We start from the raw sequence: 144179 nt of genomic DNA, 5'->3' as shown, positions 1-144179 counted from the left end.
GAGAAATGTGATTGGACTGGTCTTTTGAGAAACCAAAAATATTTTGATTGCCATCAAATACATTGGAGTGGGGGTAGGGGAAGGTCAGAGAGGATAAGGGGAAGGATAGATAATGAGTAGTCTGCAGTGGAAGTCCAGGGGAAAGAGGGAAGTTCCTTGGAGTGAGGTGGAGAGATGGGGAGAGAGAGTGACTAGGTTTTAGAGGCAGGTAGGACGTGAAGTTGACAGGGCTTGGGGAGAGTGTGGCTGTAAAAGGCAAGAGGGAGGGAGTTGTCAGAGACAACTCCTAGTTTTCTGACTTCATTTCTGCATGGCAGATGGTGCTGCCATGCACTAGGATTTGGGGGAAGATCATAAATTCAGTCTTCAGCATAATAATTTTGAAGTGCCTTTGAGTCCTCTAAATGGAGTTGTTGAGTTGACACTCATATATAGATCTGGAGACCAAATTGTTCATTTTTATTATTATATAACTTGTTCTTCCCAAGTTTTAAAAAATTAAATGAAATATGCAGAGTTTATGTTTGCAAGGACATGTGTGTGTTTCTCATCCATTTATATTTATCCACTTTAGCTAATAAAAATCAATTGAAGATACATAAAATGGAGTTTTCTCCCTACCATAGGAGATTTTAAAAATGCTCTTCCTATGTTTTATTTCTCTATAGATAATTGCATGAAGGTAAGTACTGAAATTGTGCTGTGTAATTTTAACTGGCGGTTCTTTTGTAATTTCTTCCTTTCTTTTTTTAAAGATTTTATTTATTCATGAGAGAGGCAGAGACATAGGCAGAGGGAGAAGCAGGCTCCCTGCAGGGAGCCAGATCCTGGACTTGATCCCAGGACCCCGGGATCATGCCCTGAGCTCAAGGCTGACACTCAACCTCTGAGCCAACCAAGCACCCCTCTTTTGTAATTTCTACTAAACTTGTAATGTAGAGTCAGTGTTCATGTTGGCAGTGAGAGTTGTGGACATGCCCAACGAGTATCTCTTTCGATGTACCTCTGACCACTTCCTTTGCTACATTTCTCCCTAGATAATTCTCTCACTCCCAAGAACCTCCTGATGTTCACCCTGTAGTTACTTATGGTGTACATTGGTCCAGGGGCTGCATATACAGCAGTGAATAAAACACATGCAAACAAACAGAACTCTACCTGCTCAAATATCCCACATCCACATTCAGCTCAGACTTCTCTTCAGAGATTGAGACACATCTACATGCAACTGTTATTCTAGCCTCTCAAATTTCAGATACCAAAAATCAAACTCCTTGTCTTTTTGTTCTGTATCTGCTCTCTCAAATCCTGTCTGTCCAGCAGTGTGGGCACCCATCCTTAATTTCTCGCTGTCCCTCCCTCTTAAATCCTATTGGGAATCCAGTCCTCCTATTGCTTTTAAAATAGTTCTCACATTTGTCCCCTCATGTGGCTCCCAAGTACTCCTGCCTAATGAAGTTGGTTCTCATCATCTCTTGCCGGGAGCATAAAAACCACCTTGTGTGGCTCTCTGATTCTGTATTGTTTCCTTTGAATTCCTCCTCTGTGTTGCTGCAGAATGACTGGTCTGAAAGTAGATCTGCCTGTGGTCCTCTTTAATAACTAAGCAGCTTGGGTCATTCAAAGCCCTTGGGAATTTCTTCTGCTCACCTCTCCAGTTCACCTCCTCCCACCCTGTCCTTTCTTTCACATACAATGGCCTGTGGTTACCATTCCCCCAAACCTGGAAGGTCCTTCCCCGGACTCCTTATGTAGACACTGCTGCTCATCCTCTGAGACTACACTCAGGTGCCACTTTTTCTGTGATCCCTTACGTTGCCCTGTAACTGCCTGGCCAGGACCAGGTGGGAGCTTCCAAGGCTTCACACCAGCCTTCCTTTACATGCTGCCTTGGAATTTCCTGCCTTGCGCTGGGATTGCCTATCTTCCTCCTGCTTTGAAACTAAGAATTGTGTACTCATCAGTGAGTTGCAGCCTCAGTGCCTGCCACAGTATCTGGCACACAGAAGGCCAGTAAACAATGTGTTGAATTGTGTTGCTGAACCTGTGTTAGAATACTTTTCTATTGGGGAAGTTTTGAGAACATATGTGATTTTTCTTCTTGTGGAAGTACTAGTATAATGGAGGAGCCCCTTCTTCTAAATGACACTCAAAAGAGAAGGGGAAATAGGACTTGCCGCAGTAGAAAGCTCTTGTCTGCAGATAAAAAATAAAAGGGTGAGACTATGACAATGCTTTGATATCTCAAAGTCCCAATATGCTGTTGTTTTTCTTTAAGAGAAAATTGTCTTTTGCAAATGTCTCCAGTGTAATAGCAAATGATCTATCGAGCAAGGGAGTCACTGATGATTTTACATTCGGAAAGCTTCCACTTACAGACACTGAACACTGTTGAATTTGGCATCCTCTCTTGACAAAGATACGTACACAATTGATTCTATCACCTTGTTCTTTTCTGTCTTCAACTTATTTTCCTACAACAAAGGATGGAAAATATTCACAACTCAGAACATATGTATATTTGGAATAGTTAGTCCTTTCTGTTGTTTTTTTTCTCCCCTGAAAAAATGTTCTTTGATCTTCAGCATACCACATGAAGGTCCTTTGAGTGCCCTACCTAACGGGGAAAATAAATAAGCCAAGAGCTGCTGTAACTTAAGATGTTTGCCTTGAGAACTATAGGTCTTTCTGTCATTCTGTCAGCTGGCTTGTCTTTGTGTGTGAGACTCTCCATTTTGTCTGCCAGTGTTTTGTGTAAGTACCTTATAGTTTTTCTTTTAACATCTAAACATAAGCTTCTCCATGTTCTTGCCAGTTGCTGTAGATTTCTTTCATCACTAAGCAAGGATGAATTTTCTTTATTTCTTATTCAGCTTTGCTTGCTAAAGCTCTTAAACAGCTATGGAAGACCTCTCCATAGACTACAAAGGATGATTTTTATCTCTTAATTGATTTAGTAAAAAACAAAAAATCCCCCAATTTCACATTGATTTGGTGAAAATAGAAACATTCAGGGTGTAGTGGATGCTGTAGTGTGCTTTCCAGATTCCCCCTTCAAAGGCATTCATTCTCTAAGCTGCCGGGGATGGTGGCTGATAATGACTCACAGTGAAGTCCCTCTTTGGGAATTGACATCAGCCCAAGAAAGCTCTCTGCGCAAGCTTTCTGGCCTTCTTCACATACATCAGAGTCCCAGAAATCTTCCCCAGGAAATCCAACCTAAGACATAGGAATTCAACAATGAATCAGTTCAGGGGAAATATTGGCGGATTAGCCACAGTCCTTCAGAGAAATATTATCAATTGGAGATCTATAAATAAATATATATATAATATTTCTCAATATATTTGATATATATCCTTATATATACTATATAATACATATCCTTATATATGCAAATATAATTATCCATATATATCTCCTATTGGCTTTGTTTCTCTGGAGAATATACAGTTGACATTTGAAGAACACAGGCTTGAACTTAGTAGGCCACTCATAAGTGGATTTTTTTTTGACAAATACAGTAATGTAAATGTATTTTCTCTTCCTTATGATTTTCCTAATAACATTTTCTTTTCTATATATATTACTTTATTGTAAGCATACAGTATATAGTGCACATAATATGTAAAATATGGGTTAATCAACTGCTTATGTATAAGTAATGCTTTTGCTCCACAGTAGGCTATCAGTAGTTAAGTTTTGAGAGAGTCAAAAGTTATACACAGATTTTTGACTGAGCGGGTAGTGAGTACCCTTAATCCCATGTTGTTCAAGGTCAATTGTGTGTGTGTATATATATATATTATATTATATAAAATATATAATTATATATAATAATATACTATATAATGTGTAATATACATGTAATGTATATATAAGAAAATATACACGTCATACACTATATACATAATACATATATGTAGTAGATCAATCTCTGCCTATCTAGCTTGCTAGCTACTTATTATCTGTACAAATTCCTTGCCTGGAGTAGAGGATGGCTAAGCAGGGACCAGGAAGACTGCTAATGTGTATAGGATTTCTTTGAGGGACATTGGACATGTTCTAAAATTAGACTGTGGTGATCTAATTCAGTGTATCTTTGAATCATTTAAGTGTGATGTCAAACACAATTGCCTTTTTCAGCTTAGATTTTTGGAATGTTTGAACACAAACATTGCCTTGGAGATGATCTGGTAGTTTTCAGGCTGGAGACAGACCACAGATTGAGAAAGCAGCAACTCCGTTGATTGGCTGAGACTGAAGAGTCCATAGTATTAAGGTTGTTCACTCACAAAAGCACTTCTAACTCTGCATTTTCTCTGGCTCCTTCACTTCTCTATGTAGGTACACAGAGTGGAGGTAGATGAAGCCTTGCAGGGACAGCCCCATAGAGTGGCAATTAGTACACAGCCTGTCCCATGTTTGGAATATGCTATTTCTGCTTTATTCAGTTTCCCAGTATCCTTTTGGACCAAACATTTGAGCTTGTTGGTTCTCTTTGCTGTAACAGCATGTTGGATCACTATGCTCAGGGAGTAGTCTATGATAACAAATATTTATTGAGCACCTACTGCATGCTAAGTACTATTCTAGGTGCTGTGAATTTGTGGTGAACCAGTCTGATAATGAATTATAGAGTTAACATTTGCTCATCCAAAAAGCATGTATGGAGCACCCACTGTTCTTCATGGATTGTGCTAGGCTCCAGCTAATGATAAAAACTCAAAAACAAGATTGTAAGCATAGAGAATCATGTTTTAATGAATTGTGGAGTCAAATAAATCCAGGTAGGCAATCCCAACTTCCACCTCCCACAGGTTGTGTGACTTTGGGAAAAATCATTTAAACCAAGAAACCTCAGTTTTCTCAGCTGTAGAAGGGATAGAGAGAGTGGAGGAATCACCTGTGTCATTATATCTTGTAAAATTTTATTGAGATAACATTTCTCACTAAATACCTCAGTGCTGGTCCTCACTAAAAACAAATAATAGTTCCTTTCTACTTTTTAGCTCACTCCCATGGATTTGGATTATGGTGTATGTAGAAAGCCATTTTATCTATCTATCTATCTATCTATCTATCTATCTATCTATCTATCATCTATCTATCTATCTTCTATCTTTGTAAGGGTCTAATATAATTCTTTTATTTATTTTTATTGAAGTATAATTAACATACAATGTTATATTAGTTTCAGGTATACAACATAATGATTCAACAATTCTATACATGACTTGGTGCTCACCATACGTATAGTCACCTTTTGGGGCACCTGGGTAGCTGCAACAGTTTGGCATTTAACTCTTGATCTCAGCTTGGGTCTTGATCTCAGGGTCGTAAATTTTAAATGTCTTAAGATTCCACAGTGAAATATCCAGGTTTGAAGATAATGCTAAGCCGTTCTATGGATGCAAGTAACAGAGATAGAAAACAAACAAATCTCCTAAGTTACTGTGCTGTGGTAGAGAAACATTGAGGAATTGAGATAGTGGGGCTGGCTTTCAGTGCTGTGCTCACCATTAACTACTCCTGCGATCTCGGGTAAGATTTGGGACTTTTCCAGGACACAAGTTTTCTCAGCCATAAATGAGGAAGTTGAATTATGAATTATTAAAATAGCTTTCTATGTAAGAGGCACAAACTTACTTTACTTACAAGGTAAATAAGTCATGGAGATGAAAAGTACAGCATAGAGAACATCATCACTAAGATTGTAGTGGCGTAAAAAATAAAAAGATTGTAGTGGCATTGTTTGGTGACAGAGGGTGACTATACTTTTTCAGTGAGCACAATTAGTTCAATTGTGCAGAAGCAGATGGAAAGCAAACTCAAGACCGCATGTATTCATGGCAGGTCTCAAAACTGGCCTGGTAGTGGGAGCAAAGCTGAGATAATAGTGTGAAGGGAGTGCTTAAAGCACAGTAAAAAGAACTCGGCGATGATCTCTGAGCCGTGGCACATCCCCAGGGAGGGGTGAATGTACTTGTCCAATGAGAGCCTCAGAGCCTGGAGGAGACCCCAGTTCTTGGACTGCTCCCCACACCGTTTCTTTGGCTACCAGTGCTCCTCCACCTTCGCTGCATGTTAGGATCCCCAGGGACCCTTTAAAAAATACAAACATCGTGGCATCAATCCAACCCCATAAATCAGAATCCTCAGGGAGGTGCCTGGCTTTGAATATTTGTTAAAGTTCCCAGGTGACCCTACAGTGCAGCCAGGGTCCCCAAATGCTGCGCCTCACCCAGCCACCTCCCACCCCACCCCCACCCCACCCCCGTGCCAGCTACAACCTTGACCTGCTGGCCCTGTCTCGCCTGCCCCCATGACTTTGTGAGCCTCCATCGAGCTGCTTGCTTTCCAGGTTCACGCCCCTTCCTGTTTCCGAATAGCTGCACCTGGGCTTCTCCCCTGCTTCTTCCCTGTGTGGAGCTGAAATCTTACTCTATGCAGTTACTTTGTACTAGACATTTCACTTGGTCTTTGCAACACCCTCTAGCTGCATCCCTGCTTCTCCCTAGTGGTAGAGGCTGTAAACTCCATCATTCACTGTGGGCTCTTGTCTCTAGAAGTGCCCCTTGGTGGGTTGAACTGTGGCTCCCAAAAGGATATGTCATATCCTGGAATGTGATCTTCCTTGTAAAGAGTCTTTGCAGATATGATTAAGTGAAGCTTCTTCAGAGGAGATCATCCTGGGTTTAGGGTAGGCCTTAAGTCCAACAGGTGATCCTTGTAAGAGACACCTCGGATGAAGGTGAAGGCTGTGTGAGCCAGAGGCTGAGCCTGGGACCACTAACAGGACTGTCCAGAGCTACTGGAAGCTGGAAGAGGCAGGGAAGGAGTCTCCCCATGAGTTTTTGGAGGGAGCATAGCCCTACTGATACCTTGATTTCAGACTCCTAGCTTCCAGAAGATGAGAGAATAGAGCTTGCTCATTTTAATCCTCTTGGTTTGTAGCATTTGTTACAGTAGCTAAGGGCACTAATAGAGGCTTTCTCCATACCTTGCTTTTTGCTTGGTTGTGTCTGTGATAGACAGCCATCTGCTGCAACACGCTTCATCTGGACTCACCAAGTTTTGCATTTTCTTTTTATTAAATCCAGAAAGTTAAAAAAAAAATCCAGAAAGTTTTGGGATGTCCACTAGGGTAAAGCATCCCTTTTCCTCTGTCCCTTCCAGCCTTCTCTTCTCTGTCCAGACTGCACAGCATCCACCAAGGACCTACCTCAGAATGGCCACATCCCAGCATCTTCCAATCATTTCACAGGTTTTAATTTTCCCATATCATGTTTCCTTTAAAACAGACACAATCTATGCCTGGTTATTTTACACAGTTGCAACAATTTAGGAGAGTAAGTTCTGCCTTTGCCGCTGGTGTCCTCCACCCACCTTCCCGCACCTGCCTACAGTGACCATGGATAAGCGAGGACAGTAGGCTGAATATCCTCCAACCCCTTTTTCCAATCAGATATTTTGCAAGTGATGCATGACTGACGGGAAATAGCAGCTCCGGGGCGCCTGGCTGGCTCAGTCGGTAGAATGTGCAGCTTCTGATCTCAGAGTTGTGAGTTCGAGCCCCACATTGGGTGTGGATATTACTTAAAAGTAAAATCTGAAAAGAAAAAAAAAGAGAAAAAAGGAACAGAAGCTCTGACACGGGTGGAACAGAATGCCCTTGTTGAAGTAGGTACAGGTGCTTAGAGCCCACTGATCATTTCTCCCAGGATCTCTCTGAAGAACGCTCAGGACACAAAGAACAAAGACCATTTGGAACTCACTGGCCTTAGGGGCCAAGTTCCGGACTAGGGGAGGCAAAATTTAAGGAGCTGCTCACTCTCAGGGCCACACATAGCTTGAATCTTGAGGTTGGGTGGCAAGGACGCCATCGACAGCACAGGAGGGGCCTGGCTCTCTATTTGTGGCCCTTGGGTGTTTCAGGAGGAGAGAGAAGCCACATCAGTTATTTCTGGCTTTTTGCCAGAAAGCCTCCAGTGCCTTTCCATTTCCCTTCTGTGGAAGCCAAAGCCCTGGCTGGCTCCCCTGGCTGGCTCCCGCCTGCCCTCCATGCCCCTGACAGTCTTCCTCTCTGATCCCGTCTCCCCATCACTAGTCCAGTACTCACCTGACTTGCAGCCACATGGTGCTCCTGCCTTTCCTCACACCTCCAAGGGTGAGCTCCTGGGGCCTTCACACTTGCTGCTCTCTGCACGCACAGTGCTCTCTTCAGGGATCCAGGAGACTTCCTCCCTTACTTCCTCCACATCTCTGCTCAGATGCCACTGGGTCAGAAAGGACTTCCCTAACTTTTCTATGAAAACAGTTCTGGCCAAAGCCACCACTCCTGGTCCCCCTTACATGGCTTTCGTTTCCTGTGTAGCACTGATTGTCAGCTGACTTTGTAGCTTCAGATAGTCAGGCTATGTCAGGTTTTCTGAAGAATGGTACAAAAATAAGCCAGCTAAGCTTTCTCCCACTGATTTCACTGAGGGCTGGCTGCTGAGTGCAGGATCCACTCTGTTGATTTTTATTCCCATGTGAAAAACCCCAGAGGTGTCTTTTGGAAATGGGGTGTAGGGAAGGCACACATCCCTGAAAGCACTGGTTCACGTATTTGTGAATTCTCTGTTCCAAGGTGCTAATTGTGTATCTGTGGGACTTCCTTTTTCTCCTTGGCTTCCAGGAAATTTGGAGCCAAATGTGGGACAGAACTATAACAACTCTAAGGGACTTGAATGTTTTACTCTCTGGTTTGAATTTTCCTGACTTATTTACATTGCCCCAGTCCTGCATGTTTGTTCCTGTTATGTTATACTATATAGTTTTTTTTTTTTCTGCCATCCGGGGATGAGGCTAGGGAGCAGTAAGCTGGTTATCGAGGGCATGAATGACGATACATGTGTGATGAGCAGGTGGGACTCTGGCCCAGCAGGCAGTGCTGGAAATTTAATATTACCCGGGACAGAGAGGAAAAGATGGGTCTTACAGTTAAGTCCGGAGGTTAAGTTTTTGCTCACATAGTCCTTACATGTAATATAATACGAATAATGTATATCCATACATTTATAAAATTTCTGAGCTGGAAGGAATTGTTGATAAATCCAAATACTTCCTTGTAGAAATAAGGAAACTGAAGACCAAGCAATTTGCGTAAGGCCCCAAACTATTTACTGGCAGAAATGAGAAGAGAATCCTTTTCTCTCTCCTCCTGGCCCAAAGCTTTTTCCATGATACCACCCACAAAGTTGCAGTTCTTCCCATTTTGTGTATTAAAATTTTTCATTTGAGATCCTTGGAAAATGTGTTAAGAAGTTATGCCTGCATATGTATAATACTTTTGTCCTCCCCAGACTTTCCAAACTCAATAAAGCATGGAAGCAGAGTGCTCCCCGCCCCCCATCACTTTCCTCAAAGCCCACCCTGATTTTAATGCTCCACTTAGGAACACACTCTTTCCAGCAGCCTCCCTTTGCGTCTGGGCTTGTAGATGGGAGGGGGAGGTTGAAACACAGAAGGCGCTCCTCCGGCTGCTGGGAAACAATCTGGGGAGGCTGGCGGCTGGGGATCAGCTGTGGGTGAATTCCAGGTGGCAGGTGGGATCATCAGAGTAGGGGGTCTTCAGGGAACGCTGCCAGCTCTGTCCAGGAAAGGAAAGATAGGGAATCCAGATATGCTCCAAACAGCCAATAGTGGAGGAATCCTAAGCATAGGTTCTCAAAAAATCATAGAACCCATGAAGGGCTGAGGAACAGGCTAGAAAGAGAGAAGGGGAAGACTCCTTGGCACACAAATATCACAAGTCTCCAGGGAACTGAGACACAACCCAACACAACACAGGTTTCTTTGGCCCATAGCATTAGGGATTAGGACCTAATTTTAAGAGGCAAGTCGTTCTGACGAATGGGTATATTTGGCTAGTTCTGGCTGAGTGGTTTTCAATGATGACTTCAGTCCAACGGAGCTGAGCTGCAGCCTCCTGGTATCACAGCTCCTTGTTTACCACTCAAGCAGGCACAGAGCCTGGCAAGTGGAGGTGGGGGTAGGGAGGGCACCTGGAAGGAGCCTGGGGCCCAGGAGCTGCTGCCCAGAGAGAAAGCTCTGCAGAGTTTCCAGTCAGAAAGGAAAGGGTACAGTGGGTCTGCTCATTTTGCATTTTGTGAACGTGTCTCCCTAGAAAACCAGTCTTTTTCTACCCAATTGTACCAAGCACAAGCACTGAAGGGTGTACTGCCTCCACCAAGACTGGGCCTGGTTTTCTATACCACACATTGCAAGAGGCTCGCCCTTGGCACATGCTAAATAAGCAACAATGATCCCAACAGTGATCATATAGCTGTTATTTTAAAAGCTAAGGAAGTGATGTGATGTAGTTAAGAAACTCCGCAATGGTCAATTTTCTCATGAGAGGCACAGCTGTGACCTTAGAGACACTGCAGTGAAGTTCTGAGCTTTTCCCTCACTTTATTTCCAAGTTTACTTAAACCTTTGCTGGGTTACAAATGGTCTTTGTGTCTCTGTCCCCTACCAATGGGCTCCATGCCTGGATCAAAGGAGTTCTTGAAGGGACCATCCTGAAGCCCTCCAGCTCATCATGCCAAGGCAATCGGGAGTCTGGGTAAGCTTTCTGATGGTTCTTTAAAATCCTTTCCAGCTATGACATTGTCAATCTTTGTTTACCCGCCTGGCCTGAGGACCAACTGCATTAGTTCTTTGTTAGAAGTGTAGCTTCCTGGGCCTGAGTTATACCCATTGAATCAGAGTCCCTGGGACTTGGGCTCAAGCATTGGTATTTTCAATAATTGATTCTTACGCATATTTAGTTTTTTAAAAAACAGTTTGATACTTACCTGAAAGCGAACATTTCAGTAGCTATCACCCTGGTCAAGAAATAGAACTTTATCAAAAAAAAAAAAGAAAAGAAATAGAACTTTATCAATAATGCAGAGACCTTCTTGTGCCCTCACTGCCCCCAAAGGTAACTAGTATCCTGATTTTATGACAATCACTATTTTGCTTTTTCTTAGAATTGGTGCTTTCACATTTACAGGTACATTTAAACATGTATCCTTATACACCATAGTTTAATTTTGTCTGTTTTTTTGAGTTCTGTATGAATGGAATCATGCAGGTTGTAGCTTGGGCCTCTGATCTTCTTCTTCTTCTTTTTTTTTTTTTTTTTTTTTTTTGCCTCCTTGCCATTATGTTTGTGAAGTTCATCCATGTTGCTGCTTTTGGTTGTAATTGTGTTATACTGCATGACTAAACCATAATTCATATACCTAGTCTACTGTAGGTGGACACTGGGTGGCTCCTGGTTTAGGGCTGCTATGAATAATGCTTCTCTGAACATTCTTGCATGTGTTCATATTGGTTATACAGTAAGAGTGGATTGCCAGGTATGCCTATCTGTAACGTTAATAGATAATACTAGCTGCTTTACAGACTGGTGATTCCAAGTCCAATGTCAAGAACCTTTATCCATATTTTTGCAGAATAGAAGGTGGAAACAACCACAGAGTGAGCTTCGTATGTAATTAGCTGTCATTTCCTTCCCCCAGTTTATGGAGGTACTGGCCAGATTTGTTTTCAACTAGAGTCTTGTTGATCTAATTCCTCCTTTGTTGCTTATTGCTAACTCATAATTAATATACTAAGGAACTTTTCGACCTGTTCAGAAGTTAAAATGTATATGCATAAGAACCTGTTATGTGCCAGGCACAGTGTTAGGTTCTAGGAACAAAATGGTGAATAGAGAAGAGTTTGATCTTTGAAAAGCTTAAAGTCTAGGCAGGGAGTGACATAAGCAAGAGAAGGCAGGAATAAATATATAATTACAAACTCTGAGACATCCTGCAAGAAAAGAACAGGTGCTGGGAGAGTATAAAGGGCAGTGGGGTGGGGAGGATGCACCACCTAGACACCAGGGTCTGGGGAGGGAGTGGGAGAGAGCCTGGCTTGCAAAGTGGCGGTTAGCTCAGAGCTGAGTAAATCTCACGAAGTGTCAGTGAAGGAATTCCAGGCAGATAAGATGTTCTCTTGTGTGGGCTCTGAGAAAAAGAGAAACCTGGCAAGTGACGAGCTGTCAGGGGGATGTGATGGAGCATGGTAGAAGGTCTGCGAGAGCAGCCTGGCAAGGTGGGCAGGACCCAGCATGGTGTGGAGACATGGTGGCGCCCACAGCCCCCTGTGGAATGCTGGCTCTGTCCACTCTAAAGAGAATGGCTTGTTGGAGGCCAGGCCAGAAAGCAGGCGGGCCAGTTAGGAGACTACTGCGGTCGTCCAGCCCAGAGATGAAATTCAGCTGGACTCGGATGTTGCCAGGCGACTTGGAAAGACGTGGATATATTCAAGAAACATGTTGGAGCTGGAATGGAGAAGTCTGGTGATGGATCATCTATGACAAGTGAGAGAGGGACAGGAGTGAATGGCATAACCCTCAGGTTTCTGGCTTCAGTAACTGAGTGAGAGGAGCTGGGAAATCTTTTTCACGGACATCAAATTCCTTTTATAGTCCTGAAAACCTACTCTATCCCCATCCTCCTGGCATTTTTCTATACTCAATATCAGAATAAAAGAAATCTAGTTTTGGTTAACAAACTCTCTTTTACCTTCTTCTATCGTTATTGCTTATTTACTGAGTAACTATTTATATGCTCGCTATGTCTAGAGCTGCTGGGTGATGGTTTTCATGCATGAATTAGTGAAAGAGTTTGCTTTATGAGTCAATGTCCTGATTTAAAATAAGGGTAGGCTGCCCTCATAGGGAAGTAGCAGATCTAGACCTGGTTCTCAGAGCAAATGCAATTGCTTAAAATTATCTTTTTTTAAGGGGAACACTTATGAAACATGGAAATCTTATGTTAAAGCCATTAAAAAGTCATGAATTCAGAGATGTAAGAGAAGTGACAGTAAAAAACAACTTAACAAACTCTTTTCACTAACGAATTGGACTACACAACATTTTCCTTTTCAAATTTCTTTTCTTAAAAGAATTTTAACTATTTTGAGGCCTTTTGAAGTGGGCTTTCTGTATAAAATATAGGATATGCTTAATTTCTTCAAGATAAGCTCCTTTGAACATAAAGATATCAGAAGTGTTTTCAGGGTAGAGTTTATAAAGAAATTCTGAACTTTTCAGCTTGGTCTATCTAGTGTATTTTAAAAGTTCAGTTCAGGTCTCTTAGCCGATCCATCAGAATCATCTTTCAGGGCTCTAGAGTCTTAGCTGGAAAAGAGAGAAAGATTTGAATGGGTTGTGTGGCCAGCCACCTGCCACCTCATTGCCTGCAACCATGAAGAGGCCAGGTTTCCCTAATTTTGAACAATAAAGCATCTAATTCACCCGGCTAATTTAAGCTGAGTTAGTACAGAATTTTCAGGAGGGCCGGTGATCTAAGCTTGGCTACTACATAGGAATAAGCAACCAGAAGAAACACCAGCCACACAATGAGACTTTTCTGACAGAAACCTCCAGGCTCCCACTGCCGACTAACCAGGCCACATGCTGCTGGGGTTTAGAGGAGACCTTGGCCATGGCTGCTACAGAACAAACCCTCCATCTCTGTGCTTGCTGCAGATCCCACTTCTCTTACTAGTGCCACCTTCCATCGCTCACTGCTGCTCTCTAAATCTCTCATGGATGCATCTGTTTGGTATAATCTAGAATGCTTGCTTACTCCCATAAGAATGCAGACAATAATCGGTTCCAACTGGAGGGCAACAAGTGCTTCCTAAGGGAGTCTGGGAAGGATGGATCTCCCCTTAGCCTCTACAGAGCAGGGACATGTTCTAGACAGCATCAGAGGTGATGTTTGAAATAAAATGTAGTATCTGCCACAGATAGCTAACAAAATCACCAAAAGAAATGATCTCAAATCCCTGGTCTCCTTCTCCTAGCACTAATTCCATTCAGAGGAAACATTTACCTGGGTCTTGCCCAAACATTGTCCCTTCAGGCATTCCCTGTGTCAGAATCAGTTCAGTGTCACTAGCCACAGAGCACATCAGAAAGCATCCACAGACAGCCAGCAGACTCCGATGGCCCCTCCTTTCCATGAAAGACCTTTGCACACCAAACAGTCAAGCAGTTTCTTTTAGGTCAGTGGCCTTGCTTCTTCCTGATTTCTGTTAGGTTTCTTGATTTAGGTCAGCTCATGGATCAGAGAGTATTTCTTATTTTTAAAGTGTATTTCTGGAGTTTACTATAAGATAATAAAAAATGTTGGGTGTAATGGAGATAGTTATTTGCAATGGTGCTATTATGATATTAAAAGTCATGCTTTCCCCATTCACTGCAACTTCCCCAGTACATTTCAAATAATTAAACCTTAAAGAAAAAAGGGTAATGCAAAATGTGGATAGTGGTAATAATGCTCACTGTCCTGTTTTGTGGTATAGTGGTGGAGACAAAGGGGTCTAAAAAATTTCTTGGGACTTTCTGTTTCCAGTTCGGCATTTAAGCTGGAGGCCTCCACTCCATTTGAACAAGTAGAAGAATCTAAACAGATGGAAAAATCACCAACTCTTCTTGGTTCTGTAAGAGAAGTGAGGACACAGGGCGAACCACCACCTCCAGGCCCGGAGAGACACATGAATACAGGAGGTGGTGGCTTACCAGAGCAGAGCCGAGCAGAAGCCATGTGTCAACCAGTACCACATGGGAGAACAGGAGCTATAATTGATAAATGGTGGGAAGCTCAGTGTGGGGAGACTCTCCACAATTTTGTGAGATTTACCTCCAGGGCCTTGACTAGGTCCTCACAGTAAATACCAAATATCAGAGAGAATTTCCCTGGTCTGGCAAGGGAGGGCAAAGAAACCATTTTGAAATATGCCAGGGCAATTAGCCCTTCTTAACCAGGCCTCCAGGGAAAATATGCTACCAGAGCCTAACCTGGGGAAAGAAATGCCCAACTCCAGCCTATCCTAGCCATCCTGTCCTACTTTAGGAGAAAAAACTGAGAAAAACTTGTGAAGTTCAGAGTTTAGGGTCATATATGTACCCAGTTCAGTCCTCCCCTCATACCTCACTACCACGTCATTAAAGGCCTATTTACAGTACATCATGTATGGCTATCAAGAATAAATTATAATATATAATATTATATATATTATATAATATATAATATTATATATTATATAATATATAATATTATAAATTAAATTTAATTATATTAAATTATACCAAAAGGTAAAAAACACAATTCAAAGAGACAACACAAGCATCAATGCCAGACATGGTAGAGATGTTGGAATTATCCAGCTGGGAATTTAAAGTAACTATGGTAAGGACTCTAACAGATGAAGTAGACAGCATGTAAGAACACAGGAAGCAGAGAGATGGAAATCCTCAGGAAGAACAACAACAACAAGTCAGAGATCAAAAACACTGTGACAAAAATTAAAAGTTTTTGGATCCAAGATGGTGGTTGGGGTCCCAGTCCATCGTGCTGGAGATCCCAGTGCTACAGCTATGGATGCTGTGGTTCAAGCAGTAGTAGCATTCCCTCATCTGATAGAGAGCAACACTCTGTGGACAAGGATTGATTTTGATGGATTTCAGCTGGAGTCCAACCAAGAAAGATCTTGATGGCTGAAAATATTAATACTCACATGACCTCCTCGAGGATGAGTCTGACGTCTGGTTTGACGATACCACCATATACTCCGATACCACCCTATAGACTGCATTCCATAAGGTAGATGGGACAACTGCAAACATCTAATTGATCATGTCAAGCTTTTGAAACAGGAACCTGCTCAACTTTATTGGCTTATCTCATTGCTCTGGCCTGGGCTTGGGCCCATGGATGTCAGTAGAAATCCTGGATCTGATTTAGAAGCATAAAGAATGAAAGATAGTGAAGATCCAAGCTATTGAGACAGAAAAAAAGAGACCTTTAGTAGCCTAGGTCCTGACTTCCTGTGTCTTACTCATGGTTCAGCCTCTACTAAGACCTGAGCTCTGACACAGCCCCTCCCACCCTAACCCAGTTTCACTGAAGAGTTGCAGCAGGCACTGATGCAAACACTAGAATTGCTGCTGGGTTTCACCGTTGGGATGCCCATGGAGGGGGCAGACAGGACGGGACCCCTTGAAAACAAGATGGCAACTTATAGCATCTCCCTGCTTGGGGTAGCAGAGAATTCTGGAGATAGGATGTAGCTGAAAGCTGATATACGGCCTTTTTGGCTTGGGGAAATAAACTACTGATAAAAGCTGCTTGCTAGTTAAAAAAAAAAAAAAAGTGGGGGAGATTGGAGGAGGAAGAGGAAGAAGAAAATAATCCTTAGCAAAATATTAGTAAATTGTGGCTATCTGGCACATATTCGATATGTTCTCTCACTAACAAAAAGTCGTGGTAATAAGGCAGGAAGAACTTAGGAAAGCCGACAAATCACAGAGTATCGTTGGAGAACGTCATACTTGAAGGACATGATGCTCAGGGACTGAGGTTTATTTCATGGTGCCCAATCTGCACCATGAATGTGTTAGATTGTGTTTGATTTTAAAGTCTGCATTTTAAAGAGGAGCTTTCACATTGGGACAAAGGGGGAAAAAGTCAACTCTTCTAAAAATGTATTCTAGCAGAAACTCTTTGAATTTCCACACCATTTTCAGAAAAGGGGATGTGCTTAATCTGCCACAAATGATCCTTCCTAAACCATTCCTGGCTCCTAGGACCACCTCCTTTGGTCTGGTTTTTCTGTTTTAGAATCCTGCACAGAACGGAGTCAAAGTTCACAAGGTGATAGGATCCATGACCCGCCCACCTTTATGAAACTCAGACAAAAATTTCCCATGTCTGTCTTTTTGGCATTACTCCTATGATTCATGGTTCCTCCAAAATCGGTGGCAGAGACCTGGTGAAAAAAACCTGTGTTCTTCTACTCCCCCAGGTGTGCATTTTCCTCCAGGTCACCCCTGTCTCTCATCTGTGTTCCTAGGCTCTTTGCACCCCAGGTCCAGAGGCGCCCTCAGGCTGGCTCAGGTAATGGGGAGTGTTGAGCCCACCACGTCAGTGCAGGAGGTGAAGTATGTGAGCTGGGATACACCTGGGACTCCTTCCCTGCTGCAGCATCGCTCCTGAGAGCGCTGGCCTCTTGTGAATGTTCCACCTTCTCCTCGGCTTGGCCTCCCTCTCAGCCTCTCCTTCTATTGGTGGCTCCTTGCTCCTCTTTTCTTTATTAACCAGCCCCTCTTCATTCTGTTCATATTGTTTTCTTCCCCAAAATGTGGCTTCCTTATAACTTCAGCTTGCTGATGGCTTCTTGTAGCTTCTCATGTACTTCATGCGTCTCCTCTTTCTGCATCCAGCTTGGGGCCTGAGCTTGGAGTTTTCTTTTCTCAAGAAAAGTTTGCAAGAGTGAGAGCACCCACTGGCCCAGCTCATTCTGGCTTGGCTCGTCCATGGAGTGTCTATACCTGGATCTGGTCATGTGAGCAGGTGAGTGCGGGCCTGTGATAGAACACCCACGTCTCTGGAGACAGTGGGGCCTGTGCGACCGTTGGACACTGGGATTCCTCAACTTATTATTGCTTTTAAGCTAAATCCGTAACACTCTGGATCAATCTTTGTGATAGAAAGGAAAACTAGACAGCAAGCAATATTTTTCCAACCTCGCTGAAAAGGAAGCAAATGACAAGGTAGAAATATTGATTGCTTTATTCTCAATTCCTGGGGAATTTGGGATAAGGCTGATCTCTTCACTTTACTGGGCTTCATTCTAGTTCCAAGAATTCACCCATGTTCATCTGGTGGAAACTCAAAGTGTAGGTCTGTTGATCTTCTCCTGGGCACCCCAGGTCCTCTGTTGGAAGGGGCTGGAACCCTTCTCAGCACATGGCATCCTGGCACTCTCCTACTGTGTTGGCTCAGCTGAGGACACTGCAGTGAAACTCTCTGAACTCGGGTGAGGGAAATCTTGACCTACAAGTGACTACAAAGGGAGAGTGTGGTGGGAGTTTTGGTTTTCCTCATCTGTCTGTGGCTCGTTCCTGAGCCTCATGGTCACTTGAGGTTGTTTTTCTTTATCTGTGGGCATTGATTTTCCCCAGCATCTCCTACCCCTGAACTGCCATTTTGTTGTGGTTAAAGGCCCCTCTGTGCACCTGACACATCATTCTCCCACTGAGGGAATAACGAGCCAGTCTGCTGTGTTCTCCCTGCAGGGAGAACCTGTTATGGGCAGTGTGATGTGACAGGGGAGGAAAATTTATAGGGCATACATGGTCTTTTATTTCCTCTTACCTCCTGAACCTCTCCCCTCCATTCCCATTTCCTGCTGCATCTGAACTACTTGTGTTACTGGGTGCCTGCCATGTCACCTGCACGGCTGAGCTTTGCTCCTGAGTTCTGTCTGGGACACATTCTCATTCTGCTTGCCTTGTTCAGGCTTAGAGGTTGATTCCTTTGAGAAGCCTGCCCTGATTCTGCTCTCTCCAGGACAGGCCTGAATTCTCCACCACCCACACCTGTGCTCCTAAGGCACCCAGTAATTTTGCTCTTTGTTATCATCACTGCTCATTTCCTGAAGCGAGGACTCCTGGAGCGCAGGACACTCTGCATAGATGCGTGGAAAGTGCTCAATCCCTCCTTGAGAACGGCTGGGGGTGTGAGGGGAGTCGTTTCATTCATTCTGGATTTGGGGTGATATTATGCATTCTGGTAGGAATCTCTTATGGTGCTTCTTTAATGACAGCAGCCAATATTTCTGGAACAACTATTTATCCTCAGTGCCCCATTAAGTGCTTACATGTATCACAGGTTTTTTATCTCTATCACTCTTTTCAGCCAGTGAGGTAAATACTATTTGTAACTTCACAGGGTGAGAAATCTGGGCTTAGAGAGAGGAGGGGTACAGCCCAGACCACCCAACAGGGGCATGGCTGAGGCGGAGTGGGAACCTGGCCCCAGGCCTCTCCATCTGCAGGGATGTCTGCTGCCGTCAGGTCCCTGGAGCTCCTCTGCTCAGCTTAGGGGCCAGGGACCTACAGGAGACTTATGATGAAGCTCTTGGTGTTCTCTAAGACCCTTTGCTTTCCACTGATAACCTTGAAAATGTCTTCAGCTTTAAAAAACCCAAAACACCAGGTGTCCTGCCAACTGAGGCAAGTTGTAATTCTTGGGGTGCCCGAGTGGCTCAGTTGAGTGGCTGAGTGGCTAAATATCTGCCTTCGGCTCAGGTCACGATCCCAGGGTCCTGAGATTGAGCCCCGCATTGGGCTCCTTGCTCAGCGGGAGCTCCTTGCTCTTGCTCTGCTCCTCTGCCCCTTACCTTACTTGTGTTCTCTCACACTCACACACTCTCCCTCTCTCAAATAAATAAATAAATCTTTTTTAAAAAGTTGTAATTCTCAGTAATTTCCTCCCCCACCCCTGTTATTTTTTGTTGCCTTTTGTTGCCTCCTTACACAAGTAATAACAGAGTGTACTTTTCTTTCTCAGAGATTCAAATGAATTAGGAATCCACGGAGAAAACTAAAAAGCCTCTTCACCACTGGCCTCTCCTCACTGGGGATTCCATTTCTTTTTTCAGAAATAACAATTATTAACAGTTTGGAGTGGATCCTTCAAGTCCTTTTTCTGTGCATTCACACACATAGATGTGCCCATGGAGTAAAGTTCTCTTTTCCACAAAAGTGGCATGATGCTCTGTGCACAGTCTTGTCGCTTGAATTTTTTTTCCTGCTGGGCACTTTGTGTTGGGGGTCAGTCTCGCTCTATCTCAGAGCTCATAGGACTTACCATCTTTTAAGTCTTCCCTTAATGATGGAATGGTGGGGAGTCCCCAGAAAAATGGCAAATCACAGCTTGCTTCTTCTCTAAAAAAGTGTTTATTTTGCTTCAAAAATGCTCAAGAAGAGTGCCTGCTTCTTATTGGGCTTTACTGCTCCTTTCACACTCTCATACAATTGGTGCTGCTCACACTTTCTAGGATGTGGAATGCGGTCCACTTTGTTTTGGTAAAATTAGTGACTCACAATGTCTTCCCCCTTTCCTTTCCCCTCTGCAGCTGACAGAGGCCCAGTCTATTGTGCTCTTGGAAGCAGCACAGGATGTTGTTACACTTGGCTACCCAGTGGCACAAAGGTCTCCGAAATTAGGCCCAGCATTAGCTAAGCCCTTGTTCAGTCTTTGGATACTGACCATAGACTGGCACAGTGGGGTTGCTACCTGTGGAATCAGGGCTTACAGGTACATGGGTGTAGATGTGTGGTGTGTATGTGTGCTGTGTGTTGTGTGTGTGTGTGGTTTATGTGTATGTGTGGTATATATGCATGTGTGTGTGGTGTGTATATGTGTCATGTGTGTGTGCAATGTGTGGTGTGTGTCGTGTATATATGTGTATGTGGTGTGTGTAGACGCTGTGTATGTGTGTTGTGTATGTGTGGTATGTGTAGGTGTGTACATGTGAGTGATGTATATGTTCATGTGGTGTGTATACTTCACGTGGGGTGTGTGTGATGTTATGTGTATGTGTGTGTGTACATGTGTGAGGTGTGTGCGTGCGTGGATGTGGACACCCGCCCTTCCTCTGCAGTGGCATGCTCCTGTGGGGGTGCTCCAGGGAAAGGAGGTTACACAGGAGTGAAGCAGTAAAGGGCTGTTGCTCCAGGACTTGTTCCATTTCATCAATCTTTTAACAATTATTTCTAAGTCAAGAATGTACCAAGAAGTTAATGAATAAGTGTTTCCCCTTCTGTATAGAATATTCTGTAAGGATAACAACACCACCTAAGGAACCTGCAAATATAGAATCTCCTTGTGGGGAAAGCTTGAGAAAAATGTCCTGCTAAGAGGTGTTGCTATAGAGGAAACACAAGGGAGCATGTAGCTTGCAAATGGATTTTGGGGACTAATTTCATTCAAACCCATGACTTGGACGTTTGATTTCAAAGGCCTGTTGGTTGCACTGTTTTCTGTAATCAGAGAGATGTCCATTGATATAACCAGACCAATGTTGATCTTTTTTCTTAATTTGGTTCAGAGTTACAATTTTCTCTTCCATTAGCATCTAGAATTTTCCATTAGAAAATTTCCTTTCCACTGGTGTCCAGACATGTCCAGACACTTGTTCCATTAATATTTAGCGCCTGGAAGCCACAGCTGAGTCCTTGTGCACTGCTCACCATCTTGGGCTCTTAGGATCTAACTCTGAGATTGAATCCATTATGACACCACAGTGATCAATCTTTTCATTGAAAAACTATCAGGAATTGGAGTTTGGGATTATAGTCACACAAGTTTTAAACTTTCCTTCCTTGTCTCCCTCCTAACTTCAGGATACTGTTTCTTTTCCCCAAGAGTCTAAGTATTAAAAATGTTATGTATTGGGACGCCTGGTGGCTCAGTGGGTGAGCATCTGCCTTTGGCTCAGGGCGTGACCCAGGATCGAGTCCCACATAGGGCTCCCCGCAGGAACCTGATTCTCCCTCTGTGTGTCTCTACCTCTCTCTGTGTCTCTCATGGATAAATAAATAAAATCTTTAAAAAATAAATTAAATGTTATATATTGTTTTTTCATTTCTTGAAACACAGTTTTTCCTATTACATAAATAATTTACCTCATCGTTCTTACAAAAATTTTGAAACACATAATATAGAAGGTGAAAAGCCCTATCTCTTTCAGAGATGAGTTTGTTGTTCTTGGATGTTATCGACTTTAGTTTCAATTTTCTCAGAAAATGAAATTTGAAAATAACCCATAAAAATTACCGAGGTAAATTCTTGTATTGATTTAAATATTCATAACCCATAGTGCAAGTTTCCAGGGCGTGAGTTGCTTCTGAAACAATTACCAAGAGAAAAAATAGTGTACTGAGATTAATTTCAGTGACTCTCAGTAAAGAAGGACATAAGATTCCTTCCATCATGTAGTGAGGAAATCTGAATTCTTTATTCTAGTTCCCTTTTGGGCTGGTTACTGAATGACGAGAGACACCAGAGATCAGATGGAAGTGAAAGGAGCAGTGTCAGCTTCAGCTCTCAAATCTCAGGGCTTCTGGGAACAGCTTTAAATGCAGCCTCTGGGGGGAAGCTCCAGTGGTGGGGCAGACCCTAACCACTGCAGTTCAGCCCCCTTGGCAGAGGGTGCCTGGGGATCTCAGCCTGCACACCTAGGCACACAGCTGCCAGGCCCTGGCTGGGCCCTGCCTGGCGAGCGCCCTCCCACCCTGGAGCAGACGGGCTGCCTGCTGACTCTCTGCTACTATCCCCCAACTTGAAAGCCAGAGCTTCTGGCTGGGTGCCTCCAAGGCTCTCCTGGGGGAGAGACCTTCCCTCCTAGAGGGCCAGGAGCAGGGCCCCCCAGTACCTGCAGAGCCCCGGTCTCCTTTATCAGCTGAGGCAGAACCAGTCGACCTCACAACTGGGACCTGATAGCAATCTCGGTTCCTCCAGCCTGGCTTCGGGGCTGAGCAGGGTAGCTTTCTCCTCCCAGAGCGCCTGCATTTTTTGAGGATGGAGTGAATGTTTGTGTTTTCATGAGGCCATGCGAAAGGAATGTGAATATTAGAAAAGAGCCCTATTTGTTAAAATGATAATTGCTAGAATGCTCTGGAGCCTTCCATATTCGCTCTTCTATGGTGTCATGGAAGCCTGAGGAACAGGGCAACATCTGACCCCGATGACTTGGACTTGCCAAGGCCCTTCCAGATGATAGAAATTTGCTGTCATTTTGGTTATAATTTTCACTAATGACTTGGATTTCCCTTTGGTCACCAAATATTTCAAAGCAACTTATTTTTTTACAGCATCCAAGAGCCGACTGGCCCCGTGGCAGTTACCCAGGCAAACGACACAGAGTGAGCGTGTGAATAAAATAATAAATGAGTGTATAAACATGCATAATTTATTTGAATCAATATTCATGCCCTATTACACTGTGGGCCGGTTCAGATGTTTGAAAGCCAGGCCTGGCTGGCCCCCGCAGACACCCCCTGCAGGCATTCCCTCAGGAAGTGAGCTCACCTCCCCTCCTGCAAGAGCGTTTATAAAATGCTTGTGTTCCTCCTGTGCCAGCTCTGCAGGGTTGGGGTCAACTACGAGTTTCAATTATTCCTTAAAACTACTGAGAGAGTCCTTGGGAACGAGCTTGCCTTCCTGTGCCTTCAAACTGGTGTCCTCTCTGGCAGGTATAGTGTGGTGCCTGGGCTTTCCAGTGAGGCCAAGGGGGTGAAAGGCAATCTGTGAGGGCTTGGCCACTTGTCGTGCCCTCCCTGGCCCAAGCCAAGGGTTGGTGCTATGTTGTAGGGGAGATGCTCAGTGGATTCAAACATCTGCTTTTCTTGGCTTTAATAATCTGAAGGCGTCAGCCTCCATGAACTGAGATTGCCACACTGAACTGCATCATAGTCTGGTGGTCAAGTGTCAGGTCAGCACCCATCAAATCAGACGGACCTGGTTTGAATCCTGCCTCTGCATCTTACCAGCTGTGTGGCCGTGGGCTACTTACTCAACCTCTCTGTGCCTTAGATTTCCTGCCTGCAAAATGAGGACAACAGGAGGGCTTTCCCCAGCATATTGAAAAGAGCCTAGAAGAAGGCTGAACTGGTAAAAGAACAAATAGGAAGAAACTACCAGGGATCAGTGTGGTCCTGGCTCTACCTGGCCTCTGCCCGCAGACACCCAGAGGCTTACATTCTACCCCCTTCCTTCGTCATCCTGGCAATCTGTGTCTTCCCTCTATGGCAGTAACAGAGCAAAAACATCTCTCCAACACACGAGTGGGGATTGTGTCTTCAATGGCAGGCTGCTTTCTCTCGCTCGCCTACCACACTTTGAGACCCTCTCACTCTTTCATTCTACCTCTTGTGCCTTTAGGTCTCCCTGACCCCTCACCAGTGCTAAAGGAGTTCTTTCCCTAAATCTCGGGGTTCCTCAACTATGGCACATTTGACATTGAGGTCAGAGAAGTCTCTGCTGTGGGGCGGGGGTTGGGCTGTGTGCTCTAGGACACTTGGGATGCCTGACCTCTCTACACCACATGCTGGTAGCATGCTTGGCTCCAGCTGGGACAGCAAAAAATGTCTCCAGATATTGCAAACATCCCCTTGGGGAGGGAGAGACCAGAATCACTGGCCTAAAAGAATACAAAGTGCTTTTAGCGTTCTCCTAAACACAGACACTGGTGGCTACACGTGTCTGTGTGTGTGTGCAGGGGCCTGTACCACCAGAATAGCTCTCTAAGGCAATCCCAAACCAGGTGGTTGGAAATTCTCTTATTTCCCTTCCCTTCCTTCTTCCTACTCAACCCCATGTTCAAGGAAGCAGCATTCTGAAAACAGGTCAAGGACAAAGTAGAGTCCTAGAGACCATAAGAGATGGGACCACTGTGTGAGTGTGTATGTGTGGGAGCGTGGGCTTGAGTTGCAACTTTAGGAAGATTGAAGTGGCTATTTCTTTGTTCTCTTACTTCCCCTTCTTTCGTTCCTCTCAGTGTGGCTGGCAAGGTAAAACTCTGGAGAGAGCTTTGGCTTCCTGGAGGCCAGGCTGGGACTCCCAGGAGATGGGGTGTAGACTAGGCAGTGTGGATAGGCTCTTCCTTCACCTTGTCCTCCTGCCTGGAGCTGGTTCTGATGAGGAGACCACCATCAAGGTGCTGGACAGAGTGCTTTGCTTCCAGGAGGTTCCATAGCCTAGAGACGTGGCCCCTGGATCAGATGCTGCAGGATTGGAGCTGGGACGGGAGTTCCTGTGGAAGGGAACAGGAGAGCGCTTGTGGAGGGTGGTGGATGTGGAGGAGGACAAGGATGGGAAGCCTCCAGGCAGAGGAGCCGGGAGGTGCAGATATGGGGACTAGAGAGTAGAAAGTAGAAGCAGGGACTCAGGAGCCAAGAACAGCAACAAGTGCAACAAGTGGCTTCAAGAGTCCCCCTTGACGGATAGATCAGCCGTGAATTCGGCCTGGCAGGAGCAGGAGTCCCTTCTCACTGAGGGGTGCCCAGAGGGGTTCCTGTACATGCCCACTGCTTACGTCAGGGCTTCTCTAGCTGCAACCCGTGCACCTCCGGAGGCCCTCGGACATATTCTCTGCACTTTGCAAGCTTTCTGGGAATAAGCCTGGCTTTGAGACAAGTTGAACAATTAATGTATTCACATTCTAGATCATTTCAAACGACATAAATACTGTAGCCACTGGCTGCATGTACTATTGAGCACTTGAAATGTGGCTAATAGATACTGAGTTGTATTCTAAATATAAAACACATTTTGACATCTTAGTAAGAGAAAAATATGTAAAATATCTCATTAGTAAGTTTTTATACTTATCTGCTGAAATGATAACCTTTGGATATATTGAATTAAATAAAATATATTATGAAAATTAATTCTGCCCATCTCTATTTTCTTAATGTGGCTACTAGAAAATTTAAAAATTATGTATAGTTAGTATGGGGCTTGTATTATATTTCTATTGGATTATGCATTCTCAAAAAGGGATGATATTGTCCCTGAGGGGGCAGGAATTGATTCTTGGAGGAATATGGTGAAAAAAATTATAATCTTTTAAAATCTTTTATCTACATATAAAGCACAGATACACATATAGCATATAAATGAGATACACTGTATGTTTCTGATATTAAAATTTCATGGGAGTGGTTAGCAAAAAAAATGTGCAAAGAAGCTCTTGAATGGATAATAATGAAAAAATTGAGAAACACTGATCTAGACGAACATCTTATAACCCAAGAACTACTGTATACAGATAGGCCTGTGTCTCCATTTATGTTTGGGGTCATATTAGTGCCAAGCAGAACTATTTTAGTAATCTTGAGTTAATAGGCAAGAATTGAGGTAGTCTTATGCAATGCTGAATTTGTACTCAGTGAAGGAAAAATAATACCAAGGTATATCTTTCTTTAAAAAAATATTTTATTTATTTACTTGTGAGAGAGCAAGTGTGTGAGAGAGAGGACACAGAGGGAGAGAGAGAAGCAGAGTACCTGCTGAGCAGGGAACCCCATGCAGGGCTCGGTCCTAGGACCCCGCGATCAAGACCTGAGCCGAAAGCAGACACTTAACCAACTGAGCCACAAGGCACCCCCAATGTGTACCTTTCAAGGACACTTTCAAATCAATACCTTAAGGAAGAATGGGAAGGGGTAGGAATGAGCAGTCCCTTGGCTCCCTGGGGGGCCATACTCATAAGAGCATCCACAGTTCAATGTCCAGGGGACAACAGAATCCATCCATCACATCACATTGATTAGTGTTGCTACCTTGAATTCCATTATTTTTACAGACTTTTTTTTTTTTTGCATATAATTTGTTAATTTGTGTTGGATTCCTATAGCATCAAGCGTTCCAAACCCAGCAGAGAAAGAGAGGTGTGATTCACACCACTAAAATCCAACAAGTGTACGTAAATAAAGCAGGGATCAGACAGGTGATCCAAGTGCCAGCTCTGTATCTGATACAAAGTAGATCGGAGGTCATGGCATAGATGTGTTACGTGTCACCCCAGAATGAAACTTGGTCCCCTGGCCTAGACCGAGCTGGATAGCAGCACAGAAGCCTGGCAGCCAGCAGCCTGCAACCTGACCACGCAGGCACAGCCTGCCTCAGCTTGGGCAGCACCAGCATGCCCAGTTCCTCTCAGCCCATCAAAATGCTCCCCGGCCCCTGCCCAGGGAGGGACTCCGAATGCTAAGCTAAGAAGAGGTGTTCCTCCATGTGGAATCAGGAGGAGAGCGGAATACGTATTTCCCTCTCTCCGTCCCTCTGTCCCTGGTTTTGTGCTCGCTCTTATTCAGGTAATGTTAAAAAAAAAAAAAAAAAGAATCTAGGTTGGCATTTAGGTTTGTAAGACCTTTCTTAAAAAATTATTTATTTGTTTGTTTTAATTAATTAATTTTTTAAAAGATTTTATTTATTTATTTGAGAGAGAGAGAGAGAATAAGAGCACAAAGTGGTGGGGAGGGAGAAGCAGCCTGCCCACTGAGCAGGGAGCCAGGCAGGGGGCTTGATCCCAGGATCGTGAGATCATGACCTAAGGGGAAGGCAGACACTTAACAGACTGAGCCACACGGGCGACCCCCCCCTCCCCTTTTTTTTAAAGCATTTTTTCTGAGCCACTGACCTATCCCAGGGAACTCTGGCGGTACTTCCATCAGCGTGAAGACGCACTGGCTTACTTCTCTGTGGAGCAGCCGTGCCTGCCTTGCTCTCTCCATCCTGGCTGGTGGGGCTGCCTCTTCTCTCCACTTCTGTGATTTTCCACAGCTTCCCTTCCTCAAGCCTGCAACTGTAGAGCAGAGAGGAGGGCGTAGGGACATGCATACGTGGGTCAGGAATTGCCAGCTCACTTTTCAAATCTGGGTGTCACCACCTCCAAGTTGTGTGACTCTGGGCCAGTTGCTGAACCACTCCCTACCTCACTGTTCTCACCTGGAAAGTGAGCTGATGCCTGTCTGCCAAGCTGTTCCGTGGCTGCAGGGTGGTGCTACATTAACTCATTCAGTGTTCAAAACCCTTCCCTTTCCCTCCTTGGTTGAGTTTTTGGGCCTTTTCTAGTGCTGCATCTCTGCCATTTTCAACTCTTTGAATTAGCTTTACATAGTTATCAAACAGAGCAGTAGAAGGAAAGGTTGGTGAGATAAGCCAGGCTCCAGGATTATGCAATTTCAAAGTATAGTTTTCAAGAAGTTAAAGGACTCTTAAACACATACTGCGTGATTGCATAATCAAAGATTTATTTAAGTGTAAATGAGGGAACCAAGCAGATAGTAAAACAGCTTAGAGCGAGGATAGGAAAGACTGGCGAGGATAGGAAAGACTGGCGTATATAGTCAAAGAAAAAAATGCTGAAATCATGTTGCCAGGTTATCTGCGAAACTGGTTAATGTCCTTCAGCACTACAAAACTGCAACCTTTGGAGACATCGTTGCTCCTGGATAGAAACAATCTGCTTTTTTAGTGGACAAAAATAATTTTCAACTCTTCAACTTAATATCTCATGTTACAGAGTCTAAAGCCATAACCAGTAGTAAATACTGAGTCAAACAAAGATGACCAACTCTAGAAATCAGGTGACTCTCAGGTGGGCTGCTTAGATAATGCTCAGCTATGACATTGAAAGAATAGGAGTTATGATTTTGCTTTAAGTTCATGTTATGGATAATTTTTTAAAGAAGCATAAGTAAGATCTGATAGCAAAAAATGGATGGCAGAGAGGCTACCTATTCTGGATAAGGGTTGGCACGGAGCCTCCAGTTATAAATCTCAGTTATGCCTAATGAAAACTTTAAAAAAAAATGGAAAAAATGGGCAGCCTGGGTGGCTCAGTGGTTTAGTGCCACCTTCGGCCCAGGGCGTGATCCTGGAGACCTGGGATCGAGTCGGGCTCCCTGCATGGAGCCTGCTTCTCCCTCTGCCTGTGTCTCTGCCTCTCTCTGTGTGTGTGTGTGTGTGAGTCTCAAGAATAAATAAAATCTTTAAAAAAAAAATTAAAAAGAAAAAAACCCACTCAATTGCCATTTAAATTAAAGTCCCCTATTGGGTCCAGTGATTCTAACATAATTTTTTCTCTCACAAATTGTTTTCTACCATTCTGAACAGTGAGTGTCTTTGGATAGTAACAGCAGATTCAATCACACCCCACACTTGACAATGATGCGTTAGGACAATTCCTAACCACTAGAATCTCCTGGGTGTAGGATCTTGTCTTGAACCATATTTGAACCTTTTGGTATGAGAACCCTGCTGTTGGCTGACAAACCATAGCTTCCTGGTTTTCAGAAAAAAAGGCTCAAGAGAGGCGCCTTGGACTTCAAATGGCTATTACAAAACAACATTTTGATGAGTTAAGTGTAAATGAATCAGAAGCATATGGATTTAATTAGCTTCCAAACACAGCCATTTCAAAATTCGGGGAAGGAAAAAAGCATGCTTGTGTCAAAACACATATTGGGGTTTTCCTACTAAATTCAAAATGATGGAAAAACAGATGGAACCATCTGCCAAGCATTCAGGTTGTAGTCTCCACGTGTACTATCTTATCAGGGACCACAGAGCAATGGGAAATTTCTACCACAGAAATAGACAGCGTTTTGGCGTTGTGTTTGCCAGCCCGTTTGTGGCCTACAGTTAATTAAACCAGGCCTACGCATGGCTGCAAAGCATGCAACTTCCATGTTTTTGAAGAGGGTCCAGGGCACAATCCATATGGGACCATGTGTGTGGTCTTCTTTTACAGCTGAAAAACCCCCATATTATTCTCCTCATGCCCCTATAAGTTTTTCCATGTTACCCCTCAAGCTGGCCATGGAGGTGTCCAAGCGCTGAACACAAGCTACTCCTATGCCTGTTCTTGGTGAAACTGAGTGGTGTCAGGCAGAGAGTCAAGGAATATGCATGCGTTTTCACTTAAATGTGGAGCTGTTCTTTCTCCCCAATGAGAAAGGTGCTAAAAGTTTAAGGGTCACAAAGCTGCCTTCATGTTGAGTAAAAGGAGGGTCTTGGTGGTCTGAAATAGGACGTGCTTCAAGATGAAGTCAACAGAATGGAAACACAGGGGCAATTTTTTCCATAACTTTTCCAGAAATCATGTATCAGGTCTAAGCTCTTTTCTGCATTGAGGTTGTCCAGATTTACCTCCGAGTCGACAAATCAGAACACTGCCACACACTTGGTGAACAAAAGCCTCCAGAGTGCTTTGTTCAACAACCTTGTGAATGGGATGGAATCACCCCCATTTTACGCAGGAGGAAATTGAGCTAATGGAGATAAAGAGATCTGCTCAAGTTCTGTCAGGTGGGAAGGCATAGAGCTGGATTTAGATGCAGGTCTTCTAGTCCTAAGACCAGCGCATTTCCAACTATTTCATATCTTGCCTGGGGCATCCTTGTTTATGCCTGCTGTCCTGGCTTAATTATTCATAGTGCTCAGTTTCACGCTCAAAAGTTTTTTTTTTTTTGATAAATTTTGATGGTATTTCTCTGCCCATCTTATTTTACTTAACATAATATCCTCTACATCCCTCCATGTTGCTGCAATAGCAAGATCTTATTCTTTTTTATGGCTGAGTAATAATCCATTGTGTATCTAGACCACGTTCTCTTTATCCATTTATCTACTGATGGATATTTAAGTTAGCTATTTTAAATAATGCTGCAATAAGTGTGGTGATGCATATATCTCTCCAAATTATTGTTTTTGTTTTCTTTAGGTAAATACCCAGTAGAGGAATCACTGGATTGTTTGGTATTTTCTATTAATTTTTTGAGTGTCTCCATACTGTTTCCCACAGGGCTACACCAGTTTAGATTCCTACCGATAGTGTACAAGGTCTTCCTTTTCTCCCCCTCCTTGCCAACACTTGTTATCTCTTATCTTTTTGTTACTAGCCATTCTACTGGTATAAGGTGAAAGCTCCATTGTGGTTTTGATTTGCATTTCCCTGATGATGAGTGATGTTGAACATCTCTTCATGTGTCTGTTGGCCATCTAAATGTTTTCTTTGGAAAAATATCTATTCATTAACAGGTCCTCTCCCCATTTTAATTGGATTATTTGTGGGAGTTTTTTAGTGTTGAGTTGTAGAAGTTCTTTATATATTTTGGATACTAACCCCTTATCAGATATGTCATTTGCAAATATATTGTCCCATTCATCAGGTTGCCTTTTTCTTTTGTTGATGGTTTCCTTTGCTGTGTAAAAGGTTTTTATTTTGGTGTGGTCCCATTTGTTTATTTCTGTTTTTGTTTCTTTTGCCTCAGGGAGATGTATCCAGGAAAATGTTTATGGTTCACATCCAAGAGATTGCTGCCTATGTTTCCTTTTGGGAGTTTAATTGTTTTTCAGGTCTCACATTTAGGGCTTTAATCCATTTTGAGTTTATTTTTCTGTATGGTGTGAGAAAGTCATCCAGTTTCATTCTTTTTCATGTAGCTGTTTAGTTTTTCCAGCATTACGTATTGAAGAGACTGTCTTTTCTTCATTGTATATTCTTGCCCCCTTTGTCATAGATTAATTGACCATATAAATGTGGGTTTATTCTGGACTTTCTATCCAGTTCCATTGATTTATGTGTCTAAATTTGGGCCAGTACCTTGCTGCTTTTATTATAATAGCTTTGTAGCACATGTTGAAACCTGGGATTGTGATATCTCTGGCTTTGTTCTTCCTCAGGGTTGCTTTGGCTATTCAGGGTCTTTTGTAATTTCATAAAAATTTTTGGATTATTTGTTCTAATTCTGTGAAAAGTACTGTTGGTATTTTGATAGGGATTGCATTGAACCTGTAGATTGATTTGGATAGTAGAGACATTTTAACAATATTGGTTCTTCCAATCCATGAGAATGGAGTATCTTTCCATTTGTTTGTCTCATCCTTAATTTCTTTCATCTATGTTGTACTTTTCAGAGTAGAAGTCTTTCACTTCCTTGGTTTAATTCATTCCTAGATAGTCTATTCTTTTTGGTGCAATTTTAAATGGGATTGTTTTCTTCATTTCTCTTTCTCCTACTTCATTATTAGTGTATAGAAATGCAGCAGATTTCTGTATATAAATTTTGTCTCCTGCAACTTTATGGAATTCATGTATTAGTTCTAATAGTTTTTTGGTGAAGTTTTTTGTTTTGTTTTGCTTTGTTTTGTGTTGAAGAGAAGATAAGATCTCAGGAGGCCTAAGAGGAAGAATGGATAAGTAAGTCGGTGAAGGTAAGGCAGCCACTGTGGGCATGGTGAGAAACAGGTTTCTTCTGTGGGTGACTGGGGCGCAATCACTCTAGGAACTATATAGATTCTACCTCTGATTTAACACAGTCAAGTATGAAGAAGCTGGAGCATTGAGCTGTAGTTAAGAACTGTTCCTGGGAGTGTTACTTCTCTGGGATACTATCTGCCACAGGCAGACAGAATATACTTCCAGTCAGAGAATGTCTTCAAATAGAGTTGCAAGTGCTTGAAGTTAAGAGCTAGTGGCTGTGTGATAGTTTGTCTCCAAGATGGCTATCATCCATCAATTTGTTCTCTTCCTGTATGCATACATTCCCTCATTGAGAGATGGAAGTTATTCTTCAATCCCTTGGATCTGGGCAGGCTGGTGACTTTTGAGAAGTAGAATACAGTGAAAGTGCTGCCTTGCAGCTTGTGTCTGACTTTCTTGGAACACCCACTCTGGGAGAAACCAGAAACCATGGAAGAGGTCTAGTTTCTGCAAGACGACCTTGCTGTGAGGAAGCCCAAGCTAGCCATATGAAAAGGCCACATGGAGGAAAAGTGAGAGATGCCCAGCCAGTCTCAAGCTGTTCCAGCCATCCCAGACCAGGCACCATGAAGGTGAGTGAAGAAGACTTCAGATGAACTTAGCTTCAGCTGTAGACTGGCTGCGGCTGTCTGAAGGACCACAAGTGATGGGCAAGGTGGGAAGGCTCAGTCACATGTTACAAAAATCTCACTGTGCCTCCTGGCAGGGCCATGGGTGAGGCAGTAACCTGCAGAAGGGGGTGTGACTGGGCAGGCATTCTATACTGGCCACATAGGCGGAGGTTGTGACCACAGACTTTAGGCTGAGATCCCAGCTTTGCCAGCGGCAGGACTCTGTAGAAGCTACTCAAATTGTGATGCTCAGTTGCCTTCTCTGCAATCATAGTACCTACATATAGGTTTGTTGGGAGAAACAAATAGAAAGCATCTACACTGCCCGATACAAAAGCTTTTAGTAGTGGTAGTACATCATTTTATCTAAAGTTTGAGATCAGCCACCGCGTCTGATGCTCAATCATCAGCAAAAAGGACCAGACCCCTCCATGCAGAAGGTATTAGCAGCTGCTGCGTGCACCTTGCCCATACACCCTCACCCTTACCCTTATCAGCATATGCTGATTTGGAACTGCCAGCCTCTGCATCTCATTGCATCAGGGCTTTCTTTGTCTACTGGAGTGAGCTCTACTCAAGCACGTCCAAGTGCAGGAAATTCATGACCACTCGTCTCCCCCCACAGCTCCCAAGCAGTGACTCTCGGGAGTTGATGTATAAAGTACCCCAGTGCACTTGCCTGTCAATAGGTTACCTTGGGATCATGTGTTCTATGGTATCTTCCAGAATTCCCCAGAGACAACAAGCTCCAATTGTCCAAAGTGGTAACTTGCTCGATTATGCATCCCTAGTTGATGGTCTATCCTACCGCGTCTCATTTCCCCACTCCCAACTGGTATTTCCTAGGATTCCCTACCAAGAAAACTTACTTGCACATGAATTCTTGTTTTCTAGGGGAACTCAAGCTAAGAGATAGAGGAAGGTTCCCTGGTCTATGATAAGAAAGACTATGACAAGAAAGATTCCTACTATTTATCTTGTTGCTACTGAACTTCACGAGGATGGTTCTTGTAACACTGGGACTCCAATCTTGGGTTCTGTGGTCCTCTGAGCTGCTTCCTGTGTTGCTTAGCTACTCCTCACTCAGACCTTTGCAATATTAGCATTAATTTCCTTCTTTAAACTCCACTCCTTCCTGGCTCTGTGTTCTTGGGAAATGGGCTATGGCCCACTAAGATGCTTCTCAAACTTGATTCGCAGAGGAGGGAATGTAGCTAAAGGCTGTGGGACTTCTAAAGTGGCAAGTTCAAAATTCGTTTCATTGTTCCTTCTCTCCATAAAGGTTTATGTGAATTTTGCATTTAACACAAAATAAATGTGCTCTTTTTAAAAATGTGCTTGATCAAGGTTCACACTAATATTTTCAATTGTTTACTATCAGATAAAATTGCTGGCTCAGTAAAGTGGTCCATGCTCATTCTTGGAATCGAAGGTTTTCTGGTAGTGGGCAGGTTCTTACCTTGACCTTTTGGGGAAGCATGAGTCACCAGGTAATTTGGGATTGAGGTCATTACTAGGCTATTTGTTGTCCTTGCTGAGAGCCAGATGGGATGCAACTGGAGGAAGAGTGGGGTTTCTCAATTCCAGTTCAGCCCTGTGTGGGGAGAGCTGAGCCAGGTGATTTGCTTCTTGGGCGCCAATAGCGGCGCATAAGAGATTCCTTCTAGGTCTTAAACTCAGCTCTTTGCTCCAGGCAGACATTTAAAGCATGAAAAGTAATTAAGGTCTTAGTATTTCTTCTTTCTGGTATCTTCTATCTCTTGGAACTACTCTTCTTTTTTGAAGAGGATTGAGAGATGAAAAAGAGGAAAGGAGAGAGTGTGGTTTCCTTGGGAACTCAAGGATGCCTTCCTTCTAGACCTTATGTTAGCATCCCTGAAATGTGTTCTGCGAGATTTGGCCCACTGTTGCTCATCTTTAAAGATGTATTAAAAGGCCCCCCTACCTTTCCCTTTCTGAAAGCAGAACACCAGGAAAATTTAGTATTTGTTGAAAAAGACATTAATAAGTTCACGACATCCCTTGTCAAGGCCTGGATGACTGGGAGAAAAAGGTGAATGGGCAGCATGCCCCAAAACGTCATGGGTGTGTGGGAAGTGTTAAATTAGATCAGGGCGCTTGAGAAGATATCCAGTTACTTAAAAATATACACCCAGACAACATGTTTAACTGAAGTCATTACCTTTTAAAATTAATTGAAGAAGCTGATGGGATTTAATTTCATGTGATCCTCACAAAGCCAGTGCCCAGTCTTCTTTTTCCTATTTCCACCCCAAATTTCATTCAAATGTAATGTGCCAGTGGAAACAAAGGACAAAGAAGAGAGAGGGTGAGGTTGATAAGCCAATTAAATGGCCTCTATCCCTCTAGCAGGCTGGCTCATTTACAGCTGAATCTTCACAACAGGCACATTATTGCAACAACATCTGTATTTTCTAATGCACCGATGACAGCCGTTCTGCCATTATCTACTGTGTGTTCTAATATGTGCTGCGCCAAGCGCCCAAGGCTTGGTCAGGGAAGGACGGCCTTCCCGGCACAGCGACTAGATTTATGGCCCTGGTCTCCATCTGAAGAGAGATTAGCAGGACTAAGGCTGTTTAGTTTGGCAAAGACGAGAGGAGCAGGGGATGTGATAGGTACATTATAGAAAATGATAAATGATGAAAGAGAAGGCTTTGGGGGCCCCTTATTTGCCATTGCAAAGACACTTAACACACTCCCGTCCCCACCCCGAGCCTGTCATTAACCCGGGCGGTGGGAGGCTGCGGAGGGGGTAGAGGCGGGCGAGGCGGCCTCGGGGAAAGGCCCTGCGCTGATGGGAAATGTCTGGGTGGATGTATTTATATGAAATAGCACCTATGGTTACATTAGCGAGGATCGGTTTACCGGGGCCATCCATCCTACTTTAGGGCATGGTGACAAGGCTGGCTGTGCTTCCTGCTTCCCTGGGGAGGGGGCCCCAGACGACTTGGCACCAGTCCCCTCCGCGGGGCGTCTGGGTTTCCAGCAGCCTTTTCTCTGTAGGAGGTGGAGAGAGAATTCGAGCATTGAACGGAAGCAAATATTTGGGGGTCTGCGGGAGGGCATGCCAGGATGTTGCCAGTCCTTAGGAATTTTGTGAGGGTCAGTGTCAGAGGGGGCCACGGAGACAGCGGGTCCTGAATGGAAGGGACCTGGAAAAGACTGGATTTTACTAGTCACCTGGGACTTCCCGTATACCTGGCCCCAGAGAGAGCTGTCTCTTGGAACAGTGGGGCGCGAAGTTAGCTATGGGTCTTGGCGGAGGTATTCCCACTTTCTCCCTTGGCTCCTTTCTCTTCCTCAGTTTCCCCACTGAAGACTGCCACCCTCAGAGGCTCCGGGAGGTTGGGGGAGGTTAGGAGAGGAGGGATCAATATGTTAATGTCTGGCCTGCACTTTGAAGTCTGCGCTGCGGCGGGGAGGGGCAGGCGCTGCTTGGAGAGTTGGGCGCTGCGGGGAGCCGGGTGCTGCGTAGAGCTGGGTGCTGCGGAGGAGAGATGGGCGCTGCGAGGAGCGGGGCGCTGCGGGGAGCGGGGCGCTGCGGGGAGCGGGGCGCTGCGGAGGAGAGCGGGGCGCTGCGGGGAGCCAGGACCTGCGTCGAGCGGGAAGCTGCAGGGAGCCGGGAGCTGCGGAGGACAGCTGGGAGCTGCGGGGAGCGGGGTGCAGCGGGGAGCCGGGCTCCCGCCGTAAACCATCCCGAAGTGAGGACTGCGCGGTGCGGAATCCTCGGGCTGCCGCCCTGCCCCTCCCAGCAGCGCCCGAAGCAGCGAAAACGCAGCCTCTTTGCGAACTAGCTTCGCGTGGCTTGCCCTGGGATTCTTCCTCCCTTCCTGCTTCTTTCTCCGTCGTCCTCTTGCCCTGTTTCTTCTCGCTTTCCCTCTTTTTCTCATCTTCTGTCATTTTTTTTTTAGAATAAAACTTTGTGTAAGAATCATAATTTAGAACTTCCTCTTGTCTGTGAATAGAAAATAGATTTATGTTGTGCGGCAACCAGGTTGGTTGATGGATCTCTCTGCAATGGACATGCAGCAGGATCCGGATCCGGATGGGGGCTCCTCAGACCTCCGATGCTCTGAGGACAGCAGAAAGGGCAGTGGGAAGAAAGTGTTTTTATTTATTTTTTCTTTTTTATTCTGCGGCTTTGGGCAAGTAACCTGACGCTTTGGGTCATTCTCTTCAGAAGAAGGCAAAGGCCCAGCCCTACCAGAGCCACACAAGGCTATTCGCAGCCCAGCGGCGGTACCTGTTCTGGAGATGCTGAAGATAGTATGTGGACAACTGGGGTGACGACCGGTGGAGGGGCTGGCAGAGTAGATAGGACACAATGTCTGGACAGCAGGCCACTGCGAAGTGCTAAATGGCTTGGGGGATATTATTTTGATGTATACCTAAATGTGTTATTTATTCTAATTAACCACAAAATAATATGCTGCTGTGCTTTTGTAAATGGCAGAATTGAAAAAGGCAGCAATAAAGCAGATTTTGTAGGTATCTATAGCCAAATTTGAAATGCTGAATAAGGGGCACCTGGGTGGCTCAGTGGATTGAGTGGCTGCCTCCCCTCAGGTGGTGATTCCTGGGTCCTGGGATCAAGCCTCAGGTCTGGCTCCCTGCTCAGGGGGGAGCCTACTTCTCCCTCTCCCTCTGCCTGCCATTCCCCCTGCTTACACTGTCTTGCTCTCTCCCTGTAAAAAAAAAAAAAAAAAAAATGCTGAATGTAATGCATTTGTGTAAGGGTGCCTGAGTGGCTCAGTGGATTAAGTGTCTGCCTTCAGCTCAGATCATGGTCCCAGGGTCCTGGGATCGAGCCCCACATCAGGTTCCCTGCTTCTCCCTCTCTGGCTCTTCCTGCTTATGATCTCTCTGTCAAATAAGTAAAAGAAAGAAAGAAGAAATGCCTCGTGTAAGGGGGGTAGGGCCATGAGCTTGCACTGGATTACTATGAGCTCGTGGCATTGGGAGGCCCGTTAACACTTTAGCCCTGATCCCATCTTAGTGTATTCGAATGCGGTGTGTAAGGTCTCAGACTATCCGACAAGAAGAGCCATCTTTGAAGGGACCTGCAGACAGAAAGTGTAAGTGTCATTCCTGGTGTCTTCTTTGTCCTTGTGAAGGTGTAAGGTGAGCTAAGAGTCTCATTTCCAAAATAGCCCAGAACAGCATCCTGAGCAACACTCAATAGGTCTTGGCTATTTGATTTTGAATACTTCGATTATTTTTTTAGAGGTCTAGAAGAGGCACATGTTACGAAGATCCGTTATAACTTCTCATTTAAAAGCCATGGTCAAGATCTGGTTCCACCTCAAGTCAAACCTTGAGTTCCACTTATACAAAGTGGCAGGTGGCATTAGCTTAGACGTCCACTGCAGGTATTGCATTCCTCGGTAAAGAGGATGGTATCTCAAGAGACAAAGTCTCCCTTTCAAGTCCTTTCCACCTCCCCCTTACCAGGGGAAGGTCCATCCTTTTTTCTTTCCACGCTGGAGCCCCATAACTGGGAGTCCAAGCGAGGGCAGGGTGATGGAGGTGGGACGGAGATTGTGGGAGCCAGCTGCCACCCCACCCCGTTCTACTCACGTGGGGTACAGGGTGTCCTGGGCCACCCACCCTGGTTTTATTTACTTCCAAGCCACTGTGAGGTCTGGGAGTCCCTCCCAGGCGGGGCCCTCTCCCTGGCAGGCAAGTCATCTCAGGGGGGTGGGAATCGCCCAGGGCAGTGCCTTTGAGAGATGTGGCTGACTCCGTCTCAGTTCTCCAGGGTGGTCAGCCTGTAATTTCAAGATTTACTGGCCTCACGGAGATAGCCCACAAATGGGGCAACAACAGTAATTACAAGAGGCCGCTCTGCTAATCCCCAGTTACAAATGCTAGTTAGAAGCTAAAGAAGCTTTATGCAAGCATTTCCTGGACTTGCATGGGCCCTATGTCCTTTTAGCTTTTATTTTCCTCTCCTTAAAGAAGAGAGGAAAAGGAGAGAGAGAGAGAGATTGAGACAGAGAGAGAGAGAGACTGATTCTTATTTAATTTCGTTGTTGCCCCTAGGAATTACAGTCTTTGAAGTTCAAATTATTTTAATGCTTTTTTGGTTTGTTTTATATTTGGAATTGGAAAAAATTAGGAAGCTGGATTCCTAAAGCTCATGAAAACCATGTTGTAGGTTCTGCCAGTTTGTGGCTGAAGAAGGGCTGAACAGAATGATTTTCATTATTCTTGGAGAATCCTCCCCAAGTCGGTAGGACCGTTAACCCCCTGTGCTGTGTGACAGGAACAAGAGACAGCCCAGGCCTTCTGGAGGCAGTTCCTGCCCTCTGCCAGACCATTTGCCCTCCTGCTCTTGGCCTCTCTGGAGGCAGTTAAAGGTCTTTCACTGGGCCCAGGAGGGCTCTGAAAATGGAACTGACCCCAGAGGAAGAGAAAAGCAGTCGGCTGTTTGCCTCTGATTCTTATCTTAGTTTCCAAATGTTTAAAGCCAGCCTTGCCTCTTTTGATGCATTTCTGAGGGCCCCCAGACCTACCACCGAGGCTGCTTCCTGGCACAGGAAACAGAGGGAGGCCACGGTCATAGGTCAGGCCATCTGTACTCCCTTCCCTTCAAAGGTCCATCTTTTTTAAAAGGCCTGTGGTTTGACTCACCTGCGGGATCCCCTGTGTCCACCTCCTGCCCTCCTGCCCATCTCCTCCTCCCTATCCGTGGGTCCTCCTCTGCAGAGCGGCATCCTGACTCTTGCTGTGGGCCACCTCATGGGGAGGTCTGAGTTCAGGTTTTCTTCTCTCCCACAGAGCACTTCCATGGGGAGCAAGGCAGTGCAGTGACCATTAATAGCAGCTGGTGTGACAATAAACTTCTCCCACACGTCCACCTACTCCTGGAGTTGAGCAAGTACTCAGGAAGGGGACGGAACTTCCCTGAGGGTTTTTCATTGCCTCCTGACTTTGGACAATACATAGATGGAATAGAATAAGAAAAACATTTTTTAGTGAAATAGCTGACACTTTCCCTCTGCTCAACTAAGCTCAACTCAAGTTTCCTAAAACTTGAGTCCAAGTATATTTATTTTGTCTTCACCAAAGTGAGTTTGTGAAAAGTCTTAGCACAAGACCCCTTATCCCTGATTTGGAGCACGCTCACCAAATCCTTGGAAACAAGGTAGACGTCTGTGGTCTAGAAATGAGGGTATGTGTTTTGCAGATCTGAATTCAACTATTCTGAAACTATTACTTTTTAGCTCATAGATCATGTGTAAGGCATGCCAGCTCTCCATGCCCCAGGCTCTGTCTTCCACATGGGAGTGATGGCAACACGGGACAGTGAGGGTTGCAGGAGGTGAACAGATGATGAGATTCCAGCACATCACCTGGCAGGCAGCAAGCACTTAATAAATGCCCATTGAAACTGAGTTTGAATGAATGGATGACCTTTCACTCATGGCCTTCTTGTACCAAACACTGGAAGTCTAATATCCCCTGCATGGATTTGCCCATCTAGGAGGACTCCCCAAGCTGCATGCTTACCAACAAATGAGTCAAGTGAAGTTTCTATTAAAATACATGCCAAACCCTGAACCCCAAACCCACTTATTCACAAGCCACTCACCTCTTTTTATGCTTCCTCTCTTTTCTTTTCTAGCTACCATTTATGGATCACTGTTTGCCAGGCCATTTTTTTTTTTTTTAACTTTTGCATATATTGTCTCATTTAATTTGTAAGTAATACTTGTGAGACATGATGATTAATTTTATGTGTCAACCTAATTGGCTCATGGGCTGCCCAGATATATAACCAAACACTATTCTGGGTGTGTCTGTGCAGGTGGTTTTGGGTGAGATCAACATTTAAATTAAAACTGGATAAAGTGGGTCATTTTCCCTAATATGAGTGGGCCTCATCCAATCAGTTGAAGGCCTGACTAAAACAAAAGAGCTGACCTTCCCCTGAGTAAGAGAGAATTCTTTCTCCCTGAGAGCTTTCAAAACTGGGACATCAACTTTTTCCAACCTTCAGACTTAACTGGAGACATTGGCTCTCCCTGCATCTTGAGCTTATTGGCTTTTAGCCTGGAACCAACCTGGAACCAGCCTGGGATCTCCTAGTCTCCAGCTTGCTCCCTCACCTCGCAGATCTTGGGACTTGTCAGCCTCCATTAATTGTGTGCCCTGACTCCTTATAATAAATCTCTTTTTATTTTTTTTTAATTTTATTTTTTTAATTTTTTATTTATTTATGATAGTCACACATTGAGAGAGAGAGAGAGAGAGGCGGAGACACAGGCAGAGGGAGAAGCAGGCTCCATGCACCAGAAGCCCGATGTGGGATTCAATCCCGGGTCTCCAGGATCGTGCCCTGGGCCAAAGGCAGGTGCTAAACCGCTGCTCCACCCAGGGATCCCATAAATCTCTTTTTATATATCCCATTGATTCTGTTTCTCTGGATAACCCAGAGTAATGCATTAGAATGGTAATGGGTATGTGCCACGGATTCAAATCCTGCCTGTACCACTTCTGAGCTACATGAACCTGGCTAAGTTTCTCATCTCTGCTGGCCTCAATTTCCTCATCATGAAAATAGATACTTATCTATTTGGCTTATCATGAATATTAGAGAACAGGGCTTGGTACACCAGTATTTCTTGGTAAGTATTCGTTGTTATGACAATGAGAAGCTCAGAGAGGTTAAGTTAACTCCCTAAACCACACAGGTCCTGACAGAGCTATACTGTATAATTCAAGAATCTTCTCTATCCTTCGGCCCAGATTCATTCCCAAATGCTCTTCCCACCATGGAATGACCATACCTTATGGAGTAGGCTGACTGGGACAAAGCCATGTTCGAATTTCCATCATTCCATTGCATGGCCATGTGGGGTGGCTTTGATGTAGGAGTAGCTCTTACCCAGGGCCTGCCACTCTCTGTAAGATCCAATGTGGCCCAGAGCTTGCCTTTGCCCTTCTGATGCTATGCTTCTGTTCCTTTCTCTCCCTCTTGCCCCCCTTGGAGCCCTCCACCCACCTTGCTGTCCACCCTCTGGCCAACCTGCTGGAGTAGCAGGCTGTGCTCCCCAAGCCACTGTGTCTGGGGCTGCACAGCATGTGGATTGGGCAGCTTAGGACTGGGCACAGAGCAGAGTGCTAGGGCCTGGAGTGGTATGGAGGGAGAAAAACATGGCCCAGCTCTTGAAGTGCCACAGTCAAATGAGGGGACATGAGGCATGCCAGGAAAAGGCCTGAGGATAGCACCAAGCAGGCACAAAGCATGGTAAATTCTGCACAGTCAGGTAGATGACAGGTGAAGTACTACAGAAGGTACTGAAACTGGTTATGGTCAGTCAGGGAGGACACCATGAAGAGTAGTACTGAGGAACTCTTTGTGCTGAGGACTGTTGTTGAAGAATGGGTCGGGGGACGCCTGGGTGGCTCAGCAGTTGGGTGTGTGTGGCTCAGGGCATGGTCCTGGAGTTCTGGGATAGGGTCCCGCATTGGGCTCCCTGCATGGAGCCTGCTTCTCCCTCTGCCTGTGTCTCTGCCTCTCTCTCTGTGTCTCTCATGAATAAATAAATAAGTCTTTTTTTAAAAAAAAGAATGAGTGGGACTTGAAAGTAAACAGATGCACACATGCGAATTTCTTCAGTAATTATAATTTTCAGCATAAAACTAATAATGATAATGTCTACTTATGGAACACTTGCTATGGGCCAGCTGTATACTGTGCATCTGTATAGGACCTTTTATGCATTAGTTTATTGAATCATGTCATTCCACACAAATTCCTTCAGTTATTATAGTTCATGTTCATTAAAATAGCAGTGTTAATGATAGCTTTCTTTGATTAAGCACTTATTATGATAGACCAGATGTCCAAGGACTGTGTTTAGTATCTTTACATATAGTATCACATTTAACCAACATAGTAGTCTGGGGGATGGACATTAATACCTGCATTCTATATATGCAGCCCCCGTGACGCAGAGAGGTTGAATGACTTGCCCCACATTACGTAGGTGATAAGTGACAGAACCCAAATTTGACATCATAGAATTGGAATCACAGGGCTGACCCACCCTGGCTCTTCTCCTATAATTTGCCATCCCATTTTTTGGAGAATTATCACATTGCAAAATGTGTCATTCATGTATGCAAATCATACACAAGGTGATGTGCTGGTACTGAATGTTGTCATTCGGTAGAAGAAGACTGTGCTCAAACGATTTCCCATTTATTTATGGTGTTCATGACTAGTATCAATTAACTTACTTTTCATTGTTGATATGGACTAATGAAATGCCAGTCGATGTGGCATTAGCTTTGTCCCCATCCATTTGGTAGCATTGGACCTGCTTGTGGTGGGCAGCTTCTGTCCTGTCCCATAATGATTCCTGCCTCTTGGTAGTTATGCCCCTGTAATCCTTTGAGTATAGGCTGGACCTAATGACTTGCTTCTATTGTAGGGAATACAGCAAAAATGCTGGAATGTAAAAAAAGAAAACAAACAGAAAAAACCCCACACAAACAAACATGCAAAAAAAAAAAAAAAAAAAGTGCTGAGATGTCACTTTTGTGATTAAGAACCAAAAAGCTTGACTTCCATCTTGTTGACTCTCTGTCTCTGGGCAGCAGCCATTGGGGAACTGAGTTCTGCCAACCACCATGTGATCGAGCTCAGGTGAGGCTTCAGATAAGACCACAGTTTTTTCTTTTCTTTTCTTTTCTTTTCTTTTCTTTTCTTTTCTTTTCTTTTCTTTTCTTTTCTTTTCTTTTTCTTTTCTTTTCTTTCTTTTCTTTTCTTTTCTTTCTTTTTCTTCTTTTATTTTCTTCTTTTCTTTTCTTTCTTTTCTTTTCTTTTTTTTCTTTTTTCTTTTTTTTGGAAAGAGAGAAAGAGAGAGAATGTGCTAGTGAGTTGAGGGGACAAAGGGAGAGGAAAGAATCTCAAGCAGACTCCATAGTGCAGAGCTTGATGTGGGACCTGATCACTCAACCCTGAGATCATGACTAGAGCCAAAATCAAGAGTCAGACCTCAACTGACTGAGCCACTCAGGTGCCCCAAGACCACCATTCTTACTAATACCTTGGATCCACCTGAGCCATACCCAGATTTGTGACCTTTAAAAACTTGGAGATGAGAAGTTGTTTCAATCCACTAAGCTTGGGGTTATCTGCTATGCAGTAATAAATAACTAAATGGACCCTAAAGAATCAGGTGCTATCTGGCAGCATGCTTCTCTATGGCCCTTACCTGTCCCTTAGCCCTGCTCACCTGTGCCCTTCCCCAACAATAAAGAATATAGAAAAAAAAAGCCTTTTCCATGTTGTGGTGTCTAAAATAATAAGCTCCCTCCTTGGGCAATTTGCCAGCGATCATCTTTTGCCCCTTATCTTTCTTGACTTGTAGAAGTGGTTGACACAGTTGATCACTTGTTCTTCCTTCACATATTTTCTTCCCTTGTCTTTGGGTCACTACGCTGTCCTGGTTTCTGTCTTACCTCACTGGTAGCTCTGACTCAGCCTCATTTCCTGGTTCAGTCTCTTCTTCCCAACCTGTGGACACTAGAAGACTCCACATCTGAGACTTCGGGCCTCATCACTTTATGCACCCTCTTCTTTGGGGCTCATGTTCCATTGTGTGGCTTCAAATGCCATGCAGATGGTAAAGATTCTCAATTTACATTTCAAACCCAGGCTTCTCTCTTGAATCTAGACTTGTTTATCTGATTCTCTACTTGAGGTCTCTACTTGGAACTAGAACTGACATTTCAAATTCAGTGCCTCAAGTGGCTCTTGGTGTTTTCTGCTCCATCTATAGCTGTCCCCATTAAGTTGATGGCAATTCTAGCCTTTCAATTGCTTAGGCCAAACACTTTGGGCTCATCTAGGTTCCTCTTTTTTACACTGTCAATAAATCTCACCAACTCTATCTTTAAAATATGTCTAGAATGCAATCTCAATACCACCATGGGTGCAGCCCTGGTCCAAGCACTGTCACCTTTCTCTAAGATTACTGCACTAGTCCCCGGCTAGTCTCCCTACTATTTCCCTTACCTCCTTTGGAATATTCTCTGCACAGCAACCTCAGCAGTCCTTTTCAAAGCCTAAATCAGGTGAAGCCACTCTTCCACTCTAGCCTCTCTAATCCCAAGATTCTACTTGGGATTTCTTTGCTATTCTCCTCCAGCCACAGTGGCTCTGGCTGTTCCTGGAGAACCCGCCTGTCACATTCTTGTCTTGACTCCTTGCCTTAGCTATTCCCACTGCTTGGATGTTCAACAAGTGTAACTCCATCACTTCCTTGAGGTCTTTCTTCAGGAGTCACCTCCTCACTGAGGAGCAATTAAAGATCACAACTTTAACCCCCAAGACCTCCAATCTCCTTACCTGGATATGCCTTTTCTTTTCTCCATTGCGTCACCTTCTAACATACTGTATCATTTATTTTTTAAAAATTGGGGTGCCTGGGTGGTACAGTTGGTTGAGTGTCTGACCCTTGGTTTTGGTTTGGGTTGTGATCTCAGGATCATGCCAAGTCCACATCCTGCTCAGGGTGGAGTCTGTTTGAGATTCTCTCTCCCTCTGCCCTTCCCATTCATGCTGTCTCTCTCTAAAATAAATAAATGAATCCTAAATAAAATAAAAATTATGTTTGCTATAGTTAGGCAATAAAAAGAAATAAAAGGCATCTAGATAATAAAGGAAGAGTTTATTTTGCAAATCTCTATTTGCAAATGATATGATATACAGAAAATCCTAAGAAATCCACTAAAAAACTATTAAAACAAACGAGTTCAGTGAGGTTGTAGGATACAAGATCAATACAAAAAGTTATTGTATTGAACAATCCAAAAATGAAATTAAAAAACAATTCCACTTATATGGTATCAAAACTAATAGAATACTTGGGAATGAATTTAATAAAGAAGTGCAAGACAGGTACACTGAAAACCAGAAAACATAACTCAAAGAATTAAATGGAGAGACAGGTTGTGTTCATGTGTTGGAAGACTTCATACTGTTAAGATGGCAATACTCCCCAAATTGATTTATAAGTTCAAGGCAATCTCTATCTAAATTTTAACTGAAAAAAATTTTTTTGTAGAGCTGATTCTAAACTTATATTGAAATTCAAGAGACCTAGAAGAGCCAATATCTCTTGAAAAAAAAACCTGGAGGACTCACACTTCTAAATTTCAAAACTTAGGGCAATAGTAATCAAGACACTGTGTTATTGATATAAGGATGGACATATAGATCAATGGGATAGAATGGAGAGTCCATAAATAAAGCCCAATATTTATGCTCCATTGATTTCAACAAGGCACCAAAACAATCAAATGATGAGAGAAAATTCTTTTCAACAAGTGGTACTGGGACAGCTGGTTGTCCACAGGCAAAAGACTGAACTTGGACACTTACCTTATACAATATACAAAAAGTTAGCTTAACATTCATCATAGACCTACCTACATGTGAACACTAAAGCTATGACCCTCTTAGAAAAAACTGAGCTGTGAATCTTTGTGGCCTTGGGTTAGCAGAGCTTTCTTATACATGACACTAAAAGCGTAAGTAGCAAAAGAAAGATAGATGAATTGCATTTCATCAAAATTGAAAAAAGTTTGTACTGCAAATGATACCATCCAGAAAATGAAAAGACAACCCACACAACTGAAGAAAATATTTTCAAATTGTATGTCTGATAAGTATCCAGAATAGATATAGAACTCGTATAACTCAACAACAAAAAGACAACCTAATCCAACAATGCACAGGGGATTGAAGAGCCATTTCTCAAAAAGGGCAGACAAATGGGGTGCTCGGGTGGCTCAGTGGTTGAGCATCTGCTTTTGGCTCAGGTCATGATCCCAGGGTCTTGGGATTGAGTCCTGCCTCAGGCTCCCTACAGGGAAGTCCCAGTGAGATACTACTTCTTACCCGTCGAGATGATTATAATAGAAAAGGATGGTAAGAAAGTGCTGGTGAGGGTGTGGAGAAATAGGAACCCTCGTGCACTGCTTGTGGAAATGGAAATTGGTGCAGTGACTTTGGAAAACCATTTGGTGGTTCTTCAAAAAATGAAATACAGGATTACTAATTTTTCAACTGGAAATAATACCTAAAAGGATTGAAAATCAGTGCCCAAACAAATACTTCTCTGAGTGCTCATAGCAGCACTCTTCATGACACTCTAAAGGGGTAAACAACCCAAATAAACATAAGCTCATGAAGGTGTAAACAAAATGTGGTGTATCCATACAGTGAAATATTATTTGGCTACAAAAAGGAATGAATGATACATATTACCACATGGATAGACCTTAAATACATTAGGTTAAGTGGAAGAGGCCAGTCACAAAAGGTCCCATGTTACATGCTTCCATTTATCTGGAATAGTCAGAATAGGCAAATGCATAGGCCATAGAAAGCAGATTAGTAGCTGCCAGGGGCTGAGGTGAGGGCACAAGAGGAGCGGGGACCGGCTGCTCACATCTTTGTGGTTTCTTTCTGCGGCAAAGAAAACTGAGTACAATACAAATTGTACAAACTGTACAATTCTGAGTACAATACAAACTATTGAATTGTATACTTTAAATGGACATGTTTTCTGGTATGTGCATTCTATCTCAAGAAAGCTCTTTCAAATAACTTACCCTTATATACCGGCTGTCTCCCCTAACAAGAATGTAAGTGACACGAGGGCAGGAGTCCTTATCTATTTTCTTCACAGGACAATGCCCGGTGCTCAGGAAATGGTTACCATGTGAATAAGTATAGGAAGATTTTGTGTTGACTTTTTCATTTCCAGAAAATGTAAATACCCCTGCATTGGGCAAGACTTACCTATGGCTCATCGTATAAACCTACATATAAAGGAATTAACGTGCCACCTTTCTTTCTTTCTTTCTTTCTTTCTTTCTTTCTTTCTTTCTTTCTTTCTTTCTTTCTTTTTTTTTTAAGATTCTATGTATTTACTCATAGAAGCACAGAGAGAGAGAGAGAGAGAGAGAGGAAGAGAGGCAGAGACACAGGCAGAGGGAGAAGCGGGCTCCATGCAGGGAGCCCAATGTGGGACTCGATCTCAGGTCTCCAGGATCACACCCTGGACTGAAGGTGCTCAACCACTGAGCCACCCAGGTGTCCCCAGAGCCTGTCTTTGAACTTAGTCTCTGCAAATACAGAAAATCTGACTGTGGACTCCTGTGGTTTTGGCATTGGCTCCGATCTGTGCCACCCTCTCCCAGGTCACATGGTGGTTCCATGAGGCCGGGTCCTTTGCTCAGGTGTCTCTGTGTCTCCATGGTCCCTCCACGGGGGTTTTCTCACACATCCACGTCAGAGCTGTGGGACTTCTTGGAGAGAGGCTTGGGGCTCCCAAGAAGCATGTCCCCAAGAGGGAGCCCATAGATGTCCTGTCCCCATTTATGATCTAGCCTTGGAACTCAAGGAGCATCACTAGCACAGACTCTACCGGGGCGGGGGGGGGGGGGGGCAGTCACAGGTCTGTTCACGTTTGTGGCCTGTCTCTCTTGGGCTTAACATGTAGATCCTGGAAGTCAAGCCATCATGGAAGGTAGATCAGGGCAAGAGGCCCACCGGCCCTGGAAGCAGACTTGGAAGCTCTTTGAGCAGAGAAAGTGGATCCCAGTTATGGAAAGTTTCCTTCCTTTTGAAAGGAAGACCTGGGCTCCAGCTAGGCCTGTCCCGAGACTGTGGCCTCCTCACTCTGTGTGGAGGATGGGGAGCGGAAGGGTGGTCAGAGAAGGGCTAGAGTCGTCCTCTGATATATGGGTGGCACAGGGCAGAAGCTTTCTTGGTGTCTAGCCCACCTGGCTACAGGTGTGCCGCTGCTCACAGCCTCAGGGGTACTCTCTCTGGGTAGATTTGGATAGATTTCCATAGGTAGGTGGGTGTAGCCCTTGTATATCTTCAGTGTTTGTGAAGATGATCCATATTTTGTTTTTAGTTCCAATAAAAGCATGGGAGACAGGAAATTAGAGGGATTCTTGCACAGCAATACTTGGAAATGCACAAATTTTCCTTCAGAACTTACTAGAAATAATAACCTCCAGGTACGCAGGGATTGTGTAAATGCTGTCCACACACCATTTCCTTTCATACTTACAGCAACCCTTGGAAGCAGTTTCCATTATTTTCTACATTGTTCAGATGATAAAACGGGGGATCAGAGAGATTAAGTAATGTGCCCAATCCTCATAGCTCCTGAGGACTGGTTTTAGGATTTGAACTCAGGTTTCCTTAACTCAAAAGCACATGCTCTTAACCATGACGCTTGAGGAGACCCTATATAAACAGCATTGTTTTTCCTTGAATTATTGCCTCGTGGCTTCCTGGGAGCCTCCAACCAGCTTTCCTACACACCTCTGTCTGAAACTTGCATTTCGCATCCAGGCTTTGCCTTCGGCTTGTGCGTCTGTGAGAAGAAGCTGCAGCCAAACCAGATCCGCACAATGCTTTTGTGATGTGGAAATATGCCAGCTAAAGAGGGGAAGGAATTTTTTCTGTTTGGCCTGTTGCCAAACCAATTCAAGATATACATAAAATTTTAGTCTTTGATTCCTTTTATTTTTGTTTTCCCTCCGCATTTGGCTTTCCCATGAGCAGCCTTTCATTCCATTTACTCCTCTATTTGATTGAATTATGAAATCGGAAGAATTTGCAGAAGTAGCCAGAGTAAATGGATCTTGCTAATCCTGTGGTTTAGGAGGTCAAGTCAGCAAACACTTGGGTGTGAAGTGTCCAGGGCCCATTTCATTATGGCCCTGATTTGTAAAATCCGGGTGGGAAAAATTATATTAAGAGCCAGAAGAGGAGTGTTGGGTGGTTTCCTTATGTCGTTTTTCCCCTCCTATGGCGGCACACTGCAGAATTCCAACTTGCCTGTAAGAAACTCATCGACATCTGTGACCCTGCTTTCTCATCCGGAATCATAATTCTTTATTCAACGTCACAAATGTTCTTGGTGTGCTCGCAAGTCAGGTTCAAGGCAGCAGCTCTGCTCCCCAAAAACCGTTCCAAGGCCATATTCTATCTTGTGGTTACTGCCCATTTACAGGACCAAATCTATGAGTAGGTATATGCACTTGACTGTGGAATACCTGTCACCCTTGAGGCACTGCTATAAAGAGTAGAGTAGAAGAAAAGGTTCCCAATTTTTTGCCCCTCCTGCTGTTTATGTCCTTTTCCTTTTAACTGGACATAGTGAATATTTTCCTGCTCCAGTGATGTTCGGTTTGCCTATGTGACTTGCATGGCTGGTGGGATACTAGCGGACATAATACAAACAAAATGAAAACTGGAAATGCACTTGTGTGATTAGGTCTGTCCTCTTGTGCTTTTTTTGTCACCATGATAATGTGCTCTGGATAGCTTGTTTGTCACAGAAGACAAGGAAATATGAGGGGCAGATCCAAATCAAACCTGTGGCCTGGAGTCAGACTCAGCACAAAGCTGGGGTGACTGCTGCCATGTGAGCTAGAAGGCATAATAAATCCTTACTGTTATAGCTACCTGTTTGGGGTGTTTTGTTTTGCAACGATACTGTAAAAGCTAATGGGTAGGGTCTATCAGAGTTTTTGAGGGAAACAACAAATAAGATACAGAACCAATAAGAAGGAGGCTTATTATTGGGAATTTGTTTGGGTGATTATAAAGGCTGAGACTTGCTATTGTGGCCGTCTGCAAGTTGGAGGCTCTGGAAAGCCAGTGGTGTAATTCTAGTCTGGATCTGAAGGCCAGAGGACCAGGAGCACCAATGTCCCAAGTCAGGAGAATAGTTGATGTCTCAGCTTGGGCAGAGAGCAGATTCACCCTTCCTCAACCTTTCATCTGTCTGGGCCCCCAGTGAATGGGTCATGCCTGTCTACAATGGCAATGGCCATCTTCTTCACTCCATCTATGGATTCAAATACTCATCTATTCTAGAAACACCTTCACAGACACACCTAGACATCATGTTTGGTAGCTACCTGGGCATCCTTTAACCCAGGCAAGTTGACTCATAAAATTAATGATCACAGAGTCCATTAGAGATGAGATTCATGTTTTTTGTTCTGTTAACACAACTCAAGAAAGCAAGGATGTCCACACCACAGCTTTGCCACGTTGCTTTGAGGAGTCTCCAGGTGACCCAAGCAACCCTAGAATAGAGCTGTTCGTGCAGCAACGTAGATGATGAGGTCTGATAGTACAGAAGTTATGGATAACTTTTAGGGTTCAACAGTGCCATATAAAAAAAGTTTGCCATATAAAAAAGGAGTGGAGGGAGTGAAATGTCGCAGTCATGAACAGGGCGAAGTTCACAGCTGAGGTATAAACATGAAATAAATACTGAGAGAAGAAAAGGAACATTGTGTATATATCCTTTAGGACTACATTTCTCACGACTACCTTCTAGGGGATGTGTGAATGGTTTATGTGTATGTGTATATGGGGCTGTTTCTGTTGATTGTTCTCACCCTCTGGCTATGGATTTGTTAGATAGGATTACTTCTTTTGTAAACTGATATTTGAATGACCTCTTAAAGCCACCCTATGACAATGTTTGGCCTCTGTGCCTTGGCCTCTATTTTCTCTCTGTATCCACTCTCTGGGTGATCCCACTCAGTTCCATGGCTGTTGATCCCATCTTAAACTAGATAAATTGAAATATATCAATTTCCGGGCAGGGCTGTCCTCAGAACTCCAATCCTACACAGCTGTTAATTGGAAGGCTTTACTGAGAAGTAGAATAGTTATCACCCACTAAGCATGTCCCACAATGAACTGATGTTCACCTGCCAAAATAATCCCTGCTTCCCCTTCCATCTTGGTGAATAAAAATTTCATCCTTATGATTACTCAGGCCAAAACCAAAGAGTCATTTTGACTTCTCCATTCTTTCATTCCTTATGTTCAACCTGTTAGCAAATCATGTGAACTCTGTTCAATATATATTCAGAATGTGACCATTTCTTGCTGCAACCAAGGCTACTTCACTGGTCTCGGCCACCATTAATCACTAACCATCTTTCTGCTTAAACTCTGGAACCTTTAGTTTATTCTCAGTGTAGTGGCCAGAATGTTTCTGTTAGGATGGAAGCCAGCCTCCACTTCTCATTTCACTCATAGCAAAAGACAGAGTTCCTGCTCTGACGTATACAAGGCCCCACATCCCCTCTAACCTGCTCCTGCTTGCTTTTTCTTTCTTTCTTTCTTTCTTTCTTTCTTTCTTTCTTTCTTTCTTTCTTTCTTTCTTTCTTTCTTTCTTTCTTTCTTTCTTCTTTCTTTCTCTTTCTTTCTTTCTTTTCTTTCTTTCTCTTTTCTTTTCTTTTCTTTCTTTCCTTCTTTCCTTCTTTCATTTTATTTATTTGAGAGAGAGAAAGAGAGTGGGTGGAGCCGAGGGAGAGAGAATCTCAAGCAGATTCCACACTGAGCATGGAGCCCAACACAGGGCTCCATCTCATGACCCATGACATGAGAGCAAGACTTGAGCTGAATTCAAGAGTTGAACACTTAACTAACTGAGCTACCCAGGCGCTCCTGGGCTCCTTGCTTTTCATGAAACATGCCACTTTTTTGCACTTGTTTTTGTGCTGCTGTAAACAACTTTCCTTCCTCGGGGCTTGGTGTAGCCATCTCTTCTTCTTCTTTCAAGTCTTTACTCAAAATCATATTCTCAATGCAGAAGGTGTACAATAAATACCTGTAAAATGAGTGAATGAGCTAGAAGCTCAGGGGAAGGGTATTCTTGTGAATACCACCCTGTCACACTCTGTCCTCGGCATGGATCCAGGCATTCCAGACCACCTCTGTTAGTGTCAAGTCTGGTGTGACACCACACTTACCATGTGCCAGGGTCCACGCCCAGTGCTTCCTCTGCTTCATCTCACCTAATTCTCCAACCTCCTCAGGAGCCAGATGATGTCACCCTTGACACTGGGATGCCCCATGCTGAGTCCTAGGGTCTTCCAAGGCTACCTCCTGATCTCATCTTGCCTGAACTCATGGAGGCTTGGAGAGTGTTTTCCCTGCACTATGACTCCAACTTAGAGGGATGGAGGGTTGTCCTCCTAATCTGAGCCTCCAAGAGTCCTGGGCATTTTGAAGTCCTGGGGCAGTTGGGGAAGATGCGCCCAGGATTGGAAGAGGCCACAAGAGCCTAGCTCAGTGCCTGGCTCTGTGTTTGCTGACTGAATCAGTGAAGGACCTCCTGGAGGCCACCTCAGCATGGGACAACAGAAAATGAAACAAGTCAAGGGGATGAATAGACTTAGATTGTTTTTATAGCAACAATATTTGGTCAAAGTTGGAGTAATATAAAAACTAGCCCAAACAACTGGAAGGGTCCTGGGTGGTCTCTGAACTCTGAGGGATATAACAACATATAATGGGGCGAAATTGATCAAAGGAAAATGCTCTCGCAGGAAAGCTGATTATATGTTACCACTGGGTCCTAAGGAAGTGGTAAAATCCCTTCACTGAAGTCAATTTTGACTACTTTGGGGGAGTATTCATCAGGCACAGAGTGGAGGTGGTGGCTGCCTTGGGGGAGTGTGTGGTCCTTGAGAGCCTCTGGAAGGCAGTGGGGCCTCCTTCATGAAAGAGCCTTGGTTTAAGACCAGGGTTGGAAAGTTTGATCTGAAAAAGCATTTTGAGGAGAGTGTGTGGGAACCTTTAGTATTTCCTGAGCTTCTAATCAGGAGATAGGAACGAGTATGTTTCTCATCTCTCAGAACAACTTAGGTGGAGCATCTCGGTGCAGATGGGAAGACAGTAAGCCTTCTGGAGGTCAGCGAATGCCCGAAGGCTGCTTCAGAAACTCAGATGGAGTCTCATCACATGTGGCTTAGAGTCTCCTGGTGTTTCCTGTCAGGGGTCTCTGTCAATTTTAGGACAAGGACAGGAGACAATGGCAAAGAAATGCCCCCCCTTTTGGCAAGCATGGCGAGGTACACAGTAGAGGGGATTTTTTTTTTTTTCTTTTTCCCAACTTCTTCAGGAAAACAAAGGACTTGAATTGACAGCTCTCAGGCCAAACTCAGTCACAGACGTGTTTTGCTTGGCCTATACAGGTTTTTTAGAACACTCTGAGCCAACATTTGAAAATTGGGTGGTTTCATATAAATATCTGAATTTTGGAGTGTCCTAACACTCCAAGAAGGCCTGGGCATCCCAGTCCACGCTCCAGTGTGGCAGCGGCTGGCGGTGCCCCTTGTGGAGATGAGGCCGTCACTCTCGGGCTAACCTCAGAGCCTACCAGGTGGACCTTATATATCATCATTCGCTACCTTCTGGTTTTTGGATTTTGCCACTCCTGAGATAAAGTCAACTTTTAGTTCAAGAAACAAGCATGGGAATTTGAAAATGAAAACAACTGCTTCACAGCACAAATAAATGGTACAGCAGACCAAAGGCTGTAAGGCTTACGAGAGTAATGCCTCAAGAGAGTCTATGTGGGGATGGAAACAAATCATTACCTTAGTTGGAGTTTCCTAGAAACGGAGCCCAAGCCAAAGCTTCTTGTGCAAGGGATGTGTTGTGCTGGCGCTCTCAGCAGAGGGAGAGCTAAGGAAGGAGCAGGACCCCAGGGGGCTCTGGGGTTGGAACCACACCGCAGCCCAGGCCCCACTGAGGCAGAGGCCCCCCTTTTCTGCTTCCTTGTCAGTCGTGGGGAGGTAGATGGAGGGGGAACACTCAGGCCAGGGCCTGGCATCCAGGGTGGGAGGAAGGCTGTAAGCAGTCAGCAGGCCACGGCTGGGGTGGGTGGGTGCGCTGCCTTGACGAAGGCAATCCAAGTTACTCCACCTTCAACCACCTGTTATAAAAGTAATTCTTACTACAGGAGAGTTAACAAATACAGCAAAGTTTAAGGAAAAATGACTAATTATCCCAGAGCTTAGAGATAATAATTGTTCATATTTCTACAACAAATTATCTTTTCCTCTTTCCCTTAACAGTGTGAGTAACTTGGGCTTTCATCCCCCTAAATCGTGGGCCACCCAGGGCCTCACCCCTCCTGTGAAAGCACCCCCCCCCCCAGTGGCTGGAGGACCCCCAGGGCCTGGCCTGCCCTCCTTGGGAAGCCCCCACTCCTGCTCTCCCCACCTCCTCCTCTCTGGACCCCCTGCACTGCCTCTGTGGGCTCCCCCAGTGCCTCCGCCTCGGTGCTTTCTCCAGGCACTTCCCCTCGTGAAATCCGTGCAGGTTTCATCCTGTCTCGGCCTTTGCCGCTCAGATCTGCACTAGCACAGGTCCTTAGGTCGTCTTAGGGGTAACTGCTGCTTGCTACACAATTTGAGGTTGTCTCTGGCCATCTTGGCCTTTGCCTCAGCTGGAGCATTCTGTGTGCGGGCGCTGGAGTGTCCAAAGGGAGAAAAAAAAAAGCAGAGAGAGGATCCAAGGGTTTATCTGGGTGCTTGACAACTTTTCCAGTGCCTTCCTTTTTTTTTTTTTTTTTTAAGATTCCTCTCTCAGGTGCTGAATTCTGAGAATTCAGAATTCTTCTCACTTGGAAGCCCATCCCAGGGGCCGAGGGAAGGGCAGGGGCAGGAGACAGGCTGTACCCCACATACCAGCACATGGGGAGGCTGCAGCAGGTGTTGACCCTGACCCCGCTGATCTTATCCCTTCTAGCATGCCCAGGCTCCTTGTTCTACATCAAGGTCACTTTCTTATTCTCTATTCCCCGCACTGAGCTCCTCACCTAGCTTTCTGATTCCAGTACTGATGTATTGGTTTCGTCTTAGAGGAGATGATGGCCAGCCCCACCCGCATCCCTTTGGTTTTCCTCTCCGTGCACCGAAGCTGCTCTTAACAGGCACCAATGAAGGCTTTTTCTGGTCATGGGAGATGTTTGGCCTGAGCTCAAGGCCAGCCAGAAGTGCTGTGAAGTTGACGTTCCAGAAGCAGCTCTGACTAGTGACAGACAGGGCACTAGATTAATGCCTTAGCTCCTTGCCTCTTGGTTGGGAGAGCTCTGGATGCTCTGTGCTGTCTCCAGGGTTCCCTAGAGAATGGACTTCTGGAGTAGCTGGCTTAGGTGAACCTTTTACTGCCTTCCCATTTCCCAACCAGTGTTTCTTGGAGTGACCTCCCAAGTAAAACACTAGCATGGGAATCCTTATCTTGAGGTCTGTTTCAGGACAGCCAAGCATGCTATTTCCCTTTGCTCACTGCTGCTCTGGGTTACATCTCTGGATGAGTGAGGAACCCAAGGAGCAGGGGTGAGAGAGGCACATGAAGACCGGTGCCACCCTGCAGGCCTATGGTGTCATTGCTGAGAGTACTGAAGGGGAGTGCCTATCTTTTGGAAGCCAAAGGGGTGGGAGGCTCAGCCTAAGGATGCAGATGCAGGGGTTGTAGAAGAGGACTCTTGGATTGGATTTGGCCCATGGGATGATTTTGTTTGGCCTGTAATTTTTTGAATTTGAATTAGTTGCCAAAACCAGAAGAGTTCACATAAAAATTCACATGTATCTTGCCTGGAAAAGTTGGGATATGTAGCCGATGATGATGGCCAGCATCTTTGCCTCATGCCAATGAGTTGCCCTGACAGCTGCTGCCCCCTTCAGATGGGGCTTATGTGTTCCAGGTTTCTACATCTCCACCTACCTGGTTTGGTTTGTTTCCTTGGCTTGGGGGGATCCTATAGTCATTTGGGCTTGTGGTCCTGTGCTAGAATTACTGCATTCCTAGAACTGGGTCAAAGGCAGATGGACTCATGCTGAATTGCACTGAGGGAACAGAGGTGGTGGGGCTGCTGAGCCCTTGGCTGGCTTGCTATCAGCTGAGGGATGAACCATGATTATTTCAGGACCCCAGCACCTTCTTAAAAGAACAAAACCAAAAAGGCCAACTGGGCTCTGAATGTGAAGCTTCTGGTCTGGTGCTTCTGAATCCCTGGCCTTACTTGTTATAAATCCTAAAATTTGGGCCCCATCCCCAGGAATTTTGGTTTGACTGGTCTGGGGTTGGCCCGGGGTATTGATATCTTGAAGAGAGCTGGCATGTGCTAGAGTAGGCTTGTATGGCTCAGGAGAACCCATGGTGTGTATCTCTTATTGAAACTGACCATGGTGGGACTTATTTACACCGTGGTGACCAGGGCTCACACTGTCCCTCCAGAGAGCCTGTTGTTAGACATTAGCCAGCACACCCAGAACAGCTCCGTGTCAGTCTAATGGGAACCGTGTCATGAGCTGTGGTTTTCGATGTGGAATTTGTTGCCCAGTTTGAAGCAGAAAACTCTCCACGCAGAGGGCCTCAGGTCCAAGCTGGTGGGGGGCCACATGGAGTCTTTCATTCAACTGGAGAGTTAGAATTTCTGTTCTTCTGGTCATGAACTGTGCGACCTTGGATAAAATGTCCTCATCCTTTGGGCCCCCAGCCTCCTGTGGATTCAGTGGGAGCAGCACTGTCGACCTCTCAGGAGGGTCGTAAGAATGAACGAGATCCCACCAACCAGTCATCGTCACCGTGTCTGCCATAGAGTCACACTCCATAAAGGCCATTTGTCTCTCCCTTTGTCTGAAAACGTACAAAGTATCCAGTGTAGTTTCTAGAGCCTCCTTCAAGGACTCGTGTTACCACTGACTGCAGATCTGAGTGGGTGGCAGAGAAGGTCCACTTGGAGGCCATCTGGGAAGAAACACCAGGGACCTACTGGTTCTTCTATGGCCAGGCCTAGGCCCCGGGGGTGGTAGGATTGATTTTTCAGGTGGAAATGACTCTTCCAACTATGACTCCTTTCTTTGATCTGGAGAAGTAAGGACTGTTGTCTATTGAAGGAAAAAAGAGCTACATTAATTACAGTCTCACCCATGACAATTTACTCTAAAATCTCACCACTCATCATTTCATATGATCTCTTTTAACCTGAAAAGCAGCTTGTTTTGCTCCCTTTCTAACCCAGACCCAGTATTTAGCAAGGTAATGGGATTTATGATTTTGTTTACATCAGTCTCCGTGGCGATCTACCATAAAAAGATCAGTTGCTTGGCAACTTGGCATTGTGGCCTTGCAGTGGAGGGTGGGATTTTTTGTCCCTCTGAAGCAAGGGCTTAGGGAAGAATGAAAACTTCTGCTCATACTTCTCATGAATGCTTTTATTTTCAAGGTCAACCAAATGTTTTTTCAGGAGAGACTAATGCACTTTTCTTCAAGCGATACACCGTAAAATGTTTCTCCAAGATTATCCTATCTCTGAGCTGAGGACAACTGGCTCTCAATGCTTTTATTTCGTCCTTGCTGTTGCAAAATTAGGTTTGAGCAACTCTGAGGCCATCATAATGGAGGGGACTCCTCTCATTTACTGGCATTTTCTACACTCATTATCAAATTTTTTTTTTTTTTTTTATAAGCTGCTATACACTCTGAATCACTTCTCCTCAGAAACCAGTTTGGTTTGGTTTGTAGTTGGTTTACCACCATCTCTTTGATGATGGGGTCACTGTTAGCAGAAGCCTGGAGGGCATAAAGCAGGACCCCAATTTCCCTCTGAGGTTCCTATTGATGATAGGCGTTTCCATGAACGATCAAAGGGCCTGTTTTAAAACATGCAAATGACCTTTCCCGACCTCTTTCTCAACACGGGTACACACGATGACGGGGAGAAGTTGACTCATACAGATATGCATGGACAAAGCCTATGCTGGAGTGTGGAGGCTGCACTGGGAATCACAGTGAAGGTCACAGGAGCTAACTGAACACCTGCCATATGCTTTACATATAGTACCTTGCATGATACTTGCAACAACACTCAGCCACATATAATCTGCTGGGGGGCCAGTTGCGGTTATCCTAGCAATCGAGACCTCCCACTGCCAGGCGATGGCTCCCTCACCAGCCCATGCCTCTCTGCCTCCGGTCTCCACCACTAATTTGTCCCTACTGTTGTTCTCTCAAGCTAAACTCAGACCTCTGCTCCTCATGGTGCGTGATTCCCAACTGCCCTGGTCACAGGCCCATCCTCACCCTGAGTTAAGTTTAATCTAAAGACTCTTCTGCACCCCTATGAGGTATAATATATAATAATATACTTGGTTGTGACTAATATTAAGTATGCTAGGCTGTGACACCTGTGAATTAGTGCCTCTTGAACCTGAATGTGCACGAGAATCACTTTGTGGGTCTTATTCACGGGCACATGCTGAGCCTCGCTCTCAGAGCCTCTGATTTAGTGGGTCTGGTGGATTCAGTAAATGTTCGATGAGATAATTTATGATGCCCAGTTTTCATCTCACTTCTTGCCAAGGATTTGGCAGCTTTTATGTTTGTGGACTGTTGACAATTTACATGCATTGTGTTATATTTGTGGAGTGATTTGTAATTTACATGCATTGTGCCATTTGGCCCAGTGAGGTATGGTTTTGCCCACTTCACAAATTAAGAAATAGAGGCTGAGATGATTTGAAGGGCTGGATACGGATTATAAACCAAGCCTTTGGGTGCTAAGTTCCAGTCTGTTCACTCCACGGGAGCGGCCCAGCTCTATTTCCAGTCATGAAGTTGTCTCAGTGCTGTGAGGCAGTGGGGCACACATTCTCTGAAGAGGCAGAGATGGAAACTTGGTGAAGAAAGGAGTCCCAAAATGGAGGCTCAGAGCTTGAACTCTGACCACTCAGTTGGCACCCAATTCTCTATCTTGGAGAACAGTATTTCTATCTCGGAGGTTGTGCAGAGGATTAAATGCATGTAGTGGGTTTGTCCTGGAGTAAGCTGTAACTAGAATTCCCAGTAAAAAAGAGAAGATACTAGCAGTACTGGGACAGTAAGACCATTTCTTACATTGACTCTGGATATTTCAGAAACAAGGACACACTCTTGTGATCTCTGTTTAACTCTGAAATGCTCATACAATTTGCAAAATATCATTTTTTGGTGGAATTATATCTTGGTTCAGAGGCAGTGCTTCTCATTTTGGACATGACAACCTGAGGCTGGATGTCATTTTGTTTATTTTCTTCCTTTGACTCAAATTAAAGTGTTTTTTTTTTAAGATTTTATTTATTTATTCATGAGACACAGAGACAGAGAGAGAGAGAGAGAGAGAGAGAGAGAGAGAGGCAGAGACACAGGCAGGGAGAGAAGCAGGCTCCATGCAGGGAACCCAACATGGGACTCGATCCTGGGTCTCCAAGATCACGCCCTGGGCTGAAGGCGGCGCTAAACCACTGAGCCACCCGGGCTGCCCTCCAATCAAAGTGTTTGAAAGGGATGAGGTTGAAGAAATTGGTTGTCCAGCCAGCTCATGGGTAAGCATGTTATTGAAGAGTCAGGGATGGCTAGAGAAGAAGACTAATAGATCTTAATTATCAAGTACTATGTATAAATCCCAGCACTGACATGCAGAGGTGGGAGATGGGAGGAAACCCTGCCCAAAACTTGTGTTGGAGGTCACTCAGCTCTGTCTCCAAAGCCAGCAACTTAAGCACTCTGCTGTATTGCCACGCCCTCAGCCCCAAACCTGGATCTACCGCTGATTTTTTTTTTAATCTAAATTTGGGAAGACGTCTTTCTTTCTTTCTTTCTTTCTTTCTTTCTTTCTTTCTTTCTTTCTTTCTTTCTTTCTTCTTCTTCTCTTCCTTCCTTCCTTCCTTCCTTCCTTCCTTCCTTCCATCTTCCTTCCTTCCTTCCTTCCTTCCTTCCTTCCTTCCTTCCTTCCTTCCTTCCTTCCTTCCTTCTTTCTTATCCAAACTCAGGCTGTTTTCTGAACTGGTAGGTCTGAGTGCATATTTCATTCCACCTTGAGCTTCTTTCTTCTAAATCCCAATGTCTGAGTAAGGGGCAAAGGGATATTTGAGGCAAAGAGAGGCGAAACACAGAAAGCCCAAGCCAGTGATGCTTTAGGAAAGGAATACAAACCTGTGATACCAAAGGCCAAAGTCATTAGGCCATAGTGTGGCTGGTTGGAAAGCCATGGGTGGTGGGTGCTGCACGGGTAATGGATTTCTCTGGTGGTAGCTTGGGTTTGTTGGGTGGTCCTATTGCCAATTAGGTGAACTCTCAGGGAGAGTTCCTATATCCTTGGAGTGTCTGTGGCACTGGCTGCGAAGTTCCCTGTCTCAGGGCTAGAAAATGCCTGGTAACTTGAGTTTCACTGCAGATACATCAGCTTATGACATCATCAAAAGAGCTGCTTACTCTTTTCAGCTGCTGATATAAGGAGGCATCCCACAAGACAGCTAGAATTAACTTCATTTTCCAGACATGGAAACTGGGGCTTAAGGAAGCTCAATAAGGTGCCCAAGAACGCAGAGCTAGTAAGTAAAGGGCTCAGGAAAGCATCCACACCTAAATCTGCCATTTTAAAAATACATATCATTTTCACTGTTTTGGGCTGCCTTTCATGAGAAGGCCCAGCTCCCTGGAATCTTCCATAGTAAGAATGGGCCGTTGGGAGAGAAGACTCATGGAGTGGCTGTGGTCTCCCTGAGCCCACCTTCTCCTCAGGATGCCTGGCAGAGAAGCGACTGGGTTCCCACAGATGTGGGAGGTGCTGAAGGACACTCAGGGCCCACTGTAGGCATGTCCTTTTACCTAGATTTAACTGGAACCCAAGGCGGCATAAGTAATTATGATGAAGGAATGTTGATGTGGCCTGAGTGAGAAAGAAAGAGCAGGAACAAAGTGAGTGGATGAGCTAATGCAGCTCAATTTCATTACACTTGGCTCTGCTTCAAAAAGGTGTAAGTGGCTTTCAACGTGGATGCATCCCCAGGATGCTTCTCTGAGCAAAAAAGACAAATAATAGAAGGGTAGCCTACCATTTATGTGAAGACACATAATCTACAAAGAAAATACTGTAAAGTTTCTGAGAGCATATATGTACACACGCATACATGTCTACATGGATCTAGAAAGTTATTCCTAACTTTGGCTACCTCAAAGGGTGAGATTGGAGTGGTGGATCTCAGAATTAATCACACGTTTTAATTTTTAAAAGTAAAGTGGATTTGTGCATTAATTTTGCAATTGAGCACTAAATTAAAAATGATAGTTAAAAAAGAGAGGGCAGCTGGTTGTTATGACTCCTGCCCATGGCAGGGTGCCATTTCAACGACCCTGCAGTGACCATCCCCTGAATAACTGAGACTTGGAGGCTCCTTGCTGCGGTTCTATAACTTCAGTCTTTGAACTTGAAGCAAAACAGGCCGAGGCTCTGCCAAGTTCCTTTGCCTTTAGGGTTTGGTTTACTAAGGCAGCAGCCTTAGTAAAGGAGGGAAATCTTTCCCTCGGGGTTGGTGGCCCCTCGTTGTCTCATAGGCCTTTTACTCCGTTCATTCCCTCCTTTTTTAAGTGTCTTTGATCAGTTTTGCTACAGGAAGACTAAATGGTGAAGGCTTAAAGGGTCTTTCTTTCCAGACACATCTGGATCTGACGAGGTAGTAAAGAGTGTTCTTGAGGAAAGGATGAGCACAGTCTGGGACACTGGCAACCAGGATTTATGCAAGTGCTCCCATTGCTGGCACAAGAGTCTGACTTTGCTTCAGGCCAAAGAAAAAAGGACTTGTAGTCTGTAAAGCAGGCAGATTCATTTTAACAGAGAATTCCTTCTCAATTCATTAGCCACAGGATTAAACAGGTACTCCTCTTTTTCCCCTCCCCTTAATCTTTGATAATCCCAGATAATCTCCACACTGAAGATGACAGTCCTTAGTGGGATTGACTCATACATCCCTAAGGTTTGGGCAGCCAGATACCTGCTGAAGTGGAAGCTGTCTCCTTCTGAGGCCAGCTCCAGTGTCTGGATGGGACCCTGGAGTTGGCAAGTTGACCTGGTGTCAGAGTATAATTTTCACCTCTCCCTTGACTGTGTAATGGAGCTGCAGTTTTAATAATCCAAGAGTCTAAACCATGAAGTCTAACAGAGTGTGAGGGGCCTGGATCTCATGTACCTTTCCTTCCTTCCTTCCTGCTGGAATGGCAAGAGAGGCCAGACTTCCTTGTTGGGTATTAAAGTCACACAACACAGCAAAACATTTGGTGAAACATGGACATGAATGGTGAATTTGAAGAGGATTTGGAAGACCATAGGGACAGTTTGATTAAAAATAACTATATTTTATTTTGATATAGTTATTGACAAGCCAGTCATGCCTGAGAACAATCTTTATTCCTTGTTGCCAGTATATAGCAGTTGTCCTATCCCTGATGAGACAGCTAGTGTAGGGAAAAGAATATGGATTCTGGAGGCAGGAAAACCTGAGTTCAAATCTCATTTCTGCAGCCCATGAATGGTGTGATCTTGGACAAACTATTCACCTCTCTGAGCCTCAATTTCCTTGCCAGGAAAATCAGTCTTATAATGGCCATTGTCCATGGCTATAAAGCTTAGAGAGAATATATGTTTCATCTGCCTGGCATATATTAGGTGCTCAATAGATGGTAGCTACTCTTATTATATCATCATTTACACTGTATTAGTCAGGACTCACAGTCACAAGTGACATCAACCTAATCACAGTAAGACATAAGCAAAAGGGAATTTATTGGTTTATCTAACCTAAAAGTCTAGAACTTCAGGCATGACTAAACCTAGGTGCTCAAACTGATTTTCATGAAGAATCAATTTTTCTTTTTTCTCCACCTCTTAGGCTGCTTCCTTTTGAGCTGGTTTCATTCAAATGACAGCAAAGATGGACTTCAGTAGATTGAGATTTATATTCTAACAGTTAAGCAACCTTGGGAGAAAAAGGATATGTTTTCTATTTGCTTAGCATATTCCCATATTATTCTAAAGTGAATGACTTAGGCATATCATTTTCCCACCCCTAAGAAAATTATTGTGTCCAGAAGATTGGAATATGTTAGTCATGCTATGGTCATGTGTTTGACCTTGCATCCTGATAAACATATATGAGCCAAAAGGTGGACTCGGGGATAATCCTAAGGAGAACTGGGATGGGCACCATTATCAGAAGAAGGTATAATAGATATTGGGCTGGCACAAACAAAAGCCCCCTATTACAAGGGCATGTTTTTAGTAGATTCTCTAATTGTGAGATTGACAGCCTCGGAAAATTACTGTTTAAAGAGGGTTGCCATTAAGCAAACTTAGCTGTTCGTAAGTTTTCTGATTCTCTAGTTTTTCAGAAATTCAAAACAAAACCAAAACCAAAAACTAAGCAAATTAACAAGTACTTCTTGATGGATATGTGGGATTATAATTTGAAAGTGCCCAGCACCCTAAATTTCCATGGGAGTGATCATGCCAGAGTTGTTTGTTTTTATGTTTTAAGTAAGCTCTATGCCCAATGGGCTTGAACTCATGACCCCAAGATCAACAGTTGCATGCTCTACCAAATGAGCCAGCCAGGTGCCCCCATGATGGAGTTTTAAAAGTAATTGGAATGGAATTCCAATTGGAATTCTAGAATTTCTAGAAGTTCCAGAAAATGTTTTTCAGCTCCAGCCATCAATGTGGAGGGAACTTAGTAGACACCCCAGCCCCCTAATCTGCTTTAGGCATATTGTCCCAGGACATATGCTACTCCTTCTGTATTAATTGAGTACCTTTGAAAGTGGAAGTTCCTAACATACTAGAAGGTTCTCAGAGAACACTGGGTTTGATTTGCTCCAAATCCACAATCACTGAGCAGCATACCTCAAAAACATATCCTTATCCCAAATGACTGATGTGAGACAGAATGTGGATGCTATTGAAGATATACAAAGGGCTTTCGAGGATCCAGAAAAAGATAAGTGTTTGGGGTGCTTAAAACCCCTTCATGAAGGACAGCAAATAGAGATGGACTTTGAAGGGTGTGGTCATGGTGGTGAAAGCTCTTCTTGGCAGAATGAACCCAAGCAGATGTCACGAAGGGTTGTTTCCAGTTGGTCTCTGCTCATACACAGTGATGCTATCAGCTAGGAATGCCTGGAAGTCCTGGGGGGTACATAGCATGTCTCCAGGGCAGTGAGGTTTGGGTGGGGTTGGGAGAGATAGACAGTGCATGCGAGCAGAGCTGGGATTCAGCAGCTACTGGGGCTGAGGGTTGGGCACCTAGGGTTTACAGGTTCTTTCTTTATTGGTGAATTTAGAACACAAGAGTGAAATTAACTCATGGGAAGGGAAGAGTGGGGTCACTCAAATGGTCACTTATTAGGTCACCCAGGGCTTTTTATTTTCTTAATTTTAATTTTTTAAAGATTTAATTTATTTATTCATGAGAGACACAGAGAAAGAGAGGCAGAGACATAGGCAGAGGGAGAAGCAGGCTCCATGCAGGGACCCTGATGTGGGACTCCATCCTGGGACTCCAGGATCACTCTGAGCTGAAGGCAGACCCTCAACCGCTGAGCCACCCAGGTGTCCCAACACCCAGGGCTTTTTAAAAGGAGAACTTCATGGGTGGGGGCAGCCTGCCTCCTTATCAGCTTGCTTTGCTAGTAGCAAGGTCACACAGCTGGCAATATGTTTATTTGAGACGGTTGTCTTTGAAATGGGGCCTTGGCAACTTACACTCCAAGGGTTGAAGCCTCCAGAAGATTTCTTTTCTCACAGCCCAAAATAAGAACAACTGGATTTCAAAGAGTGCTATTGAGCTCACAAAATGCCTTCACCAGCATTTTCTACGGTTCTGAAAACAAAGTCTCCCAGCCAGTAGACACACTCTCTCTGACTTCTTGCTTTGGATCTGGGATTCTGATTCAGAGGTGTCACCTGCCTTGTAATGAATGCATTTCTCCAGCCCCAGAACTGACCTTCCTGCTTTCCAACCCTTCCTTGAGTTCTGTGTGTAGGCTTTGCAGCTTGATCTGGGGATCAGATCAAAGGCATTGCAAGTTTCAGGATATTACCACTGCTAGCACATTAACATTATATGTAAATGGATTATAATTCAAAGGCAAAAAAGGCTAGATTTGCCACTGCTCTAAACTGAAGGGAATCCAGTGTCCAGCAAGGCTCCACCTGAGAGATGACTCTCAGAATCATACAGACAGGAATTTTCAACAACCACTTAAATTGCTTCCTTCACCACATACATTTTTATCATAGCCCTTTAATTTATGCCCTGCAAAGTCTTTTAAAGATTAAAAAGCTTTTTAAAAAAATTTTTTACGTGGCTCCTGTTCTGTGTTATAATTGAGCTGAAAGACAACTCAGGGAGCAGGCTGTTTTGAAGCCCTAAGATTGGAATTGAGGTTCTGGGCCACTGGATTTTAGTTTACACCATGGCATTGCTGCCCATTTCTGGCTTTGGTCAGGTTACTTTTGCTGTCTTGGTAGCTACCTCTCCTTTTTTGAAAGGAGACCCTTATTCTGGAAACAAGCTAATTTACAGAACAGGGACACTTTCCAATTCTTAGCTTCCTCTTTCAAGGGCACTGAGGTTGGTTCACAACTTTTGGATGCTATCAAAGATGAGTTTCAGAAGAGGAAAAAAAAAAATCCCTGCCAGGTCAGTGGGTGATTCAGGGGCCCCTGGAGTCTTCCCTGGGGATCATGTCTTAACATTGGTCATTGGCAAATATCTTCTCTTCCCTCCTTTACTGGTCAGGCCTTAGCTCTGAGAGGTACTTCCCTCTCTATCCAGCCGGTCAGTGTTTACTTGAGGGGGAAATACTCATGTGACAGGGGAGGTATTTATTGTTCTCTATCTAGAGTTAATGGGAAGGGAGCAATGGAAGCTGTCTGGCATCTCTTGTAGTGTCTAAATTCATGGATCTCATTGCCACCCAAAAGGGGAGAACTGGTTTTAGAATTGAAATTGTTGGCGTGCCATTTGTGATGGTGCCAGACTAAACACCTTTCATATAGAAACCCCAAACATTCTACCCGTGACAGCCACCAACCTAAATAGGAAGTGTTAGAGACCTCCTGATATTTGGAGATGTTTAAAAAGAGAGAGAAGTGAAAGCAATGTGCTCAGTGGGTTGGCCCCTGAAAGCTGTACCACAAAAAGGTGCCAGGGTGACAGGATTACACCAGGAAGAGGAAAATATCTGTACCCACAGCTCAGATGGGAGAGCTGTTGAAGGAAAAGAGGAAGTTTGTGATTGGAGGGGTCTTGCCAAGTGGGAAGACTGAAATAAATAGCTTTGCTTGGCGGTTCTTTTTTTCTCCTATTGGCAGAGTTTAGGAGTGGAGTGAGTGAGATGGGCTGTGTGAGGAGGGGAAGTCACTGAAGACTGGCTGTCTCTTAGCTTCACTAGTGGCCACCTGTGCATGGGGGGGGGGGGTCAGGCAGAGGGCTTCCTTGGGAGTGGTTTCCTTTGACATAGGAGTTGGATAGATTATCAAGAGGGAAATCAAGAATACAGGATGGCAGTTTTATTTGGCTTTCCGCAGTGTGTGTGTATGTGTGTGTGTGTGTGTGTGAGAGAGAGAGAGAGACAGAGACAGAGACAGAGACAGAGAAAGAGCTACTTGAAAGGTGGTATCTCGACTAGCAGTTGTGATTCCAGTGGGCCTTTGAAGGCAAGGAACTGACTTGCCCACCTCTCAGGGAAGGGCAAACTCAATAAACACAAAGCATTGGTTTACAGTTTGCTGGCTTTAAGGGAACAAAGCCTAAATCTTGGACCGTGGAGAATAACTCTCACTGGAGTCGGGTAGCCCCTCTCAGCTCTCCTGCAATGTGACTACTTACTTAGCTCCAATATCTTCAGTATCTACTGTATGAGAGCAGCGCCCAAGGCACACAAGAACTCTCTGTTCAAATGGCAGAGGATATAGGATTATTAGGTAAACGTGTGGAATGTCACATGGTGGTAAGTCCCATGAAGAAGAATAAGAGCAGGAAAGAGGGACAGGGAAGAGGGACAGAAAGAGCAGGAGTTGCATTTCTGAGCAGTGGTTGGACAGGTGTTGCCAAAGGGGTGCCATGAGGTAAAGATGTGAAGACAGTGAGGGGTGAGCCAGGCAGGCACTTGGGGGAGAACATTCCAGGCAGAGGGAACAGAAAGGAGGTCATGTTGCTGGGACTGTGGAGTGAGAGCTATGGAAGCAGAGTGGGTCACCGATCTCACTGTTCAGGGCCCAGTGGCCAATGGAGAGGAGTCTGGCTTTTCCTTTCAGTGAAATGGGAAGTCATAAGGGTTTGACCAGTGGAGTTATATGCTCTGCAATCACTGGCTGGTATTGAGAATAGACACAAGGAAGCAAGGACAGAAATATAGACCAGGAGCCAGGACAATAATTGAAGGGGAGATGACGATGACTGAGTTCTGATAGACTTGATGGATTTTGTGTAGGGTACAAGGAAAGCAGAAGTCAAGATAAACTGGGGGTGCTTGGGTGGCACAGTTGGTTAAGCATCCAACTCCTGATTTTGGTTCAGTTCATGATCTTAAGGTTGTAAGACTGAGGCTCAGTTGTTGGGCTCTGTGCTCAGCTGGGAGTCTGCTTGAAATTCTCTCTCTCTCCCTCTTCCTCTGCTCCTTGTCCTGCTTTTCTCAAATAAATAAATAAATATTAAAAAAAAAAGAAGAAGTCAAGATAAACCTAAATTTCCCCAGAGAATAGAAAGATGAAGTTGCCATGTGCTAAGTCTGGGGAAGGACAGGGTTTTTCAGGGGGGGACTCTTGGAACCCTCTTTTGGACATTTTAAGTGTGAGAAACCTTTTTTTTTAATTTTTTTTTTATTTATTATTATTTTTTTTTGAGAAGCCTTTTTAACACCCAAGTAGTAATGCCAAAAGGAGCTGGTGGATACATACAACTGGAGTTTAGGGGTGAGGCTCAGGCTGGAGATGTAGCAGTGCCAGCCTTCAGCATATGTATGTCATTGAGAGAAGAGCCTTCTGCCTCCAACATTAAAAAGTCACAGAGAAGAAGCGGACTGTGGGGGACATTTTCTGCTATTTTAGAAATGAGTTTGTCCAGAGAGAGCTACAGCTTAAGTGGTTACTGAAGATTTTACTTTTAGTCACCTGCCTATAGATGAGGTTCTTTTTTAGCCTGAGATTTTGCGGGTGACACTGGCTTGTACCTTTCATTCTGTTGGGGCAGCATGGACTGTGGTGCTTTGAAGAGCCAGAGAAGGACTCTCAGTCCTCAGCATCTCAGGTAGGGTAAGGAGAGGCATACAGCCAGGCGGGGGTTAGAGTCTCTGCTCCCTTTAAGCTGCTGGCAGAGCACCCTCAAGCAGCTCCTTGAACTCTCCAAGCCTGGATTCCTCATCTGTGAAAGTCAAGACAATAATGGCATGTAAGTCATAGGATTATTTCAAGGTGTAAGTAATGATGAAAGTTAAAAGCACTTAGCTGAGTGAACATAGTAAACTCTCAATAAGCATTAGCTCTTATTGTTGTTATTTAATATTACCTTTCTTTACGAGTACTTTGAGATTTGAAGTGAAAATTGGCAAAGGAGAAAAGTACCATTGACTACCAGGAGTCTGAGATAAATTTAAATTTAAATTAGGCTGTATTGGGACACCTGGGTGGCTGAGTGGTTGAACGTCTGCCTTCAGCTCAGGGTGTGATCCTGGAGTTCTGGGATCGAGTTCCACATCAGGCTCCCTGCATGGAGCCTGCTTCTCCCTCTGCCTATGTCTCTGCCTCTCTCTCTCTCTCTCTCTCTCTCTGGGTCTCTCATGAATAAATAAATAAAATCTTTAAAAAAGAATTAGGCTATATTATACTAACTCTGTAAATAAACTATTTACTAAAATCTATGCTTGAAAATACCCAAACTAAAGGGGGACATTCTTGGTGCTCCAATACTTCTCCATTGTTTGCTTCAGCTAAATGCAATTCTATTTGATAAGCAGCTGACAGTGCTGACAGTGGTTACTCTGTCTAAGGAAACATTGAGATTTCAAAGGAGTCAAGTAATAAAAATCATTTTCCTTTTTCAATGTGACTGAGTCTAGGTCTGCTTTGGTTCTCACTGCCTCTAGGTCATTGGCTTCTTTCCACTCCCCTCACTCTTTCCTGCTTCTCTTATAAAACCGTGAACTTCTTGGGACAGCAACATCTACATCAGGTAGATGTCAGGTGTCACTCACCTACCTCCGTGCACAGTGAGTACTCAGGACATGTTTGTTAAAAAAAAAAAAAGTTAGGGATTGCCTACAGGAATGAATGAATAAGGGAATAAAGCTCAGTCCTTTCCAGTAAGCTCTCCATGAGATGGAGAAGAAAGGTGTTCACATACATCAATTAAAATACAGTGTGTGATTATGAGGGCAGACAACTTGTACAGGCAGGAGTTTTGAATTGGAGTGTGAATCCAAAGACCTCCCAGGGTGTATGTGGGCTGAGCTGGTTTTAAGGGAATCAATGCCAGATGCTCAGATTCCACATCGACTGAAAAATGGGTGTGATGGATGTGATGGAGTTAGCCCATCACCTTCCTCAACTCCTGATTCACATGGCCCAAGAAAGGTACGGACTCTCACTCACTATGAGTCCCTCCGTGTGGTCTTACACAGGGGTGTAAAAGTCTTTGGGGCAATAAAATTATGATTCAACATATTGGTGTTGGCAAAACTTCTGTAACTGGACACCACTGACCTGCAGAGAACCTAGTGTCTTTCTGTTACAGGCTGAGTTCTCCAGAAGCAGAAGCTGAAACAGAGTTTGGGGTGCCAGATATTTTTAGGGATCAACACCAGCTAAGGGAGAGGGGAAGAAGCAGAGTTGAGTAGAAGATGTCAAACTGAGAGGTAGGCCTGACAAAGGCTTGGCAATCCTTGGGGAGCTCTAGAGTAAGCACTGGCCCTTGGAGTGGTCCTTGCTAGGCAGGAAAGGCACACCAGGCTGGCATTCTGGAAGCTGGGCCAGCTCTGAAGGAGTTAACAGTTGGAGGCCATTTGCTGGCTCACTTCCCACAGTTAGGCAGCCAAGGTTTCTTTGCAGGGGATCTTCATGGAGCATCCCTATGCCTACCTCACTTTCACCTTATTGTATGCAATTCTGCTAAGGGTGAAATGTGGTGCTCAGAAAGGAAGGCTTGGGTCTGTGAATTCACAGGTTTTGTAGAGGGAGACAGTGGGAGTGATAAAGATTACTCTTCAGGGCAGCCTGGGTGACTCAGCAGTTTAGCACCACCTTCAGCCCAGGGTGTGATCCTGGAGACCTGGGATTGAGTCCCACGTCGGGCTCCCTGCATGGAGCCTGCTTCTCCCTCTGCCTGTGTCTCTGCACCTCTCTCTCTCTCTCTCTCTCTGTCATGAATAAACAAATAAAATCTTTAAAAAAAAATTACTCTTCAATAACCTCTCCTATTCCATCCTCAAAATAATGTCAAAAAATATGTATCTCCTAAAGAAAGATTCTCAAACATGAAGCAAAGAGGGCACTAACAAGCAATAACCAAGGTCTACTTCGTCAAGACAGTTAATTCACAATATGTTGCTATTCTTTCTTGATTTCTCAGGTGAACAACTGGTCTACCACTTCCTTGCCTAAGCATTGACCTCTCGTCTCAGAATTTGAATTCAGAAGTAAGATGGTTGGCTATGATTGGGTATTAATACATGTATTTGAAATTGAAATTTATTTTTTTCTACCTGAAACTAAATCTGGTTTGGCTGCTTGGCTTGACAGTGTGGACTGCTTTGCCAAACGGGTTATTATAGCAGACATTTCCCTGAACCAAATCAGCTAAATCTGAAAATCCAAGCTTTGATTAAAATAAAGCATGTGATGAAATAAGGTAATTTTATTAAAAACTGATTTGGCTGAAGGTGGCAGAGGGAGGATGAGGAATAGTACTCACAAATGCAGAAGTTCTTAATTGGGGTGATGAAAATGTTCTGGAATTAGATAGTGGTAAAGACTGCATGATTTTGTGAAGATACTAAAACCCACTAAATTATGCACTTTAAAGGGATGAATTTTATAATATGTGAATTATCTTTCAATTTAAAAAGTAAAAAAAAATATTGTTTTGGCAAAGTTGTATTGAAATAACAAGTATTTTAATTTTCTCAACCTTTTCAGTTTAAACTAGGGGTCTCTAAGTAAATGAGTAGCAGGTATAATTAGCAGTCATCTGAGAAGTTTAGGTACAGCCTTTTTGGTGTATTTCCCAGAACTAAGAAAGCAAATGACTAATGACTGGGTAACAAATATATTTTCAGCTCTCATGATTTCTAATTCTTTTCTTTCAACAAAATTGAAGGAGGATCAAACTAGTTTGCCAGCTGATAGGTCACTACTAACTTTAGAGATTGTTATGGAATTTTGGCATCATAAAACTTCTTTTACTCATATCTTATTTTTAGGAGAACTAGATTTCTCAGAGGTTTCTCTCCAGAGATGCTAAGTAGGAGTAGAAGTGACTCTGGATCCTATCTCATCTTAGCAGATAATAATTTTCACCCATAATTTCAATGCATCTAATTGAAAAAAAGGTGCCATTTAAATTCCTTAAGAGGTGAATTTTTATTTTTTATTTATTTTTTTTAAGAGGTGAATTTTTAATAAAATCTACCCTTATTCTTAATTTATGAAAATTCATACTCATATTCTTATTTATGAAAATCTAGAATATGTTTATATTCTCTTGATTAATTGTGTTCTGATAATTATGAAAGTTTTTTAATTAGTTAATTAATTAGAGAGAGCATGAGTGAGGGGAGGGGCAGAGAGAGGGGGACAAGCAGACTCTGCACTAAGCACAGAGCCTGATGTGGATGGAGCTCGAATCCCACAACCCTGAGATCATGACCTGAGCCGAAATCAAAAGTCAGATGTTTAACCAACTGAGCCACCTAGGCACCCCTCTGCTAATTATTGAAGTTATAAGTTGGTCTAGAAAAAGCTGCTTAAAACTTACAGACTTACAGTGATAACGAAATTAAAATTTCAATGTATTTACATTTTTTGCTGCAGAAAAGAATGGTATGACAATCAGTTGTGAAAAAAACTTTCCAACATGAAAGTTACGACAATTGCTAAAGTGTACAAAGAGTAAATAGAATGGAAATGTGAATTCAAGGAGAAAATGGACCAATAAGTTAATAGAGAAAACTTTTCGTGGGGGTACCTGGCTGCTCAGTCAGAAGAGCATGCAACTCTTGATCTTGGGGTCATGAGTTTGAGCCCCATGCTGGACACAGAGATTACTTAAAAACCAATAATAAATAACCTAAAGAAAGAGAAGATTTTCATGTATTTTTAAAATCGATAAAGTTTCAGAGTATAGAATTGTTCTGGGACTTAGATTCCATTGGCAATATTTAAAGAGCAATCTAATAATTTTGTTTTAAAATGCTAATATTGGGCAGGCCAGGTGGCTCAGCGGTTTGGTGCTGCCTTCAGCCCAGGGTGTGGTCCTGGAAGGTCCTGGAGACCCGGGATCGAGTCCCACGTCAGGCTCTCTGCATGGAATGGAGCCTGCTTTTCCCTCTGCCTGTGTCTGTGCCTCTCTCTCTCTGTGCCTCTCATGAATAAATAAATAAATAATCTTTTAAAAAAATAACATAAAATGCTAATATTTACAGCACTAAGGAAATGACATCCTCTGGAACTATTTAAACTTCCAGTAAAAGTTTTTTTTTTCAATGTCATTTTAAAACTGAGAGAGGGTGTATGGATTTTCAAACCATTTCTTGGGATCACACAATCTAAAAACTTAGGAGGCCACAGCTTTAGGGGCCAGACAAGGGGCAACTAGATCTGCTTGGATGGGTGGAGCTTTAAGGAGGAGTGACGTGCAAGCTGGACCTTGACAGATGGCAGAAGGTGTCTGCCAGGCGGAGGAGGGCCTTTGGCAGCTGCCAGCCTGGGGAGGCTGATGTTTTAGGGGCATAGTGCCAGCTCCTGGCATTCTTACCAGTATGCCCATTACTACAACCTTGAGCCTCATCAGTTTGACAGCTAAGACCTTGGCCATTTTATAGGAACCTGAGTAAAAGGGGAAGTTAAGTGGACAGGTGCACCAGAGCCTCCAGGTGACACAGCCATATGCTGACTTCCTGGCAGATGCACCATTATTCTCCACTTCCTCTGGCTCGTTGGCCAAACTATAGCACCTTCGTCATTGTTCAGCCACACCCTGAATTACCTTGACTTCAAACCTCATTCTTTCCCTTGCCCCCAAGTGCACTCTTAGGTCCACAATGTGACAAAGGGGCAGCCTACTCATCCTCAGCCTTCCAGAACTCAGGCTCCATTTTCCATCCCTGTGATCTGTGGGGTCGCTCTGAGACTGGATTTGGACAATGGACAAGAATAAGCTCACAAAGAGCAGAAGCAGTCTTTGGTTTTCGCTGTCTTAGTGGGAAGGAAAACCCTTGGTAAAGTTGAGGGGTGGGGACAGGTCTTGGGTTGGAGGGTTTCCAATGAACTTGAAAAGAAACTCAGGCTTTTTCACCCTCTGAGCCAAGTTCAGAAGTTTGCAGATGTCTTTGGGGGGAGAAAATTTGTGCTGCAGACCTCAAAATTGTGTTTGTGTTGAATGGAGAACCACAAAGCAGGTATGATATCCTAACGAGTTCTCACACTTCTCGAAAATGCTACAATTAGAACCTGTCCAGGGCGGCTCTCCTGTGGGAGGAGACCAGCTTTGGGGCACCACGGTCCACCCAGAGAAGAATCTCGCAGACCCTTCCCACCACCCATCCTTAGCTTGGATTCTGCTTTTATGCATATTTATTTTAAAGTGTGTATACAGATGTGTGGGTTTTCTGGAAGGAATCTGAGAGGAGGGAAGCAAATGTGGCTGTGCAGAATGTTTTGAGCTGCAGCCATCGAGACCCAGAGGAAACGAGTTTACTTTTTCAAGCTTGCCCAGATGGGCTGTGCGTGTGGGTTGTTAGCTCTGGCACTGGCTGCCAGGCTCTGTAAACACTGCGTGGCTGCTCCCCCAGGACGTGTGTTGACTGTCATGCCTTACTGCCTAATTGGCTCTCGCTGAAGAGCTACAGGCCGTTTCTTTCTGGTCTCTGTTGTTCTGCGGGGAAGCCTTGGGGTTGGTGATGGGCACCAAGTTATTCGGTTCTGTCCCTTTTGTTCGTTTGTTCATTCCCAGTGGACCCAACTTAATGGCTAAGAAGGACTTGCCTTCTCTTCAGAAGACCTTTGCAGCATCTGTCCAATGTGTCTTTTGGGATGGAAGGGCGAGTTTAAATTCTCTGCTTTAAGTCAAGTCTAAGGCAGGCCATGGGAGGCTTATGACCCTCCAGTCATTTCCTCAAGCTCCCCTTCCCCACAATCACTATGTTTGCTCCTTTCTGGGTTCCATTTTTTATTTCCCCTCTAGATGAGTGCATTTTCTTTCTGCTCTTTTCATTCTAACTGCCCAGATACTGCTGTGCGTAGGGGCCATACATGTGCACGCTGAGTTAAGTCAGCGTGGACGGGTGCCAGGTGCCAGGCTCCACCACCAACAAATCACACCCTCTCCACAGCCCCACTACAGCCCTTCTGAGACTTGTGTCTATAAATTGTGCCAAGACAGGTCTCCTGGAAACTTCCTTTGCTGCTGGCAGCTCCACACCCATGCATTTCCTTTTTCCTGTAAAAAATCCATTCCCAGCTCCAACTTAAAACAGAAGGTCAGTTATATTGACACCTACTGCACATAGACGCTGTATTTTCAGGAAAATATTTTCACCTCTGAAATCTTTCAGTGTGAGGGGTTACGCACCCCTCAAACTCCTGTGGTAACAGTCAACCTACAGGCCTGTCCTACAGCTGCACACCCACCTCCAGGAGGATATGTGCTTTGAAAAATGTTTCCAATGGTAGTGAGGCACTCTGGAGAGAAACTCATGAACTCTCCCTTCAGCGTGGAGAGATGCCTGAGTTCCTTGGTGCATGGCAGGCTTTCTGCTTAGCTGATGATGTGGGGCAGGGTTTCTCTCTTCCCTGCCTGCCTTTCCTAGTTTGTGAAATAGGAGACTAATAATTTCCCAGGAGGAAATATACTTACCTTGTAAGTTTCCAGTGTTGGGATATTTTATGGGATGGTGCTCTCTCCTTTATGATCAGGCCAAGGGACCCTTTCCTGCTTTTCCATGGATTTCAATCTGTCTCCAGGAGCCTTGGGTTAAAATCAAATATATTAACTTAGGGAGGAGGTGGGGTGAACATTTGTTGTTTTTGCTGTTCCCCATTCATACTAATAGCACCCCATTTCCTTTCCAGGAAATTACCTCATCCCCATTCTGTGCATTCCAGGGAATTAGCTCACCCGAGTTGGTAGAGTGTCAATCAGGTGCCCCACTCTCCCCAGCCAGGCAGTGGGCTTGCTGTTCAAGCAGGGGTGGCTGGATTCTCCCCGTAAGATGTCAAATCTGGAGCAGCGTTATATGAGTGAGGAAATGTGTTGGAGCTGATACGTGCTGGTGTGTTCCCTACCCCGGCAGCCATGGCTCCTGCTCCTTCTGGCCCAAGAAAGACTGAAGCTAACCAAACCTACTGGCTTGGTGCTAAATTAGCAGAAAGTAGAGTTCTTTTTACCTATCTGATTTGGTGAGCTGAGGGTAACAAGTTAATCCACAAATTCTGACAGACTGAGGGAGAATATGAGTCAGAAACGCCAGAAGAACTCTCTACAAATAATGGGATACTGGATTCCAGCATTGCCCAACCTACATGTCTCTCTGTATTTGTGTCAAATAAGGAAGGAAGGGCATGCATCTCTTCTTTTTGCTCTTGTCCCTCTTCCTCTTTTTGTTTTTTGTTTCTTTCTCTTCATGGGCAAAGTTGGACCTTTTTCTACTGAGGCTACGGCTCTTTCTCTTAATTATCTGTTTAACTGGGTTAAGGGTCTCTATTTATATCTGGATGATCAGAAGTTTAGGGGTTCACCTTCCATAACTGGAGTCTGAAAACTAAATTCATTATTTTGAAGCAGCTTCTCTGGAATTGAAGCTAGTGCTAAAACTATGTCAAGCCAGTTGAACAAAACAAGCAGAAGGACCAAAGTCACAGCTTCTCTTTCCTTCTTCCATCACCTATGGCAGACAGCATAGTTTTCTTGCAGTCAGGCGTGAATCTTCTTTTGTTACACCTGGGCTTTGGAGAGACACTTTTCTTTCAAAACAGCTTTTCATTGCCTGAGCTTGCAGGCAACCTTGATGTGAGCTGTGCTTTCCTCAGCAGAACTGCATGGGGTGTTCTAACAATGTTAAAAGGAAACTGTGGGGATCATGCAAGTGTTTCAGTGGAGAGCCATATTGGAGAGGGGTCTCAAAAACCTACAAGTCTGGCTAACACAATTCCAGAGAAAAGGTGGACATTGTCTCAGGACCTGGGGAGTGATTGTTGTAAGTTGCACTTTTTCCTGTACGAGTAGAATAATAAATAGCTTCCTTTTCCTGTAACTCAACATAATGGGCACTGGGAAAGCTTAAGGGGTAAATTTTCTATAGTCTTTCCATCTTCTCTTTGTATTAGTCAGAGAAATTAATGATACCTGCTATAACAATTATCCTCAAATTCCAGTGACTTAATACTAGTTTATTTCTTCTTCAGGCCATGAGATCCATGGCAGCTGTCCTCCAAAGCAGTGACTCTGGAATCATTGTGTGACTTTGCTGTCTGAGCAAATGCTTGCAGTCATGTGAGCAGAAGAGAGAGGATAAAAGTAGGACCAGATGCTTAACCACTTCAGCCAGAAGCGCTATTTCATTGGCCCAAACTAGTCATGTAATCAATTTAGCTGTGAGGGAGTATGAGAAGCAGAGTGGGTATCAGTGAGCATGAATGCTTTCTGAAATGCCTTTTTCTTTTTTTTTTTTTTAAGATTTAATCTATTCATTCATGAGAGACACAGAGAGAGGCAGAGATAGGAGAAGGAGAAGCAGTCTCCCTCCAGAGAGCTTGATGCCGGACTCCATCCTAGGACCACAGGATCACGACCTGAGTCAAAGGCAGACATTCAACCACTTTAGCTCTCAAGTAAATGTCCCTCTCAAGTCCTAGTGAAACTTCTCCCCTGCAATAAGACTGTCAGGAATGGCTCGAAACCTACTAAATGCTAAGGTACATGAGTATCATGGCCTTTTCCTAAGGAATATTGTACTTTAGGGCAGGCTAATTTTCTTATCCTAAAGGGCTAATGGAGAGGTCTTTTGCTAGCTTTACTGGTTAACATTAGAATTTTCTTAATTTTCAGGCCCTTGAAATTTAAGTGAATTCATGTGAGGATGGCCTTGCTGCACAGTACATGGTCCCCAGACTCAACTCATGCTTGAACAACCATCATTCTTAGAAATAAACATAAAAGTAATTTTCACTGGCAATACTCATGTTAAATGAGGAAAGAACTGCTAGGCCCTGGTTCTTTTCTGCCCAGAGCTTGTCTCATTTGCCTTTTCATTTTCTAGTCAGACTTATGCTTGGGGCTTTTCAACTCACAAACAATGGGACTGATTTCCATTGGGTGGTTCTGTCATCTGGTAGGTCACCCTGGAACTTTATGCTTTGTGCTCTGATTGAGAACAGAAACAAGCTAAAGAAAGAAAAAGGGCAACAAATCTTGACTCACAATTATAGTGTGAATCAGTAACAAAGCTCTAGGTTTGCTGTGTGGGATAAAACATTGTTTTCTGTCCATCTATCTCCTGATTCTAATTTCCAAGAACCAAGCTTAAGAGAATGAGGAGGAAATAATGAAATCATGGGGAACTTGAAAAACATAGTCAAAAGGAGGTTGAACTCAGTATGTAACCATCAGACCAAGGTTACAAAGGGAAGGCGGGGAGGCCAGCTCTGGTCCCCATACATATTTTGATGGGCTTCTGGCCAGTTGGTCCACACAGCTTTGGGTAGACAATCTGAATTTGTAGCCAATATTTAAATACTCAGAGATTTCACATAAAAAGCCAGATTTATGACTTCTCTTGAAAAATCCAATTTTGGGGCAACATTAAGCCTTATAGTCTAGCAGAGCAACAGTTGGCCTTAACCAGTCAGTAGCTGTTCCTTTCAGATAGGACTGTGGCTATCCCCTTGCCATTGACTGTGGTCCCACCACTCCCTATTGCACCCCCAACTCTAAGCCCAGTATCAATCTTCTTTATCTCTGATCTTTTTCTTCCAGCAGTCTCACTCATTCACACTGGCTGCCTGGGCAGGTGTATATGGAAACCATGACCTCAAGGGCTTCTATACCTCAAACTCAAAATTGCTGAAAGGCATTTAAGACATGGAAAGACTGGTGGTGAGATATTTAAATATAAAGGAAGAAAAGGAGGGAAAAAAAAAAAAGAAAAAAAAAAAAGGAAGAAAAGGAGGAATAAGGACCTTGAAGACAAAGAGAAAAGACTCAGGGAGTCTCATTGTGTCCCAAAGTGAGAGCTTCTCATAGTCATGTGAGACACTGGAACTCTTGCTATCTGGGCTGTGACTGAAGCACAAAGGCCAAGGATAGAAGATGGAGGAAGTGCAGGCTTCCACCATGTCATAGGTGAGGGGCTGGTTGTGGCCTGTGCCACGCTTGCAAAAGGGAAGACAATAAGATGAGGGGGTTTGGGAATAATGAATAGAGACAAGTTTTGGGGGAATTTGCTGAGAAGTGGAGTGGAGAGAATTGGGGCAGTAGTTAGAAAAGATGAGATTAACATTTGTTTATTAAGCTGAAAGCCCAGCTTTGGTTTATTGATTGAATCATTTAATAGAGAGAGGAAGCTGGTGATGCTATAAGGGGCGAGTTAAGGGAAGGGGTAAAGTCCCTGAGTCAGTGAGAGGGAACAAAATTGCACCTTAAGACAAAGCACAGATAATTGATACAGTAAAGTAAGAAAGGAAGCAAAATATAAGGAATGGGTGAAGTGAGGCTTGGCAGATTTAGACATTTAGGTGTGGAATATTCTTTGATAATTATAGCCCAGTTGTCCTCTTTTCAGCTATGGGTAATAAACTGAAATTTGATTACATTGAGCTTATTGGGTCTTATTTTCTTATAAGGTTGTATAAGTTGTTCACTGCACAAGGGCACCTTGCCAAGAGGATGATGGAATGAGACAAAAATCCCATCCATGCTCTTTGCTCTCCTGCAGTATACCTGGAGCAGTAAAGCAGCTGATTTGCTGCTTGGTATAAAGGGCAGCTCTGTTTTTCAATTTGCAGAAAGCAGCTGATAGGTTAGAAGAAACTCTATTTTGTTCTCTAGGTATGTGATGTGATTCAATCCTGCCTCAGAAATGGAAGTGAGGTCCTGAAGGGAGAGCCTGTCTCATATTTGTTACCACCAGCAGCACTCAGACCAGCGGGTGGTTTCCTCTAGAATGGTCCATGGAACACTTCTATAATATTTAAATAGATGTTCTATAAAAAGAAATCCGTGCAAAATTAAAAAAAAATAAGAGGAGGGGGAATCTGCACAGTGAAGATAGTCGGTCAGTGTCACAAACGACATTGAGAAACAGCACACACCCTCTCCTGTCGTGTGTCACTGGGCTGAAATGTGCCTGCTGTGGTGGTCCTGCTGGGGTCTCCACATGGAACACCCCCCTGGAAGCTGTTGTGATGTCTCAGGACTCTTGGGCCCATGGGCAGAAGATGTTTCCCTGGCTAATCTGAGTACTCCACAGGGTTTATATTATTTCCAAGAGTGAGGTTTAGGCCCTGGAGCAATCTGACTCAATATTTACAGGAAGACAGGGCCTGTAAAATTCCCTACATCATTCTCACTCCTTAGAAGTATCCAGAGCTCCTTCATTGCATTGTTTTGGGCATAAAAGTCTTCCCAAAGTTTTCCTCAAAACCATTTTTTTTTTTTTTTTTTTTTTTTAGAAAGAGAGGGTAAAGTACTTAGGGGGCTTGGCTCATATGAAGTACTCAGAAAATAGTGGTGGTGCCACTGTCACTGCCATCATCAACCTAACCTTGATACACTGATATCCTTGATGAAAAATTATAATTGCAGCTAGACTGTACTCCTCTTTCTATCTTGCAAACATTTACCTGTCCCCTCCCTCCAAATGTCCCATATATCTCTCATCGTATGACCTATCTTTCCCAGATAGAATTTCTCCCGAGCAGAATGTGAGAGCTTATTAACAAACTATGCCAAAGGTGGACTTGGCTCATGTTTACTGCTCAAGATGTCCCTGTGCGTGATTAGAGTCCTCATATGTTCTAAGTGTAAGATTTTCTGCCTGCACCCGTGCTTGGTGCTCACACTCCGAGCATTAAAGACACGGAGGGATTAATTAAGGCCCGAGTTTGAGAGGCTGTGGTGTATCCTGCTTCCTGGAGGCAAGAAGGTAGTCAGAGCCACTAGACACAGGCAGCTTTGTCTGGCGAGGAGACCCATGGACAGCCTCATTCTGGTCGTTTTTATAATTCCTCTCAGTCTCGGTTCTCCAGGCAGAGCTGTAAGCCCCAACCAGAATGCCCCAGGGAAGCAAAGGCCAATTTGCCTTTGGAGGGAGCCGCATTCTCTATGCAGGCCTTTGAACTTCCCGGGAGCATTGCTCTGGTCTGTAGATCTTATCTGAAATGTTTTCTTCCAGAGGCCTGTTCCCTCACCCGCAGCAGTGGTGTGACACGGGCCACTCTCTCATCTGGTTCCCAGCAGCTGGAAATGTGAATGTTTGCCTCCTGGCCAGCACACACACAGACCGGGATACCCCCCACATGTTCTTGGAGAACTGGCACTCAGGCCCCTTTTCTGGATGTTTTGCTAACACACACTTCAAATGAGTGGGCAGGGCTTGATCTTAATCAAATGTCTCATTAATATCTGCCCTTGGCACAGCTCCAGCCCTGAAGTGCTGCGTGTGAGAGGTATTTGCATAACACGCACACATCCTCACACATGTGGCCATACCACCCACCGTCATAATATGAAGGTCTCAAGCATACGATGAGCCTATTTTTTCAGCAGAGATGGTTTAGATAAATGGATAGAATAAATACTTCCTCTCCTGGCAGTATGTACAAGGTCACTAAACAAGGAAATGGGATAAAAGTTCCTGAGTTGAAGGTGAAGGGCAAGGCATGTCCTAGTGACAACCTGTCTTTTTCTTTTTTCTTATTTTTAGACTCAAGGTTATAGGTGCTATTGATGAGTGTTCGCTTGGGAAGTATCTGGATATCAGGACCCAGATTGCCATGCCAAGTTCTTCTGCTCCATCAAGTAAGATGATTGCTCTGGCCTGTAAATCTCATCTGAAATGTTTTCCTCAAGAGGCCCACCAGAAGGATCTCCTGGTGACACGGTTTGAGGTTAATATAAGCTTCAGGTTCTGAAGCTAGGTTTTTCCATGCTGGGTTCTCACAGTTCCATGCTGTTTCTCTCATTTTGTTTGGTATGCATAGGAATTAATGAAGGTAGCCGTGGGTGGATAAGGGTCCTTTTTAAATTGTAGGTTCCTGAGCTTCATCTCCAGAAGTGCCAATCCCGCAGGTTAAGGGTGGGCCAGGCATTTGTACTTTGACAACTGACTTCCCATATTCTGATGTGGCTGGTTCTCAAAGATGGGACCTTTTGGGAGCATTTGTGGCTGCTTCTAACCTCCCCCAGAGTTTTTGTCCTCATGAGGCCCCCTGAATGCCCAGGAACTTTGCTGTCACTTTCCCTTCCTCATTCTTGGCAGCCTTGGCACAGTCAGCATTGGGGACAGGCCCTGCCTGTCAAGGTGTGGACACGCTCTACAGAGACTCTTGCAGAGGATTCTAAGGAATAGTCTGTCCTTCCTTTCATCTGAGTTTTCTCTGATAAGATGAGGACAAGTACCAAAGAAATGTGTAGAACACAGGTTCTGAATTGAAATGAAAATGTCTTACAGCCCAAATGAGATTTTCTGCAAAAAAAATTTTTTTTTACAGTAGCTCTATGTCCGGGCCCAATATGGGGCTTAAACTCACAGCCCTGAGATCAATAGTCACATACTTTACTGACTGAGCCAGCCAGGCTTCCAAGATTTTATGCAATTTGAAGCTTAGAGACTTTTGTTGTAGTTATTGCCTTAAAACAGTGCTATAAAACCAGGTGTGGGGTGGGGAAGAGGCCCCCTCTCTGATACTTCTGTCGTTTCTGATTGTTTAATATTTACCAGGTACTAGCAACAGACACGTGTTTATCAAGGGCAGTTCATTATCCTTGTCACGCTCATCCAAAGAGAAGAATTAATTGTCCCCCTTTTCCTTTTTACAACATTTCATTTTTCAAATGATTTTAAATTTTTATCAAAGTAACATATGCACATACTTGTGGGAGCCAAATAGTACCATGAGGCTTGTAACAAAAAGAGCAACCTCTCCTGGGAAACTTTTCTCGTAGTGTTTCCTTGTGAACATCCTGCCAGTGCTTTTTCTAGTCTTGTTCTTGGGCTCCTTTGGGTGTTGAACCTCCTGGGTTGATCCTCTGATCCTTTATCTTTTCTAGTGTCCATCTCTTTATCGTTACTCTCCTCTGAATAATTCCTTTCTCTTTATTTATCCAACCTTCCACAACATTTTTACTTCGCTACCATATTTTCTAATTCTCAAAATGTCTTTCTTATTGATTTTTACAGTATCCTGGTATTGCTTTATGAATGCAACTTATTCTATAGTTCTCTCAAGTTTGTGATTCCTGAAGTTTTGATGTAGCCCTCTAAATTGCTTTTGTTTCTCCTAAGGCCCTAACTAGGACCCAGTCTCTTGAATTGGAGGCCAGAGAAGAGACTGATGCCAGTATTCTGGTTTTCAGGTGAGAGGAAGCTGGACTTCAGGCTTTTACTTAAAACTCCTGTTCAGTTCAGCTGTGGACCATGGTCTCCTACTTGTGCCTGTGTCTTTGTGCTCAGGGCCTTTTTGGTTCTGTTGCTGTAGAGACCCATGCTGTCTAATGCAGTAACCCTTTGCTATGTGTGGCCATGGAGCACTTGAAATGTTGCTGGTCAGCACGGAAATGTGCTCTGAGGGTAAAATATATACCAGGCTTTGAAGATGTTATATATAAAAAAGTAAAATATCTCATTACAAATTTTAAAAGATATTGATTACATATTGGAATAATAACATACTGGGTTAAGTAAAATGTATTATTAAAATTCACTTTACCTCTCTTAATGTGGCTACTGGAAAATTTGAAATCACATCCGTGGTTTGCATTAGATTCCTATTTCACAGAGCTGCTCTTCTGTGGTTGCAGGGACGGGTGCCCAGGGCTCACCGCTCCTGCTCCAGCCCTGCATGTTAATAGGCACCACTGCTTCTAGTTCCCTGTCCTTTCTGGGCTCCACACAACGAATCGCTAGCTTCTCCCTGGTGTCTGATGCAGGCTCTTGGTTTCAGCTTCCTCTATGTCCTCTACTCTGTGGAGGTCTGTTATCCCTCATCTGCTTTCCACCTTAAAAAAAATTGATTGACATATCTCCGCTCCTATTCTCTTAGCAAATATTTACCTTTGCTGTCATTGGGGGGGGGGGGGCGGGAGTTGGAAAGGAATAACTATAAATGCATGCAATCAACCTGCCATTTGTAAGTTCTAATGGCCCCTTGACTCAAAATAAAATGGCAACTTTCAGGACCATGATAATTTCCCCCGGTCTCTGTGCCAGTAGGCCCAGACTGTAATAATGAAATCCCACAGACTGGGGGCTTTAAACAACAGGAATTTATGTCTTGCACGTCTCACTTCCTGCAGGCTGGAAGTCCAAGCCCAGGGTGTTGGCTGATTTGGGTCTCTGATGAGGATTCTCTTCACGGCTTATGGCAATTATCTCCTCACTATGTCCTCACATGGCAGAGAGAAGAAGCAAGCTTTCTGGTATCTCTCCTTATGAGGGCACTGATCCCATCATGAGGATTCTACCCCCATGACCTCATCTAAACCTAATTATCTCCCAAAGACCTTATCTGTAAATACCATCACACTGGGGGTTAGGGACTTCAACGTATGAATTTTTGAACGAGGCATGGTTCAGTCTATAGCAGTCTCCATTCTGGCTCATGGTCCAAGTTTTTAATCAAGAAAAACTTCTAGGCATACAAATAGCCAATAGACAACATGAAAATATGCTCAATGTCACTTGGCATCAGGGAAATACAAATCAAAACCACAATGAGATACCACCTCATACCAGTTAGAATGGTAAAAATTAACAACTCAGGAAACAGGTGTTGGAGAGGATGTGGAGAAGGGGGAACCCTTTTACAACGTTGGTGGGAATGCAAGCTGGTGCAGCCACTCTGGAAAACAGTGTGGAGGGTCCGCAAAAAGTTGAAAATAGAACTACCCTATGACCCAGCAATTGAACTACTAGGTATATATCCAAAGGATACAAACATAGTGTCTCAAAGGGGGCACATGCACCCCAATGTATATAGCAGTAATGTCCACAATAGCCAAACTATGGAAAGAGCCCAGATGTCAACAACAGATGAATGGATAAAGAAGAAAATATGTGTGTGTGTGTGTATATATATATATACACATATACACATATGTATATATATGTATATATACACATAAATATATATGTGTTCATATATATAATGGAATATAACTCAGCAATCGAAAAGAACAAAATCTTGCCATTTGCAATGATGCGGATGGAACTAGAGGGTATTATGCTAAGTGAAATAAGTCAGAGAAAGACAAATACTGTATGATTTCACTCACGTGGAATTTAAGATGAATATAGGAGAAGGGAAGGAAAATAAATAAGATGAAAACAGAGAGGCAAACCATAAGAGATGCTGAACTCTAGGAACAGACTGAGGGTTGATAGAGGGGAGGTGGGTAGGGGATGATGGGGTAATTGGGTGATGGACATTAAGGAGGGCATTTGATGTAATGAGCACTGGGTGTTATATGCAATGGATGAATCTCTAATTTAAAAAAAGCTTCTAATTGTCCTCTACACAAATGTTATTTGCTTCCCTCATTCCCACCCACATACTTGCCATCAGGATATTCATCTCATCTCAAAGGTTTTTTTCATCTTTTTCATAGCAAAGCCTTGTTCTATCACCTTTAATATATTGCTTGAAGACTTTTATTCAGAAATTAATAAGAATTATAAGATTTATTTGGAAAAACAAAGGACCAAGAGTAGCCTAAAAAAATCTTGAAAAAAAACCCCAAGTTGGTAGACACATGCTACTTGACTTCAATACTGTTAATCAGATTAGTGTGGTACTGATGACAAGCTGGACATGTAGATCAATGGGACAGAATAAAGCATCCAGAAATAAACCACAAATATATGAATAAATACTTTTTGATAAAGTGTCAAAGCAATTTAATGAGGAAAGGAAAATCTCTTGAATAAATGGTACTAGAACAATGAGATATTAATACATATATGAATATCCAATTGTGTGTATGTATATATAGTGTGTGTATAATGAATCTCAACCCTTCCTTTATGTAGAACAGCCAATCAATTGAGATGGATGCAATACCTAAATGTAATATTTAGAACAATAAAACTACCAGAAGAAAACCTAGAACGATATCTTCATGACCTTAAGCTAAGCAAAAATTTATTGGAAAGGATATAGAAAGCACAAATTGTAAAAATAATGTAAGTTAGAAGGAGCATGAAGAAACATTTTGGGGGCAAAGGAAATGTTCTGTGTCTCTGTAAGTATTTTTCAAAACTGATTGAATGATACATGTAAGATTGGGACATCTATAGTGTATAACTAATGTTTTAAAAAAGGAAAATAATTAAAATATAAAACACTGCTTAAAATTCATTTACTGGGTTCCATTTTATCAGAAGAATCTCAAGAGGTTACTCAACTTACTTAACCTACTTCCTTAATTACATATTCTTCTAACTGGGGTAAGTTGAAATATTTCTCAGTTTACTTGTTATAAAATTTCTTTTTCTAAAGATATATCTTTCTTTTTAAAAATATTTTTTATTTTTAAGTAATCTCTACACCTAATTTTGGGTGTGAACTCACACCCTTGTGATCTAGAGTTGCATACTTTATGGACTGAGAGTGCCAGGCACCCCTAAAGATGTATTTTTCTAGATAGGATGCTTGACCTAACTCACTGGTGACCTGGAACTAAAAACAGGGAGAGTAATTTCTTGTAATGTCCTAGAAAACACTTGGAGTATCAAGAGCTGAGTCACACATCTCTGCCTATGTTCTCCTTTATGGCCAAAATGCTCTTTCCAGAATTCTTATTCCGTTGTACACTTTGCCAGTTCTTTAAAGAAGCATCTTTGCTTATGTATCTCTATCACCCAGGAGGCTTTCAGCTGTCTGTAGTAGGAGATTCAACATGGGATGGCTTATTCTTTAAGAAAAATGTATTATCTCATGTTATGAGAAGTTTGGAGAGAATATAGTCCCAGAATGGGTTACATTAGCAGCTTAATGACTTCCTCAAGGTCTTGGGTTCTTTCCATCTCTTTTCTCAGAACATCTCAGCTTTGTCCTCAGATACTAAATTTTCATATTCATGGCTATACTTCATGGTTGCAAGAGGGCTGCTCCTGCTGAAGGTATCATATCAAGAAAGAAAAGTCTCCTGGAGGATGAAGATCCATTTCTTCTTGGGTCTTTTTTTTTTTTTTTTTTTTTTTTTTAAGCAAGGGTATCTTTCTCAGAAGTCACTCAACAAACTTTGTTTAGCCATCTCATTGGCCAAACATACAAAGGAAAATGGGACTGCCATTATTGAGTTAGACACATCAGGTCCTTTTTCTGAGGCTGGTACTTGGACCATTCTCCTTGAAGTTATGGGAATATATTGTAGGGTTTATACCTGGCCATAATCAACATCTGTTAGAAGACTGGAAATGGCAGTCTTGATGGATATTGGGTTGGCAATTAGCTATGTCTGCTACAGTAACATTTGTGTTTTTCTCATAAACTTAAACTTGAGGATAGAGATTCTTTGTCCCATTTCCCTATGTACATGGTGAATGGTATAAGGGTGTACTCACAGTAAGTCCTTCATAGTATTGCTTGATTGATCACATTCCAGAAATAATTTAATTCTGCTCAAAAGGCACTCAAACGTGTCATGATGTCAAAATGTTCTAACTGATGGGACAAGCTTAAGAGTACAACTGAAATGATATAAAAAATGTTGTATTTTAAGAATGAGATTTTATTATAGAACCAACTTGAGTGTCCTTTTTTGCAGGGATTTTCCTACATTCCCAGGTTATCCTGCTTATCTTGGTCTTCAGTGTGACCATTCAAGAATAGGAAGGAATCAGAAGTTTGACTTTCTGAGTGCTCGCTTTAAAAATTGATGTTCTTGCTTAAAAGGAGACTTGTGGAGTGGGTTTAATGTATACTTCTCCTGGCCTCCATTAGTGCTATTACCTATCATCTAGAGTGATCCAATTCAAAGGATACCTCCTTGATGGTTTCACCATATATGGGGCCAGATGTTATTTGAGCTGGGAGCTGGTTTTTCTCTGGAGTCAGAGGGAGCTGGTAGTTTTCAGAGATGTACGGAATATCTGGGGCCCAGTTTACGAAGTGCTTTATGACAGCAGATGGAGGTGCATGGAGCTGGGGATTCCAGAGTGCTTCGATGTCAGCACCCCTGCAAGGAGGGGGGTCTTGTTAGTTGACTTAAGAGATTCCATTCTAATGTGCTGAAGATGGATTTTAGGCCTGGCCTTTGCTGAGGCTAAGAAAGATTCATTACAAATTTCTGTTTACTTGTCTGGCTTTCATGGGATAGCCAGTGTTTTCCCTTGTCTTAGGTTATCTTTGGCTGGAGGTCAAAAAAAATAGTCAATGATGTCTTGGAAGTTTAAGTCTATACTATATGGCTCTTTTAAAAAATATTTGGTTATCCAGTAAGATATTTCTTGTGTTTCTACATCTACAATTTCCCTGTGGCTTGGCAGTACCATAGCTTTTCATGGCTGCCACTCATATCTTAATTGGATCACTTTGTGGAAACTTCAGAGACATTTCCTAGAATTTATTTCCAATTTCGGATGCCGACCCAGCTTTTATTATTTAAGGTGAGACAGACATGACAATCTCCTTGTTTCCTCTTCTTTAAAAGGACTTGTCGCATTTTCCAAAATACTTCCCAGGGAGTGTTTACTGGGGGTACATTTTCCTTTCATTGGCAAAAAATGTTCTTGCTAGCTCTGTAACCCCTCAAATGATGGTAACTTTTCCCCCCCAAATCTGATTGAGGAAATAGGTAGCTGAAGATTCAAAGAGGGAAGAAAAACTTTACTTTGTACTCATCCTGGAGCCCGTTGTGTTGTTATTTTTAAAAATCATGTTTATCTGAGTCTACCTTGTATTATGAATGAGAGGTGCTTGCTTTTCAAAAAAACTTTTTTTGTGCATGCCAAATCATAAGCTCCTTGAAGGCAGGCAAAACATCTAATTCCTCTTTCACTTTTTCAACATCAACAATGTCTGACATGTAATAGGTGCCTGGGACATACTTATGGAATTAAAATGCTTGAAATATATCCATGCAAAACACTTGAGTGGGTATTAAAATATTTTCCCCAAATGCTTTATGACATGAGGGAAAATGGTTTTAACAAAAAAAGCAAGGCACAAACTTTACCTTTAATCGGATTTCACTTTTATTATAAATGGGCATAAATATGTAGACCAGAAGAAAGACTGGAAGGAAATATGACCAAATAAGAAGCATAGTAATTTTAGAGTGATGAGATTAAGAGGTAATTTTAACTCTTCTATGGTTTTACTCATGTTCAAATTATTTACAATAATAATTTTATAATTGGAAAAAACTAAATCTTAAAATTTTGTGCAGCTGGTTTTAATTTTTTTAAATTAATTAACTAGTTTATTTCAGATTTTATTTTTAAGTAATCTCTACACCCAAAGTGGGGCTCAAACTTACAACCCCAAGATCAAAAATCACATGTCCCACTGACTGAGCCAGTCATGCACCCTTGTGTCATTGTTTTTAAAAGATCCTTTTCCTTAGGTATTTTAAATCAAGGCATTGCAAAATTTATTAAATTATGACAACATTTTTTATTTAATCTGTATGTCAAGCACTGTGTGGAATGCTCCACATTATTATCTCTTTCTCTTTTTTAAAAAAAGGCTTTATTTATTTGAGAGAGAGAGAGAGAGAGAGAGCACAAGCCAGAAGCAGGAGAGGGAGAAGAGAACTCCCCGCTGAGTAGGGAGCCTGGAGTGAGGCTTGATCCCAGGACACCGAGATCATGACCTGAGCCAAAGGCAGATACTTAACCAACTGAGCCACCCAGGAGCCCCTATTATTTCTTGTTGATATTTAATGATCGTGCTCTGTATGTCATCTCCATTTTACAGATGAGGCAAATGATGCACAGATAGGCTAAGGGGCAGCCACGCAGAAGAAGGGATCTGGATTGGGCCTCTCAGATGCTAAGGCTTGGCCATAACCACACACCCAACTTGTTCCGAGTTGGAATCCACATGCTGATTCTCTAGTATGGACCTTTGGAACCTGTCAAAGTTATGCCCTTGGCTCATATATTAAAACATGTTGTGACTATAACTGTTGATCTGAAGTTTTTAGTCCTCTGTAATTTATGAATATCTATAGACTTAACAAACACTGATAAGATGACTGTAACAGTACAAGTTATTATACATGTAGAGGAAAAGAACAAATAGGAAACGTGTCCCAAACTTTTGGTAATAGTTATCAGGGGACATTTACTTTCTAGGTGATATAGTTTTGCAATGTTTTGATTTTGTATAATGAACATGTATTATTTCTAGTCTAAAAGGACAATGAAAATATGAGAAAAGATGGAAATAATTTGTAGCTGAAAGCAGGGTCAATAAAGTTTTTCTGTAAAGGGCCAGATTGTAAATAGCTTCAGATTTGTCAGCCACGTGATCTCCATCACACTACTCAACTCTGCTAAGGGTAGCAAAGAGCAATCATTAATATTTCACAAAGAAATGGGCAAGGCTCTGTTCTAATAAAACTTTATTTATAAACAGGAGGCAATGGGCCAGATTTGGTCCCTGGGCCATCATTTGCCAACCATTGTATATTAGTGTCCTCTTAATATTGTAGCAAATTACTGCAAATTAGTGACACATAATAACATAATTTTAATTTCTCATAGAGCACAAGGATAGATGCTCGAAATCACTATCACCAGGCTAAAGATTTCTGTGGGTTCCAAGGCAGTAGGCTTGGCTTGTGTCAAGCCTGTCACTTCAATCCCTGCTTCTGTTATCACATTGACTTCTCCTCTTCTGTAAGCACATCTCCCTCTGCCTTCCTCTTACAAGGACACTGTGATTGCATTCAGTGGCCCCTTGGATAACTAAGGATAGTCTTCCCATTTCAAGATGCTTAACTTAATCATACCCGCAAAGCCTCTTTTGCCACATAAATAAATACATTTACAGGTTCCAGGGATTAGGATGTGGATATCTTGGGGACCCTTATTCATTCTTCCATACCCTGGTTTAAAGTAACAGGAGGTTTGCGGGCTGCCACAAAAAGAACATTGATTTAGGATCAAGCTCACTTGAGTTGGGGCCCCAACTCTGGAACCATATGTATGGCCTTTGGAGGGTCATTTTACCTCTCTGGCTTTTAGCTTTTCTCATTTATAATGTGAGGGAATTAGGCTATATGACCCCTATACATCTTTTCAGCTCTGTCATCTTTAAATTTTATGATTTTGATAAAGAATATATTTTTTAACATTTGTTATATGTCACAGTGACCTTGTCATAAGTAATATAAATATAAGTTTGTGCTAATTTGTATTAGGGAAGATTCAATATTTATAAGCAAAATAAAGGAAGAGATAAATTTTAACTATTCCCAAGTTAACATAAGCATGGACGGATTACAGGCCAGTCCTCTCATTAAGAAGAAACTTAAAAATTTTTATGTGCCACTCTGTACAGAAAGCATCTAAAGAGTCCACAGAAGTACTTTAAGAACCTGTAGATAAAGAATAATAAACTCAGGATGGTGAGAAGAGATAGAATTGAATTATTATATGGAGCTAGATCAAGGGAAAAAATAGAAAAGCATATACTTAGGCCTTATGTAATTCTTAAAGGTAGGCTGTAATTCTGTCTGTGAGTTTCCTAGTGGCAAAAGTAAAGAGGGAAAGATGATTGTGTAATAATAACATTATTAGGGATGCCTGGGTGACTCAGCGGTTCAGCATCTGTCTTTGGCTCAGAGCATGATCCCAGGATCTGGGATCGAGTCCCGCATTTGGTTCCCTGCTGGGAGCCTGCTTCTCCCTCTGCCTGTGTCTCTGCCTCTCTGTGTCTCTCAAGAATAAATAAAGTCTTAAAAAAAATAACACTGTTAATAAAATTTTAAAAATTGCTAGAAATTCCTGCGACATGAGTGATACTTCCCAGGAGTCTCTCTAAACAGGGCCAATAAAGTTGTTCTAACAATATCAGGTCGTTCATTCATATGTTCATTGGGAATTCATTGATTGCCTACTACCTATCTAGTACTGTACCTGTCTATTAGGGAGCTAGTTGTGAGCTGGATAGAAATGCCTCTTTGGTGTTCACAGCCTGGCACTGGGCACAAATGTTGACAAGTGCAATGAGATTCATGAAAGTGGAAGAACAGCAAGGCATAGGGGTTTATAACAGGGAGGCTTATCTATGGGTTACTGGAAAAGTTTTTCTAAAGAAGTGACATTCCAGGTGTCTATGGGATGATAGTAATTAGCCAAGCAAAGAGTGGATAAGGAAGTTTCCAGGTAAGGTAGAGAAAATGGCTTGTGCCCAAGTTAAGGATTTTGTTCTCTAGTTAATATAAAGTTTAATAGAGTAATGTCAGCTGCTGTAGTGAATAACTCTCAAGGTTTCAGTGATTCAGGCCATACTATGGTTTTTTTTATGACTCTCATAGTAGTCTGACACTATTTCTGGTAGTTGGGCAACTTTACCTCAGGTTGTGATTCTACTGGGTGACTCTTCTGCCACTGGGGCCTTCTTGCTGACAGCAGAGCTAACAGAGAAGAGAAGTGGAGAGAACACCAGTATGTCTTAACCATGTAGGTCTTGAAAATGATTCATATCATTTTAACATAATTTACTGGTAAGACTTAGTCCCAGAGGCTCACCTAAATGAAGTGGCAGGCAGGGAGGTGGTCGAGGGTGGAGCATAATCCCTGGCCAGGCAGCCACTTGGCAGCAGTATCTTAATTCTGGAAGGGGCACATGGGGTTTGGAGGTTTGGAGGACAGTTACCTGTTTCTGCTGCAGGAACTCCCTGGAGAATTGTTAGCAGGATCTTGGTATGATTGAATTTGAATTTTAAAATAGCCATTCCTGACCACAGAATGAAGGATGTTTGGAGGGGGCAAGACTAGACACAGAGACCAGTTATATTGTGCAATAAAATCACTAGCAGCAGTTACAGAAGAGTTCCTAGGTGTATCTCTCAGTGACAGCCAAGGACCTGATGCCAGCATACACGTTAGCCATCATGTCAGGGGACTGTGAGGTAGAAATATGTTCAACTGTGACAACCAAGGGATTCATTTTCCTTTTATCACCAGAAGTCAGATGGTGGTGATGGATAGGCAGCTGATCGGTTGATCCCAAATATGATCAAAGGTGATCCCAGGGGCTGGTTTCCTTCTGTTTGCCATGTCACTGTCTTTAGTGTGTAGTTTTTATCCTCAAGGTCATGGGATCGTTGCCCCCACTAGGTAGGGACAAGGTGGGGCAGACTGACCAACAAGAGCTATTTCCTCCTGACATTGTATTCAGGAAGGGAAGCCCAACCCAGGGATGTCTACTTCTCATGGGTCACATGACATCCTGGAAGTCTGGGAAGGGAGTCCAGGAGGCTGAGTATTTTAGTAGAGTGTGTGGCACACACTCACACATGCACACAGATGCACAGGAGGAAGGCTTGACCAAAGACTGTAGGGGTATACTGGGAATGAGCGACGAGACTAGAGGAGCAAAGACTGCTACTCCAGGACTAGCCCTACAGCAGAGGATGGTATTCTCTGTTGAAAGCAATAGTATAGTAATTGAAGACATGAACAGATAATTCTCTGAAGAAGACCTACAAATGGCCAAAGGACATATGAAAAAATGCTCATCACTTGCCATCAGAGAAATATAAATCAAAACCACAATGAGATACCACCTCATACCAGTGAGAATGGGGAAAATGAACAAGTCAGGAAATGACAGAAGTTGGTGAGGATGTGGAGAAACGGGAACCCTCTTGCACTGTTAGTGGGAATGTGAGCTGGTGCAGCCACTCTGGAAAACTGTGTGGAGGTTCCTCAAGAAGTTGAAAATAGAGCTACCCTATGACCCAGTAATTGCACTACTAGGTATTTGTCCACAATTGTCAAACTGGAAAGAACCCAGATGTCCATTGACAGAGGAATGGATAAAGAAGATGTGGTATACATACAGTGCAATACTACACAGCTATAAAATTAAAAAAAAAAAGAAAGAAAGAAATCTTGTCACTTATGACAATGTGGTTGGAACTAGAGGATATTATGCTAAATGAAATAAGTCATTCAGAGAAAGACAGTTATCATATGATCTCAGTTGTTTGTGGAATTTAAGAAACAAAACAGAGGATCATAAGGAAAGAAAGGAAAAAGTAAAACAAGACAAAATCAGAAAAGGAGACAAATCATAAGAGACTCTTAATCATAGAAAACCAACTGAAGGTTGCTGGTGGGGGTGTGGAGGGATGGGGTACCTGGATGTCTGGGTGACAGGCCTTAGGAGGGCACATAATGGGTGTTAAACAAGACTGATGAATCACTGAACTCTACCTCTGAAACTAATAATACATTACATGTTAATAAATTGAGTTTAAATAAAATAAAATAATTAAAACTGCTCTGACAAAAAAAAATATTTTTGTTAAATAAACAAACAAAAAGAGAAAGGAATTGTACTATCATGGCCAGGAACACCAGACTTTATTATTGTGTGGCCACTCTGAAGACCTACCAAAGGATCTTCTCCTCTTCCTCATGGCATAATCCTGACACCAGTGTGAGGGGCTTGCTTCACTGTCTGGGACAGACATCTGAGCCCTGCGATCTGGATGGTACCAGTTCACTGCCAGGCTCGGCAGTGACACTGGGTTGCCCAGCTTCCCAGAGGCCACCATGGGAGAAGGGAGGTGTGAAGATGAGTTCAGCTCTGGGTTGCTCCCTCCCAAGCCACCCCTGGTGTGGAGAGGGAAGGGAGCAAAGAAAAGAGAGGAGAAGGTGTGGGGTGTGGCCAGGATATCTGGAGGTACCAGGTCCCAAGAGTTCTGCCCCCTTGGATTACAACCACCAAGGTTACTGCCTGGTCACCACAGCTCCAGCCAGGCCTATAGTAGCAAAGCCTCTGTCACGGACTATGTGCAGGACAGTGACTATCAGAAGTCTTCTGATGGGATGATTCCTCTTTAAAGGAATTTCAGGTAATTACTACCTGTGTAAGAAGAGGATGTAAGACAACAAACCCCTGAACTCTTGAAATAAATTAGACATACAATGACAAACTCTGCTTTTCACAGCCCTGTGTTTATACCAGGCTTCCCTCTTAATGGCTGTAGAGGCTGTCCTCCAGATGAATTTCAATGCCTTGTCCCTTCAGAGGGCTCCTCCTGCTTCAGTGGCTCCCATCTACTTCCCATGACATTTGCTGCTGACCTCGCCTGCATCCTCACTCCTTGTCTGGGCAAAGGGATTATGATTTATCATGCAGGTGGTCATACAGCTTGCCTACATTAGAGGAAAATGAAAAGGAATTTTACTTTCGTCTCATATACTCCACTTACTGTTGTTCAAAGCCCCTGAATGACATCCTCGTTTGGAGTGCAGTCATTCTCCATCCTCAACAGCACAGTCTCAGACTTGATTTCCTCCAATCTCTGAAATATAAGGGATTCTCAGGGCCCATGGATTAAGCATTTATGGGAGGGTGAGCTTGGGACTTTTTCCTTGCAAAACAAGTGTTGCCATGTTTCTCAGGGGCACTTGAGTTCCTGAGGTCCTTCGGGTCTTCAGGCTGCCTTCATGCTGCTGGTGCCCACCCACATTCAGTGACACCCCACAGCTCGTTCTTGCACCTCCACTTAGTCTGGAAGGCTGTGGAAAGCTCTACATTGTCAATGTATGAGTAAGAGGTATTGATCAAGACATCCATTTCTTTTTCTGACGGACTGGATACAGAAATCCAAAGAAATAAGAGGACACAATCTGAGGGGACAAGCTGCAGATCGCTTCCTTCATGATACACTGTTTTTCCTGTATGAATTAAAAGAGAATTATCCTTGCTACACAATTTGGAACTGAACACAGTAGCCACGAGAGGTAACTAGGAAAGGGAAATGAGTTTGGAAGTGGTAAGAGACACATAGCAGGTACCTGGATGGTGAATATGATGACATACTTGTGGTGCGTCAGCTGAAAGAAAGCTTTCCTCTGCAGCTAACTAGTTTTGGCTTTTCAAAATGTCCCATTTCGAGGCACCTGTGGCTTAGTCAGTGAAGTGCCTGCCTTTGGCTCAGGTCATGATCTCAGGGTCCAGGGATCAAGCCCCACAGTGGGCTCCCTGCTAAGTGGGGAGCCTGCTTCTCCCTCTCCCCTCCTTGCTTGTGCTCTCTTGCTATCTCTCTCTGATAAATAAATAAATAAATAAATAAATAAATAAATAAATTCTTTAAAAAAAAACAAAAAACAGAAAAACCCACAAAATATCCCATTCTAACCACCCAACATTATGTGTGCCTCCTGGTATAAGCATGAAACACTGCCTATGTGGTATTTTTGCCAAAAATTTAAGCCTGAAATTTGGTTGTCTAGGTTTAACTATCAATTTACAGGATACAGAGTACAGTATAATAAACAAATATATTTAGTGTTTGTCTCTGCTTCCTGTCTCAGAGCTTCAAAAACTCTTGGAATTCACCCATCGCTAGGATTGTTTTGTTATGCTAACGAGGCGATCCTGGTGGCCCCTAGATGGCTTCAGGATGGGGCTGGTCACCAGAAAGACAAACCAGGGGATTAGGTTGGACTCCTGCTGTGACCTCTAGTGGAACTTTCCTTTTTATTTAGCATAGTTCACCACATTTGAAGCTTTGAAAAACCCTGTAGAAATGAAACCCCCGACAGCCAAATTTGACCCAAGGTTTCCCAATTTTCGGCCTGTGGAACACTTTTTTTTTTTTAATAATAAATTTATTTTTTATTGGTGTTCAATTTGCCAACAGAATAACACCCAGTGCTCATCCCGTCAAGTGCCCCCCTCAGTGCCCGTCCCGTCAAGTGCCCCCCCTCAGTGCCCGTCACCCATTCACCCCCCCCCCCTTCCACCACCCCTAGTTCGTTTCCCAGAGTTAGGAGTCTTTATGTTCTGTCTCCCTTTCTGATATTTCCTACCCATTTCTTCTCCCTTCCCTTCTATTCCCTTTCACTATTATTTATATTCCCCAAATGAAAGAGACCATATAATGTTTGTCCTTCTCCGATTGACTTATTTCACTCAGCATCATACCCTCCAGTTCCATCCACGTTGAAGCAAATGGTGGGTATTTGTCATTTCTAATGGCTGTGGAACACTTTTTTCTTGCCATACATATTAAGCTCCATGGAATAGCATTCTCTAAACTATCCATTTGGGAAACAAATTATCCATTTGGTTTAGCACAAAAATTTTCCTTAAAGGATCTTTTCTGAAAGGATTAAGAAAAAGAAAATACACAGTTCTTTTAGCTTTTATGAATTACCAAGAAATGAAATGCACTGAATTAGGAGAGATTTAGGATGAAATTAACCTTTTCAAAAGAATGTCATTTCCTATTATGTTCTGTTGTACACTGAGCAATGTATCCCTACATGAATAATTTGGAAATGATTTACTAAATTTACAAAACAGTTTCAGATTGTTAGCCTTAGCTCTGACTGTTTTTAGGGGAAAGAAAGGAATTAAAACCTGATTATTGAGAAAATTGAAAATTTCTTTTACCTCCATCTTGTTAGTTTGTCCTGCAGTTCAACTTGAGATAATTTTGGATTCTGATAGTCTGCTCATCATCTGAAATTTTAATAAATATATAATTTATGTTTTAATTCATATTATTAAAAAAGCAAGGCAATTCCCAGGTCTGAGCCCTGTGACAGACACATCACTAATAAACCAAATGAGTTAACTGATTCAGTCATACATCAATCCACCCATCTCTATCTCCATTCACCCACATTGCCCATATTTTATCAGGATTTTGCCAAATGTTTTTCCGATATCAACATTTTCTGCATCAACCACATTTCTCTGAGCTACTAGTCTAACAACCATTCCAAAAAAGGAAATGAGGTTAATCTAAAATGGCTTGTTCTCAGTGAGCCTATCAAAGCTCATAGCAATCACATTGGTCTTTAAATAATCTATTCATGTTACTTGCCTGAGATTGAAATCATATGGTATTCAGATATGCCTTTTTCTTCTTTCTGGAAATTAAAATAGCATTTGCCCATTTCTTACCTTTTGGTCCCCTTCCTGTTCTCCATTATTCTCCCAGGTTGCTGCTAAGGGTTGATTCTACCATTAGCCTCAGGTATGATTTGTCCAGATCAGGATATTAGAATTCGTTTTAGGGCATTCAGTATTTTCCTACACTCTATCTATATCAGGGTCCAATTCCCTTTAACCAATATGTATTGTGCTTTTTTTTTTAGCCCCTAAAGAAATGACTTTGAAAAAAAATGCAAACTGCATACTTGCTTTTTTGCCAGCCATCAACATTACTATATAGGTTTCCACAATAGACCTATCTCTTCTTTATATGATTTTCAAGTGAAGTTAATATGATCCATCCTACAGCTTGGAACTGCAAATAATGATCATGGCTATTTTTCAGAGTCAAATGCATATTAAATTAGCAAGGAAACCAGTTCCTCTGGAACACCTTCCCAACCCATCTTCCTGTCCCAGGCTTTTTACACAGTTTGAGGGTGCTATTTTTGTTTGGTATAGACACTATTGGAGAATCTTGTCTACCAACTAGCTCCACTTGTTCTTATACCAGTTTGTTGCCCTTATGTGCTGCTGGGATGGTGCTTCCGGTAATTCAGTGCCTCTGGGATGGACAATCCTGGATTCTCAAATATTGTGCTCCATTTTAGTCTTTCAAGGCTAGAGTCTTTGGATTCATCCTCATAAACCATGAACTGTCCAAAGTAGTCTGTGAATAGAGATAGCTGGGTCAGAAGTCTGTCTGAGTTGAGCTGCACTTTGGGCCAGGATGAATCCTTTCTTCAAGATCACCCAGACTCTGGTGTGAACCCAGGTCTCCAGCCACATTCCCTTCCCTCATGATGAGTTCTTTTATTACGCCCTTCGTGCTTCTCTTGTAGACATCAGTTAGGACATGCCAAATCCAAGATTTTGGGAGTTAGATTCCTTGTCCTACAAGTTTACCAGTCTTTAATCTCTGCCAACCACAGGAAAGGAGGTACCCTCTACCAGTCCACAAAGGCCCCAAGCAAAGGGAGCTTGGACTCCATATATTTGAATGATCAAGATATGTATGACCATGTAGTTCTATCTTGCTCGAAGAGGTCTTCTAGTCTCTACCTAAAAGGCAGGTTTTTTTTTTTTTTTTTAAAGGTAAAAACCTCATTTATCTCTTTTTATTTTTAAAATTTTTATTTTATTTAAATTCAATTTGCCAACATACAGTATAATTCCCGGTGCTCATCTCATCATGTACCCTCTTTAATGCCCATCACCCAGTCAACCTATCTCCTCATCCACTTCCCCTTCTGCAGACCTTTGTTTGTTACCCAGATTTAGGTTTTTCCCACTCAGTTTCCCCCCCTTTTATTATGGTCCCTTTCACTATTTCTTATATTCCACATATAAATAAAACAATATGATAATTCTCTTTCTCTGATTTATTTCACTCAGCTCCTCTACTTCCATCCACATCAATGTAAATGGTAAGTGTTCATCCTTTCTGATGCCTGAGTAATATTCCATTGCATATATAGACCACATCTTCTTTATCCATTCATCTGTTGAAGGACATTGTGACTCCTTCCACAGTTTAGTTATTGTGGACATTGCTGCTATAAACATTGAGGTACAGGTGTTCCTGGTGTTTCACTGCATCTGTATCTTTAGGGTAAATACCCAGTAGTGCAATTGCTGGGTTGTAGGATAGATTTATTTTTAACTCAAAAGACAGCTTTTTAATTGGAGTTTCTCTAGCTAAAGTTCTGCTCACCCAGCACTCGCTGTTTGAATATAACTAAAGGTAGACTTTAATTTGCCTTCAGTGTTTTTTATAAGCTTAGCTCATTTGAAACTTTGGCTTTTTTTCTCCTCTTCTTTTAGAACTCTGATAGAAGGAGCTACATCACAAACTAGTGGGAGAAGGAGGAGGACCATATTAATTTGGGTAAGATAAGCTGTGGTAACAAAGATACCCAAACATGTAATCACAACAATATGGAAGTTTATTTCTCACTCAGGTGATGGTACTAGGCTGGTCAATAAGTCAGTGGGGCAGTCATCCTTCACTTGGCCACCCTGGGCCCAGGCTTATGGGAACGGTCATCTATAATGTGGTATACAAGAATGTATCTTACATGTTACTACTATAAATATATAATATATATGTATATTTATATATCTATATACATATATAGATATATAGATATCTTTATTTTGAAATAGTTTCAAACTCACAGGAAGTTGCAAAAAAATAGTACAGAGAGTTCCCATACTTCCCTTAGTGATTATATCTTATGTAAACATAAGTACATTATCAAAACCAGGAAATCGACAGTGATACAGTACTGTTAACTCTGGTGTAGACCTTATTTGGCTTTCACAAGATTGCACATGTATTTTTAAAAATATGCCTTACTCTTAACCAAATGAGACATTATTGTATGTATATGCATGCATGCAAGTTTGTGTGTTTCAGACACTGTAGTAGGCTTCCAGGGGCTGTCTGGATAGCTAAATAGCCTCCATCTCTGGCAAGTGTTTCTTCCATCTAGCCAGCAGCTAACCATATGATCTCACGTCTATTCCTGCCTCCTTATATCTTCATCCAAATGTATTCTAGCAGTATTCAATCCTTAAGTCACAGAGATCCAAAGGAGATAATTTTCTCAATATCCAGTCACTAAAGTCACTAGTTAGTTTAAAGACAATTGTGTCTGATGTACAGTACACATCTTTTCCTCTCACCAAAAGTCTGATGTCAATTAAGTTGGAAATTAATGTTTATGTTTTTAAAATTTTTGTTCAATTTTTTTCTTCTTCCTCTTATCCAATGGCCCAATAACCCTTAGAACAGAATTGGCTCCATTTGAAGCCTCTGGTGGATAATGGTAACATTTTATTGGGTTTTAGTTTTCATTTTCAGCATAATACAATGATCTGGAGAAAATACTTCTGCCTGTATTTGCAGCTCTATGGCACCTCCTTGCCACTGAAAACACTTCTTAAACTGCATAAGAGAGTTTAAACAATTGTGAAATTCCTAAAACTGCCCACTTCATTGCCAAGAAGTCTTCTTCTGGCTGGTGTCCAAAGTGGTGGCCTCAGCTACCTTTCTGGAGCCTGCTTTCCGACATGGCACTCTCTTACTCTTAATAAATGGTTTGAACATCTAAAGTAGCCACAAGGATTCCTGGCATTTGTCAGAGGCGGAAATCCGCATGGCAGACTGAGAGAGTCATAAAATCTTTGTTTTAGTTTGGACTCGTTTAAAAACTGGAATGAAATTAAAAACGTTTTTTTCTTATGTGGTCACAGAGGTTTCCTCTTAAGAGGTGGGAACTCTACCAGGATGTGATGTATAGGGAAAATGACTATTGGAGTTTTGTTTTGATGCTTAGTTTTGCTTATCCGTGGAAGTATGAATCTGCTAGGCTTCTTCTGAGTGCGCTCGAGCCCCTTCCCTCTAGTCAAAGCCCTGTGTCTAATATGTCTTCTCACTGGTGAGTTCTAAATGGTTTTACACCATGGTCTGTGAATGCACTTTCAGAACGTGCCTTCCATTGTGTGCAAACATCCATTCCCACATTCCCATGTTTGTGGATTCTCTTTGTCTTCCAGAAACACTAGTGTCTGTCCAAACCTTTCAGACCAAAAGGGTGTAACTTTTGGTTTGTGGTCTCATCTCTCAGTGTCTCTCATTTCAACAACACACAGAAACTCAGAAAGGGAAGAAGCCATCTCTCACCCCTGCCTCCCGAGTCTCTCTATTCTAGACACATTTGAAGGCATGAGAATTAGAAGGCGTTTGGGTGTGGTGATCCCCTCTTTGCTGGGCGGTACTAATTGATTGATTAGAGACCTGGAGACTATTTATAGAAGCACTCTGTCAGCTTTTACAGCTTCAGGCATTGAAAGAAAGTTGATCCTGAAGTTAAATAAGAGGTGATTTCTTGTATTGAATAAATTCAGTTTTTTTGAGCTTTAATATACCCAAAGCCAGTTAAGAGCCAGAATTAAGATTCTTTCATCCACCAAATCCTTCATGAATGTCTCTGCCTTGGGCTCCACTCTGTGTTTTATCGCAGGGACACAGTGCTGGTAGCCAGCCCTCAAGGAGTTTCTGGTCCAGGGGCTCCAGGCATGATATTCTGTGGGCTGAGGTCCGTGAACAGTTGCACAACCAGCAGGTGGGGGCACAGAGAGGTGGGGGGAGGGGATGGAGATGGGCAAGAGGTGCTGGAATCTGTAAGATGAAATAAGGCACAGCTTCAACCTTGAAGGTCGGGGATGAGATAGCCTCATGAGCACAATTAAGGATGGGCACATCATGACAGGGAGAGCACAGAAAGCACAGCTGTAAGAGAGGAGAAGTGGGGTGAAGAGAGAAGTTGAAGCTAGGGAGGCTTCCATACCAAGAGCCAGCCTCAGGAGCTTTAACATTTTCACTCTGCGAGCTCTCCGATTGCTCCTGCCTTTGGGAAATGGAAATCAGTAAAACTTTATTTTGAGTGGAGGTTAAGAAGACAGAAACCATAAAAGTCTGGGTGGAAATATTTATCCACTTCCATTACAGAAATTAGAACTTGGAAGATCCTCGGTATTGAATTTTCTGTACCTCTATACCTGTACAGATAATTTTTTCTCAATAAAAAATATTATGGTCTTTGAGATGACTTGAAGATGCTAATACTTTAAGATTTATTAATCATAAAAAGTGACTTTGAAGAAGATTACAGGCAGTTCTATGAAAAAGATAAGGTAATAAGACCAAATTGGAGAAAGTATTTTTCAGAAAAAAATATTAGTGGTATGACATTCAGGAGAGATCTAGCTAAGAAATAAATCAGAGCAAGTAAATATGCGCCAAGAACAATTCTACTATGTTACTTCTTAGCATTCAGATAATCAATATAAAGAAGGTTTTGGGGCTCCTGGGTGGCTCAGTTGGCTAGGGGTCTGCCTTGGCCTAGGTCTTGATCTCTGGGTCCTGGGATCAGAGCCCATGACAGGCTCCCTACTCAGTGGCGGGAAGTCTGCTTCTCTCTCTCTCCCTCTGCCCCTCCCCCCTGCTCTTGTGTTCTTTCTTTCTCAACTGATAAAATAAAGCCTTTAAAAAAAATGAAGAAGTTTTGAGTTTGAGGTATATATTACTTATAGTTTTAGAAAGTTTATTTTTGAACTATTTTGTAGATCCATCAAAAACAGTAACACCAATTTGCTAGTCAATAAAAAATAGTTCAAAATGACATAACTTTGTTTTTTTTTTTGTTTTTGTTTTTTTTTATAATAAATTTATTTTTTATTGGTGTTCAATTTACCAACATACAGAATAACACCCAGTGCTCATCCTGTCAAGTGCCCCCCTCAGTGCCCGTCACCCATTCACCTCCACCCCCCGCCCTCCTCCCTTCCACCACCCCTAGTTCATTTCCCAGAGTTAGGAGTCTTTATGTTCTGTCTCCCTTTCTGATATTTCCCACACATTTCTTCTCCCTTCCGTTCTATTCCCTTTCACTATTATTTATATTCCACAAACGAATGAGAACATATAATGTTTGTCCTTCTCCGATTGACTTACTTCACTCAGCATAATACCCTCCAGTTCCATCCACGTTGAAGCAAATGGTGGGTATTTGTCATTTCTAATGGCTGAGTAATATTCCATTGTATACATAGACCACATCTTCTTTATCCATTCATCTTTCGATGGACACCGAGGCTCCTTCCACAGTTTGGCTATCGTGGACATTGCTGCTATAAACATCGGGGTGCAGGTGTCCCGGCGTTTCATTGCATCTGTATCTTTGGGGTAAATCCCTAGCAGTGCAATTGCTGGGTCGTAGGGCAGGTCTATTTTTAACTCTTTGAGGAACCTCCACACAGTTTTCCAGAGTGGCTGTACCAGTTCACATTCCCACCAATAGTGTAAGAGGGTTCCCTTTTCTCCGCATCCTCTCCAACATTTGTGGTTTCCTGCCTTGTTAATTTTCCCCATTCTCACTGGTGTGAGGTGGTATCTCATTGTGGTTTTGATTTGTATTTCTCTGATGGCAAGTGATGCAGAGTATTTTCTCATGTGCATGTTGGCCATGTCTATGTCTTCCTCTGTGAGATTTCTGTTCATGTCTTTTGCCCATTTCATGATTGGATTGTTTGTTTCTTTGGTGTTGAGTTTAATAAATTTTTATGGATCTTGGAAACTAGCCCTTTATCTGATACATCATTTGCAAATATCTTCTCCCATTCTGTAGGTTGTCTTTTAGTTTTGTTGACTGTATCCTTTGCTGTGCAAAAGCTTCTTATCTTGATGAAGTCCCAATAGTTCATTTTTGCTTTTGTTTCTTTTGCCTTCGTGGATGTATCTTGCAGGAAGTTACTGTGGCCGAGTTAAAAAAGGGTGTTGCCTGTGTTCTCCTCTAGGATTTTGATGGAATCTTGTCTCACATTTAGATCTTTCATCCATTTTGGGTCTATCTTTGTGTCTGGTGTAAGAGAGTGGTCTAGTTTCACTCTTCTGCATGTGGTTGTCCAATTTTCCCAGCACCATTTATTGAAGAGACTGACTTTCTTCCAATGGATAGTCTTTCCTCCTTTATCAAATATTAGCTGACCATAAAGTTCAGGGTCCACTTCTGGGTTCTCTATTCTGTTCCATTGATCTATGTGTCTGTTTTTGTACCAGTACCACACTTGTCTTGATGACCACAGCTTTGTAGTACAACCTGAAATCTGGCATTGTGATGCCCCCAGCTATAGTTTTCTTTTTTAAAATTCCCCTGGCTATTCGGGGTCTTTTCTGATTCCACACAAATCTTAAAATAATTTGTTCTAACTCTCTGAAGAAAGTCCATGGTATTTTGATAGGGATTGCATGAAATGTGTAAATTGCCCTGGGTAACATTGACATTTTCACAATATTAATTCTGCCAATCCATGAGCATGGAATATTTTTCCATCTCTTTGTGTCTTCCTCAATTTCTTTCAGAAGTGTTCTATAGTTTTTAGGGTATAGATCCTTTACCTCTTTGGTTAGGTTTATGCCTAGGTATCTTATGCTTTTGGGTGCAATTGTAAATGGGATTGACTCCTTAGGACATAACTTTGTTTTAATGTCTGTTTCCTCCTAAAAGTGTCCCAGGTAGGAGTGATACATTGCTTTCATTTTTCCCCCCTTTTCTCTTAGGTTTAGGTCTATAAGTAATAGAAACTCCCAACAGCACCAGCTTCAGCAAAGGGTTGACTTCTATTTCTCTCTTCTGTAAAGTATGGGGTGGATGGTCCAGGGTTTGCATGCAAGTCCTGCACCTTCCATCTGACTCATCCGCGGCAAGGAGTCCAGCTTCAGCCATGTCAGGAAATTGCAATCAGCCACCAGGAAGGCAGAGGGAGAAGAAAGACTGGCCATGTGCCAGTTGTCTTCTAAGGAAGGAACATGTGCTTGTTGTCTTTTAAGGAAGTTTCCAGAAGTTGTAACATCACCTTTCCACTTCCATCACCTGCGCCAGAATTTATTCACAAGAGCATGCTTAGCTGCAAAGGAGGCTGCGAAATCCAGAATTGGTCATGGCTTGTGATAGATCAAGGTTAAAATGAGGGATTTATTGCTCTAAAGGAAGGACAGTATGTAACAGCAGTCCCTGCCATACTCTCTCCCAGCGAATTCATGCCACCCTCTGCCAGCCCCACAGGCTGACTGGTTTGGTTAGAGAGCACTCTTCATCTGTGCTTTTTAAGTATGCCAAAGATGGGTCCTTAATACTCCAGGACTGCATTAGTATTCTTTATGTTTCCTTGAATCTCTCTTTTCATTTGAAGATTCATGCAAATTTTGATATTATTCTATAATATTTCTATATTTGGTTTAAAATACAAATTATGTTAAAGTTTGTTAGGGTATAAAAAGCAAACACTCTAGGAAAATGCACCTATATTGTCTGTGGCTATACGTGACCTTGATTTGAGGAGAAACTGTTTCTCTAACCTCGGAAAATAGCTTTGCTATCCAAAGGGTACTTGTATTTTAACAGGGCTCTCCAAATTCTAAAGAAACACATTTCTTCTCATGAAATTCAGGTGACTGGGGAGGTATTGTGGACCTGGGGCTCCCTAGCCCTCTACTCACACCTCCCAGATAGACATCCCTTTGCCATGAATTTTGTCTGTGTCTGTGATTCATCCAGGTTCTGATAGACAAGGAATTTACTCATTGAATTCACTGTTTAAAAGAAGAAAGCAGAAGCAAGCTAGAGTCTGAAGGAGGAGACCTGGAAACCACGTGTTCTCTATGTGTTGTTCGTGCCAATGTTTAGAATTCCTGTGTCGATTATTTGGAACTATGTCCCTTGCATCCATCCACTAATTATTATCACACTTAGCCACAGCATGCACAGCCTTCCTAGCAAGGAAATTGTACAAGGCAACATGTGTAACATCCCCACGTTGGGAGGCCAACATCATATCTCAGTAACTAAGACTTTAGCTTCCATTAGACCCTAATAGAGATGATATAGAGATATCAGTCAGGAATTCTGAATGTGGATAGGGAAATATTTATTCATTCATAGTATTTTGATCATGTGCCTAGATGTGCCCTGGACACTGAGGATAGATAGGTGATCCAGAGTGAGCATGGATATTAGCCCAGCCGTAGACCGGACACTCACATGAGATTCAATTAATTTATTATAACAAAGGCTATGAAGGAAAAATACAGCCTGCCAAAAGACTGCATAATAATGATACCTAACCCACTCTGAGGGTCTGGCAGGTCCTAAGGAACTTCATCCCAGAAATAAGAAATGATTCCATCAGAGGCCTTGCTCCTTGAAGTGTGGGCCAGGGACCAGCAGCATGGGCTGGAAGCTTTTAGAAATGCAAAAGTTCAGGCTCTCTCAAACCTGAACTACTGAACGGCATTTTAACAGGATTCCCCCAAGTGATCTGTATAGAAAAGATTTGAGAAGCATGGTTCTAAGGAACTTAATACATTGCAGAGCTGGGTTAGTACTAAACTAAACCTATGATTTAGAATAAGTTTTCTTAATAGACTCAGAAATGGATGAAAGATCTAAATGTGAGACAGGAACTCACCAAAATCCTAGAGGACACAGGCAGCAACCTCTGTGACCTCAGCCATAGCAACTTCTTGCTAGACACGAAGTCAAAGGCAAAGGAAACAAAAGCAAAAATGAACTGTTTGGAGTTAATCAGGATAAAAAGCTTCTGCACAGCAAAGGAAACAGTCAACAAAACTAAAAGACAACCTACAGAATGGGAGAAGATATTTGCAAATGAAATATCAGATAAAGAGCTGATATCCAAGATCTATAAAGAATAGATCAAATTTAACACCCAAAAACCAAATAATCCAATGAAGAAATGGACAGAAGACATGAACAGACATTTCTCCCAAGAAGATCTACAAATGGCCAACAGGCACACACCAAAATGCTCCACATCACTCAGCATCAGGGAAATACAAATCAAAACCACAATGAGATACCACCTCACACCAGTGAGAATGGTTAAAATGAACAAGTCAGGAAACAACAGATGTTGGTGAGGATATGGAGAAAGGGGAACCCTCTTGCACTGTTGGTGGGAATGTGAACTGGTACAGCTACTCTGGAAAAATGTGTGGAGCTTCCTCAAAAAGTTGAAAATAGAGCTACCCTACAACCCAGCAATTGCACTACTGGGAATTTACCCAAAAGATACAAATGTAGTGAAATGCCGGGACACCTGCACCCTAATGTTCATAGCAGCAATGTCCACAATAGCTGAACTGTGGAAGGAACCTCAACATCCATTGACAGATGAATGGATAGAGACAAGGTGGTGTGTGTGTATATATACATATATAATACACTACTACTCAGCCATTGAACAGAATGAAATCTTGCCATTTCTATCCAACGATGTGGATAGAACTAAAGGATATTATGTTAAATGAAATAAGTCAGAGACAATTATTATTATTTTTAAAGATTTTATTTATTCATGAAAGACACAGAGACACACACACACACACACACAGAGAGAGAGAGAGAGAGAGAGGCAGAGACACAGGCGGAGGGAGAAGCAGACTCCGTGCAGGGAACCCCATGTGGGACTTGATCCCAGGACCCCAGGATCATGCCCTGAGCCAAAGGCAGACGCTTTAACTGCTGAGCCACCCAGGCATCCTGAGATTCTTAATTGTAGGAAACAAACTGAAGGTCACCGAAGGGGAGGAGGCTGCAGGGACGAGGTAAGTGGGTGATGGTGAGCATGTGATGTAATGAGCACTGGGTATTATATAAGACTGATTCATCATCACTGAACTCTACCTCTGAAACCAATAGTACATTATATGTTAATTAATTGAATTTAAATAAAATTAAAATAAAACAAAAAATAGAATAAGTTTTCTTGTTTATTTTAAACTTTTTCTATTTGCATGGGTTAGGAGTGATCCCCAAGTTAAAAAGGTAGGTGGAGCCGCCATTAATTTAGGGACACTTTATTTAATGGACAAAGGGCTACAAACGTTTCACCTGTAATATTAAGGAAGGAAGAAAGGAAGGGAGAGAGAGAGAGAGAGAGAAGAGAGAGAACAGGCAAGATCTTCGAAGGCCATGTATGCAATGGGTTATTCACAATTTGTGAGTTTGGGATGAAAAAGAACTGGCCAAGTCAACTCAGCATTACATATTTTGGACACGTGCTTAAATATATTTTTAAAAAGAGATTCAAAACTTCCAAATTCCTTTTTCTTTCATGAGTTTCTTTTTAAGGAAGGGATATTGGTAATGACTGTGGATTTCTAAACGTTGTTCAAATAACCAGGACTCTAAAAACTTCTCAGCGAGATAGTTCCTTTTGTTTTTGCTATTTATTAAGCCCCATTGGACAGGAATTCCAGCTGACACTGCGCCATGTGCCAGCATGTTGCTGGTGTTTAGTATCAAACCTTAGCACAAGTGTAGAGCTCAGAAATGATGCATAATGGTGTATTTTATCTAGGTTTGTGTGACAAATTACTGCGACATTTAATGGCTTAGCACGCAAACATTCCTTGTCTCATGGTTTCTGTGGATCAGTAATCTGGGTTTGATTTAGCTAGGTGCCTCTGGTTCTAACCTCTCACGAGCTTGCTGTTAGGCTGTTGGCTGGGGATGAGTCTCATCTGTGGGGCCCACCTGCTCCTAAGCCCACTCAGGTGTTGGCTGGCAGCTCCAAATCCCTTACCATGTGGGCCTTTCTAGGGGCTGCTGCCTCATGACACGGTGGCTAACCAGCCAGGCAAGCAATCCATGAGAAAGACGGTACACAGGCAGAAGGCAAGCTCTTTTTATAAACTAATGCCAGACTGGTCACCTGATCACTTCTGTCATATTCTATTTTTTAGAGATAGCTCTCAGTTAAGTCCAGCCACACTCAGGGGGAGGGGACTGGTCAGGGGTGTGGCTCTGCCGAGGTGGGGGTTCCCAGGGTCCTCTTGGAGGCTGCCTACCACACAGGACTATTTTCCTTTTTATTTATACTCTTATTAGAATCATATGACACTTAAAGATTCTTTTCTAATGAATCTTTCTTTCTGACAGGTGAAGGGTATTGGGTTTTTACCCCAAATGTTCCAAGGAGAGACTTGGTTTACTGCTTTTTACACATGAATGGGACAGTAGTACCAGAAAGCCTGTTGAGGAGATCTGATGGGGCTGAGACGCAGGGATGTAGACAAGAGGAAGGCAATGGGCAATGTCCAGGCTGGCAGGCCTCTGCTGCTAGCCACCTCTCCATTCCAGGACCCTGCATGCAACAGAGAAGGTCTTCTTCCGTCCATTTATTCCCTCCTCTCTGCTTTAATAGCTGAGTAAATTCCAGACTTAGGCAGATCTCTTCTTCCCTCACTCCATTCCTTGCATGTCTGAACGCCCAACTCAAAGTACCAGCTCCCCCAGGAGGGCTCATTCTTCTCTTCCTTGTGCTCCTCTAGATGTTCATGACTGATAAGCCTGCATGGGCCTCCCCTGGGCGGGTGCTAAGGATACTACTGTAAGCAAAAGGGACCCATCCCCTGCCCTTAAGGACCTCACAGTCCATTTGGAGAGACAGATACTAATCAAATGACCACACAAAAAAAAGTGGTCCAACAATGGAGAGACCTAAGCCAGCCTGGGAGTTTGGGGAAGGACTCTGACAAGGACATTTTTGCAATCTTAGGAGGTGAGCAGAATTGGCTGGGCGTGGAGGAGAACGGAAGTCGTTGGGTGGAGGCAAGCGCAGGATAAGGTTGAGAGTAGCCCTGGGGCCCCTGGGTGGCTCCGTCAGGTAAGCATCTGCCTTTGGCTCAGGTCTTGATCCCAAGGTCCTGGGAGGGAGCCCTGCTTTGGTAGGGGCGTGTCCCTGCTCAGCTGGGAGTCTGCTTTTTCCTCTCTCTTTGCCTCTCTCCCTGCTTCTGCTCTCTCTCTTTCTCTCAAATAAAATAAAAAAAAAAAAAAAAAAAAAGAGAAGAAAAGAAAAAGAAAGGGCCTGGGAGCCTGGAATGAAGATCCGGGGGAGCAGCACACTCACGCAGGCTGGGACACGGACAAGGGATGCATTTATTATATGTGATGGAGTGACAAATGTGAAAGGCCAGAGCAGCCTCAAGCTCAAGGCCAGCTTGTGTGTACAATATGGAACTCCCAGGTTCCCATGAAGATGGCAGATTTCAGAGGTTTGAGGTCCTCCAGGGCTTTGCTGTCAAAGTCGGGAAGTGAAGTGGACAGAGTCTTTACACCGAGTTCCCCATCTTGTCCTCCTCCCCTGCTGCTATCTCCTTCCTCCAGAGCTGAAAACTCCTCCTGGACTACGTGATATGTGTCCTCCCTCAGCCACTGGGTCTGTTTCTCCTTCTTGTCTCTCATTCTAGGCTCTGCCCTGATCAGAGATTCCTGCCATTGTCAGCTTTCTATTCTGTAAACACATTACCTCAGGACCTTTGCACTTGCAGCTTTCCTGCTTGGAATGGTTCCCTGGTTTTAAAAGCAGGAAAAGAGCGTGTTCCTTTCTTCTTGCAGTCTCTTTGACTGCCATGGGGTTTTTGTTTGCTATTTAACGTCATGCTTCCTTAGGTATGAAGAAAGTTATAGGCCAAGTGCAGACCCTCACAGGCTCCTGGGGGTCATGCCCAACCCTGCGTCTTCCTGCACTAGTGCTACAACTCTTGCTGGGCACAGATCCTGAGAAGCCATCCTTGAGCATATGCTCTATTACCCATCAGACATTACATACCAAAAAAAAAAAAAAAGGAGAAGAAAAAAAGCCAAAGATAGAATTACTAAGAATTTTTATATGGCAACAGCCTAGTATTAATCTATGAGTAGAGGGCCCCTTCTGGACATGGGGTCCATGTGACTGCACTGTCTCTGGGGCCTGCTCAGATCCTGCATCTAAAATAGTCCCATTCTGTATACACTGTGCAAGGCACACCCCATCACATCGCCCTGTTTTATATCCCTTATAGTAATATATTCTGAGAGTATCCCTTTAATCTGCTTTCTCTTTTTGTTGTCTGCCTCCACCAGGAGAATGTAAACTTTACAAAAGCTTGTCCTAATTATCTCCATGCCTAGTGTGGGAGCTGGCACATGTAAGACCTTCAATAAATATTTGTTGATTGAATAAATAAATGTAAAAGGGAATTTATTGTGCATAGCTTTAAGTAAACTTGCTGTTTCTCCTAGCTTATGCAACCTGGCAACGCAACAGAACCTTCCAACTAATCACTTCTCAGTTCTTTATTTGAGGTTACTGTCAGAACCTGGATGTTCCTGTCCGCATTAAGTTGACATAAAGGCCGGACCAGTCCTACTTTGCCTTAGAACTTGTTCCTGAAATCCTCTGGCCCCCGGGGGTTTTCTCCCTCTGCTGGCCTTCTCTCGGGCTTTCTTATCTGCACTGTGGCTCTGAGCTGACAGAAGGAACATGGGGAAGCCCTGGTCTTCAGAGACCCCTGCTATTTCTTAGTTCATCAATGCCATGGTCAGCCTTCCTGGCACTCCCGTCCTCCGCTTTTCGGTCTTTCTGCCCACAACCCAGGAGGCTCTGCCCACCCAGAGTGCCCATCACTCACTGAGATGACAATCACCTCCCATGTTGCTGAGCAATTGCCACTTGCCTACAATTACACTGGATTTTTAGAAAGCTCCCGAGTGTACCAAGATCTCCTGTTCCCTGTAAGAATATAGGCAGTAATTCAGCAAGATAAATTCTAAGGAGCTTAAACATTATACCTTTTAAAAGTTATACATTTAGTGCATTACTTATGACAAATGTGCCATTAATGGAAGCTTGGAAGCTTTTCTTGTTATGCAGAGGGTTTTATTCCCCGCCCCCCCCCCCCCAAAAAAAATGCAGTATGAAAACTACCAGGAGGGTGGAGAGGAAAGTGTCTCCACTGTAGTACAAATGATTTCAAATTGCTCTATTTCATAGATGAGATGAAAAAATACAGAAATGAAATAATCCTCTATTTTGGATCTTATCTTTTTTTTCTAATAAAAATAACAATATTTTGGGCAAATTCCCACATGTCATGTATATGTGTATGTGTTTCAATTTAAAGTGTGGTTTAGGTCTTTTTCTGTGGGCTGCTCTATTTGACTAGACATCTGAAGCCAAATTATTTATTGCATACATAAATATGATATTTTCCTGCTTTTTAAGTGGAATTAGTATTAATGGCTAATCTTTCTGAAGCAATTCCCCCCCCTGAACAAAACACAAGAGTGGACATGTGTTATATGTGTGTTGAAGCCTTTTTTTCTTAAGTAAGCCTTTCCACAAACCAACATCTGGCTTTGTTGGTTCTCTGTATTGTTTGTTTTCGATTTCTTTGATTTCTGTTTTTATCTGTATTCTTTTCTTTCTTCTACTTTGGGTTTACCTTGCTCTTCCTCTTTTTGCTTCTTAAGGTAAATGCTTAAATCACTGATTTTAAACTTTTTTTCTTTTCTAATATAGGCATTTATTTATTTTTTTAAAAGATTATTTATTTATTTATTTATTTATTTATTTATTTAGAATGAACAGGGAACAGAGGGAGAGGGACAAGCAGCCTCCATTTTTATGTGTTACTTAGAAATGTATAATCAATCTTTAAATACTTGGATGTTCTTTAGAAATCTTTGTTAAAACCATCATATTATTTATTTATGTATTTTTAGATTTTATTTATTCATGAGAAACACAGAAAGAATGACAGAGACAGAGGCAGAGGGAGAAGCAGGCTCCCTCCGGGGAGCCTGATAAGGGACTTGATCCCAGGACTTCCGGATCACGACCAGAGCCAAAGGCAGATGCTCAACCACTGAGCCACCCAGATACCCTCAAATTGTTTATTTTTAATTTACTTCCGTTGTGGTCAGATTTCAATCTGATTACATTTATGGAGACTTGCTTTAGCATGGCATATGCATCTTTAATGAACTGCCACATCGCTTTTGTCTTCAAACCTCACGTCAAATTTCTCTATCCTCTTTAAACTTTAGCATGGAAGGTAGAGAGAATGTGCATGCTCAGAATAGGAACAGATAATGCCAGTGCAGGCCCTATTTCTGTTGGAAAGATCTGTTTATTTTGCAATTAACAAAGATTGGCAGGTTTCTTTCTTTTTTTAAAAAATGATTTTATTTATTTATTCATGAGAGACACAGAGAGAGAGAGAGAGAGGCAGAGACACAGACAGAGGAGAAGCAGGCTCCATGCAGGAAGCCTGATGTGGAACTCAATCCCGGGATCATGCCTTGGCCCGAAGGCAGGTGCCAAACTGCTGAACCCCCCAGGGATCCCTGGTAAATTTAATTTTTGAATCAATGAGCATTATGTAGCCAAATCTGCTGACTATTTGAATTGTTCTAATAACTGGTTATTTTGGTGTTGTGCTGTGCCTAGCTTATTATCTTAAGATGCTCAGTAAACATTCTTGGATTTAATTGATTTTTCACACAACTGGAATGGGAAACAAAGTAAAGCCTTGCTGTCACTAATGCTCATTTTTAATAAGATTGACTTAAACTTAGAGCTAGTAGCTAAAGAAAGAAAGAATATAATTTTCCGTCTTCTATACCAACCCACATTACTATTCCTTGCCCATTTCACCAACACCACTGTTCCATTCAGCCTTACGACTTTATAAACTGGCCATTCACTGAACTCTCTTGGGTGTGTGGGCATCTTCTGTTTCTGGAACCCCGACGGATAGGCAGAGTTGGGGTTCCGCTAGGTATTAGGTGGGGTACCCCAGAAGGAGACTGAGAGGACATTTGTGAGCAGAAGGTTTATCGAGGAGCGAGGAAAGCAGGATGGTGCAGAGGGTAAAGCTGAACAAAGCTGAACTGTGGTGCAGTGGCAGCCAGGCCTCAGTCGGCTCCGTTGTTCTACCAGACTCTGCAGCCCGGAGAGCTGCTCAGAATCGTCTGGGATACAGGCGAGGGAGCCTGGCTTCTGCACCCTTGTCGTGGGTGCAGGCTGCCCTTGGAGCATGGAAGGTGGTGGCGGTGGCGGAGGTGGAAGGGGGCTGGTGGACGGGACCACTCCCCTCTGCCAAAAGCCATTTCCAGAGAGCAGGTGAGCATGAGTCTTCGGCTTGGTGATTCTGACAGGTGCAGGAACCGGGCTCCGCGTTTGGAAGGGTAGCGGGCCACCGCGCGCCCCTGCACCGGGTGACAGCGGGGCAAGAAGGGCGAGGAGGGATCCAAGGGGGTGCGCGTAACGACAAATCCTAGATTCCGGCCTCTAAAGAGGCTCGAGCAAGGGCCAGTGAAGGCCGACCAGGGGACGCAGGCCGGCGTGGAGGCCGGGAGCCACGGCACCGCAGCAGACACGTTTCGGCCTGTGGCGAGCCCAGCGTGGGAAACCGAGGCGGCGGTTTCGGGCTGGGAGGGTGAGCGCGGGAGCCAGGAGCCCCGGGCCAACTGCAGCCCGCCAGCGCCAGCAAGTTCGTCAAGAAGCAGGACTTAAGATATTATGAAAATACTTTAAGAATAGATTCAAATGCCTTCATTGTCCTCATTTGATATTTTTTAAAAAGCCATTAAAAAGTGCGTGGAGGGAGATAAATACACGTTTTGTTGAAGACAAGACCATCAGTTGAGTCAGATGTTAGGTCTTGAATGAGATTTCTCAGGTAGAGGAGGGCTTTTCCATTTGAAGGCTGTGGCCTTTTCCTCTTTGGGAGCTGCTGCAGCCACGTCGGGTCTGTCTCTGAGTTGTGAACCGTCTGTCCAGATACTCATCTCTGCCCCGTTTCGCTGCCCTTCTCCTTGGGAGCTTGGTCCATAACCACCTGCACATGGCTCTGCTGTTCTCCGCGGCCTGTAGCTCGGGGCGAGCTGCGGCTGCCAGATGTCTGACCTCCTCTCAGAGAGATAGCTGGGGTCACCTCTTCTGCCTGGAGGCTTTCAGCTTTTGTGTCATTCTCTGAACCTGGTCTTGGCCTCCAGCTACCAGGAGAAAGCCAACTTTGATCACGCGTGGCTTACAGAACACCATTAAACGTTGGCAAGTCCTATACATTTTATTTTGGACAGAGCATTTTAAAGTCTAATGAATGAAATTGAATGTGTAGAATTTTATTCTGTTTTTTCTTTTGTAGATTTCTGAAAAAAAAAAAAAAATTTCCACTCCTTACTTAACATCTAGCAATCTAGATTGCCGCGCCCTTGTTTCTGCCATTTCCATTTCTGGATCTGACTCTAATTTTCACCCTATCCTGAATGTTTTATTTACTCTGCAGAGTAGCCACTATTTTGAATAATCAATAATGTTTTCTCCTCTCTTCCCTCTCTTCCTTGCAATATAATAACCTCATTTTTCTAATTCCCTTTCCTGAGCAGTTCCCAGTTTAGAGATAATTCCTTTTGTGGCACTTCATTGGTCTTCAGCCTCATAGTCAAGGCTTTGTCCAATTAGTGTTAGGGTGTCTTTGTGACCTTCCAAAAACGCTGCTGAAGCAGTTATGCTATTGTACTTAGGGACCGGTAGGTGGTCTGAAGGCACTTCCTGAGTTCTGCAAGATGATTCAATTGGAACATTTTAAAAAGTTTAAGTTCAGTTTGTACATGGTATTCATGTTGCTTGGTTGGAGTATAATGGTTCCCCCCATGACTCTAGGGACATTAGCTGGGCAGTCATTTGTATCGGCTTTATCAAGATCATTGTTAATCACAGATATGCTGAGTTTCTTTAGTATATGGGTCAAAAGGAGAGTCTTTTCCCAATAGCACATGCCACACCCAATCAATACTATTGTCAAAACCTGGTGTGAAGACTGCAAAAGTATAGAAAATGAACTTTGGTTTCTGTAATTCTAGGACATCTCTTGCAAGTAAAGTTTTGAACATCTATGTTTTCCTTAATTATTATCCAGTTAATTATTATTATCTGGTTAATTAAAAATGTGAAGTGTTTCTCTGACTATAAAGCACATACGTGCTAATTGTAGAAATATTAGAAAATGATGAAACGTATAAAGAAAAAAATAAAATTCACCTTTGCATTGATTATAATCACTGGTGACCTTGGGACAATCGCTTTCCAATTGTTCTTTCTTTTGATATTACAAAAGTGGAGCCAAAGGAGATATATAGCACATAAACTCTAGTCCTTTTCACATTATGGACAATTCCCCATATCATTAAATGTAAGATAATTTTTAAATGACAGCATACTGTTTGATCAGATGGTTAGTCATAATTTACTTAAACATTTCTTATTTGTCCTGTATATTGTCTGTTTTGAATGTTTCATCATCACAAATTATGTTGCCATAAACTCTGAACACTCCAGTAGAAGTGGAATTATTGGGTCATTTTATGGTGTTTTGCAGTGAGACAAAAGCTTGTAAGATGAAGGCAAAATTTCAAAAATTTATGAAGATTTTATAATTTTAAAAGAGATTTCATTTTGTTCTGGATATTAGGTGAGGTCTCTCTTTCACTTCTTCCTTTTTATAGTTTGTAAAGTCATTACAAAGATCTACATGTGGAATATTCATCCCCAGTATTTTATTGATGCCAAAGGGGGCACAGTGAGTGAGGGCTGAGGAGGGGCTCTATATCCTCCCCAAGCTAAAACCACCAATGCAGTCAGTGTGTCACAATGGTCATATACTTTATGAAAGCCGAAGAAGACTGTCAACCTCAACTTTGTCTGGACTTGTATTGTCTGACCCTATAGTCCATAGCCCTGTCATCCAAATCCCAAGTCATCACTCTTCTCTCATGTCTATAAATCTAGTTGTCACCACCACTTCTCAGCACTGCATTTGCTCAAACAGAAGTTAAAGACAGAGCTCCTCACTTCCTATGGTCATTAAGATACCTCTGTTATTTGCTTAGGGAATGACCCCAGGGTGATCATTTTTTACTTCCCTCTTTAATGCATCCTCATCCTTGTGCAACTCAGTTTATTTCTTCTAGAATGCCATTTCGTCTTCCCAGACAACTATTGTCTCTTTCGTATTCTTCTTTCTCATTGGATAGTAAATTATGTTGTGTGATGATTATTAGTTTACCCTCCATGCATCCCTTATCAGAGATTACCTATTTACCCTGATATTCCCTCTATCTTCCTAGTACCTGTCAGAGTGTCATAGGAGGTGCCCAAATATTGGTTAAAAGTATGAATAACTGAAGGGGAGCCTGGGTGGCTAAATCTGTTAAGCATCTGCCTTCGGGGTCCTGGGATTGAGCCTTGTGTTGGGCGCCCTGCTCAGTGGGGTGTCTGCTTCTCCCTCTCCCATTGCCCCTCCCCCCACTCATGCTCTCTCTCTCTCTTTCTAATAAATAAATAAAATCTTTAAAAATTTTTGAATGAGTGATGAGCTTTACTAACTGCCTACTTGTGTATAACACATGGGATATTTGGACAGGAACAGACCATATTGAAAGACTATTATGTGTATGGTGATCATAATCTTTTTTTTTTTTTTTCAGATGGCTTATACCTTCCCAGTATATTAAAATCAAATGCAAAGTCTCTCGCTAGGTTTTCAGACTTCACACATGGGCTCTTGCACTTTTATATTATTGTTTTTATCCGTGGAACTTTGGCTTATTTTCCACCATGGATGCCTCCAAAACTGGGCCATTCTGCTCTCAAATTCATGAGAATTGATGGGAACACGTATCTGGATTTATTCCACTTGGTTATCTCCTTGTCTTTCTATTGTTTCTCTGCGCTCTTCTTGATTTTAACTCTGTAAATATATAATATTATGTAAATGTGCCTGTAGATGGTGTCTGTATAGAGGAGCTCTGATGATTTGAAAAAGACAAACCAAGAACAGACTCAATTAATTAGCATTAATCTTTTACATTAGCTGGTATTTCAAGTTCCACAACAAACACTGCTTCCCCTCTAGCATAGATACTGATCCCCTACAAAGGAAGGGAGTTTTATTGAAACTTTGTGTCTTTGAGATTTTTTTTTGAGATAATTTAAAAATAAATACAAGAGTTAATTTCCTATGTATCAAGTCTTTTAGGGAGAAGATTAGCAAGTGGAAATATTTAAGATAAATTAATTGGTTTTCTAAACAGAAAAGTAGAATGATAGCACTCCTTATTGGACTATGTAATTAATTGACCAGTATTAGAATATTCACCTTGTTTTAGAATATCCAGCTTGCAAAATTAAGAAGAAAGATTTTGCTTTTGAGGACATTTTAAACATGTAAGCATATCTTAATTAAATTGGCTAAATAAAAGCACATAGGAGTTTAAGGATTCATTTTTATGTATCCATTTTAGTCTAACTGGCAGTATTGCCTTTTTAGATTTATAATATTGCTAAGTAAAACCACTTGGGTCATGCATTTTAAAATGGCCTCTGCAATTTTGACCCAGCTAACCAAATACCTGAGAATACACACGAGTTAGTGAAATAAAACACGCCTAGTGGTGCAGGCATGCTGCCACATGGGTCAGGTACAAAATTCTACATAGTGCTCAAAATGTGCTAAAGAACACTGGTGTTTCCATATAAAATTATTATAAACAAATAAAGCATAAGGCAATGTAAGGCTTGTATTTTAGCTGGAGTCCAAAGAAATAATATTTTCTAGCTATGAGGCTAATGCTGCTTTGTTTAGTTTTAATTTTTGAAAAGCCCTGTGTTTAGAAAATAATTTACTTTTGTTAAAGTTTGATCACTAGTATAACAATTAGGCAGCTGCTAATAATCAGACTCCCTTTCTGGGGGTCTCAGAGGAAATGAACGGTTTTCTTGTTCAGCATTTTGAAATAAAAATTACAGGTCAGGTAGATGTTTCTGGGTCACTGTATTCCTTCTGTGACTTGGGGAAGGAGAAGAAAGAGGTGAAAAAATAGTGCTTATTTTACACTAATTGCTCTTCCCATTCCTTTAACACCCTGATGAACTAACAAGATTCCAAAAGGAGCATGGGCTTTGGCTCAAGACCACTCAGGAGCCACCACTCTGTTCACTTTCTGCACCCCTGAGAAGGATGGCAGAGTGATGGGTTCCACCGACAGCTTCATTGCAAAGCTTCTGTGTCCAGACCTTGCTCTCTAACTCCTGTGAATCCAGCAGTCACATCTACATGTGGATGAGCACCACTGTTCACAAAACTGGCTCTGTGTGTTGACCCCTGGGGCTGGCTGGCTGCTGTTACATAGTTGGGATCATTATGGTGAGGAAGTGCTTGTACTTGTACATTCATGGCTGGATGAAGCATGATCTGGCTGGGTTGTTACCACTCCCCATCAGAGAGAAGGGAGTTTGTCATTGCCATTCTCTCTACTGTCTGCAACTCTTAGACTTTAGGGACTAGTGACTGTCATGGCTGCTGGCATGCCCTCTGATAAAAGATGGCCCTGAGTCATCTCCTCATGGGCTGATTAGGGCTTCACCAACCCATGAAAAAGTGGGGAGCACCCACTGATCATGGCTGTTAGACCTCGGCCTGATTCAACCATGAGCTGGATGCATCCCCAGACCTCCTTATAGACAGGTGGTTGTGCTGGGAAGGGCTGAGCAAGATTGCCACCAGTTATTTTAATGGCTTTGTTTGAAGGCTTTCTGTACAGATAAATTATGCATATGTGTCAGATATAAAGTGTATTTGCTCCTTCATATTCAGTTGGTAATGGGCCTAAACATCCTTTTCTTCTCTTATCTTAGAGTGTGTGTCCTTGATTTACCAAATACTTGAAGACTTGCCCTGTGTTATAAGATGTAGTGCTCAGCTTTAGGTAAAAGTATCATGGTTTCCTTCCCTAACTTATTAGAAACGGCTATTGAGTTTTATCAAATGTCTGTTTAGGATGCTGACATTGTAATATACTTTTCCTACTCCAATTTGTTGGTATAATATGTTATGTTGAGAGCATTTCTTATGTTGGACCATCCTAGAATGGTATATGCGAAGGGAGCCATGGTATATACAGTGACCCTTGAGCAACACAGGCTTGAATTGCAGGAGTCCACTTATAGAGGATTTTAAAAAATGAATACAATGTAGCACTGTAAACATACATTCTCTTCCTTACAATTTTCTTGACACTTTGTTTTCTCTAGCTTATTTTACTAAAAGAATGCAGTGTATAATATATATAACATACAAACTATGTGTTAATTGACTGTTTATATTATCAATAAGGCTTTCAGTCAACAGTAGGCAGTTAAGTTTTTGGGGAATCCAAAATTATAGGTGGATTATCAACTGAGTGGGAGGTTGGTACCCCTAAGGTCCACATTGTTCAAGGGTCAACTGTAATTATTTTATATACTGCTGGATCCTATTTGCAAATATTTTATTTAGAATTGCTGTGTTTATACTAATTTGAAAATACTTTATTTATAATTGATATTCATGAGTGAAATTAGTCTATAGTATTTTGTCCATCTCTATTGGAATTTGGTGTTATGGCTGTCTTTGATTTGAAAGTGAACTGAGGAACTTTTCTGCTAGCCTAGACTAGCAGAGCAGTAATCTGTTGTCATAAATTTCCCGAGCTTCACCTTTACCTCTACAAATGAAAATCGCAGACTTCTCTTACTATTTTTCAGAATTGCTGTGAAGCTCAAATGTACATGGAAATGTTTTGCAAATTATAACATGCTATGCAAATGTCACTATCATTCTAATACAAAATTGAACATGTCTGCATATTTATAGCTGTATGGCCATCAAATATCTTTCCCTCATTCTTTCTTTCTTATGTACGTTGCAGGTTTTTTCTAATTGACTTGGAAATCTAGTGTGATTAAGAACTCATTTTAATTTTTGGCTCTGTCCATACTAATTTTGTGACCTTTCATCCAACCACTGAATATTTTAAGCCTCAGTTTCTTAATCTATGCAATGAGGATAATAGAACCTACCTCATGGGCCGTTGTAGGGGTAAACATACTTTAACCACCCTTTGAAGTATACTCCTAAGAAGCATAGCTTGGTGTTAGATAAATGTTAGCTTTTATTACTATGTTAATAGTACTACTTTTGGAAATTGACTCTGAATTGTTTGGGAGAGCTGGGATGGGTATATGAAGCAGTTTGACCCACTAAGAAGCTTGTTACTATCCTGCCTTTAGTAGGTGAAAAGGATTTCAATTCAAGTTCTTCCCCCAGATGGCATTCTGATATACATTATATTTTTTTTTTTTTTGTAAATTTGCCTTTCAGCTACCACAAATTGTGTGACCCTTTAGACATTTGGGGAAGAATTGGGATTTTTTCCAGTATTTAAACGCTCTGGGATTTGAAATGAAAAGGTACATATTTGGAACTGTTATTTTATTACATTTGGACAACACCCCAGACTATATGCAACTTTGTTGAAAGAAGGGGGAAAGAAGAAATCTTGAGAAGTTTTTTTTTCCCCAAATATACATCCCTTCTGCCAATCACTCCTGACCAATTTGTATTTATGACTGAGATGTCCCCAAAGCAGGTCCTGACAGGATGGAAGAAGGGAAGTTGCTTTTTTTCAAAGGTCAGTCCTACCCTTAGCTCTAGTAGGTGAGATCTGGACACACATCATGCCGTGAAAAGTTGGTTTTCCAGAAAAACTTGAAAGAGGAATTTATTCGTATCCTAAAATAAACCCACAGACATGTCATACCATTTCTACTCAGTGTGCTGAGTAGCTGAGTGCAAAGAACCTTTAAGATGTTTTTTCTTAGTGAGACTTTTACCTTAGTCTTAGCCATTGTGGTTATTTCTTCGTTCATAACAAGTCACCAGTGTTCTGAGTTGCAGCGTTAACTGTGAACCTTGTTTTTGTTCATTCACCAGAGTGGAAAATCATAGGGTTCATGTAATTAGCTGTCTAGAAAAATATCAACAAACATATGTGACTTCTGTGGCCAGAAAAGTTTGAGCTTAGGAGACCACCCTGAGAAGTAAGTGACATCTCTAGGGACATGGTGTGCAGAAATGCTTGACTGTGCAGCAGTTCATGGGGACAGAGGGGATTGTGGCCACATAATTGCTGTTTTTCTCCAACATTTTATTTAGAGTTAGGAAGGCTATTTTAATGTGGCTATAACACCAACCAAATAATGGATCTGTATGCTTTCCATCAAAAGTGGCTAAAAATATGTATTTTTTTTGACAAAGTGACAAAGATATCTTTTGTAACTGTCCTCCTGCCCGACCCCATCCCAGCTTTCATGTCTGTCTTAATTTAGTAAGTTTTGAGGGATTTTGTTATCACTTTGGTGGCATAAACTTTACAAAAACTCTTATGAACATTACTCATTGTTGGTGGTATTATAGAGCCAGCTTGTACTGGCTCATGAGGGCTGACTATACACGTCTCTTCCCAAATCTATGGTCAGTGACACCATGTTGGTAGCTTGAAATGGGCCATGGTGGGAGTATTTACACCAGGGAAATCAGTAGATCCTACAAATCATCTCCGCAGAATGCTGGTTGTACACCACTTCCCAATACTCTACCTCATATCACTACTCTTTCAATATTTGACCAATTGAAACAGAATTCTGTTTTAAAATTTACCTCCTGGGGAAAAAAATCCAATCTCCTTCCCCCCAAAAAAGCAAAAACTCCCAACAACTTACCTCATGGACTTCATAAGCCATAAAGATACCTTCTATGACTTGCCCTTCTTGGAAAAGTGGAATTTCATTCTGAAGTGAATATTTGGCTTCCTGCCTCTATTTATCCTTCTTTGGATAACTGTAAATCAGCTTCCATCTTAATTTGCACATTATTTACTCACTCACCATCAGCCCAGGACTTTGGGCAGGGCCCAGCCCTGGCTCAGAGTTGGAGCATGTTGCTTGGCCAAAGCCCATCAGAGCACTGCCTTCCTTTGGCCAGAGTTCAGACATGGACACATAATGCATGTAGCATTGATGAATCATGAGAGACATTTTGCTACAAATTCTGGAAGAAAGACTCTTGCTTTTTGTGTTGGAATTGGATTACAAATATATAGTATTTGGGGTTGCTGCCACTAGCTTGCTACCATAAAAGCACTGCCATTGAGAAGTAAAGCAGCTCAAAGGAAGTAGAATTGAGGGACAGAGGAACACAATTGGGCCCTGGTGACATTGTCCCTCTTTTGATGTCTTGCCTGAAGCCAGCTTTTTCCATTGACTTTCAGTCATGTGAGCCAATATATTTTCTTTTTACTTAAGTTATCCAGAGTTTGGTTTTCTATGCTACAATCCAAACAACATTCATTAGTATAGCGAGGAATCTGTCAAATAATTTCTTCCTGATATCTTAAAGAGTATTATATTAACCCTGCTGCTTGCTTAAGCAAGCAATTGTAGGTCTCCAGAACCTGGGATGACATAGTATACTTATCCACTTTATAAGGGGCTAAAACTAATTCTTAGATAGTGTCATTTATTCATAAATATTACTCCTAATATGAACACAAATGAAAAAGAGCCAGGAGAAATCTTAAATCATAAACTCTTCATTTAATTACAGCCTCAATCTTTAGAAAAGGATGTGGTTCCAAGAAAGAAAGAACATTTAGACAATTCTACAATTCATCAGTGGTGGGCATTCATGATGAACACTGTTATGATATTTGAACAGATTCTTCTAAGCCAAGGAAGAACATAGTCTTTCTGCTATTACCCAAATTCGTGTGTCATTCAGCCTCATGGGAAAAACGCCCTTCTTTGATCTACAGAGCATACTGTATTAGTAACCACAGTGTAATTCCCTACATTCTCCTTATTGGGCAAGAAAGATGAGGCTAATCCACTTGGATTCATGCCTTTCCCAAATCTCAGATTTGTTAGCATGTAGTGTGGCCTTGTGCAGTGCCTGGAGCAGGGCATGTTCTCAATAAGTGTGCTAAATGGATGACCAACAATGATCCTAATAAACAAATCACCTGGTATAGTGAGGCACACAGGGTACAAAAATAACATATTTATATTAGTCCACCTACTAAGGTACATTCTGAAATATTATTAAATATTTGTTTCATCTTTAAAAGAATTAAAAATCTGTTAGAACACAAGCTCTTTCTTCAATTAAATTTTTATTTGTATATTGGAAAAAAGGTTTCTGATATTTTTATCAGTATTATTTGTCAACTATTTTATTGAAGTTGAGATTTTGCCTGTTTCCATTGTTACAGGAAAAAGGTAATGTTCTTAACCCACAGTTGCTGAAATGAATGCATTTAGCATCTCCCATTTCCCCTGAACCCCAATCTAGATTCCCTCCTGTAGCTAATGATGCTCTCTCTCTTTTTTTTTTAAAGATTATTTATTTATTTATTCATAGAGACACAGAGAGACAGAGAATGAGAGGCAGAGACACAGGCAGAGGGAGAAGCAGGCTCCATGCAGAGAGCCTGACATGGGACTTGATCCAGGGTCTCCAGGATCATGCCCTGAGCTGCAGGCGGCGCTAAACCGCTGCACCACCGGGGCTGCCCTAATGATGCTCTCTTAATGACTCAATCAGCTGGTTTAATTGCATAGGAGAGTTAGCTTTAAAAAAGAGCTGGTGGCTTTATCTGTTTAAAATCACAGTTATCACACTGATCAGAGTGCTGATGAGGTCAAGGTATGGAGTTAAACCTGAACAAGGCAAGTAGTTGTTTTTTTTTTTTTTTTAAGGCAAGTAGTTTTAATGAAAAGCAAAACAAGAAAAATTTCACTGTATCCTAATTAGTCACAGAAAGCAACCTCAGACCTGGCAAGTCTAGTGGGTATTTTTGGTTTGGTTTTGTTTTTGTCATAAGTAGACAGGGCAAGATAGTCCAACCCCATTGCCATGTCTTCGTGATAAGGCTTGGGAATGGCAGCTGAACCTGTAGAATGGGTACATTTTATGTTGCAAGAAACCAACAGTGACGCCCAAGGTAACAAAACAGGTCCTTTAAATTTCCTTTAATTATACAAAAATTTCTTCTGTTAGACCTTTACATTTCTCTTTGTGCTAGAAAACTAACAAAGTCTTTGTAATACAAAATATCCATCAAGTGGCCTGCAGATGAAGTTAATAGGAGTGCAACATCACTGTCAATTCAATGACAGCATAGGCCAGAGTTTCCCAGACTTTCTTAGTTCGTGGCTCCCTTAATATCATGGTAGTTTTTATTTTGATGGCACTCTAGGTGAAAAGAAATTCTAAATAATTCCACTTATGAAGTCCAAACACTCTAATAATATTTGTGTCATAACAAATTAGTAACTTTGAAAAAAAATAGAATACATACATTAAAAATTATTTTATTTCATTCTTTAATAAACACAATTACTACTGGGATGTATGTGCCTAGATACTACATGACTTCTCAGACTTTGAAATTAGATTGGTCATTACCCCCTCCTTTCCTGTTCCACATTGGTTTTCATGCAGTACTGGCTTTTTATCATAGAAACCACATAAAACTCAGTTTTGCAAGGTATGGCACCATCAAAAGGATGTCAAGTAGCTCTGCATTTCCTTCAAAAATTGAAAATATTCTGTTATGTCCTTGGGTATGTATATAGCCTTGACACAAAGTTTGAGAGCCAGGAATGCAATCCATTAGTTTTAATCAATTCCCTTGATTCATCATTAATAGTGACAATTTTTATTGTAACCGCTTTATACCTAAGTGGTTATTTTGAAAATCCTAAAATGTGTTTCATTGTGATTTTCTTTAAAGTCTAAATGTTTAGATCATCTGTAATACTTACTTGCAAAGAATTTCCAGTATTTTGGTAATGAGGATCAAGACAGGTAGTTGTCTGTCTCTTGTAGTTTGGAGAACACCACCCATGTTTAAGCATGGATGGGTCAATTTTTCTCATAAATGTTCATGCTTTTCATAAAAGGCTGCACAGGAAAGTTGTTGAATTGAGTTGAACTGGTAACTAAACTCGATGGATCAGACACAATTTGAGTAGCTGGAGAAAGAAAGCAGTAAGAAGGCAAGCTATAAGATGGGGGATGAGCTGGCCTTTCCATGGAAAGATGAGAAATCTGCATTTGTCCTTGAAGATACAACTCATAGATAATCTCTCCCAAGAGGCTTCCTGACTCACTGTCACTAGGAGGAGCAACTCTGTCATCCTATTGATCACTCTCCTATGACTGTTAGTTCACCTGCTGGCCTTGCCCACCCTGTCAGGACTCTGTCTTTTTTTTTTTTAAGATTTTATTTATTTATTCATGAGAGATACAGAGAGAGAGAGAGGCAGAGACACAGGCAGAGGGAGAAGCAGGCTCCATGCAGGGAGCCCAATGTGGGACTCGATCCCAGGTCTCCAGGGTCATGCCCTGGGCTGAAGGCAGGCACTAAACCGCTGAGCCACCCAGGGATTCCCAGGACTCTGTCTTTGTTATCCAAGAACCAAGCATGACACCTGACCATAAAAGAACAGATGAATCACAACCCTAATAATAAGAGCTATAAGAGTTAGGAAAAGAAGTACTGGTGAGAAACAATATTGCTAAGAGAAATTATAGAGGACCTTGATGGGGAGGTAACATTTAGGCTGAGTGTCTAAGGAAACATAGGAATTCATCAGAAAGCAAAGGAAGAGTAGCTTGTGGGAGGCATTCCAGTCAAAACAGTAAGTGTGAATTTCAGTAGCTAAGGATAGAAATGGAATATTTGAAAATGTGTGAGAGGGGCGCTTGGGTGGTTCAGTTGGTTAAGTGTCTGCCTTGGGCTCAGGTCATGATCCCAGGGCCCTGGGATGGAGCCCCGTGTTGGGCTCCCTGCTCACTGGAGAGCCTGCTTCTCCCTTTCCCTCTGCTGCTTCCCCTGCTTGTGCCCTCTCTCTCTCTGTCAGATAGATAGATAGATACATAGATACATAGATACATAGATAGATAAATAAAATCTTAAAAAAAGAAAATGTGTGAGAATTTCTGAGGGGTTGAAGAGAAAAATAAATGTCTAAAGTGGTAGGAGCTGAGAATGGAGAGGCAGGTTTAGACTAGACCATTAAGGGCCTATAGGCTGTTATAAAGAGTGTATGTTTAATCAACCAGATTAGGGGAGCCCATGTAGGATTTCAAGCAGGGCAACAGGATAATTAGAAGTGTTTTGGAAATGGAGCATTCAGGCTGCAGAGTTGGAGACTAAATATAGGCACAGATTTGTTAAATGACTTAGAATAGTCCAGAAAGGAAAAGAGGTAGATGTCGTTCACAGGGCCTGGGTCTCTGACTGCGTGGCTTCACCAGCCTTTTATGTGCAACGTGTTGATATGACATGACAGGGACTTGTTTCAAACTTTTTATATTGAAATAATTTTAGACTCACAAAAAAGTTACAAAAATAGTAGCTATGGTCCTGTATAGTATTCACTCAGTTCTCCTTAAAGTAAACATCTTACAAATCCATAGTACAGCTATCAAAATCAGGAAATTAATGTTGACAAAACACCAGTAACTGATCTACACCTCATTCAATTTCAGTTTTTCCCATTAATGTTCTTTTTCTGCTCTAGGATCCCACATTACATTTAGTTATCATATCTCCTTATCTCTTCCCATATGGGCCAGTTCCTCATCTTTCCTTATCTTTCTGATCTTGACACTTTTGAAGAGTATTGGCCAGCTGTTTTGTAAAAAGTCCCTCAGTTTGGGTTTACGTAATATTTTCTCATGATTAGATTGTCATTATACATTTTTGGCAAGAATACAAGGTGACGTGCCTTTCTCAGCGCATAATATTAGGAAGTATGTGGTGTTGATATGTCTTACTATTGGTGATGATGATTGGTGAACAGTCACCAATGGTCGAGTATCATTTTGGTGAACATTTTAGGAAATCTTGGTTGTGAGTCTCTTTCCTGTCTTCTCTACCAATTTAGATCCCTTTATTGCTTTTTATTCATCTTTCTTTCAAAAGGGGTTCCATGAAATTTTTTATATAAATTGGTCTGTTTTCAGATAGCAGTGATAGGAGTGATGAGTTCCCAGTATAATCCTTATTTTCTTGCTCTTAGTAAGAGAATACCCTAAAGTGCATCTGAGTACATGACTGCCTAGCCAAGGATTTTATTTTCCATGTTCCCATGAAGCGAAGTATGATCATAGACCAAAATGGAGCCAATGGAATGTGAGATGGTCCTTGCTCATTGGAGAGAGGCTCTTCCTAGACTTCTAGGAGCTATTACCACCCATGCAGGTTGGAGTATGCACTTCCATTGCTGCCTAAGCCACATGACAAAGATGGCAGAGCTGCTTTAGGACTGTTTCGTCGAAGGAGTAATACCACTATATTTGAGGTCTTTCTGTTACAGTAGTTTAGCCTATTCTCTATTATAGCTACTTAGAGTTAAGAGAGCACAATCAAAATGATGTATGTATTTTTTCTTCATATGTAAGCCTTATTTTCATCTATATTTCTGTGGACAGGGCACTAAAATTACATAGCATATTTCTTATCATTCTCCAGGAGCATATGCTATAGTTTATATCTGTGAGTTTTCCAGGCTATTTTATTCTTTTTTGGAGGGTGAGAAATCATGATAAGCTGTCAAAAAATTCTTCTGTTTCAGGTGGGCATAAGTTTGCAAATAGTAACATATGGGCTGCTATTCCCATCTCCTAAATACAAGATAGACATTGCTAATTGATCTCATTGCTCTGCTTCTGAGTTGGCATGCAGCATTGTAATCTTTCTCAGATAGAATATCAGCAGCCACTACTTCTACATTGGAGTTAATTCAAAGCATGGCTCTCTTTTGCCATCCTGGAACTAGAATTTTCTTAGAAATACTTTATCAAGTAGAATCACGCTTTCCACTACGAGCAATTCTATCACTTTACTATAAATAGCATAGACTATAAACAAGTATAGAGCAGATTGTAACTAAATACATAAAAGAGATTTTTCTTATTTTTTTCCTTTGTATTCTCTAGGGAAGAAACATCTCTCACTACTTTTCTTCACTTTTTAATTCCCCTGAGGCCGGGTTTATCTTTCAACTGTGGCTATCTGCTACTCATAATTGTTTTTCTGTCTCTCTTTCTCCCTGGGATAGGAGTTTCTGAAGAACTGTGTGCCTTGTGGTATCTGAGGAGCCTAGCACCATGCTGGGTACATAGTAGACAACTGTCAGCAGAGATCCCGTTAGGCTGAGTAACAAACTCCCAGATCTCATTCTTACTGAAAGGTTCTCACGGGCAGCCTGGGTGGCTCAGAGCTTTAGCACTGCCTTCGATCCAGGGCGTGATCCTGGAGACCCAGGATGGAGTCCCACGTTGGGCTCCCTGCATGGAGCCTGCTTCTCCCTCTGCCTGTGCCTGTGTCTCTGCTTCTCTCTATTTGTCTCTCATGAACAAATCAATAAAATCTTAAAAAAAAAAAAAAAAAAAAAGAAAGAAAGAAAGGTTCTCATCATCAAATGAACTGGGGCACAGAGTACCTGCTGCCACATGGTGGATGTGTGGAGAAGGGAATGTGGTTAAGTCACACACCAATACTTGGGGCTTTCACATTTCACTGGTCCAAGGAAGTCACATGACCACATTTCACTTCAAAGAGCCTTCTAACTTATAATGAGTTCGAAGAGAGAGTCAAATTAGGATATTTGTGAAAAATCCTAATGACTACTAAAGTATCCAGGAAGTTGCTGGGAATGAATGCAGTCATGTCTGGCTCTTGCTTAACAACTGGGATGAGAACCTCAAAGACCACACTCTTCCCTCCCCACAGCTTGAAAAAAGCCAAAACAGAGAGACAGTTAGCCAAACAGTATAATTCCAGGTCAGCAATATGAAATCCCATTGTTATCTTTGCATCCCCAATCAGAAGGGAATAGTTTTTTCTTTTCTAAAAAGGAGCATCAGAAAAAACTTAACATTTTCAGAAGGGCTTACATTTATTTTTAAAAGATGTAAGCAATGTGTCCTCCACAATTGCTTCAGATTAACTAATTTCATTGAAGAAATCCCTTTTCTTCTTATAGAAATCCAAACCTACTGGAACTTTACTTTTAAAAAGATATTTAGACTGGGCATAACAAAGTTTTGTTCATTACATTCTAAACATCAAACATTAAATGTTCATTCAAGAGACAGGGTTCTTTTCTCACATGCTGCATGCAGCACCAAACCTAGAGCATACGGATGTCCAATAAATATTTGATGTTGAATTGGTTTTTCCCTCTTTAATTTTTAACTTGGAGAAAACCCTCTCCTTTCTAATTTCTTTCTTTCTTGGCCAGGAAGACATTCTGAGATTGTGGACTTTGTTTAATCCTTCTAGTACTTTAAAAAGATTTGCTAAAATTTTTACATCCTGCATTTCTGTGTTAAATGTAGTAATGGTGCAAGTGCTTGTTTTAATTTTGGTTTATTTTCACTAGTATTTTCACTCATTGTCATTATGGCTTGGCTTGGGAAAAAAGATGAAAAGATTTCATGTACTAGAATTTCTCAAACATTAAAGGCCATTGCTTTGTTTAACATCCTGTTTCTCATCACCGTGAGCAATGACCACTTTTGGTCCAAGGAGGATGTGGTACATCTGCATCACAAGTCTGTTCTGTAGCATGATGTGGGCAGTAATGGACTGGGAATAGACTTTGGGTAAATCCCAACCTCCATGGCATGATACACAAGACCTTCCATGATCTGACCCCCGCCCATTTTTCCAATTTTGCCTCCCACTGTTCTTTTTTTCCAGAGTAGGATAATATTTGCCACATGGACAGAGATTATGACAATCTCATTCAGCATCAAATTCCTAAAACCAAATGCAGGAGGACTTAATAAATACCTATTGAGTGAGGGAACCTGCTATAGTCTGGGCATATGACTTGCTCTTTCCTATTTATATGGTTTCCCTCAAGCTGTTCCCCACCTTGGCAAATCCCCATTCTTCTTTCAAGGCTTGGCTCAGCCATCACCGCCCCTGGGCACTTTCTTCAACTCATCAGGCAAAAGTGATTGTTTCTTTGCTTCTGTAATACTGTGGACATCCCCAGGATATGTTTTTTTTTTTAAGATTTTTATTTATTTATTCATGAGAAACAGAGAGAGGGAGAGAGAGAGGCAGAGGGAGAAGCAGGCTCCATGCAGGGAGCCTGATGTGGGACTCGATCCCGGGTCTTCAGGATCACGCCCTGGGCTGAAGGCAGGTGCTAAACCGCTGAGCCACCCAGGGATCACCCCAGGATATGTTATTGCTCTATACTTGCCCGTCTCATTCACTGAATATACAACATCTTAATATCAGGATATTGTCTTGTTCATCTCATTTTTCCATGAGAAAACGGAAAAGAGCCTACCGTAGAGCCTTTGTATTTAGGGTTTGTTGGTTATAGCTGTAAGCCTTCATTAATACAGGTCCTATTTAGAATCACACAACCAAAGAATGAGGTTTATAGCAAACATGTAATGAATGCTTGCCAACATGAAATGAGAAACAAGCACAAGATCCACTAAACCTATATTTCAGGTCTCAAGACCATTGTGATTGCTCCAGCTGTTTTTCCTGGGATGAAAACCTGTGTCCCTGTTGCAAGGTGACTATCAACTCCTCCATCAGGAGAGATGCTCCTTACCCACTCTTACTGGTTTTTTCCACATAGAGGGTACACAGTGAGTACAGCACTCCTGGTCTCTCTCTGCCATTTTATTTACTCCATCCAGGGATATAGAAGAACTTACCTTGTTGATAAAACTGGGAGGAATCCATTGGGTTTACTCATTCAGCCCCCCTCTTTTCTTTTAGATGCACACAGAAAGCGTGTATTTTCCTGTGTTCCTCTATGTCATAAGTTTTGCCAGATTGGAATCCTATTGCCATCCAGTGCTTTCTTTGACTAGGTGATAAATCCTGCCTAATTCTGGGGTTCACAGCATAAGCCCATGAGCCTGTAAGTCCTGAAGTTGCATCCTCACTCATCAGCTCTATCAGAAAGAATGTGAAATTCCAGTTCCCAGCTTATATACATTGGAGCTGTGTGTGTGGGGGGGTGGTGGTGATGGTGGTGGTGCAGTCCCTCAATTTATTTATAACTGGAGTGAGGAAAAGGGCTGCTGTTTACCATTTCTCCTCGGAAGACACAACAGCTTTCATGGTGTGAATGGGGTTTTCTGGGAGACAAAACTGAATCCGTGACCAACCTCAGATCTGCTCAGAGCCCACCCTGCTGCCGGCTGTGGACAGTCCTAGCACAATGGGGATGGAGGTAAGGGTGGAAGGGCCTCTGAAGATCTCACTCTTGGATATGCTTCATTTTTAGCTGATTACTGGCAGCCCACCACACAAGTACACTCTGTTACAGGCAATAACCTAGGCCTCAAAACTATGCCTCTCTTCTCCCTTCCCTTCAAAAACCAAGACTCCTATTCCTCCCAAAACTCCTAAGAAAAAAATCTGATTCATTTAGCCATATTCAGGAAGAATATGAAGATACCTGAAGAAGTCAATTAGATATATGATTGTATCCAGGATACTTATACCTTTAAACAATATCTAGAAGGCAGAAATAACATTAATCACAGAAACTCAAACCAGAGAAGTAAACTGGTGTCCAGCTGGGGAGCCTTTCTCTCCTCATGTCTTCTCTGAGCTGCCCACATGGTCTCTTCTCATGGACTCCCCTGCATAGTGACTTCGGGGTAGTTGGACTCCTTACATGGCAGCTCGGGGCTCCAAGAGCAAGTGCCTTATGCTGCATGTACATCCCACGTTGGCACATGCTCTAATGTAGGGCCTGGGTAGGAGCTGCAAGGCTTCTTGTGCCTTAACTTTGGAAGTCCCAGAATATTACTGCGGCTACATTCTGCTGGTCAAGCAGCTAACTAAAACGAGCCCAGATTCAAAGGGAGGATAATTAGACTCCACTCCTCTATGCATTAATCAAGTGCCTAGTTAAGATGATTAAAGCCTTGGAAAATAGCCTCTAAAAATTAAAACATATGGAACATTAAATATAGCTGAATTGGATTTCTAATCCTTAAAAATATCATTCTGAATGATTATCATTTTTTATGAAGTCAGTCATTGAAGTAGTAAGGCACTCTATTGTTCCACATGAATTAGGTATAGCCATGCTACTTGCTTTGGCTGAAAAAAAAAAGTGAGTAAAAGTGATGTGTCATTTCCAGGCATAAGCTTTAAGAGCCAATATGTGCTTGGCTCTTCAGAGCCACCCCCAGCTATTGTGGAATTGTGTGCAGTATGGAGGCATCACCAATCTGAGTCCCTGAAGAATTACGATGGGCCAGTTCCCCCACCAACTTAGGATGTATGTGTAGCATAAGAAAGAAACAATCCACTATTGTTGAGGCCTCTGAGACCATCAGGTTGTTGTTGCTACAGCATGATGGGACTGACTGATCCTGACCAATATGGGTATCTTCAGAATCTAAGTCTTTCAAAAACACCTATCTTCTTGAAGCCTTGAGTCTGACATTTATGAAAACATGTCACATCTCATGTTGTCATGTTCTCTTAAGTAGTCGCCTAGAGAATTCAGTTTTTGTTTCAAATGAACATAGGTTTTTTTTAAATCTTGAGTTCAAAGGGGGACAAGCTGTTCACTGCCCCATATCCAAGGTAGAAGAGCTTTCTTCTGTTTCTCCTGCAGTATGCCAATTAATTGAACATACAGCCACTGTAAGGCATTTTTGTTACAAGTAGATGAGAACTACCCAATCCATGGTTTAACTTTTAGTTTTGGGAACTGAGAGATACAGAGAACCAGTAAGAACAAGTCCTCATCTAGCACTCTTAACCCCTATTTCCCTATTTTAATGGGCTATGTGTGCCTGGAGGTTTCCTCTCCTCTGAGGACAGGTGTACTAATATATAACCTGGACCAGGGCAGGCCTGGAATTTGCTTCCTTGCTTTATGTGTGATGGCAGGTTCTCCCATTTGAAATTTTCATGGTTCCCTGAGCCTTTTCTCCCCTTGGATCACATCTGCAATACTCATTTACAGTTGTACTCCCCATTAGAATGCAAACTTTGTCTCATTGAGCGCTATATTTTTAGCTCTTAGCATAGTGCCTGGCCCAGAACATGGACACATTCTATTGTCAAATCAGTGACTGAAGCCACCGTTTTTAAAGCAGAGAGTTGTGAGACCTGGCTGAGCTGCAGTAGGTCATGCGGAAAGCACAAAACCAAGGACTGAGAGCTATTAAGGGCTATTAATTTTTTTTTTTGTTAAATAGTTTAAGAATGCATGTATTGTAGAGAAGTCTTTAAAAATGATTTCACTGCTACATTTATATTATTTGGTCATGTATCTTTATACCCTTTCTATGTCATTTAGAAAATAATACAGACATTTATTTTTCTTATTTTGACCTTATATCCAGTACTTATTTCCTGAGAAATGTTGAGAAAGAACGTCCTATACCCATCTGCCTCCCTGTCCACTTTATTGGGCCTGGTGTCTCTATGAGCCCTGTAGTTGTGATGGACACCTAATGTTAGTCCAGCCCTTTCCCTCTTTCTTCAAATAAGTGCTGCTTTCAACTCTCCAGCTTTATGGTTCAAGTGAGGACTTCTAAGTTTTTACCTAATGCCATTTTTTCGGCCAGACTCCCTTGACTAAAGAAATCCCCTGACTGGGGTGCCTGGCTGGCTCAGGTGCCTGGCTGGTAGAGCATGCGACTCTTGATCTGGGGTGGGGGTGGGGGTTCTGGGTTCAAGCCCCATGATGGGCACAGAGCTTACTTTAAAAAAACAAAAAAAGGGCAGCCCCCGTGGCTCAGCCGTTTAGCACCGCCTTCAGCCTAGGGCGTGATCCTGGAGACCCGGGATTGAGTCCCGTGTCAGGCTTCCTGCATGGAGCCTGCTTCTCCCTCTGCCTGTGTCTCTGCCTCTCTCTCTCTCTCTCTGTGTCTCTCATGAATAAATAAATAAAATCTTAAAAAAAAAAAATCCCCCCAAAACCAAGAAGTCCCCTGACGTTGCATCAAGCATAGTGTCCCTCCTTCACACATCTGGCCATAGTTGATTTGTTACAGGGTCATCATCTGATCTAGTCTTGGCCAATCAGTGCCCTTCCCTAGCAGTTTTTTAAGTGCAACTGGAGAAAAAGATCTCTGATGGTGAGGGATAAGAGAGATAGCAGAACCTGGAAAGCATATATTACCAGATATAGAAGGCCAAGTTGAATGATTTAAGTAAAATGCAGAAAGAAGCAGAAAAGAGAGGGATGGTACAAAAATCTTGGCAGAGTTCAGCCCTACATTCTGGTTTTTTGAGCCCCAGCTCTTTCTTTGTACTGTGGTTGGGTTGTTCAATTCTCCTGTAGAATCTGTGAGATAAATCCTCTACTCTTCCTGAGCTAAACTGATTCCTGTGACATACAACCAAAGGGTCTGACCAATCCAGTGGTCTCCTTTGCCCTCCCCACCCTCACCAACTCCCTTTCTTGGGATATAGGATCAGGAATATCTGAGAATTTCCGGGTTTTGAAATAAATGTTTCACCTGCCCAGCATATCATAAAGGAATAATGAACAAAACCATTGTGAAAAGACCCTCAGGTTCATGGTGAGTGGGTCACTTCCTAGGATAATGCTGTGTGCTCTGTGATCACTTCTCTGTGTCTGTATGCCCATCAAACAACTAAGAAATTCCCACCTCCTGTGGATTTATAGAAAGTTCTTACCAAATATACTTATTCATCCTTCCTTTGCTAGGTGAACTTGACAAAGGACTGAGACTGGGGTCTGACTCTTCTCTTCTCCTTACACTCGTTGGCCTGAGCAAGGCTTACAAAGACTGATTAGGCTTCAAACCAATCAGCAGCAGGCCTGAGAAAAATCTGGTCATCTCCTCCTTTGGGCAGGTTTTGGTGGGAATTGCTCATGGGAGTAAACTTCAGTTTATGCCACAGAACCACCAGTCCTGAACTTTTTGGAACATGATGCAGTTAACTGCAGGAAGGGGCAGCTCAATTCAATGTAGATGGGTTAAAATTAACACTGTACAAGGCTTCACTTGGCTAAGAACTTGCCTTCTGCCTTTTAGTATTTGAATGATTATGTCCCACTCTTGTTTCTCTTTCTCTCTTTAGTTTCTATTTTGTTCCTACTTTCATGCTGTTATTTGGAAGTTTTATGAGCCAACTGAAATCTTATAAGCCAACTGAAATCCTTCTTGGAACCAGGCAAGTGTAAACAGATATTTACATATGTGATATACATATATACATATGCTTTTACAAAGCAAGTACCAATCAGTATTCTTCGTGGTCTTTAGGACTGAAAAAAAGAGAAGGGGCTGAATTCCAAGCTGGGAGTATTTGGTGGGATGTGGAGAGTTCTGTACTCTCTGAGAGATAAGCTCATGAGCAACTTTAAGAACAATGTTGTCTCCAGTGGTTTGGGGTTCTCTTCTGGGACACACAGGCTCAAGGTCATATGTGGTTCTTAGTTTCTTGAGATGAAGTCATTCACTTCCTTTCTGACCAAATTCGTGTGCCAGGGATACAGAAAGGAAGACACAATCCTGTCTTCAAGGAACTTGTGGTTGTGGTGGAACAGCAGAAACACATACATAAACAGATCATTACGATAAAGCACAATGTATACAATAACAGAGATGGGCAAAGAATTATGAGATCCCAGAGGATGCTAAAAGAAGCATTGAGAGGCTGTGTGATAAATTGAATCAGGGAAATACAAATCAAAACCAAATGAGATGTCACCATACACCTGTCAAAATAGCTAAAATCAAAAACACACGAAATAATAAGAATTGGTGAGGATGTGAAGTAAAAGGAACCCTTGTACACTCTTAGTGGAAATGTAAATTGTTGCAACCACTGTGGCAAATTATAGAGGTTTCTCAAAAAAATAGAAATACCATATTATCTAACAATTCTACTACTGGATATTTACCAAAAAACCTAAAAACACTAATTCAAAAAGATACATTCACCCCTATGTTTATTGTAGCATTATTTAGAATACTCAAATATGGAAGCAGCCCAAGTGTCCATCAATAGGTGAATGGATAAGAAAGATGTGGTACACACACACACACACACACACACACACACACACACGCGCGAATAATACACAGCCATAACAAAGGATGAGATCTCACATCTGGCACAACATGGTTTGACTTAGAGGGCATTATGCTAAGTGACATAAGTCAGAGAAAGACAAATACTATATGATTTCACTCATATATGGAATCTAAAAAACAAAACAAATGAATAAACAAAAGTCAGAACTAGACCTATAAATACAGAGAACAAACATGTCTGCCAGCGGGAGGGACGAGGGATGGGTGAAGAGGAAGGGGAGTTACAGATTTCCAGTTACAGAATAAGTCACAGGAATAAAAGGCACAGCAGAGAGAGTACAGTCAGTGACATTGTAACCGTGTTGTGTGGTGACAGACGGCAGCTATGCTTGTGGGGAGCACAGCATAACATAGAGTAGTTGAGCTACTATGTTGTGCACCTGAAACTAATGTCCTGTTGTGTCAAGTATTCTCAAAAAAAGAAAGAAAAGAAAGGCTGTGTAGTGAGTGGAGAGGGCTTAAGTTTAAGTTGGAAGCGCATTGGTCTTAATAGTATACTTGTGAGTCTGCCTTTTTCGGGGTAAATAACTATTGTCTTAAACACTACAAAGTTCTTCCCATAAACCTATTGTTCTAAGACATAAGGTAAAGGTGTTACCATCTGAGGAAGGACATTAAAGAGCAGGATACAGGGGTGCCTGGGTGCCTTCATCAGTTAAGCATCCGACTCTCGATTTCTGCTCTGGTCATGGTCTCAGGGTCATAAGATTGAGCCCTGTGTTGGGCTCAGCACTGGACGTGGAGCCTGCTTGAGTTTCTCTCTCTCCTTCTCCCTTTGCCCAACCCCAGCCTCTCTCTCTCTCTCTCTCTCAAAAGAAAAAAAAAAAAAGAGCAGGCTACAGCAGCACACACCCCTTTTGGCACACAAGGTGTCAAAAAAGAGAGGGCAATAAAGTTTGTGCTGTTTAAAAAAAGAGAGATGGAGTGGGGGGAGGGAGAGCAATCAGGAAGAAACCCAGGTAATAAGAACCTCAAAGAGAGGGAGATTAGGAGAGGAGAGCAAGAACACGGATGAAAGAGATGCTGCCTCTATCTCATAGGGGTGTGTGGCTAGTGACACTCAGCCAGTGTGGCCTAGTGCAGTAGCACAGGTTGCTTACTGCATCAGCACATTGGGCCAGAGGGGAAAAGTGGCAGAACCCGAGACTGTGTTCTGAGCCATGTGCCTCCATGTGGGGCTGACTCTGCTGGCAGAAAGAAAAGGCAGTTTTCTAAATTATATAGATGATTTATTAAGCAGTGGCCTTGAGTGCAACCCTCTCACCCATATGTTTCTGCCTTTAAATGACTGCTAGCCTTGGCTTTCATAGCTATTTAAACAAAAATTTCATACTATGCTTTTTAAAAACAATGTTTGTTACATGGCTTTAACATCAAAAAAGCAATGCATAATCTTCAAAGCATGGTGTGGCAGAAAGTGTGGCTTTTGGAAGGGAACAGATGTTACTTCAAATCTTGGTTCTCTTATTAATTAGTTTGTCATCTTGGGCAAGTTGGCCAATCTCTCTGTACCTAAGTCTGCTTATGTGTACAGTAGGGATGAGACTTACCTTTACTTCCGTCCTGGGAATGAGAGACAATATACACAGATGGCTTACCACTGTGCCTGGCAGACACACACTCAATAAACAGAAGATATTATTGCATAAAATCTGGAAATTATAGGAAGAAGATGGTGGGGGAGCAAGGATTATGTTTGAGCTTTCTCTCTAGTCACAGCCAACTTTACTATTTAAGCATATTTTCTTTTAGTCTTTGTTCATTTTTGTCGTTGGTGGATAGTTGAGATCACAGTATGTGTGTGCATGTACTGTTTTTGTAACAGTACAAATCATAGCATTTTCTTATATTCTTAGAAACACTTTACAAATGTCATTTTTAATTGTTGCATAGCGGGCATCCTGTGGCTACACAGACTTTACTTAACCAATCCTCTATTGTTGGCCCTTTGAGTTGTTTCCAGTTTTTTTTTTTTTTTCTCAATTATAAATCCCATGCCTACTTTTTAACTGCTTATAGGTTGCCAACCCCTTAGCATGCTGTTGTGTGGAAGGAATGCAGGATAATTTACAATCCAAGCACCAGACCAACATTCAGATGATAAATTTACTCAAGAAAGGCAAAGAATAAATAGCTATGAGAGAGCCCAATCATCCTTACAGTGGCTGACCCAGAAGATGAAATCTCCTAGAGGATGAACAAAGAACCAAATCAACAATGTGGATAGAAATAAGAAGTATCGATAGGACTTTCAGTGCAAACTTTCTCCTGCAATTAACCCTGTGCCAGCAGAGCTGAGACTAGCTGTTGAACAAACTCAGAGCAAATGTAGTAATTGCAGGTAAGCCCTGGACAGGGGAGCACCCATAGGCGGCCTTACACAAGAGAGAGGCAGAGGAGGTGTTTGAGTTCTCGATGGCTTTCTTGCACAAGACCTCATTTAAAAGAGCTGAAGCACAACCATGGGCAAACAGGACCAGGCATCAGGTTCCTTTAAGGCCACAGCTACTGCCTGTGGAGAGTGCCAGGTGCTCCTAGCAGCTTTGCTGCCCCTCCCAGCAGGGCCAGGAGCTTTTATTACCTGTTTTACAGATAAGAATATTGAGGCTTAAGAAGATTAGGTAACCTTTGAGGATGTAAGTGGCCAGTAGGAAGAGCGCTGGGCCAATTCAAAGCTCCTGCGGCCAGCAGCCCAGTGCTTCTCATCCCAGCCTCAGGCCTGAGCTGAAAGCTGCTGCCAGTAGCACACCCACCGCAGGGGCATTTACATCACTGCAGGCAGATGCTACAAATCCGGGCTTTTGTTGTTGAGAGCTGGCTGTTCACCACTACACTATTCCGCCATCCTACTAATTCCGTGTCTCCACCAAATAAATACATGCTTTTTCTTTCGCTGATGAAAGGAAATAAGACAGATAGAAACTAGGCCTTAATTCAATGACAAGACATGAGCCCGATTATATCAAGTCAAACAACTGATAAGCTTAATTCCAAGCCATTAAGATCACTGCCTGATTGACTTCCTTGTCTGGGCAGTGGTTCTCAAAGTGTGGTGTCCAGGTTAGCCTCAACACCACCACCTGGTAACTTGCTAGAACCGAGGATTCTCACAACCTACCCAGCCACCTGTGTCTTTTTTTTTTTTTTTTTTTTAACAGCCTCCCGTGTCTTAACAGAGCCTTCAGAATTCTGATGTTCACTAAAGTTTGAGAGCCACTTATGTAGATGAACTCCATATTCTCCTTGAAATTATTTTTATTTCTGTCAACGTACACGAGTTTTGAAAAGTACTTACTAGAAAAAAATCCATCAATAAAAACATGTAAAGATATTTTTCTCTAACTTTTCTTAAAAGATAATTCAATTTTTCGTGTCAATTTGTGGGATGAAACCCAAGCAATTCTAGAGCTGTTTGTGCTTACAAATTAATTGATTTTAAAGTTCAGATAAAGTATTAGGTCAACTGGTTAAGTAGTGGAAAATCAGTTAACTGATTAGTTGTTCGGTGTTCACCATGCTGAGCTACTGGTTTGGGTCACTGAGTGGCTGACCTGAAAAGCTGTTGCAATCGAAGCAGGAGGAGGGCTGGAAGGGACAGAACTTCCTGAATCTTCAGATATATAAATGTATGTGGAAGTCCTTGTAAATGATAAAAGAGTTGAAATTCTATACAACCACTCAGTCAGCAGGCCTAGACGCTGCCCTCAGCACTGAGGATCAGAAGTCAGCGAGCCACATCTTTAAGCTTGAGAAGTCATGGCTAAGTGTCCTGGACGGATGTGTTAAATGTGTGTTCCCCGGTTGGTGTGAGAACAAAGAGCTCCGGGAGCAGAAGAGGAGGTCACTACGTCTGAGTGTGACTAGGTGCAGAGTGGTGGGATAGTGTCAAAATATCGCGAGAACCTTGGTCTCCTTCACTCTTTGGTTTTTCTCTGTGGATCACAAATACCTGTCATCAACTATTAATAAGGCTGTTGAGCAGCACACTGTTTTATTCCACCCTCAGAAACATTGAAACACACCCAGCAGCACCTTTATTAATCAGAGACTTCATTTGCAAGACAATGGAAGCAGAGCCTGGAGCCTCTGTTGTTTTTCTTGGAAAGGGCCCTCCTTTGGATGACAGGGTTGGGGGAGGTGGAATTTCAGAAGACACATTTCCCAGAAGCTAATGTCTCCGTCAGGAAAGTGGAGACTGTGTTTGCTTTGTCTTCACGTTGTCATTTTGGGGTGGCAAACCCGTTCCCTGTCAGTGAACATAAAGCACATGCTCCCTCCGCACAGTGCATCGCTGGCTTGCTTTTCTCACTCAACCAGAAAGTCCTCTGACAAGAGGCCCAGAACTGATGGAAAAATCTGGGGGTAAAAGTAATCAATCTAAGGAATACCAGAACAGTATTCCCATGGTTAGTCAAAATATACATATACACACAGCATACATACAATTATGTCATTTAGATCGTCTGCATTAGTGGCTCCATTTAAGAAAGAATGTAGGGGAAGTAGCTCCTCTCAGGTTCCATTTGTGGAAAGAAAAATGTTAAACTTCATCTACAGCAGAACATGCTATTCTTCTTAAGTACGAACTATGGAGACATCAAAGATTCCTAAAGCATTCTCGGCAGAAACCAGAAAAGTGATATAGCAAGAAAGGAAGTAGAGCTCACTCTTAGTTTATACAATTATTTATAAAGTAGTTTATGAAGTTTATAAGGGTAGAGATTGCAGTTAATGAATTAAGCAGAACCATGGAAATGTCATATGCATACTGCAGTGACTATGTCAGGGTAGAGCGAAGACTAGAGTCTGTTTATCAAAAATGGTATGGACACAATTAGCAGAGTACCTTTGTGCTTGGCAGTCTGACCGTCATCTCAGAAAATCAATTCTCTGGATGACTCCTCTGTCACAATGGCTTACTGAACACACAAATCAAGAGTTTTGCTGCTACTGTGGTTACTCTCACAAAATATCACAGCAATGGAAGCATGAGACACTCTTCCATCACACACACACCCTACTTGTCTTTTTCCACCAGTAGATTCCTGGTGATGAAGTAAGTGGCAGAAGGAACAGATGGCTTGTCATAAGCCACACTGAGCTTGCAATTCATAAACATGAAAATCTGAACCAGAAATTACATAGAAAAAAAAAGTAGATGGAGAGTCCCACATTATCCCTTTTGTAGAATTTCTTCATTTCTCCACCTTTAGCCTCCTAAAGCTGAGAATTACTCTTCTAAATCTTTCTGAGGTTGACCCTCCATGTGGGTGAATGTGTCCTAGGGGGTGAGTTCTTGAAGGGTGTTTTGTCATCCATGGTTCCAAGCCACTCATACATAGACTAGAGGCTCTAGAAACAGAGCCCTTAGTTTTAAGTTAGGATGAAAATAGGTCTGTGGTCAGAACCCTGTGTGCCATTATATTTGATCATTCTTGTTGAGGGAACTTGTATTTGTCCAGAAGCTTGTTTGATGCCCACCCGACTTTATTTTTATATTTTTTCACTAAATAATTGCAAGCTGTTTATAACAAATTCTTCTTGCTCAATCTTTGCATGAAACCATAAGAACAAACAACACAAAGGCTCTCCACAGACATGCTTTACATTACAAAGTGATTTAGGGCTCTGCAAAGGATGCAAACTATGCAAAACAGCCCCCTGCATTTGGGGAGGAAAAAGACTATTATTAGATATTCCATATTGTCATAAAGTATGGTAATTATGCCTACCGGAGCCATAGCCCTCATAGATGCTGGCTCCACCAGGTGAGCAGTCTATGTCCCCAGCACAGGAAATGTGCTAACACAATCAATACTCTGGCTTCCTTTGCCCACTCTTCTGGGAAACTGGATGACATTTGAAACCTCCAAATGTACCAATTCCTGAAGTGTTAGGTCCCTATGTAGGAGAAACTGCCACTGAATTACTCCAAACTCCTTTTGCCCCCTGAAACCAGAATGTCTCAGGGAGGAAATAGCTTCCTTCTATGGGACATCTTTTTTGATACCATCAGGGTTGGGGTTGGTACTTAACATAATTTATCTTGTTTAAATATGCTAACAACTCTGCCAATTGGATATGATCATTTTATGAAAGAAGAAAGTGGCTCAAAGAGGCAAGATTAGGCAACTAGTAAGAAAGAGGAAGAGCTGGGTTCCCAACCCAGATCTGCCTGACTCAAAGTCCCTGCACAAATCCCTACTCAAGAAGACTCCCATCTTCATCATGTTCCTTTCTGTAACTCTTGCTCCTAAACCTGACACATAGTAGCCCCTTAATGAATAAGTTATTCTAGTATTAGAATAGAGCCTCTTAAAAAAATTGGAAATGAATAAGCTAAGTGAGATAGAATCGTGAACTCAGCTTTGACTCATCAATCATCTTTAACAAGAAATAAGATAGGCCAGTGAATTTTCAGTGAATGTGTAAGTACTATGAAGCCTTCCAGATTGAACTTTCTTGGTTTCCTGGTTGGATTTAGATATTTTAGAATGCAATTTATGGTGTTTACTTCCAGAGTCTAAATCAGATCAGTCTTCTGAGAACAGAGTCAGGTTGCCACAGATAGGCAACAATCCCCACCAGGGGCTGCAGTCCATCATCTTGCTCCCAAATGTCATCTGCTTTACACCTAGGGCCCAGCACAGTACAGGGCAATGCATATCATCCTACCATAGAGAGTGATTGAGACCATACCTTGCAATAAAATGGCAAATAAGATGAGTGCATATGTGTTCACAAGAGGCACAACTGGGCACAGACAGCACCTGACACAAGACCTTAATGTTACGAGAACTTAATGTTTCCTCATCTGACAGAGGCTCATCCACTATTATCATTCCAAGTGATTAAAGCTGTATTAGTTTTAAAAGACTCTTAAAAAAAAAAAAAAGACTCTTAATATCTTGCCTCTCCTTTTTTGGGCATTTTTGTTCCCAATGCTGGTTGCAAAAAGCAGACAAAGTCTCTCCTACCCTGTCTTCTACTCTCTACGACTTCAGTTTTTTAACTATGGCTAATAGACAAAAGGAATCATGTTTTTGGAATGGAAAATAAATCACTGGCTAT

The 144179-nt window shown here is 42.5% G+C and overlaps 2 long non-coding RNA genes across 7 annotated transcripts; one reads left to right on the top strand and one right to left on the bottom strand.

Moving 5' to 3' along the window:
* Window positions 1–22829: 22829 nt before the first annotated feature.
* LOC119866365 lies at window positions 22830–27279 on the bottom strand. The gene is made up of 2 exons (XR_005353142.1): window positions 27085–27279; window positions 22830–24693 (listed from the first exon to the last, which is right to left on the bottom strand). It is a non-coding gene; the product is annotated as an uncharacterized LOC119866365 (long non-coding RNA).
* Window positions 27280–68831: 41552 nt separating this feature from the next.
* LOC111090717 lies at window positions 68832–131569 on the top strand. Of its 6 annotated transcripts, none has more exons than XR_005353136.1 (8): window positions 68832–69300; window positions 70659–70725; window positions 81226–81320; window positions 82807–82877; window positions 83817–83939; window positions 99053–99084; window positions 99482–99545; window positions 131503–131569. It is a non-coding gene; the product is annotated as an uncharacterized LOC111090717 (long non-coding RNA). The 6 variants fall into 6 exon arrangements; XR_005353141.1 differs by having other exon boundaries at window positions 81226–81409; XR_005353137.1 differs by lacking the exon at window positions 99053–99084.
* Window positions 131570–144179: the final 12610 nt, after the last annotated feature.

This window comes from Canis lupus, chromosome 1 (genome assembly GCF_011100685.1).
Source record: "Canis lupus familiaris isolate Mischka breed German Shepherd chromosome 1, alternate assembly UU_Cfam_GSD_1.0, whole genome shotgun sequence".
NCBI classification, from domain to species: domain Eukaryota; kingdom Metazoa; phylum Chordata; class Mammalia; order Carnivora; family Canidae; genus Canis; species Canis lupus.
This window is presented reverse-complemented; position numbering and strand designations above follow the sequence as displayed.